The 144179-nt window shown below is 39.8% G+C and overlaps 1 protein-coding gene across 2 annotated transcripts; it reads left to right on the forward strand.

Annotated features, from left to right (window-relative positions):
• The first annotated feature begins 9185 nt into the window (after positions 1-9185).
• LMBRD1 (LMBR1 domain containing 1) lies at positions 9186-104382 on the forward strand. 2 transcript variants are annotated; one of them, XM_075414586.1, is made up of 16 exons: positions 9186-9274; positions 10376-10552; positions 21565-21625; positions 33569-33666; positions 34640-34707; positions 40500-40588; positions 44546-44619; positions 62981-63106; positions 65573-65725; positions 77493-77557; positions 78317-78419; positions 79570-79674; positions 80934-81083; positions 87201-87279; positions 103719-103810; positions 103976-104382. In XM_075414586.1, the coding sequence occupies exons 1-16, from the start codon at positions 9212-9214 to the stop codon at positions 104096-104098; spliced, it is 1626 nt and encodes a 541-aa protein (XP_075270701.1). In that variant the 5' UTR covers positions 9186-9211; the 3' UTR covers positions 104099-104382. The 2 variants fall into 2 exon arrangements, with proteins under 2 accessions (XP_075270701.1, XP_075270702.1); XM_075414587.1 differs by lacking the exon at positions 62981-63106.
• Positions 104383-144179: the final 39797 nt, after the last annotated feature.

Consider the following 144179-nt stretch of genomic DNA (forward strand, 5'->3'; position numbering starts at 1 on the left):
TGTGCAGCTTCCTATATTGACCTTTCAGTGCCAACAGCAAACCCTCTGGAGAACGTGGAAAGCTGAAGAAGCTTCCCTTGCAAATCGTGCCCATTTCTGGCACTCCCCTGCTTAGGGACCTTCTGAGCTGGAGGTTGTCTCTCTATCAGAGTGCTTAATACTGCCTGACAGACCTTTCATCCATGAACTTCTCTATTAATTTTTAACATATGCATGATCTGCGTATTCAAATCATTCTAAGGTAAGGATATCTACTTTTTAAACTGTATGAAGCAGTCCTTTCTGAGTCCACTGCTTGTTAATCTATTTGGTGCCCAATTTTCTTGACACAAGCATGACTAATTGTTCTCTATTCACTGTTCCTTGTGCCAGTCAGAACTTTTAAAATTCTATAATTTCTCCTTCAGTAGCATCTTTTCCAAGATGGCGATCCCAAATTACCTACTTTTTTCTGTGCACAGAAGCTATTCCTCACTTTGCTCATGCTCGTCCTCCTCTAAACTATCTCAAATTCTCTACGTAAAAACAGCTCACTGTTCATGAAGTGCAATGACAATTTGGTTGTCTATCCCCTTCCTTTTTTGTCAAAAGCTAAACTTACTGGCAGCTTTGCCATTAAATTCAGGGGGTCAGAATTTAATCCATTGTTTTGCTGACTCTCCATCTAGTTTCCTCAGTTCATCCTGGGAAAATCACCAAGCATTTTGCTTCCAAGCTTATGCCTTGGTTGCAGTTTTCCCTTATACAGAAGACTAGAAGTATCTCTAACAGTTTAGAACAAATATGCAGAAAACAGTACTTTCGATGTTCGAATATGATCAAGCAGTCAGTTCATTATTTGACTAGTACCATGAGAAAAACACTGGGGAAATCTCTTTTTATTCTGACTGAAAATATCAGGCAGAAAGTTTCAGGGCAATAGAGCAGTTGACACACATTTTTGTTGTGGGAAAGCTCACACATTTCTATTGTGGAAGTTCACATTGTCTTCATTCTTATCAGCTCATACAGAACTGTAATTCACATACAGAACAGCTTTTAATTATTGTTTATCAGAAAAAGCATTTTAGAAATAAATTGACCTTGAAGGTTTCTAATCATTTTTAGAGCCCTCATTATAGAAAATGTTACTGACCTACACTCTCACTCTCCTGGAGAAATGAATCACCTCTTCTGCCCTCGGACTCCTTTTTTAAAATTCTGTTTTTGTTGAAGTAAACAAACCGAGAACAGAAGAGAAATGAACCTCCATAAACATTATTATGCAGTCATTAGTAATGTATTAAAAGAACCACCACTCTAAATTATTCCATAGATTAATTCTAAATTTCTAACTCAACTATTTATTTTCATTTAGCATGTTGCAACCTTTTAAAAGATCATCTCTGTTCCAAATTAAAAAAAACAACACCCCCCCCTTTTCCCCTACTTCAATACTACCACAGCAATAAAAGACACACATGTCTTAATGCACAGATTAGCTATTCCTCTCCACCTTGTGACAGTTCTATGCTTTCACAAAGAGTTTACTAATCCCAAATGATGCCAGTTTTTTCAATGCCTGTTAGAAACTCTCATGTTCTAGGGACTGGGTTTTGCTTAGGAGAATGATCCATTTTAAGTGCATCAATTATTATTATTATATATATTACTTATACATTTTGATTTATATAAATTATTTTGTGGAACTTCTTATAAAAAATATTGTTACGAAGGACACGATAAACAGACACAAAAAGTGATTTGACAAATTGATGGTACAGTGTCCTGGTTTTGGTTAAAACAGAACCGATTCTCTTTCAGTGAATCTTCCTTACAGCAAAGTTCTTCTAAGTAACTGCGTTTTTCTGAAGCTGGCTGCATACTTTACAGACACTGTCCGCTCCAAAGCTGAGAACACCTGATGTTTATAGTCACACTGAGTTAACAGCAGGAAAGGAAAGGAATGCAGAAAAAGGCCCCTGTTTATAATTATCACTATAGCAGCCAAGGTCACCGACAGATCTCTTAGGTCCCGCAAGTGAGGAGTCGGAAAGGGTCGTACATGCAGGGAGGGGCGGGCAGGACAGGTGACCCGACAGTGACCAACGCGGTATTCCATGCGCGTCATACTCAGTTTAAAGCTGGGAGATCACAGGGGTCTCGCTCTCTTCGTCCATGGCTGCCTTCTGAAGAGGACCTTGCTCGTTGTTCTACCTGCGATCCTGATCCAGATTCTGACCCGTGCATCCCTGAGTCCAGTTCCCATCTACTGCTGAGGCCAGTCTGGGACTGCCTGGTGCTGCCCGGCAGCTGCTGGTGGGACACCAGCGCCCCGGCACCCAACTCCGGGAAACTCAGTGTCGGTTTTGTATATTTTGCATTATTTCTCTTATTATTCATATTATTAGTATTATTAGTAAAACTTTTTATATTCAATTCGTAAGTGTCTCTCTTTTCCTCCTTTTCTCTTCCTCTGGTGGGATGGTGGGGGTTAATAGAGAGCATCTGCCACTCAGTTTATTGACACCCTGCTTTAAACCGTGACATACAGAAAGCCTATCTTTAGCCTCCAAAAATGATGATTCAACCTTTGACTCGGGTTCCCTGAAGAACAGCCTGCCAGTTCTTCACCTGCCAGCTGACAGGTACACTGGGAGGAACACCACGGTATGCTTACCTGCTTCATATAAGCTTTCCCTAAGTTCCACTAAACATTGAGAAAACCTTTTTCCCAACCCAATCGGACTATTTGTCTTTTCTCAGTGTGACATCATTACTTCTTTTGAAAACTGTTCTCTTCCCTACGCTTACCCAAACTAAGAACTGAACTGACTTAAACCAAATTTAAGTCAAAGTGGAATTTTCGCTATGTTCATAAAACTATGCCTTGTCCCTATTTTTCATGTAAATGTTGAGCCACTGATACAACAGTACAAAGTACTGATGTTGAATAAGGTTTAAAGGGAAAATGAGGTTTCTCTCAGTAAAAAGGAATGATAGACTGCACTAAAGCCAAGCACTCTGAAGACATCAGCATGATTGGGAAGCTTGAAACAAGATAACATTTTGGGATGAGAAAACAATACAAGGAGATACATCATAAACAAATACAATAATAATACAAATAAATATATAAACAATACAAGGAGATACATACATCACGATGTTCTCTATTAACCTAGCGATAAACAATGTCCAAGTTAATTTTGTGAATGCCTTCCAAAATATTTGTTCATTATCATGCAGACTGCCAGATTCCAATTTTGTCCGTTGTTTTTTTTTTTTTTGGTCATGCATGAGACCCTGGAAAGTCTTGTTCACAGAATGAAAATCAACTCTTAAAGAAGAAAACCAAAGCTGTGCTACTGGTTAACTAAACCTAAGTAAGCACTGAAGTACACTGATGGAAGCAAAGATGCCTGCATTGACACAATTTGGTATGAAAAACCAAACTCGGAAACCTAGTTTGGTCTGCGGTGATGGTAAACAAGCTACAGCATTAAACTGAACAGAAGACATTTCAAGAAGTTACAGTCAATTTTCTTCACACAAGTTTGAGGACTTTAAAAACCGAACCAAACAAATTGGTTATTACTCCCAATGGTTAACTGTGTGTACTTGCACAGTACCAGGTCCAGTGCATTCTGTGCCATAGGGCTTACAAGTTTTACTGGATTCTAAGCCACGTAACACAAAGAATAATCACATCTTCACAGATATGGTCTGCCAAATAGTGCTAACACCAGTTTCACTACTTTCTCTTCCAACATGAGAAAAAAAAAAAATTACGAGTTAATCATAGAATTCTAAAATACGGTATTGCCATCAGCCCACACGCTTTCAACCCCCTTGAATCTTGTGGGATTATCAAGTGGTGAGAAGAGCAGCTCAGTTAAGCGAGAAGGTGCACCTGCTCCCCGTTGGTATGTACACTATCTAGTTCAAGTATGATACTAATCCCTTGTCCTGCTCAAAATGAAGACTGTATCTTGTTTCATATAGTTTAATTTCTACAATATCACTCCTCTTCTTTCTGTGTCTTTTTACCACACAAATACTTTATTAATAACAAACCTGTGGAATTTACTAGCATCTAAGACAGCTTTGAGTTTGGACTGATTTCTCACTGTATATAAGAATTGCTACTATAAGAGTTCTTTTTAGATAAAGATTATATTTTCTAAAGAATATAAAATTTAAATTTATTTTAAAATTTCTTTTCTTTGTAACACAACATTTTTGCGGTCTTTATTTTTTTGGCACTGTGCAACCGTCTTACCTGGGAAAGCGAGGATGGTACTTAGGGAAGGCCACTTAAATATTTAATTTTTTATTTTTCCACACTATGACTGCTATCACTACAATACTTGTCAGTTTTTTTGAGGAATATCATAACAGCTTTCTCTTCTGACTCATTCATTCTATTTTCAGTCACGCATTTTCTCACCACGCTGTAAAAATCCCTAATTTTTTTTTTTGTTTTAGTATGTGCAATGAGAATTTTTAAAAAGTCGGTTCATTATTAGCTTGCAGTTAGGGTGGAAAGCCAAGATGGGCTTTTTAACCCTAGATACAAACATGTCCAACAAAACCTTTTCAGAAATCATTTCACTTTTTGTTCAGACCCACTTTTTGTATTATTCACACCCTGTGACCCCATACACGATGCCCTACACCAGTACTTCTATCCACTGCTGCTCTTTAGCGCATTCACTGATCTTGCTGCACGTTGTGGCATCTCGATGACAAGCTTTTACCTGCAAGAGCAAGGAAGCATGAAAGAGGACAAGACAAATCTCTGAGTCTAGGCAGGAAAAGAAGCACATCCACTACAGGAGAGTAGGGGGGAACAGCACCACAGGGACAACTACTAGTCTCATTTTATATGCCACGCTAGCTCATCCCAGCTGTTAGAAACACAGCACTGGTGTACACCACTGCAGCCAAGACTGGATCTACTGGTCATGAGGATCCCAAGCACTCATGTGACACCACACTATCTTTCAGCTGGGAGGTGATCAGTGACTTTGGTATGGATGAGGCCGCTTCACTGGCTGGCCCATATCGCAATCCTCTACCTTCTCTCAAAAAATAACTCTCTACAAAAAATACACCTGCTCTTCTGGTCTTCTCTTTTATTTGTGCGGAGTGAAGAGGTTTCTTCCGCTGTGGTGACCAATTGCCTCATCTCTTATTTCTTGACTCATGGTCTCTCATGAATTAGTCTTAATGACCAATATGCCTTATGGAGTTCTGTTCTGTGGTTGCTCATTTTCACTCCGTGACACAACAACACAGTAGAGTTTTCCAGTCGTTGCTGGCACCATCCTGAGCACAGCCCTAGGAAGATCTTTGTCTGCACAACTGAATGGGCAATCTGGGGACAGAAATCAGTAAAGGAGTAAGGCAATGTTCTTGGAAGATCTAATCTTTCTTAGTTGGAGCTCAGTGAGAATAAATTAACATGTGCCCCCTCCTAGCTGGGATCTTCAAAATGAAGAAGTACAAAAAAATTTCAAGCCATGTTCTGTTTTGATCTCACAAAAACAGGTGCTTCCACAGAACCACAACAAACAAAAGCTGCAATCCTCTGTCCTCACTGCTTAGATTCCCGTTTTGAATCCTGTGGGCTACCTGACAAGTTGAAACTCTAATTAGGTTTGTAATACTCTACGAGACAAAACCTTCTAAAATGAAAACACTATGTATACATAAATATATTATCTGCCAGTGCAGCAGCACAGTAGAAAGGTGCAGTGCTAAAGACTGCTGCACAGACTTTGGGAGTACAGTACAGGTAGACTTCGGGCACTACAAACAGTAGCTGTCCTAACAGTTGTCCACAGTGACTGTGAAAGACAAACATAGCCCTGGCATGCCACGGAACGTCTAACCAACATATCCTTAAGGGTTGTCCTGTCAGTAGCCATTGGGAATACTCAGAAATCTGACCCCAAATTTATCTGTGAGCACCTCTTAGAGACCTCTTACAGAGCTGCGTGAAGACAGCCATGAAAAATATTAATCTCAGATTTTACAGGAACACTAAACAAGGGATGAAATTTCTGTATCTAAAAGATATCGCAACTATTAAACTATGAATTCCAGTAATCCGTTTACACACAGCAACATGAAAAAACTTTCACTGAAACTTGAAAACCTTGCCTGCTACCCAATGAAGACTAGGATAGCAATCACTTTTGCCAATTAGGATTTGACAGAGTAATGCTAATTTCTTAAAAAATTTCTTTTACTGCAAAAATATAGGAAGACTTTACAAAAAGACTCAAAGATAAATTGTATTTTTCTACTGGTGGGAAATATATCATTTTGGGTTTTGGTTTGGTGGGTTTTTTTGTTTGTTTTTTTAACTGTTTGTTAAACTACCTAAACTGTTTAGAGTAGAAAAGATTTTTTGATCACGCTGCAGTTACTCTTATGGCTTATTTACTAAAGCAAGTTAAATATTTATGTAACCATTTCAGCCAAACCAAAAAGACTTGTGGCTATAGTATTTTTTCCTTTTTTTTTTTACAGCAGCCTTAATTCTTAACTTGTTATGGGTCTCTGGTGTTTGGTATTTCAATATTTTATTGATAAAGGTATGCAGTGCTGTAAAAAACATAAAATCTTTATATACTCCAAGGGCAAATAACTTCCATTTCCACTTGGGAATAGTTTATTTTTAATGCTGTTCTTTAAGTTTTTAATTCTTCATGAGGTCTCGAGCAGTTTTGAATTATAACATACATATTTAATAGTAATGACATCCAAGGAAATATTTTCTGTGGTGGAGATATACGCATTAGTAGTAACATATTAAAAAAAAATATGAGGACCTACACAATACTGTTATCATTTAATCCTAAACAGGCAGTAAAACATTATTCAGAAAGGTGTTTTCCTTCCATGTGTTTTCACAGCTGAAAAGGACAGAGGATTGATTTGTCACTTCAAGTAAACTTCCGTTTCTTTAAATCATAAATATTTCAATTATTCACAAGTTAAGTATTTCAGTGTTGTTTGCTGCAAAAGGAAGGTTATTTGGTAGTAACTGGATATTCTTTGAGAAGAACTGTCTATGTGCACATCACCCAGCATTCATAAGCCTAACGGCTCAAACAGGAGATATTTAGCGTGTTAGCACCTGCAAGACTGTTTCATCTCCTGCTTCTGCAACACTCAGCCCATATGCATAAAGAGATGGGAAACGCCCTTCTTCCTTTAACTCTCCTCATCCTGAAGAGACTCTATTAAAAAAATACTAACATAGCAAACCTACCCACAACTTGTGTATTTACTCAGCAGAACTCTTTCTGAAGTCTCTCAGTTTCCACTACAGAAAGCTCTTGGGTTCTGAAATGAATCTTCAAAGAACATATCACTGGACCGTAGAATAATTCAGGCTGGAAGGGGCCTCAGGAAATCATCCAGTTCAAAGCATGGTCAACTATCACTTGAAACCAGGTTGCTTGAGGCATTATTACCCCACTGGGTTTGAAAATACCCAAGAATGCAGAAACTCTCCAGGCAACCTGCTCCACTGCTGAACCATCTGCACAGTGAAAATGTTCTCTCACACCCAGCCTGACACATGCTCATCTCAGTTCGCGTCTGTTGTCCCTTCTCTTCCCACCATGAAGTGCCTGGCTCCATCTTTTCAATAGCCTCCCTGCACGCACTGGCAGACTGCTGTTTGGCTGCCTCAAAGCTCATTACTTGTTCACCTTATTACCGGGCTCCTGAGTGCCATCACTCACACACCCTCACAGCAAATAGACACCAAACACCAGCATCTGCTGCTCCGAGGCTCTCTCCCGCAACACATCCCTTTCCCTTTTGTGAAAAGCCCACCTGAAATCCCCCAACTGCCTATAACTCAGCTCATGAGCACTGCCACATGCTGCTGCTGCCTGTGATACCCTTGAAGCAAGTGAAAACCATGCATAGCCAATAGCCTCTCCCTGGCAAGCCTCAACCCCTCAGCTGTTTTTCTTATCAGGCTACAAGCCCACCTTGGGTTGCCATGAATTGCCCTTCACTCAGCTCACCATGGCCACTGCACACACTTGCCTGCTGCCTGTGCCTTTGCATCAAATGGAAACCCACCACAAGCACCCGCTGCTCCAGAATGAGCCTCCCAAATCGCACTGCTTCTCAACTAGCGGGCCCTTTCTCGTAAGGCCACGAGCTCACCTGAAAACCGCACTCATGACAAACCATCCCAGCAGCTTGTGAATATGCCCAGCACTCTGCTTCCACCTGCACTGCCCTCACAGTAAGCTAACACACGGCACGGGTGTTTGCCCCTGCAAGCAATATTCCCCTCCATGAGCCAACAGACCCCCCCTGCACGTACCTACCCGCAAGGTTTACAAGCTCTCCAGAACCCCCTCAACCCCATCATCACTCGGTTCGTGAATGCTGCCACATGCCAGTGCCCTCCACACTGCCCTGACAGCAAACAGAGAAGTCCAGCACACGGCCACTGCTCTGGGGGGGAGCTTCCAACCCTCCCGTCCCCCCAAACACAGGTCCCTTCCTGCAAAGCTGTCAGCCCGTCGGAACTCCTGCCGCCCCGAACCGCCCCACGCATCGCTTGTGAGTGCCGCCGCACCACCTTCACAGGAACTGAAGCCCAGCAAAGATGTCAGCCGCTTCACGGCAAAGCTGTTCCACCACACACACCACCAAACACCTTCTCCTGAGAGAACGAGTCCACCTGAGCACCCACCTCAGCTGCCCTGGACATAGCTCATGAGCACCACCACACACTGCTGCCTCATGTGTAACCCTCGTAATAAATTACGGCCCAGCGAAAGCAAAGAACAGCCTAGGGTGAGGCCCTCACACCCCCTTCGCCAGCAGACCCCTTCTCTCCAGGCTACGAGCCCAGAAGCAGTCCCACCTTCCACCCGGCCTCACACCTAGTTCGTCACCACTGCTGCCACCACAAGCTCCTGTCACCCACGCTGGCCTCACGCCTACTGGAAGCGTCCCCAAGGCAACGGGAAACGTCCCCCCCGGCAACGCGAAGCGTCCCCCACGGCCGCTGCGAGGAGGCGCCGGGGCGGGGCGGGGCGGGGCGGGGCGGGCGTCCCCGGCCGCGAAGTCAAGCGACGGCTGTCCCGGCAGTTGCCAGGCGCCGTCTCCATGGTGACGTAGTGCCCGCCCCGTTATAAGTCCCCGCCTCGCCGGGGCGGGTGTGCCGCTCCTGGCGGAAGCGAAGATGGCGGCGGCGGCGGGCTCAGAGCTGCTGGTGGGATGGTGCCTCTTCGGCCTGGCGCTGCTGGTGAGCGGCGCCTCTCCCGCGGCCGGGGTCCGGTCACTCGCCCCTTTACCTCCGTGTGATTCCCCGCCTTCCCCTCCGCCAGCCCCGGCCGGGCCGGCTGCTCCGCCTTCCTCGGCCTGTGCCCCCCCTTGCCCCGGCAGCGAGCCCTTCCCTGGGGTGCCGAGGCCGCGGGGCCCAGCGGAGCCCGGAGCCAAGGGCGCGGGGCTGCCCTTGCCTCCCTGTCCGGGGGGCCGCCGCTGTTGGCTGGGGTTTCAGCCCGCTTGACGGGCTGTTCTCGGGGAAGGCCTAGGGAGGGAACGGCGTGCAGCGAGGGCAGCGCTGATGTTTGGGGCCCGGGTAGGGAGTGTGTTGGTGCTATGCCAATCGTCAGTACCAAGAGGCAGGGTCCAGCTTCAGTACCTGCTTTCCGACATCCGAAATGATGCCGTGAAAAGCTGAAGACTCAATAGTCAGAAGACTATTAAGCAGGTATTCTTTATTATGGTGCTGGGCACACGGGGGATCTCTCCTCCAAATGTGCGCGCCAAACACCCTGTCATTTCAGGTTAAATACAATCACAATATACATATTTGTTATATTTCCAAGAAACGCTTAGCATATTTATGACTCTTCCAAGAACTGTTTAGCACATGTTGATGTCTTTCATGCATGTCTGTTAGCATCCTCGGGTGGTCTTTGGGGGTCTCAAGATGAAGGCTCATACTCCTCATCACAGTGCCTGCTGGATGACCTTTGTTTCTGCGTAAACTCAGTTCTAAGATCACATGTCCTTCCAGGTTCTTTTGCTCTGGTCTTGTTGCCCTCTTGGTGCCTCTTTATCTCTGTAGCCTGGTTTATCTGCCCTCCCAAGGCTGAGATGTCTGGAGTAGAATTATTTAGGAGTTGCTCTATCTTAGAGCTTTCCTGTGTTCTCAAAACAGCAAGTCGAGTTTGTCTAAGCAGCGTTATTTAGGAGCCGCTCTAGCTTAGAGTTTTCTTGTCTTCTCAAAACAGCAAGAATCTACTTTAGTTTAATTCCAATCACTCTAGTAAGTGGAGATTTTACATTTACAGGTATCATTATTATGCAACTCGTAACTGTCTTTCCCTGTGTGTTTCAGGCCATTCTGATTTTCTGCTGGGTTTATGTGCGCAAGTATCAGAGTCGGCGGGAGAGTGAAGTGATTTCCACCATAACAGCTATCTTTGCCTTGGCAGTTGCTCTTATCTCATCAGCGCTACTACCAGTGGACATCTTTTTGGTTTCATATATGAAAAATCAAAATGGTACATTTAAGGTATGAACTTCTAAAAACATTAATTGTGTCTTTGAAAGAACCACTTTCCTTGTGTTGTCGAAGTGTTTAATACCAGTGCTAATGCCTGTTCTAGTACTTGAGTTTCACTGCAATTGCAACGCTCTGTTCCGTTTGTTTATTTGAACTGGATTTCAGTTTCCACTTCTGTTTTTTAGATTTATTCCTGCAAGATTTTCCAAATTCTATTCATTTATGAAAGCTCATTCCTTATGTTGTACTACTAATGTGCATCTACCATCCTTAAGTTGTAAATAAATCTCTTAATATTTGTTTTTTAGTACATCATGGGGCATTGTAGAATGGATTTTGCTGTCCCTTTGTTCAAAAACAGACTGTATTGCCCGTTTGTAGTTTAAGACTATTTTGATTGTCTTTTTTGTCAGCAATTCTCTTATTCTAGTACTGAAGAGTTACGAAGATTTACTGTGTTAATCTATGTAGAGCCTGAGTTAATAAGCACTTACAGAGGGCAAGCTGGAAAAACCCTTGGGGGAGGGGAGCACAGTAGTATCTCTTCTTGACTGATACCACCTTAACTGAACTACTGTTTTTATGAACTTAAACTGCAGGGGGTTGCTGTGCAAAAGGAGTTCTTAATGAGATGAGTACTCAGGGTAGTCTGCTCTGAGCATTCCTGTAAGCCAGAGTTCTTAGCAACGCTTAAAGTGCTGGCCTGTTTATTCAAGGAGGGTTCCTGAAGGTAGTGACCCAGTGTCTTTGTGAGGACGCTGGTCTTAAAAACAGGTCAAACTGGAGCATATTAATAATTGGAATAGCAGCTTAGTTTGGTTTGGAGCCTACCTGGATCTGTAATAGAGATGATCCTCAAACAAATGAGGGAGGGGGCAGATAGTAAGTGTCTGCATGCTAGACTTGAAGACTGTATTTCCTTCCAGCCCTACTTCCAAAGGAAAACCTAGGTCCTGCCAGATCTTTGAGAATGCTTCACAACTATCTTGAGGCCAGTACACTACCTGGAAGATGGAAGAAGAGACCTGTCATGATACTAGCAGTTTGAGAGTAATACTGAGTATCAAGAGATACATGGAGTCTGACTAGCTAGAGAAACAACAATCATGTAACTAGGTCCAGCTGAAAAATGCACATCCGCTGGGGACTAAGCAGAATTTCCTGTTGCGAAGGAGACCTACTTAGTATATGCATTCCTTGACTTGAGAAGGAAACCTGTGAGGAGAATAGGAGGCCAAATGTGGTCACTCAATCACAGCAGTCTTATTTAAGGAGGTATGATTAACAGAAGGAAAATCACTGTACTTAAAGTACTATAGGGTTTTTATGAGCTAGGCTTCTTTGCTAATGGCCACGTGCTGTGGTATGATGGGGTGGATAGATTCTGTTTAAAAACTGTGCCTGAAAGCAAGCTTTCTTGCTTGTGGTAAAGCTTTTATTTCTTTACCTTTGCTTATGCTTCTGAGGCTTCTTGATCTTGCTTAGTTCCTAATGTTTGTAGATGCTACTGGTGGCCTGTTGAAATAAAATTGCTTCATACTGCTTTGCAGAAGAGTTCTTCCTTCTCATTTAAGGCTCAGCTGAGTGAATTTCTAGCTTTGCAGCAATAACCTGAGACCTTCTGATATTAATGCATTTGATCCAATACAAGTGTTGAAAGTGGGAGATAGAAATGTGGTCTTCCTGATAAAGTTGAGTGGATCTGAAGTCAGTCTGAACATATGGATGTGTAAAATATATATGTATATGTAAACACACAGTTTTATTGATGTGGTAATTTCAGTTTAGGAGTTGTGTCAAGATAGAAGGTTGAAAGCATTTTAACATGAGATCTTCGTGAGTTGTTAAAGCTTTTAACACTGTTATGGGTAACTTGTGCTTCTTTTCTGCCACCACTTCACAAGTGGGACACACTGGATTTGGTTTAGAATATTTTCAAGAGACTACTGCCCTTCTTTGGGACTGTTCTTTCAAACTGAGCCCCCCTGAGGCCACATATCTGATGTTGGGGTCTGAAGGACTATGGCTCTGGCAAGAAACCTTTGTTTTGAATGGCCAGAGTGAGTTAAGTCTTCACGGGATTCTTCTCAGTGAATTTTTGAGGCAGATCCAGGTAGCAGATGTGGATAATATACTCTGCAGGTAAATCATTAGTTCATCAAAAAACCTTCAAACTGGATGATTTCAGAGCTTGTGCCAAAAGAGTAGTGGCAGTTCTCCACATCCTAGATAAACAAGTTCTTTTGCTGTATGCGTTCTTTCTCCCAACTGTAATTCCCAGTGTCAGTGTTGGAGAGATGAGAAGGTCAAGGATGTTCAGCTTGCAAGGAAGAGGTACTATATGTGGACTTTGAGTTACTTTTTAATGTGTCTTACCCTACTATCAACTTGTAGATATTTTTTAAGTTGTTCTGTGAACAAACTTCCAGCAAACTCAGGCAGAAGCATGTCATACTAGTAGCAGAGGTTAACTTGAACTCGTAGTCTGGTGGTTCGGAGTTCCGATTGTGAATGATGTGCTCAGTGACAAGTGAAGGTATGTGTCCTGACTACAAGGATTGGCGTGGTTGTCTGAAGTGTAGTACCAAGGTTGATTGCACTTCTCTGAAGGCTGTCAAAGTGATGCTGCTTTCTGGATGAATTAACTTAAAACAGCGTTGTGTAGCCCTTTTCTGTCATGTGTTCTGAGGTGTCTTCCTTGACAGGGGCCGTATACTATGCCTTGGTCAGCCTTTGTTAAGCTGTTAATTGAAAGATTTATAAACAGTACATTAAGACAAGTTGTTCTTTACTATAAGCAAATGGCTTGTGGCATTTGGTACCTGTTGGTGTCTCTCACCAAGTTTTGTGAGACTTAACAAATATTAAAGCTTTTACGGTGAGTGGATTGAGCAGTTCTGCTATTAGAAGGTTTTGCACAGTAGTTGTGTAGTCCTTTAGGAAAGGAGCAGTGATGCATGGACTTGGGTTGTTATTTTCTGTGTGTACAGTAAAATTCGTTGCGACAACACCCTTTTCTGGAGGCTGGGATGACTCTGATTCATAGTACTGTTAAGTAGGAAAGGCTTTTGGTTCTAGCACTAATCAAAAGAACTGGAGTATTACCTTGTAAGCGAAGCCTGATAATATTCACCAGCACCACTTTTATCTTAAAGGCTTTGGCTGCTTGCATTGACAGTGCTCTAGTTTATGCGATGCTCTTCAGATACATCCAGTTGGAACTGATCTGTTTGATCTGAAAGCTTGTTTGATTTATAACAAGCACTTAGGAACAGAAAACCTTACCCTAGCTTAAAAATTTGAGATTGCTGCTGGAACCCAAGACCGCTGGGGCTGACCTACAAGTCTCATAAATACTTAAAAATAAATACTTAAAACATAGCTGGTGCTGTCTGGCAGCAGGAAGACTGCTTGAAAACAGGACATGATCATCACCACACTGTCTTTCTTGATGCAACAGAAGGCAGGGGAGGTGATGAGAACTTTCCTTCTTGAAATGTGTGGATTCTTGCTACTATATGAAGTTAAAAACTAAGTAGTATTTCTTTCAGTCTGGTTAAACTGAACACCTCACAAACCCTGGGTGTCTGCCTGAGCTGTTAAAAGCCAGTTGTCTTCCTTAAGGAGTAACATCTATTTAATGGGAGATCCTTTTCCACAGACCATTCTAGTAAGATTTTTTTTTTTGCATCTTGGAGGAAGCTCATTATGTAGCTGCGCAGAATACAGAACCATTAGAAATACCAGTTTTTTTTTATTCTAGAAAGGTGTTAGCTGAGAAATCATTATCGAATGAGACCGTGCTTCCTGTCATGAGCAGGGACTACTACTTGTGAAGTATCAATACTTAGCGAAAATATTCATGGTAGCCAGATGTGGCTGAGATGTGCATGTTTCTGGATGTTACTCTCCATCTGGCACTCAATCCTGGTTCTGTCTCATTTTCAAGGCAACAGGCTGGAAGATCTGAGACCTGGATATGAAATTCCTTTGTATATAACTGTGCTATCACCCACTCTCTAGTCTTTGGTATTGTATCTTCCTTTTCTTGGCTAAGCTTTGGGAAAGGCTAATTGGCAGAATGACGGGTTCATCTACATTTGATGAAACATCATAAATACTGACACCTGGAATGTTACACTACCTTAAGCTCTAAGGTACACTTGCAGAGAATGGGTGCTGTCTTCACTGGGTACTCATGAAATTCTTGCAGGGTCCAGCAGTGAGAATAGAATTGTCCCCTTTAACAGGGATGAAAGAATGAAATTCATGGCCATTTCTTCACCAAAAAGTGGGGAAGGTAAAAAATGTCGTATCTTATACTGTCTTTGTTTGGGGAAGTTATCTGTACAGTTTGAATAGTACTGTTCTGTTGAAATATGTGTTAACATAATTCAGTACCTGGGCACAGCTGCTAGGAGAAGGAAGACTCTGCTCAGTGGTTACCGGGAGAAGCAAGTGTTCTTCACAACTAACTTTCTATTAATGTAACTATAATATCTCTTGTGGGATATTTACTTTGGTTTTGGCTTTTGGGTAAATTGGAAGTGTCTTAAGCTGCATTTTTTTATAGCTGTATTTATGTAGCAGTATTTTACTAATCTATTTACTTTCTACACTTCAACTGTATTTAAATTTCCTAAATCCTTCAACATGGCTTACATTAAGGAATACTTAAGATTGATAGCTTAATGTAGGCAATCACACTTGTTGCACGTACCCTTGCAAGTTGTTGATTCACTTATCTATCAATACAATGCATTGTTACAGATATTCTAGAGCTGTTATGATGCATGCTTACTACGCTGCATGGAACTGAATGAAGTACAGCAGAACAGTGCAGAGCACCTGAATTCTGCAGATTTTAGGAGAATTTGTAGCCACATTTTGAAATCTTAAACTGCTGTTGAAGGCAGTAATGAATTCTCACCTTCCTAATCTATTGTGCTTTTAAGGTGTCTGCATATATTGTAAGCTTGGGCCATAATGGATGGAGAAGAAAGACTAGATGTGGAAGCTGTCCAGATGAGTTCTCAGCTGAGTCCTGGATGTGCTTGTCCAGTAAATTCATGTACCCATCAACTTGATATGTCAGCACTTCTGCTGAGAATGTCGTAGCTCTGACACTCACTAGGTAGCAGTGCTGCTTGCTTTTGACAGGACAGTGCTCTGTGACTAGCTTTTGAAACAGCTCAGGTGAACTGGTTATTGCTTTTGAGTTGCTGATGATGCGTGTGTATATGGATAATTTGCCAGTAAGAAGAAGGATTTAACTTCCTTAGTTTGTGTAAATGTGGGGCTTCATCAGCTTACTGAAAGCTGACATAATAAATATGGTATACTATTACACAGAATCACAGAATGGTGGGGGTTGGAAGGGACCTCTGTGGGTCATCTAGTCCAACCCTCCTGCCGAAGCAGAGTCACCTACAGTAGGTTGTAGAGGACCTTGTCCAGGCGGGTCTTGAATATCTCCAGAGAAGGAGACTCCACAACCTCCGTGGGCAGCCTGTTCCAGTGCTCCGTCACCCTCAGAGGGAAGAAGTTCTTCCTCATGTTCAGACGGAACTTCCTGTCCTTCAGTTTGTGCCCATTGCCCCTTGTCCTGTCTCTGGGCACCACTGAAAAGAGCTTGGCCCCATCCTCCTGACACACACCCTTCAGATATTTGTAAGCATTTATAAGGTCCCCTCATAGCCTTCTCTTCTTCAGGCTGAACAAGCCCGGCTCGCTCAGCCTTTCCTCGTAGGAGAGATGTTCCATTCCCCTCACCATCCTTGTAGCCCTCCGCTGGACTCTCTCCAGTAGCTCTTCATCTTTCTTGAACTGGGGAGCCAGAACTGGACAGAGTACTCCAGATAAAGCCTCACCAGGGCAGTGTAGAGGGGAGGGAGAACCTCCCTTGTCCTGCTGGCCATACTCCTCTTGACGCATCCCAGAATGCCATTGGCCTTCTTGGCAGCCAGGGCACACTGCTGGCTCATGGTTAGCCTGTCATCCACAGGGACATCCAGGTCCCTCTCCACAGAGCTGCCCTCCAGCAAGTCCGCCCCAAGCTTGTACTGGTGCATGGGGTTGTTCCTCCCCAGGTGCAGGACCCTGCATTTGCCTTTGTTGAACCTCATCAGGTTCCTCTCTGCCCAACTTTCCAGCCTGTCCAGGTCATGCTGAATGGCAGCACAACCTTCCGGTGTATCTACCACACCTCCCAGTTTGGTGTCATCAGCAAACTTGCTGAGGGTACATTCTAACTCTTCATCCAGGTCGTTGATGAAGAAGTTAAACAAGACTGGGCCCAGTACTGACCCCTGGGGGACACCACTAGTTACCTGCCTCCAACTAGACTCAGCACCGCTGATGACAGCCCTCTGAGTTCTGCCATTCAGCCAGTTCCCAATCCACCTCACTGACTACTCATCCAGCCCACACTTCCTGAGCTTCCCCAGGAGGATATCATGGGAGACTGTGTCGAAAGCCTTGCTGAAGTCCAGGTAGACAACATCCACGACTCTTCCTTCATCTACCCAGCCAGTCATGTCATCGTAGAAAGCTATCAGATTGGTCAGGCATGATTTCCCCTTGGTGAATCCATGCTGACTACTCCCGATAACCTTCTTTTTCTCCACTTGCTTGATGATGACCTCCAGGATAAGCTGCTCCATCACCTTTCCCGGGATGGAGGTGAGGCTGACCGGCATGTAGTTCCCTGGGTACTCCTTCTTGCCCTTTTTGAAGATTGGAGTGACACTGGCCTTTCTCCAGTCCTCGGGCACCTCTCCTGTCCTCCAGGACCTCTCAAAGATGATGGAGAGTGGCTCAGCAGTTGGCTTGCATTAGATTCTGCTTGTGCAGAGTAATGCAAAGCTTGTAAGTTTGGGCACATGTACCCAAAGGTACATGTGCAGCTTTGCCTCTTGACATGTCTTAATTCAGATAGCATATTAGAATATTGAGATGTTGTAATGTACACTTCCTAGTATATTACTCTGGTTCTGTACACAACTGAATCTGAGCAACAAAATGAAAAGCAGATACAATGTTTTCAAGTTCTACATCTGTATCCTGTTATAAGTGTTATTAATACATTTCTGGAGTTGAAGGAGAAGCAATTTTTTGGCAGTTCAGCCGTGTTGTGTTGGAGTTACTAGCTGCCTTGTCCTGTAAAGTGGCTGTGCTACTTAAGCTTTGGGCCTTACTGTTGCTTTTCTTGCTTATTCTTGGTTGATGTGTTTTGAATGTCTCTATTGCTCATAGGAGAGACCTTTTTCAAGTACTTGGAAGTAAATAGTGCCACCTGTTCAGTTCAGTCTTGCTTTTCCCTTAGGCATAATTAAAGCAATGAATTTCCTTGATTTTTAACACTAAGCAGTTTAAACACTTTAATATCCTGTGTATGTATTCTTAATACAATCAAATTCTTTCTTGGTGTGTTTTCATTCAAATGCTTAGGAATTTTTAGTTTGAAACAGTCTTGGGTTTGAGCCTGACAGCCTTCAAAGATTAGACTCACTCTGTACCTGACAGACACTTAGTTGAGGGTGTTGCTTCTGTCCCTCCTGTTATTTTTCATCCTTTCTTTTTGTTGATTAGATGACAAAATGCATGTATACTTCCTACTCAGATTCCAGTTGGATGATAATCTGATTTATTTCAGACAGTGAGCTTAAAAAGCTTAAATGTAAAATGGCCCTGGAAGTCTTAATACAGTAGCATGAAGGAAAGTGGTGTTGATTTTATGAGATCATAGAAGAATGAAGTGTTTATGGTATGTCATCAAGCCTATATTCCGTGAGAGTGTAGGCAGTTCTGAGAGGACTTACAGAGCAAGTATTAAACTTAAGTCTTATTGTGTGCAGTCTTTAGGGAGTATGCTCACCTGCATTTGCCATATGCTCTGTACTAGTGCATGTATCTTTATAACAACTGAAAGGACTTCATCTTACCAGTTTGAAAAAAGCCTACACATAGTAATTGAAAGTAGCGTTTACAGTACTGGAGAACTTCTCACCAATTCAGCTATGTTGGCATGTCTCCAAAATAGCTAGCTTTTGAAGAGTTTTGCTTCTGAATAACTACTTTCTCAATCTTGACTACGTGTAGAGTGGATCCCACAAGACTTCAACAATTCTGGAATATGTTTAAGCTGTACAGCCAGGCTTGGACCTCTGGATTCAGTCCCTGAATTTGGCTGCCAATGATCATGTTAAAAAACATTTAGCTGCCTTAAACCAATTGTTTCTCTTGAAGAGAAATAAAAAGGGATGGTGGCAAGAACTTGACTTCAGCCTTCTGGCTGGGTGCTTTTACCAATGCAGGTAAAACTGTATTTTCACTTCCATTCTCTGAATGGTTCTCCAGGACTGAATAATACGGTTCTGAAAAAATCAAGTTTTGCCCTTGTTCAAATAAGGGATCTCAATGCTGTTACATTTAGAGATTTGTAGTATCTAAATCCTAATATACGTGGATGGGTCCCCTGCAGTTCTGTGGTAAGATTTAAGATCTGTTACTGTACTAATTTCTGTTAGGAATTATGGCTTCTTGATCAGCATGTGACTTTTTGGATAGGAACTTCAGGAAAGTTCCTGAAGCCTGCCCTTTGTTATGTAAGAACTTCAGTGCTTAGGCCAGAAGCTCAAGACTGGCGTACAGTTAGTGGCTAAGCCCTGCTAGAATGCATAGTATGAAGTAATCAATAACATTTCTAATGCCTGGTGTAGGGTACTACTTTCTGAAGGTAATTTGAATATTCATGTAACTCAAGTTTTGGTCAAACTACACAGTAAAGGCTCATACTTCTGAAAAAGGAGATGATGGCTTAAATTGGTGGATATCTAATAAAAATAAAAGTTTGTAAGCTACAGCTAAGCATAATAAAAAGCTATCTGCTGTTCTTATGTCTAAGTACTGTTGCATCTGTACATGTAAATTTTAATCAAAGCTATTCTGTGATAGAAAAGCTGTGTGCATGGTGTACACTGCATGCTGTGTCCAGCTCTGTGTCCCACAGTACAAGGCAGACAGAGCTGTTCAAGCACGGCCTCAAAAGTGGCCAGAGGGCTGGAGCACCTCTGCTGTGAAGATGGACTGAGAGTTGGGGTTGTTCAGGCTAGAGAAGAGAAGGCTCCATGGAGACCTTATAGCAGGCTTTCAGCATGCAAAGAGTGCTTATAAGAAAGATGGAGAAACACTTTTGACCAGGGCCTGTAGTGATAGACAAAGGGCGGCAGTTTTAAACTTAAAGAGGGTAGATTTAGGTTGGACATTAAGAAGAAGTATTTTTAATGGTGAGGATGGTGAGACTCTGTGGAACAGGTTACCCAGAGGAGTTGTGGCTGCCCCCTCCCTGGAAGTGTTCAAGATCAGCTTGGACAGGGCTTTGAGCAACCTGATCTAGTGGAAGATGTCCCTGCCCAAGGCAAGGAGGTTGGTAGATGAATTTTGAAGATCCTGTTCAACCCAAACCGTTCTGTGGTGATCTTAAGAGACCCGATTATCAAGATACCGTGGGAGTTAGCACAACACACTTGGGAACTGCTGAAACTACTCTTGTGTTCTTTCTGGACTGTAAAATTTTCCTTTTAGGAAAATCTCCTATGCCTATTCCTGTGTGCCCAGCCATTTGCACCTTTGCTAGCGCTCTGTAGCCAGTGATTTTTTTTTTTGGAAGTAGTATTTTTTTTATACCTATCTCTCTATGTATTTGTTCTTTGAGTGATTCTTTAGTAGTGTTGCCAAATACAGTAGTAGCAGGAAGTGTATTACTGTAGAGATTCTCAGAAGAATATGGGTTTCTGTATACTCTTCATATCTAGACTTACATGCCTGAAAAATAGATGTTTGATACCTTAGAAAGCACGATTCATACAGAATTCATTTTTTTCTAGTTCGAAGTGTTAACAAAGCAAATTCTGCTTATTATATTTGACTGTCTTTTCTATTGAGTTGCATCGAGAAAATGTTTTTATCTTGATTATCTGACTTTGCTTTCTAGAAGGTATTCCCAAATTCTAGTTTGTCGTGCCATTTCTGTGACTGAAGTTCAGTATTCTGGATATCAGCCTCAAGTGGGATTTTGGGGCTGCTGTTTTAGCAATTCCAAGTGTCAGCCTTGCTCATGTAAAACTAATGCTTTTTTGATTGAAGGGTATTGACTTCTTAGTGAGTGGATCCTTGATTTGATTGGGTCCCTCCATTAATACTTTGCACATGCATATTTTCTGAAGAGTTGCAAAGCAGAGGTAAATGTGTTATTTATAAAATTAAATCCAATGCAGACAACTACTGGGCTGGGCAATTTATACAGCTTAGTTTTCTGTGCAGTCTTTTCTCATGTACCATGCTGCTTCCAAGCCTCTCATATGGTGAGTTTTGTTAAAAAAACGCATCCTGAGGACAGCTTTGTCCCTGTAAGGACTTGCCTGTGAAGCATAGTGTTGTACTGTGGTGCTCAGTCCAGAAAAAAGGGCTAGAACTGCGAATAACCATACCTCCAGTTGTCTTTTATACAATGTTTTGAAAAACTGTTCAGGTTGAGCTTCAGACTCAGTAGCTGCGTTGTTTGATATGTAGAAAACAAAAATCAGTTTCAAAAGAGTGCCACTTAAATACTAACTACGGAACAGAAGTAAATATACTAAATTGTTAGTTGCTAAAAATGATATTCACTAATAAAATTGTCAATTGTACATTGACAATATAATGTATGATTACTAAGAATTTGTCATCTGAAAAAAACCCACTTTATCAGGCTAACAGCTGAATTGGGGGGGGTTCCCCAAGCAGTGGAGATATTACTGCGGTGTCTGTCCCCTGAAATGCAGCGTACTCCTTAATTGTCTTTCTTAGGTGAATTAGCTTTAACTTAAATTCCAGCACTTAAAATGGGCGAACTAGGTGCTTAATGCTTTTCCTTTGGCACCTGATATGAGCATTTTTTTTTCAGTTGTACAAGAATGCTATTGAATGAAATGTTCTTTTGTTTCATTTAATGTTAAATGCTTCCATCCTTTTATTACTAGGACTGGGCTGATGCTAATGTTTCAAGACAAATTGAAGACACTGTACTTTATGGATACTACAGTAAGTATTTTAACTCTTGTTTCAAATAATACTATCTTTAAGTGAAGGTGTGAAGCTTTTAGGGGTCATACTGGATTATCTCTTTTTGGTTAAACATTAGTCTTAGACTTAGTTGCCTTCAGAGACGTTTTTTTACATTCAAGAGCCACCTAAAATTGCAAATGTACTGAAGGCCAGTCCACGAAAAGGCTAATGGCTTCTGTCGTGTGATCTACTGTTAATGTGTTCCATGTGTGTATTTAGATCTGTTAAGGGGAACACATGGTTTTGCTGTAACTTTTGTGTCACTTAACATGTGCAGCAGTGTGAAACTTGCCTACTGTGTATAAAGTTTGTGTAACTGAGTGCAACACTTATGTTTTAAGTGTTCATATTCAAACTAAAAGCTACTGTAAAGGAGCATAAAGGTGTTAATTTGAGTGGTAATCCTAAACAAAACTGAAGCAAAAAAAGTAAGTGAAATCAAATCTAAAATAACTGTTCACCAGATCTCTGCATAGTTTTAGATCAGTTTCAGTTGTCCTTATGTTTTCTAAGACTTGAATTTTTTTCTCTTGGAAGACTATGGGTTGACTCTTTGGAATATTTTCTACATCAGTAAATAATTGGTTTGAAATAGTGGACTCTTTTGTTAGGTTACAGGATACTTATTGCCTGCCAGTGATAGCGACAGAAACTAGCATGTGCAGTTTCATGCTGAGTGAAGTCTAAAGCCAAAAATAGTAAGAGACTTATCTATCTTCAGAAAGGAACGTTTTAAATACTAGTTCATCTTTCACAAAGACTCTTCACTATAGAATAGTGGAATTGCTTTGTATTTGGTTTCTGCTCTTGTTAGGCTGCTACAGTTTTGTTTCATAGCCCAAACACTTCACAACTCCTAATGTGGAACAGTCTTCAGACTCTTGGAACTCTTTCTATAGATTTGTAAGACTGATGGATGAATTTGTATGAAGTTTTGGGCTTGGGCTAACTGAGTCTCTCTACAAAGCAAGATGTCTGTTGGTAAATCCTGAACTAATTTTTAGAATAGATTTGATCTTAAACCTGGAAAACTGCTTTTGGTTTTGGCCAATCTGTACAGGTCTACTTGAAGAAATATTGTAGGACTAATGTTTATTTCATAGCATATCCTCCAGATGGTGGTAGAGATTTAAAGATGGTTTTTAAAGTATTTTTCTTTTGTGATCTTAACTTGAGGCATTGATGCACATTTTATAATTAGAGCTACATTGAAGCGAACAGTAATAGGTAACCTACTTTTCAGAAGTCTCCTTCATTCCTATATAAAACACAACTTAATGCCCCTCCTGCATCATTAGGTCTTGTCCCCTGCTGCTGTTGCACAACATAGTGACATGAAAGCTGAGAAGGAATAAGATAAACAACTCTTCCAGTCTTGTAATACTACTCCATTTTTCCTGCATGTGTCTTCTTATTAAAGTATTTGGTCTTAGTGTGTCTTTTTAAAAGTAAACAGGATGAGCAGAACTGACGTCTCCTTTTGTACTTAAGGATGTGAATACAAGTACTTTCTAATCTCTTCTGAAAAAGCAGTGAAAACTATAGCTACAGGAGGCAAGTAAGATCTATATATTGGCTACTTACTGTATGAATAATTGGTACAATTGGGTCACTGCCATTCAATCCAAGTCACTTCTAACTGTAGCAAGAATGTGGAGGCTGTTTACCTGATGTTTTAGAATATTAAGAATTCCTTTTCTACCTGCATAGCAATTATTTTGAGAAAGCTGTCAAAAAATGTTGAAAGTGTTTTTTTGTGTGGGTTTTTTTTTTCCAAAGTCATTAGTCCCCACGAACAATGTTTTCTCTTGTACCCAGCTGACTTTTTTGCTAGATTGATACAAAACTAGAGTGACTTTGTACTGGTAGAGTGATAAATTAGGTAGCTTTCAGAATTAAGATTGAAATACTTGTATTTTGAAGTGGGACTTCAGTAGCCTAAAAGCTTTACTTAGGAAAACCAATTTGATTGCTTTGAAGCCATAGTGGCTTAGTGTGTTAATTCTTATAAAACCAACTGTAGTAGAATGTGTCTGCCAGTACTTGAGTGATTGAAGAAGGGTCAGTGGATGGCAGATGCTCTAAAACAGCATGTCGGCTTGTGTTTGGAAGGAAAACCCTTTTTAGAAAGGTTTTGAATTGGAAACCATCCAATGGCAGTTTCTTTTGTACCATGAAGAATCAGACTGAAACAATTGATTAACCTGGAGCTGTGTTCTGTAGCTCTTCCTCTAGTCAGTAAATCCTATCTGTTGGTTTCAGCTTCATGTTCAGTGTCCTTTGTTAAAGTTTTGTGAATGGCGAAAGGATGCTGTCAGTAGATCCCAGTCTTCCTGTGAGGTAGACTGAGCTCTCTTGACCTGTATGCGTTCACTGTCTCCCAGCTATACAGTGGCAAGGACTGTCTGCTAAATTCTGTGGGGATCTCTTTGGTGTGCTTTAAAGTCTATGCTAAACTTGATTGCTTTTTTCTTAAACAGAATTATTTTCCCAAGTCAGCAGTAGTTACTGTATGGTGGTTCCTCGGTTAAAGTTCTTGAGTAAGAATTTATCCAGAACAATACTTGGTATAACTTGGATGACTTTTTGCGTAGAGTTTTGTCTGCTTACTGCAATTATTTGATACCAACTCATTGACACAAGGACTTGGGCTCCTAGGAATTAGTAGGCACAAGTCAAATGTGACTACATGTTTTAATGGTCTGGTCCTAGGAGAAGGCATGCTAAATACTGTGGAAAACTTGCATAGCTGTACTTGACAAATATTGTTGAGTTATGGCTGTAGAAACACTATCCTAATAAGTGATTTTTGAGAAGCAATATGCCAGAACATAAATTGAAAGTCTCTTATAGTAGTGACACTTACTGTGGTGAAGTGCTTTAAGTGTCCTGCTGCATACAAGTGTGTGATGATGATTTGAAATTCACTACTGCTTTGTATTCCTTAACTTTCACTGGGGAAAACAAGATGTCTGCTACTGCAGTTTCGATGAACCTTTGTTTGAAGAATTTTTTTATTAGATGTGAGAACAGTATATTTGGGAAGAAATGTTCATCTTAAGTTTTCTGAAGTAGGTTGTGACTTAAAATGCTCAGCAGGAGAAGTAAGGGAGTATATAACAAAGCATTGCTTTAAGCGACTTAGTATTGATGTTGTGCAATGAACCAGCATACAATACTGTCTGGAAGAGCAGAAGTTTTGTATGATCAGAAGTCTCTTCCATCACACAAAATTATTGAACCTCCTGTAGTCTCCCAAAAGGGATTTGAGGGACCTTATAAATGCTTATAAATATCTGAAGGGTGGGTCTCAGGAGGATGAGGCCAGACTCTTTTCAGTGGTGCCCAGTGACAGGACAAGGGGCAATGGGCACAAACTGAAGCACAGGAAGTTCCGTCTGAACATGAGGAAGAACTTCTTCCCTCTGAGGGTGACGGAGCACTGGAACAGGCTGCCCAGGGAGGTTGTGGAGTCTCCTTCTCTGGAGATATTCAAGACCCTCCTGGATGAGGTCCTGTGCAGCCTGCTGTAGGTGACCCTGCTTGGGCAGGGAGGTTGGACTAGATGACCCTCAGAGGTCCCTTCCAACACCTACCATTCTGTGATTCTGTGACTACTTGATCTCAGATACTCTGCATGAAATCTTCCCAAATTTTGAAGATGCGTGTTTCTTATACCTACTGCATTTTGTTATTCTTCGTTGTTCCTAGTTGCCCTTGAGTACTACTAGGAGGGAAGAAAACAAGTTGAAACATAACAAAGGTACCATTGCTATAATTTATTTGAAGACTACTACTGGGTCGAACTTTCTCATAGTTAAGGTGTCTTTGTATTGATATGGTGCAAAACAGCAGAAAAGGAGTCATTTTGTCTTGAGATAAGAATTGCTATCTCAGAAATGTCTATAAAACAAAGAAACCTTATCAAGGAATTCTTGCTGAAGATTGCTAAGACTCTGTGGCAGGAACCATTGTTTTGCTTGGCTATACAGTGAAGCACTTTCCCAGTGGTTGTGCTTCAACCTTCTGAAACAACCCAGAAAAATGTTTTGAAATAAAAGTTGGATCTCTGAACCAGAGCAAAGATCAGCCACTGATTTAAAGCTGAAGTCTATAAAAGTGAAATAATGAAAGCTGAGACAGTCTGTCATGCCACAATGCTACAGGGGAGTTAGTGGGAAGGGAATGTCTTTGTCACTTGGTTGACTGGCTGTTTGCTGCTGCAAGACTTTTGTAGGTTAGCTTTCCAGGGAATAAACAGCCCTTTAGTGGGCAGAACAACAGGCAATTAGGTGCTTGCCCTTGGGTAACGAACTGGTATGAGCAGATGAAAGGTGCTGCTCTTCCTTTTTCATAAGTTCTAAAACATAGAATTAAAAAACTTAAGATGATTTGTCTCCTGTCTGGCTGATAGGAACTTTTCCCAATCTTTTAATGTTTCCTTTCTGGTAGAACAGGAAGAACAATACTGCTTTAACCATGTGAGCTATAAAGTTAACTTTCAGTTTTAATTAAAAATTCTCACAGAAACTTTCAAGACTTCATCCGATAGATGAACACAAATGTCTGTCTTGAAGTGATTTTGCTTGGGACAAGCAAGTGCAAAGCTGCTTTTAAGTTCACTCTCTGTGTTAGACCTATAAAGTTTCTGTGGTAGCAAAGTTTTTCAACAGAGCAAGTATCAGAGGTGTTGCAATAGTAAGTGTAAGTTGGAGTTTATGCTACTACATTTAAATAAAGTTACCCTCAAGTTGTACTATTATATCTCTTGAAATGCATTGAAGGGCCTGTAACTTCTAGACAGTGCATTTAGGGTAAACATAAGGACCAAGTGCCAGCAGAGAATTCATGACTGATGGAAAATCCTGGAATGAGTCTCTTGCTGAATCTTGTGTATGCAGATCCTGTTTCAGAGTTGATACAAAGTATGCTGTTAGAGCTTGAGGTTTTTAATATGAATCATCTGTTACAAGTCAGCATTGGCTGAGAAGTTAATTTCTTTTAGTAAAGCATAGATTTGAAGGAATTGTGACTAATAGCTTCAAATAATGTCTGTGGGACAGAACTGAGGTTGATTAGTTCCTGACTTTAGATGGAGGTGGCTACCTGACAAGCTTGTGAACTGCCTGAACATATTAGTCTCTACTTGGGGGTTTCCCAAGGTCTTCACTGAAGAACCCTCAAGCAGAACCGTTACAGCTCTTACAGGTCTGTTAACTTCCACAGCTGAGTTGGCAGAAACAAAGCTTTAAGCTGCACCTGGAATTAACTTGACTCGATTTTTGTAGTCAATAGCTTAAACAGTGTGAGAAGTATCACTGGAGTATTAAAGCTAGATGCTCTCTTGAAATGCAAGGGCACTGTTTGTGCCAGAAGGGGTCCTGTTATCAGCAGTGTGCTAGTGTGCTTTTTGCCCCTCTGCTTGAGCAGTTACTGGCATTTGGTCGATGTTTGTGGTGTGCTAACCCAAATTTAAAAATTGGTAGGAATTCATTTTGACTCACAGAAGTGCTGAGGCTGGAAAGGGAACTCTGGAAATGTATAGGGATTATATTGAGCTAGATAAAGCAGCTCATTTATGCTAGTCTTAAGTTGGATTCTGAATATCCCTAAGAATGGAGACTTTGCTATGTCTTTGAGTAGCCTGTTGAAGTTTCTGACTGCAGGCAGAATAAAAGTTCTTGTTTAAATGAAAATTTCTGTGTTTCAGTTTGTGCTTATTCCCTTTTTAGTCTTTCCCTGGACACCACTAAGAAGTCTGCCACAGTCTTCAGTCCCACACAAGTATTTATACATGTGGATAAGATCCTTCCAACAGCTACTGCCTTTCGAGGCTGAACAGTCCCAGCTCTCTCAGATGCTCAAGTCCTTAATCATTGCTCTTTGCTGGACTCTCCAGTATGTCTGTCTCTTGTACTGGGAGGCCCATAACTGGACATAGCACTTCAGTTCTGAAGTGTTGGTGAGACCACACAGAGTCAAGGGGAATAATTACCTTCTTCCATCTAGTGGTGACACACTTGCTAGTGCAGCTCAAGGTGCTGTTTGCCACCTGTGCTGCAAGATTGCTGGATTTGTGGCTCTTTTCTGCCAGTATGGTGAGTTAAGGTGACCCAGCACAAGGTGTAGCAAACACTGGAGCTGGTGCAAATAAAAGTTTTAATACGACATTTTAATATGACTCTCTAATAATAGAAAGGGGGAGGTGGGACCTCTCCTTGGATCAGATATGACTTGCCTCTTAATGCTCAATGAGGAAGGCATTTCAGCATCTGACTGCTATGGTCAGGTAAATAAAATTCTGTTTTTTCTTTTGTTATTGGTGTGGAATGCTGGTGTACTTCATGGTCTGCTTCTTAGGTGCTTATGGCTAGATGTAAACTCTTATGTCCGAGTACTTCAGCTACACTTGTGCAGCCTTGAACTCACAGGTAAAAACCCTGTATTTAGTCTTTAACTTGGAAATACAATCTAGTTGTGTAGTGTAGCAACAAGAGTCAAGAATGGGTCCTGGGACAGAGGAGACTTGAATCTAGAAGCAGCTCCTGTGGTATACTTCACATGCTGAGTTTCAGCTTGAGGGATTTAGTGTGGTTAAAGGCCAAGCCTAATGTGGTAAAGAAAAATCTGACCTAATCGTATTTCTTAGGTGAGGGTGAAAATTGAAAGCTTTTCCACAGAAGTAACTGGCCTTAGATCAGATGAGTTTTCAATATCCAGTTACACTTACTGCTGCTCGTAATATACTGTAGTTGCTTATTGGTAGCACAGCAGCATCAGCCTTACTGCTAGCTTTTTGATGCAGTTTGCCTGCTTGAAAGGGACTCATTTTGAGTAGGAAAAGGGAATAGGCCAGGATGCTCCAGGGGTGGCTGATGAGTCCTGATGGCTTAAAATGCAGGAAGTGACCAGGCTTGCATACTTTCTCTAAATATCTCTTCCCTTTGCTGCCATTGAGAGGACAGTACTAGCCTTGATGAAATGCTGTCTGACTATGGTTTTGCATTTTGCACTGAGTTTTACAGGGTTATGTTTTTTCTAAGTCTATATTGGGAATTGCAGAAATGGAAGGATGTTTTATTAGCAAAGGCTTGTAGAAATATACCTTGTAAGAATCTTCCACTAGTTTAACAGCCAGTACAGTCTTTTTTAAAGAGTTCTGTATGAAAGGCATTAATTTGATATGATCTGGAATGAGGCCGAACCATGGGAATCAATCTTTTTAACGTGTCTCTATACATAGTATGGGAATGGCTAGGGAGGTAATTCTTGTAGCTTGCTAATCAGCTCTTAGTTTTAATTAGTTTAGCAGTATTATTTGAAACTAACTTTTTGCCTTATCTTGCTAATTTAAAAATAAATCTATCTGATCAGATGTCCCTTGGCTTTTCAAAAGAACGACTAGAAGCTGCCTCTTACTCTCCTCAAGAAGTTGAGTGGCACTTCCTAATATTGACTGACTTTACTTTCCTTCAGAGTTGATTTTTGGCTACGTGGGTAACTTTTAAAGTATAACTCAATTACTACTAAGTAAGCTTTCAGTGAGTTGAAGCATTTTGGAATGAGAGTTGAGGGAAGAGTATGCAAAAGGAGGTGGGTAATACTGGGCTTCAAATTACTAAGGAGTTGGCTTGATGCAAGAGGGCTTAGTGGGATCTTGGGAAGGTGTGATCCTTCATCATGCCCTGCTTTATTTTTTTTTTTTTTGAGGATTTGACACTCTACTACATCAGTGTGCAAAAAATCTAGGCTAAACTCTTCCCTATCGTTTTCCTGCTGACATGACATATTGTTAAATCAGTATGTATTTTTTTTCTTAAATTCCTGACAAGAACTTGGGGATTGGGTTGAATTAACTATGACTTCACAGAAAGTACAGTTACTTAACCTTTTTGGTAGGGCTAATCTAGATAGTAATTTGCTTTATTCGAACCAACAATGAAGAACAGCTTGTAGATGTTAACTTCAAAGGTATGTAAATTAGGGAGGATGTCAAGAGCTTTATGCAATATTCCATGTAGAGCTGCTAAACTTGTATCTAAACTTGGTTTAAATACTCCAGAATGCAGAGAATATCCTAAATGTTATTACCCTGCAAGGCATTGGATGTGGAAAAGGAAAGGAGTTTAAAGAAATTGGAGTAGAACTGTTGGTAACAATGCCTGGTTCAGTAGAAGTTAATTCTTACTGAATAAAATACCATGGTTTCTGTATGTGTCTGACCTGGTTTTACATGAACTCTTTGCACAGTGTAGTGTATTACTGAAGTGGTGGGTTTGGCAACTAGTGTAGTCATTCTTCTGACTGCCTTTACTGTGGAAGTCAGATCTGATGTGTAAAAATACTTAAATTCAGCCACTCACATGGCACACAAACTCTTCTAGGTATTCACATGGCCATGGTGTTGACCTACTATAACTTCTGTAAAGGTTTTGTTTTATAGAATTGCCTCTGACTTAAGTTTACTGTAATGGTTTAAAACATGCTAATTTACCATTTGAGAATGAGTTGAGAGGTACCAGTTAGTTGCAGAATCATAGGATCAGAGTGGTTTGGGTTGGAAGGGACCTTAAAGGTCACCTAGTTCCAACCCCCCTGCCATGGGCAGGGACACCTTGCACTAGACCAGGTTGCTCAAAGCGCCATCCAACCTGGCCTTGAACACTGCCAGGGAGGGGGCAGCTGCAACTTCTCTGTGCACCCTGTTGTAGTGCCTCATCACCCTCAGAGTAAAGAATTTCTTTCTTCCATCTAGTCTAAACCTACCGTACTTCAGTTTAAAGCCATTACCCCTTGTCTTGTCACTCCATGTCCTTGTCAAAAGTCCCTGTCCAGCTTTCTTGCAGGCACCCTCCAGGTACTGGAAGGCTGCTATAAGGTCTCCCTGGAGCCTTCTCTTCCCCAGGTTGAACAACCCCAGCTCTTTCAGCCTTTCCTCATAGCAGAGGTGCTCCAGCCCTCTGATCATTTTTGTGGCCCTGCTCTGGACCCATTCCATCAGCTCCATGTCTTTCCTGTGCTGGCAGCTCCAGAGCTGGACACAGGACTCCAGATGGGGTCTCACCAGGGCAGAGTCACCTCCTTCAGCCTGCTGGCCACGCTGCTTATGGTGCAGCCCAGGATACGGTTGGCCTTCTGGGCTGCAAGTGCACACTGTATACATCAATTCAAGAGCCTCAATTGAATTAAATGAGACAACCGAAGAAAAAGTTTGGTTGACAAGTGTAGCTGATTGTCAGTAGCTGTTGAGAGTAGTCCTTTGCTACTATACTGTCTCAGATCAGAAACTTAGAAAACTAGACATAAATATGAATTACAGGAAATTATCTGGAAATAATTTTCACAAAGGAGAAGATTTATGGTTTTATAATATGATAAAAGATGCTATGTAAAACAATTTCAAGATATAGATTAGCTACATATTCAGTAACTGAACACAAGCATCTTAAATTAAAAAAAAAAAAAAGCTTAGTGTCAGTAGCCTGAGCTGTTGTCTTAAAATTGAATTAAGTTACTGAAGCAACAACATTTAAATAGTACCAGTGTTTGACTGACGGAGTGGTAAATGGTAGTCTTATTTCACACAGTTTGTAGATGGTCTCTTGAAATTGAGCATCTCTTCCTTTATTGCCTTAGAAGAAACATGGATTAGTCCCATTATCACAGAATCATAGGTTGGAAAAGATCTCTAAGATCAAGTCCAACCATCCACTCAACACCACCATTCCTCCTAAACCATATCCTGAAGTGCCACATATACATGTTTTTTGAGCACCTCCAGGGATGGTGACTCCACCACTTCCCATGGCAGCCTGTTCCAAGGCCTTCACAACTCTTTCAGTAAAGAAAATTTTTCCTAATATCCAATCTAAACCTCCCCTGATGCAACTTGAGGCCATTGCCTCTCATCCTGTTGCTAGTTACCTGGGAGAAGAGACCAACACCTGCCTCACTACAGCCTTCTTTCAGGTAGTTGTAGAGAGCAATAAGGTCTCCCCTCAGCCTCCTCTTCTCCAGACTAAACAGCCCCAGCTCCCTCAGCTGCTCCTCATAAGACTTGTGCTCTAGACCCCTCACCAGCCTCGTTGCCCTTCTCTGGACATGCTATCTAATGAGCTATGGGTGTACCTCACATGACTAAGGTAAGCTGCAGATAATATAGTGAAACTTTGTAGTGAGGTTGTTTTCTGTGCTTGTGGCAACCTCTGTGGGCTGGTTATTCTGAGCTTTGATTAATGATATGTGTAACTTGCCTAATTTACTGGCACAGTGCAGTGAGGATTTATGACTAGCCTTAAAAAAAAACCAAACAAATTTTAGAGTAGAGCCTTGCTTTCTGAAAGTGTTAACAATATTGAAGCAGTTTGAATATTGCTCTAGAGCTACATTTCAGAGTTTGAAGCTTTAAGGTGTCTTAAAGTCCTGAACTTTATGTTCTTGGCAAATATGACAAAGTTTATGGACTAACCAAGGACTTGTTCCAGTTTTTGTACTGCTATACTAACTAAACAGTAGATATTTCTAACACCTTGAAATATCTTCCAAAGAATGATTTTTTTTTTTTTTTTTAGAAATAGGTTCTAGATGTTGATACTTTATTTGGCTTCTACAACTTCAGTAAAAATACTGAGGTAGATTTCTTTGAAGCACACAGATACTGTAAGGAGTGTGCTAGCCAAGATAAGAGGACACAAACTTAAGTTAGGTATGATTATATTGGGTAGTGGTGGGAAGGCACTAATTACTCATGCAAAATGAGGCAAAGATTAAAAATAGCCAAAGATCACAGTATGTGTGGGGTCCTGGATATCTCTGCTTACCCACTCAAAGGGGTGATTTTGTGCTTGCGCAAGAAGTCTTGGTTGTGTGGTACTTCAAACCTTTTGAGGGCTAGGTGAACTATCTAGGATACCTTTCTTATGGGATGCAAATACTGTAACATACTGCTTGACCATTTTTAATTTCCTACCAGATTTCTGAAACGTTCATAGTATAAGATATTTTGAAGAATTGAAGGATTTTGCTAAACAATGATGTCCTAAAAAGTATGTAATTTTTTATGGTACATAGAGCTGAAGATTTAAGCTTAAAATTCTTGGTCTGAAATTGGTCTCCTCACTTCATACCGCTGGCTAATCAGTCCAATTGATAATGACTAGCTTTCTTAATGTCTTCCAACTCGCCAGTCAGTATTTGAAGATTAATGTCTTAGTCTAATGCAAGTGAAGGGTTAAACTAGCTGGTTTAATGTATCTTAAGACCACTTGTGTGTCAAAGTAATATGATAGTATGACTGTTTGATTTAGTGGCTACTCACCTAAATGTCTGCTTCAATCTCCAGTTAGTTCCTCCCTTTAAAAAAAGGGGTGTTAAACAATGATACTATATTGCTACGGCTTGTTCTGTTTTGTGAATTGAGGTCATCAGTAGCACAACGGTGCCTTCCATCTATAATGTACTTACATTAATAGTAGAATGTCCCCTGAAAGGAGTTCAGTGATCAAAATAGCTTTAAATTTGTTATATTTTTGTATATACCTTTTCTATGAACAACTTCTGTTATTAGGTGGCATAGCTTGCTTTTGGTCACTATCCTCTCTGCGACCTCTTCCCCAGTGAGCTAGTCCTGTGTATCACCTGGGTGCAGATGGTTACTTTTAGTCTCTTTATTGTTGCTGAATTGAAGGTGGATATGAAATGCTTTGTCTGAAAGAGTTATTTCTAGAAATCCTTTGGAATTCACAAAATGGTAATAGATCATATGCTGGTTAGTAAATTTTAGTAAGTTTTCAATGCTTGAAATTAGTAAAATCTAGAATGAGGGGAAACTATTGTTTGATTCTTTCCATTGATTTACTATGAGTAAATGAAGTGCCAATGTAAGTTTGTCTTGTCACTTAATTAAATTCTTTCTCCTAGCTTTGTACTCCATCATACTGTTCTGTGTCTTTCTGTGGATTCCCTTTGTCTATTTCTATTATGAGGAGAAGGAAGAAGATGATGGCAAGACATGCTCAGTAAGTTCACTCTAGCAAATACACCAAGCAGTGAAAAGACAAATGAATAGACAGAAATGAAAGCAAGAATGATTGCCTAACTTGAATACTATGTTAATCGCATTTCTAGATCTTTTACCACAGTTTGTTTAAAATACTGTGGTAGCTCTTAATAACAGTTACCTAGTCTACTCTAAGCGCTGTTATGTCGCATGAAATGAAGCTTTAGTGAGAAGTAATGAACATCTGTGTTGCCATGAATTCTTTAAGCTTGCTACAAATTCTTTGAGCCTGATTTCATATACAGGAAGTTAAAAGTTCTTATATGAGATTTTCCTTAGAATAGAAAACATGTATGAACAGGTTTTGAAGTAGAAGACAGGAAGATTATACTGACTGTGACTCTGAGATAGACACTAAATTTGAGTATTTTCTTTCTGGTAATGTTTGCATTTTTTCTTGAGGTAGGCAGTAGTAACTTACCTGAAGCTAGCCCTTGGTTATTTTTATAATACACTGAAGATTTTTGACATGCACGGCATTCCGGGGAGTACAATAAATGCATGCCACTAAGGCAGTAACTTATTAATTGAAAATACTTTTCTTAAAGGATCTTTTCATCATGGTCACTTCCCCCTCCATTCAGTTGTAGCCTTAGCATGAGAAAAAAGACTTCTAATCATAGCTGTAATGTAAAGCATTGCTAATAAGAATTTTGAGTGTATTTGCACTGAATGAATGTACCCTGGCTTCTGGCCACAGCTGCCCAAGTGCATAGTTTATGATGGAAGCATAATTCAATGCCATTGTTCATAGTTCTGAAGCTATGAAACTCTTCAAGAATATATACTTCTGACTTGTGTCTAAAACTCTTTTCTGTGGAGGTCCTTTTGTAGAACAATTGTTATGCTAAGTATGCTTTGCCATAACTTGTTGGACAAACCCCTTTGGATTTATTTTATGCTAATATATTAACTTTCTTTTTAATATACAGCAGGTTAAAACTGCACTGAAATATACTCTGGGATTCATCACAGTTTGTGCAGTTCTTCTCTTAATTGGGTAAGTACATGTATTGAACGTTAACAAGGGATATGCAAAGTAGAACCCCAAAGAGAACTTTGTTCTGTGCAAGATTAAAAGGGTAGATTATGATGCACTTAATCTGTATAGTGAATATCTAGCTTAATCTCTAAGAGGGTTTAAATATACTGAGAGTTGGGTACCTGAAAAGTAAGAGTTTAACTGGAAGCTAAAACAGTTTTCTCAATTGTGGAAGTACTTGTGCTTCCAAGTTCTGCCTCTTTGCAGTGTGAACGTCCATCAAGGCTATGATGGCTATGATACAGCTGTATTGATATCTCAGGTGTACAACAGAGAGTAAAGTATTTGTACTCCTGTTTTCTGCCTCTATGAAAAGTTTTCATGGACATCCCACACAGCTTTTAGGAATATGAGTAGGTGTTATGTGCTTGGTACTTTCCTAAGTTCTGTGAAGGAATAAGGTTCTGTGAAACACATAAGCATATTGTGGGGTTACATTTGATAGAGTTGTGCCTTATATGATAAAGGTTTTGCTGGCATTTGTTTGAAGGCAGACATTACTGAAGTGGGTAACTTGTTTGGAGCAAGTGCTGTTACTGTGACACTCCAAGCAGTATTACAGATTCAATTTAAGATCATGAAGCATGACATACACACTGATATTGAATGTTTATAATGTATGCTATGTCATAAGCTCTTTAGCAATTTGACTGCAGGAATAAAGCTGGTAGAATTTACAAAATGTATGCTGCAATGATCCATACTGAAGTACTGGAGTGTGAAGTAGAAACAAGAGTGAAATTAATGCTTCTAATTGTATACCACGTTATTGGAGTATTGTTCTAGTTTTGATTAACACTTAAGGTGTATTTCCAAGAAGTCTGTCCTTTCAGGTAAAAATAAATACCTGCTATTGTGAGAGACTAAAGGAGTTTGAGATAGCTTAATCATGGTCTAGAAGTATTACTAAAGCTTCTGACTGTCCTGGGTTTGGCCAGGACAGGGTTAATTTTCACCGGACTCCAGGAAGGGGCACAGCCGGGGGGGTGGGGACTGACCCCACCTGGCCAGACAGAGCCCGGTATTCCATACCATGTGACATCACGCTGGGTTCCGGTGGGGGGGGGAGAGCGGCGGGGACTCTCTCTCGGCTCGGGAGCGCCTGGCGCCGGTCCTGTTTGGGAGAGCGGCTGTCTGGGTCGTGCGGTTCGTTGTTGTGTTTTGCTCCTTATTTGTACCGTTGTTGTTACTGTTCCCTCTGTTTGTTGTTCTGTTAAATTGCCCGTATCCTGACCCACCAGTTTTCTGCCTGTTTCTTCCCTTTCTCCTCCACACACTGGTGGGGGGAGGGGCGGCTGCGTGGTGCTTTGTGTTGCCGGCAGCAGCCGAAACCAAGACACTGACAAAAGCTGTTTTTTCTGACTGTTGGCTTACATTATACATGTACATATATATACAGTATAATATAGCCAGTTTAGAAAATTTTGCAGTATCTCTTGTGGGTGTCGGTTGAATCCTCAGTAGCTGTAAGCATGTTTGTTCCTCTCTACCAGTACGATGGAACTTGGTTCTTGACTTCCTCATTGTCCTCTGCTCTTAGGCTTGTTCTTTAGTGTCTTTATAACTTGTTAATTACAGTGGCTTCCACGATCCACTCTGATACTGTGCCACAAGACAGTGAGATTGACTTGCAAACCAGCTAGCTGTAGTACTCAGCCTGGGACTGAGTTAATTATTGAACAGTGCTTCTGTGTAGGTACAGGCTTGAAATCCACTGATCTAAAGAGCAGGAGCATCTGCTGCAAAGAGGCGTGACTCCTTTAGATACTGATAGTATTTCTGGGTGCCAGTTGGAATAACTTTTTTGCTATTATATGTATGCGGTTACTTGCTTTTAAGTTGGTAATGATTGAATAGTAGCATCATCCTAATGCCCTCGGAATAGAGAAGCAGCCTTGCTACTTAAGGTGCTGCTGCAGAAGAACGTAATTCTTGTCTGCCTCCTTTAAGGGAAACTACAAAACTGAACAGCTCATTTTAAGAAGCAAATGAGGTAACTGCTGAAGAAAAATGTGAACTTTGGTTCTAGCATAATCAGGTGTCTTGGTGTTTATGTACATGTGTTATGGAGAAGTTATGCGTCTTGGAGTTAGTCAGCTGTCTGCACAGCAAGGGCAAAGAGTGGCCTCAGAAATCCCAGTGTGATAGGAAAGAGATGAAAATGTTGGAGCTGAAGGCTCTAGATGAGGGGCTCATCTAGATGTGGTAGTGAAGGCTAGTCTTGTGGTACTGCCTGTTCCTGGCAGTAAAGTAATTTTCTTGCTGATGGTCAGGATCAGACCAAGACTGAAACAGACTGGTATTTTATGTACTAGATTTAATTTTGGGAGGCTAGGTTTAGTGGAGTAGAATGCTCATGCACATAGGTCACAAGAGCCAGAGGGGTTCGAGTATTTTCTGTTAGGTGCCCAGGAAATAGTCTGTCGTCTTGTGCTTACATGACTAGTCTCCTATCAAGACAACCTCTGTTCTGATTGAGTTAGCAAGTAATATGTATAATTAAAACAGGTCCATAAATAGCTTGGTTCCTTTAAAGATAGGTCTACCCAAGAAGTCCCTATCTCTTTCCTGGTCAGCAGTTGTCAAAGGTACCATAAAAGCTGGATTAAGCTTGACGTTTAAGAATACCTTATTCTTACTGGGATGTTTACCTTGCTCCATTAGAGATCTATCTGATTATTTTGGGAAACATAATACCTGTTTTCGTGCTATATTGTCTTGGAGGTTTTTAAAGTTGATAACACAGCTCAGAGCACGATCCCATTGTCCAAATCATTAGCGGGAGTAGTATTTATACCTCTTACTCTAGTTGTTTGTTAATCTGTAGTAAAGATGTGCATGTCTGTAATACCACTCAAATGCTTTGTACATGAATAACTCGATGCAGAGTATCATTAAAAGCAAAGTATAGGACAAATTTATACTGGGGTACTTGGAGGTAATACTGGTAACGCCTTTCCCTTCTTACAAATTATCTACTTTCCTTGCATGTAGTTCTCTTTCTAAATTTCATGTGCTGGGGCCGAGGGGCTTGAAATACTGCCGTCTACGTTAAGGCATCCTTATACAGCAGTCTGGTTTGAACTAAAATGTTTGCTTTTGAGTCTGAGTGGTTATAAAAGAAATGTTTCACTGACTTGTTAGTGTTTGGAATTCAGCTGGTTACCTTAAATTTTCTAGGACCATTAGCTTTTAAAAAGCTGTGAATATATGTCTAATTAATCTCTAAATAATTATACAAATGATAGCAGAACTCACTTTAAGGAAATGAGTTTAAATCTGCTGTGTTGGAAATTATTTTCCAAAGGATGACAGTTAATGGCACTCTTTGATTTAAGGATCAAACTTGATCTGTCTACACCTGTGTTATCAGCCCTGCCAAAAGTTAATAGTTTTAAACTGCTTGTCTTGCATTTACTTTCCTTGTTCTGCAGCCTGGATATTGATCTAGATCTTAACCATAATATTCTCAGGGAGTGTTTTAAACAGCATAGCAGTTTGGTTCTATTCTTAAAATTACTGCAGCCAATAATTTCATTTGTGTCCAGAATTCCAAGTGTAAAACATCACATTGCAGCTGAGCTTCTCTGTTTGCTTGCAATAACTGAATTCTCAGCTACACCTGTGAAACCCTGCACTGGCACTTCTGCTCTATTCACTTGTCAGTGGACTCACTTGTATTGCATCACAGTGAGAAGTGAATGGAGTTGCTTAGCATGGAAACTTCTCATTCTGTTGATGGCTACTATAGTGTTAGTCAACATAGGTAAATAGCCAAGATTTTTGTCAAATTTATTCTTGTGTAGTGTGCATGAAGAATAGGCCTGAACTGCTGTGTGCTGTGCTGGTACAATGGATGGGCTGTGTTTCGGAGATCCCTTGGGAGTGTGGACTGGATGCAGGTCTGTAGATGGCTAGGCATGTAACTCTGTCTTGTTAAGCTACAAGCCAAAACTCTGTTCAATTGGGCTAGCTATCCTTCTGGCTAGTTTACTACTAGTTGAGGGACCCTGTTCAGAAGGGGAAAGAAGATTCCTGCTTGCTGAGGACTACAGTGTGTGAATTTATAGCTCCTGCATTCCTTTCTGGAACCCTTGGTAGATAGAACTTTAGCAGGAGCAGAATCAGAAGTCCATCTTCTTCAGTCAAGACTTAGTAGAGTACTCTAATTGAAGAGTGTGTATAATGGGTACTGTGGCTTCTGCTCTCATGAGTGTCCTTTGACAGGCTGGTTATAGGCAGTCTCAGCAACAAAACCACAAAATTTAACCCTATGGCTCTTGGAGGGGGAGAAAAAAATCAAGCAAGTTATAAGTATCCGGAGATGTTCTTCCATCTCATTTGTTCCCTGCATGTGGTCCACAGATAGCAAATTTATACTGATGCTAAAATAAAAGGACATGAACTCACTTAGTTACCCAAAGTCTCCTATATGAACCCTTTTTAGCAAATAAACCTGCAGTTATTTGTGTTGCTATCTCTTGTAAGTAGAAACTTTGCCTAACTTTGTTTTAATACCTGTGTCTTGATCTTTCCTGGATGCTATTTTGCAGAAAGAATTACTACTAGAGGCAGGTACGAGTTAAAAATCTAAAGTTGGCAAGCATGCATCAATTTTTATAAATGCTAGCCTTAATCTTCCTCTTGCACAGTCAAGAAGCTAAAAATCAAACTTTTTTTTTGAAGTAAAGATTCTAATTTTTAAGATTTTAACTTTTACAAAGTACCAGTTTTTTTTTCTTTTGATGTGATAGTTATAAGTGCAAACAGTTTAGCACTAACTTCTGAAACACTTCTATACTGGAAGTTTGAGGCATACTCTTGGAAGATGCGTATTTATGATTCATTTGTTCATTGAGACTTGAAGCAGGAATCTAATTAGGTACTCCTTACAAAAATACAAAAGATACTTGTGAGCATTCTTTATGAACTTTAGTTTGGCTTCTCACATTCTTTACCTAAAAAGTTTCCCTCTAAATCTGACTTCCCTGTGACTTGTAGTAGGCATTCTGTTTTACGTCTGAAATCTATGGTTTCGGATTGGTATGGAGGTGCTGATGTTCCAGCTGTTGGAAAACTAGTGTTTTTGTCTACGGATATATTGAAGAGTTATTGTTGGACTTAAGATGGAGAGACTGACAGAAAGAAGCTTTCAGCTAGGGGAATGGTCTACCTGATGTTCTCCTGAACACTCTTTGCTAGTCTCTGCTTGTTGGAAGGTCAAAAATATTCAATGAACTTCTCCACAGCAAATGTGGCATCATTTTAGTTGCAATAATGGAAGATAAACATGTCCCTTTAAACTTTAATTAATGCTTGGTGTGGGAATCATTAGTTGTTTTATTCTAGCTTCCAAAAGTGTGGATTTATAAGAGAATTTGTCTCAACTGATGTCTTTTTGCTCCTCTGCATCTGAGTCAAACCAGGATGGTAAATCAGATTAATACATCTTTTAATGATGCTTGAGTGTAGGGTCCTTACCTCTATTAGGACTGGTAAATAGAAAATCACTTGTTCATTGACCTCAGACCTGACTGTGTACACACTCGATTATGTACTCTGCTGATCTAAATACAGTGTTTGAGGGGAATGTGACTAAAATTAAAAAATCCCTTCAGAATTTTCTAAACCTAACATCATACAATTTTTCTTCAGACATAAATGGATTTCTGTTTTCTTAACTTGGAAGTAGAATTCTTTTGATATTTTACTGATTAGGGTAAGTGAGATGACTTTTGGCTTTGTTACAGTGCTTTTGTTCCGTTGGGTATTCCCAGCAAGAAGAATTCCACAGAGTGGGAGAAGGTGAAGCTCCTCTTTGAAGAACTTGGAAGTAGCCGTAAGTTTGAGACTTGTTCTGAGCTTTGTGTAACTTGCTACTAACTTGTTTTGGCCTACTTATTGACTGAACAAGAAAACTAATTTTCTTGGTGACAGTTTTCTAACTTGACTCTAACTGCTTGCCTACACTAAATCTTTGTAATAAGATTGTTCTCCTTCTGTTCAGACAAAAAAAAAAATAATCAGAATAGTCTTTAAAGTAGAGAGGAGACACTGGTAGCATTTGCTTTCAGTACAGTCCCCATTTGACAGCAAGGATTCCGGTGTTGTGTGATAGATTAATGGTGAGGAGGGGAAGGTACTTTTTTCCATGGAGTCTTCACTTAACACAGCTTTTAAATGTTACTTGGATACCCTAAATTTGGAGAACTTCAGTATGGTGAGTGAGTATCTTGTCATATGACAGTTTTTGAGAGCTTTCCTAATTAAATGTGATACTGCTGTTCACTGTAAGAATGAGACTATAAGTGGCTTTGTCTATTTAGATAGGAAAATCCTAGTGTTCTGAATTTTTTTCCTTTGTTCTACTAGTATTAACCTTTTCTAAAATTGTTTTGTTTGTTTTACTTGTTTCCACTAAGGCTATAAAGAACTATAGTGAAAGCTAAGCTCCATGAAGTTGTATTTAATGTTTTGCTTATGCAGTTCATGTACTTAGCCAGAGTATGTTTCCAGAGCAAAGGTGTGATGAAGGTGTTTTATATGTGAGCTATGACAGACTTGATGTCACTTTCCAAATGTATCCAGGAAAATGGTTACTAAAAGTTATCTAACACCCATTAATCCAAATGCATATGTACTCTTATTTGTGCCTCATTATTGCTATGTATCAGAGTATTGGCTTCTGTCTGAATGTTTTAGAAGACAATGCTATGAGCCTTGGTCAAGTCATATTCTGCATTATTCTAGGAATTTTGTACTGACTAAAAGTTCCCTGCAATGACACTTGTTAACTCTGTCCACACTTGGTGTATCCCTTCAGGGCCCATCAACTTTGTACGTCCAGTTTGCTGAAGTGTTCTCTAACCTGATCCTCTTCCACCAAGGGTACATCCTCCTTCCAGCCTTTCCCCATGGGCTCTTGGGCCTGGGTTGCCTGAAGTCTTGCCTTGCTAGTAAGGACTGAGGCAAAGAAGGCATTCTGTACCTCAGACTTTTCCATGTCCTGTGTCTCCGGGGCCCCTACCCCACTGAGCAGCAGGCCCACATTTTGCCTTGTCTTCCTTTTGCCACTCACTTGAAGAATCCCTTCTTGCTGCCTTTGACATCCTTGAAGAGTCTTTTGTCATCGTGTGCTGTGCTGTAAGCTGTGCTTGCAAGCATAGGAGATAGGGAGGGCAAGTCTAACTTTTTCACAACTTTGGCTGGCAGCTTGGTTCTGTTTCTCTTCCTTCACAAAGATTCTGATAGCACAGAATAAAATGCTTCTTAAACTGTTTATATGGGTAGTTACAGTGGTTGAGCTGAGATGTAAGCTAATTTTTCTAGACTGCCTCGGTATGTCTGTCAATTTAAATATTCAGCTCAGTACATGTCCTTGCTATGAAAGTATGGTATAGCTGATGTTTATTTCTGGGAAGGTTTAATAATTAAGATACCGGATTCAGGTGGGGAAGTTTGGTTTTGATTTCTGACTCTACCAGCATTCTTTTGACTTTTGATTTCATAGGATAGGTCAGAGTGAAGCGACCTTGGGTCATCTAGTCCAAACTCCTGCACGAAGAAGCAAGCTGCAAGGTCAGACCAGGTTGCTCAGGGCTTTATCATTTAGCTCTTGGAAAAACCCCTGAGGATGAGATTCTTTCATGTCATGGTGGAAAAAAAAATTTTTCTTATCCAGTGTGGGTTTACACACTGTCACTGATTGCCTCACACTCAACTACTAGGCACACTGAAGAGCCTGGTCTCCACCTTTTTAATAAGCTGGCAGGCTATATTAGGTCTGTTCAAAGTTGTCTCTTTTTCCAGGCTGAACAAGCCTGGCTCCCTCAACTTCTCTGCACAGCATGTGCTCCTACCTCTGACCAACTTGGATCTCTGCTTGACTTGCTCAGATTTATCAATCTTTGCCTGTAGTGAGGGCTTCAAAACTGGTTGTGGTATTCCCTATATGGTCCCTTCCCTTAGTAGATGGGCATGTTCCTGTTGATACAGCCCAGGATGCTGTTGGACTTCCCTGCTGCCAGGGCATGCTGCTGGTGTATCTTCAGCTTGCTGTCTGCCAAGACTCCCTGGGTTTTTGTAGAGCTACTCCACAGCCAGCAAGTCCCTGGTCAGCTTGTTGCGAAAGTTTCTTCCATGTTCCAGATGCTGGAGGAATGTGGACAAAATTCTTGCCTGTTGTTTTTACTTGTACCTGTTGTCCTGTTTTTATATTAATTTTTCCTTTGTTTTTCTGCAGTTAACCCAAGAAATACAAAGATCTTAGTTTTGGATGTTGGTTCTATGTCTGTTTAGTGTGTAGTGGGATTATAAGAGGAATGCAAGGTCATCCACTGAGGCAGAGCTTGATAATATACTTCTAGTATACAATTATCAATTTTTAAGCCAGTTAGTTTCTTAATGTTCTGTTGAATATAGTTCAAACTCTTTAAAAGGATATTAAATACTGGTTTCAAATATTTGTACTAGAGGATCTTAAAATATGGTGTTTAAGTACATTGTGTGATACGTTAGAAGTAGGGGTCACTAATGCCTGGGGTGTTTTTCCCTTAAACTTCAGGTCTTGGGTAAAATTTTCAGAAGTACAAAAGGGGGAATAGCATTGGGGTGGTTTTTTTCAGTTTTAAACATAGCTGTAGTATTTGAAGCTTATGGTCATATTGTTGTTAGCTTAGGGGAAGATGTTTGGTATTGTCTAGTAAAAATAACAAAGGAAAGATTTGAGCTGTGAATTTGGATTTGATTGTGCTGTTCTATTAGTTTTTGGTATTTTAGGAAGGAGACCTGTAGGGTTGGACGGAAGAAAGATGTGGCTTCACGTATAGGGTAACTGTAACAGGATTTCTCAGTTTGTAAATGCTTGAAACTATGTTCAGGAAGAAAGAATGAAAACCAGCTAATGAGTGGAAACTGGCTAATTGTTCTGTGCGGGTAGGAATAAAAGTTATTGTGCTCTAAATTCTTGAATTAACTAGAGGGAGGGGAAGACATGGGGAGAACATTAAATAGTAGCTTAGTAATTATAACTAGGTGCAAACATGAAATGAATTGCTTAAAATTAATTTCTATAATAGCTACTATTTATTTCCATGCTACCATTTAACCAAAACAGCTTGCCATGTGTCCTGCATAGTGATGTTAGGGACAGGGCTGTTGTGAAAAATTACGCAGGAGGATTCAGGGAGTTTGATACCTTTGAGGATGACTTTGGTGCAGTCTTCTACTATCACTTTTAATTTCTAGAGTGATAGTTAAGCTACAGTAACTCCTTAGTGCCCTGACCTTTTTTTAGTTTGTACATCTGGATGTATGTGGTTGGAGTAAAGCTGAGGCCCGCAGTCTGGCTTGCTTGTTTATTTGAAGGATCCGTGCTTGCCTGATTGTCTGGATAGTGCTTTATTATGAGAAATGAGGAGATAACGAAAAAAAACCCAAAGATGAATCATCTGGAATGCATGTGTAATTGTGAAAATTACCACAGCACCCTGTGGAGACTAGAAATAAGTCTTGAAGAGGGGTTAGACAGCTATGGGAGTAAGTTCATTAGTGGCTATTAAACTGTTTGACTGAATGCAACTTCTGTGAACTTGTAGCAAAGGAGAGATGGCTGTTCTGTGCCTGACAAAGCTATGCTAGGTGAATTTTTCATCTGAGTTGTTATGGCTGGTAACTATGGCTCAAATTTTTTTATCGTTCTAATGAGCTTTTAAATATCTTCAGGAGATGAATTCAAACAAACTTTCTTATACCTCTATTGTAGGGATTTTCAACAGGCTGCTTTTTTTTTTTTCAGATGGCTTGACTGCTCTTTCATTTTCCATTAGTTCCTTGACTGTGATTGGAATGTTGGCAGCTATCACTTACACAGTAAGTTGTTATGCAAATGTTTCAGCTCTTTACATTCATGATACTTAGTGTTATATGTACTATATATGTAGTGTGTATATGTAGACTATACCTGTATAGAAAACTTGTTGTCATGCGAAGTAGCTTCAACAGTGTCTTCTAGCTCTGGATTTTGATGTTTTGAAACACTACTGCTAAGTTATTGGATTGATAGGATTAACTTTTTTACTGCGCATTTTCAGAATCACTCCTTCAGTACTTGAGCACAGATCAGACTTAATTTCAATGTGTTTCTGCAACGGCAGGTCACATTATTCCTTGTGGCTTGTAACATACATTCACTGGCTCCTCCTGTTTTTAGGCCTCTGTCTCTTTCTTTGTGCAGCACTGGAGAACTAAATACTGCTTTTTTTTATTCATTGAATTATGCCATAACCTAGACTTGGTCAGTGTATAATACTGAATATAACCTTTACTGCAACTTTTCTACATTGATGTTTTTCTCTTTACAGAGCTTTTCAATAAGTCTGGCAGACTAACTTGCAAAGTAGTATGCAAAATATTCTGAATCATAACTGTCTCTTTTTTTTGTAAAAGGCTGTTCTTCATTCAATCAATTAAAAAACAATGTCTTTAGCAGACCATTGCTGCACAGTTCCATATTTCTAGAATTTGGGTAAGGGTAAATATCCATTTGAAGATTCAGTTTCAGATAAGAAGAATCTGTAGCATCTTTTGTGATGTGTGCCTTAAATCAAGAGTAGCTAAAAAGATAAAAGCAGGTAGTTTGAAACTGTTCAGAGGTTTGTTTGCTAAAGCCTAGGGAATATTCTTGTTAGTTGTAGGCATGCAACTATGCTACAGTTCTTACTGTAGCTTAGAAGGATTAAGAAGTATTCATTCTGTAACTGATTGTAAATCATGTGATTAAGGCTATATTAGTTCAGTTGCTTTACTCTTGCTTTTAATGTGCAAAGGAAAGGAACCATTTTAACTTACTAGCTTTTTGTATTGCTTGTGACTCATCATGCGGTGGTTTATTCTATGCATTTCTTACATGGAAAGTGGTAATTTGAATAGCTTGGCCAACATTTGATGTTGATGTTGTCATTTGCTTTTCCTGTCCTGTATCTTCACTCACTGATCGATCAGCCTGTCTGTATTGTATTAACTTGTCAGCAAGGTAAAACTTTGCAACAAAAATGAAGCTTTAAAGCTTAAGTTAGCTGCACACAAAACTTCTGAAACTTCTGAGAAATCAGTGTTTTCTGATAGTTTAATTCTTAATTTCATGTCCTTGCCAAAATAGCTTTCTCTCCCATTGCAGCCTGCCTCTAACATAGTAAAGTTGTTCCCATGTAGCTTTGCTAGTGAATTCGAAGTGGCTGTGTAACAATAGCTCATGCAGTAAGTTATTTTGGAGCATTGCTAGACAAGAAGATATTCTGTGGTAGCTTGTTGTCAGGCAAAGGATAAAAGGATAAAATTACCTAGAGCAAGGATAGGAGAGAGGGAAGAACATTTTCAGTCATAACTGGGTAAGGGGGTAAAGTACCTGCTAGATACTACCTTCAGATTCTTAAATCTAAATTGAGTAGTAAGCATAGCTAATGATTTTGTGTCTCTACATAATAGTGACTTCAGCTGGTGCAAGTTGCAGCAGGATTATGGGAGGCAATTCAGTACAGATTCTTAGATGTAAGGGTCAGAACACTGGCAGCTCAGTGGTTGTCAGGCTCTGTGCAGTAGGCAGGAGAGCAGTTTGGTGGATCAGCTAGTAGGTATCTCAGGTGAGCTGAATTGCTCTCAGCCTCATTGACTAAGTAGTTTGACCTGAATCATAAATTTTGTTACTCTAAGACTTTTCTGACTGGCATGGGTCACTAAATCATTCAGGCTATATGGCTGACATCTAGATCACGTGCTGGTCAGAAAAGAGCCAGACCTTCACTTAACCTGTAATAACATGTCAGGTTTTAAATTTGTGTCCCTTAACTATGGAAGGAAAGAGTAATCTCTTGTTCAGTTATATTACTGCAGAGCAAATATGGTGTTTTTTAATCTCCATGAGACCAACACTAAGAAGAAACTCATTAGCTGGAAGAATATCCTCAATGTTTTTTCCAAACAGCTACCCAAGTATGGTTTTTATAACTGTTAGTAAACATCTATAAGCATCTAAAATTCAAGATTGTTTATTTTGCACAAGATTACTGCTGACTGAAATGTAAACCATGTTTTAAAAAGTAGCATCTGGAAGTTTTTAACTTATTGCTAATATTCTCTACTTCCAATGTTAATTCTGTCATTATTTTCGGAGCATAGACTGGTTGTAGGCACTGTTCAGCTGAGTATCACAATATGCTTCTGTCCTCAAAACTAGCTGAACCTGGAAATATGTGACTCGTTTGATGTTCAGGGTGCTGTGCTGTCTGTGGGTTCTCAGATGAACACAATACCTCTGTGGTCAATGTTGTTACCTTAGTCTTACTGTATTTAGGACTTACACAAATACTGGGTGGTAAACGAGGTGAAACATCAGTCACAAGGACTAAAATCATATTTTCTGAATGTCTTAATTACTAAGACTTTGAGCTCGTTTGTTGCTTTGAAAACTTCACCTGAGCTCTCCATGCAAATACCTGGAGCATGGAATTACTATTTATTTAGAACTGGTGTATTTGACCCTTCTGAAACTATCCTTTCTGTTTTACAGTAGGTGTTAAGACAGGGTGGGAGAAATGGAGGAGCTATTTCACAGTTTTAGAGATGAGCTCACACAGGTGGTGGTTGTTGTCCACCTCTGATACAAGACTGTTTTTGTCACTGTTTGCAGGCAATCATAGAATCTTGTGCTGAAACAGTGAGCTGGCTTTGATACCTGGGTGGACTGAGGTACAAATGTGTTGCAGACACTAAAAACCACTTACTAGAAGGGCTGTGTTTGCAAAGTTGGAGCAGAAATACAGGAATAGACTCTTTTGTGCTCTAGTGCTTTTGTAACACTTTGCCCACTGCCAGTGATGTTTAGTCTTCCATATGTAAGCAATTTCTACCTGTAATGGCATGACAGCATGAGCAGTGCCTCTTTCATGATCTGAAGAGTGAGTAGCGAGTGTGACTTCAGTTGCATATGGATGCCATGTACCTGCATTCCAGTTAATACTGTGGGCTGGGCTTTGCCCAGTGGTGTGGCTTAATGCATAAGTTACTTCAGTAGTGAAAAGTTCTGGGCTGTCACACTTCCCTAAGCTTGTGTTACTCCAATCCCTTCACTTGGGAGGAGGAAAAGCATGTTTATGGAAGGAGTAACTGCTTTTCTGTTGTTAGCTTCCTGCTTCTTTGCTTTGTGGGTTGTTTTTGCTATGCTAGTCCTGTATTAAAAAAAATCACTTCTAGATAAAACAAAGGCATTAGTGCACAGGCAAGTCTGTGAGGCGTTGTCTGTAACAGTGCTTGCCTCTGACTTTAGACATCTGAAGTCAGTAGTTAGGTGCCTCTATTGTTCAGCCTTCTGCATGCCTATCAAATTGTTTGTCCCAGTTTCTAAAGGTGGGAGGCCTTTGTGCTTAGTCATCAAACCAGTTTGATAATTGGTGACAGATTTTTTTTTTAAAGCACAAAAAGAGAATGCCTTTATGTAAGGGTGAACACGAGAACAAAGACACCTACTTCAAAATTTTCCATAAATGCTTAGCAGATGACTGGAAAAAAGGGCAGAGAGAATAGATGGAGATACAATGTGTGGTATCTGAATTCCCTTGTCTGTCAACAGAGGTGATCCCAGGTCTTTGGTTTATACTTCTTAATAGTTCAGGTTTGTAGTACAGACATAACTGATTTTTTTTTTTATGTTCCCCTGACTTCTGAATATCCTCAGTCTGTTCCATTGCTAATGTTGCAATTGTATTGCTAAAGGGAAGCTAAGAACAGGTGTATCTGGTCTTCTGTATGCTCATACTCACTTTCTTACTGTAAAGAATTAAATCTATTCTAAATGAACATCTAATGAAGGTTGTATTTTAATAAGTGATGTGTTAGGAAATACTTTCATACCTAATTAAGAATGGTTTTACATTTAAAGCCTACTACTTGAACACAAAATTTTTAAAGTAAATAGGAATGCAGTGCCTCCACTGACTGCAGTTGACTGGTTTAATCTTAATGTTGTTTGTGGAATAGTACCATTAAACAGAGGAATAAAGTGATTCGATTAAAGTCACTTGAAGTACAATTTATTCATTCTGCAGTTAGTCAAATGTATGTTAACGGTACAACTTAGTGTGGCCTTCAGTGTGAAGAACTAGATTATGGCAGTTCTAAAATTGCACTTCTGCTATGTGGTAATATACAATACTGTGAGAAGTTGGGGGAAGAGAGGCTTTGGCACTGGCAGGAGACGGCCTTGAATTTGAGCAGATACTGAAAGCAAAAGCTCAATTCTGTATGTGTATGTTCCTTGGCTTTCTCTGAAAGTGTATTCTGCTTCCACAAGAGGAAGGATGCAGGGGGATGGTGTTATTTGGATTGTAAATGGCTACAGTTTAAATTATGGAACTAGCAAATTTACCCCAATCACTAATCTAGTTAAAATCTATTTTTTAAAGGAGTACCATCAGCATCGATTCAGTAAGTGTTCTGGGCCTCTCTTAATAGGTCTAGGTTGATTTAATACATTACTCTGAAGTACATGGTGAACTATTCATGCAACAAAGAACAGGCTTCTTATCAGACCGCACAATATTGTAACATTTAGTATGGGGTTTTTTTTTTGTGAAATTGAAGCTTTGTGCTGGATCAGAGTTGCTGTCAACTGAGGACTGGTGTTACTGAGTGAGAGAAAGGTAGATAATGCTACGGTTTCATGTGGTTGTCATTGAATTAGCTTGCAGGCTTTCATTTTCTATGGCTTCAAACATCAAAATCAGATCACTAAATTTGACCTAGTGGTACATATGAAGGAGAGCTTTTCTCCTAGTTCGAGGAAAAATGTAGGATTTTGCTGTTGAGTTGTGTGATTCTCCCTAGCTTCTGAATGGGGTAGCATGAAATACACTGTTAACGCTGAAGATGCTAAAGAAATAGAATTTACTTGGTATGAAAAATTCCCAAGTTCCTCAGTTTCTGTGAAATGCTAGTTATAAATTTGGAGAGATTAGTAATGCATATTGAACCTGAAAGCATCTCATCCCTGAAAGTAAGTCACTGGGAGGGCACTAATGTAGAAGTTACCGGCTTAAGAAGTTAAAGTTGCTTCTCCCAGCGAAGGTCAGGGCTTCCTCAGAACTTCCAGTGATAACTTAATATAGAAGATGGTGTATGTTTTTGCACATGCTCTTGGTTAAAAGCAAGAGTTATTGTAAGAATTCGATTTGAATTCAAGTTTTACACTTGCTAGGAAATATCTTCAGGAGTTAACAGCTAATATTTGAATAAAGGACCAAATGTTTTATGACGCAGTACTAACACTGTGTCATTTAAATGAGAATAGAAATGATCTAATGTTGAGTACAATCTCAGCATTACTGAGGAGGAGTAAAAGGATTGTTTAGAGAGAATCTTAACTCCGCACTGTAAGTGGAAAATAAGTTGGGTTGTTCTGTTCAGTTGTCCATGCAATGACATTTGGGAGAGTCCTGCAGCATGTGGAAATTGTGGCTTCTCTGGACCAATGGGTGTCTGGCTGTGGGTTGTATGGTTTTCAAGTCTGAACCTTTTTTGGTAGTGTTAGCCTTCTACAAGAAAAACAGAGCTCTTCTAATGCTTGATTGCAAGGGGAAATAAGAGGTGTCTAGCACAAGGCTCAAGATTTTGAAGGTAGTGTAGAAGGGTAAGATAGAGCAGACATCTTAGTCTCGCTATATTGAAAAAGTCCGTAACAGTAAACTCTCAAATTACCTCCTACATTTGTCCTATTAGCTTTGTTTCTGTTTTTTACTATAGACATTCTATTGAGCAGTTTTCCATACTAAGGTACTTGTTTTATTAGGAGGTGGGCACTGAACTAAATTGTCTAAATTTTCCAAAAACTTAAAACTTTTTACAGAGTATAGCACACTTACAGGTTAGGACCAAAAAAAAAAGTTGGATGTGTGATGAAGGAGAATATTGTTGTTTGAACAGCATGGTTTGTTTGAAATTGAGTATAACAACAGTTTAGGTGAGTACTGTTTCTATACCTTGTTTATGTAGCTACAGTACCATTTTTAAAAAGGTGAATCAAAATACTAAAAGCAAGTTTACAGGTAGATATGCATAGCACTTAACTCTTGAAGCTTCAGAAGTTGTAATTCAAAGAACACTTCTGAACGAAACTGTTTTCAGAGCAGTGCTTCCCACTGTAGCCTTCAGCTTGTGACACACTAGTGTCCTGTTACAGCATGCTAACATGTATTGCCAGTGATGTGCATTTTCCGACTTCCCATTGGGAAGCCAAACCTAGCCCACATTAGTTACAGAATCACAGAATAGTAGGGGTTGGAAGGGACCTCTGTGGGTCGTCTAGTCCAACCCCCCTGCTGAAGCAGGGTTGCCTACAGCAGGCTGCACAGGACCTTGTCCAGGCGGGTCTTGAATATCTCCAGAGAAGGAGACTCCACAACCCCTCTGGGCAGCCTGTTCCAGTGCTCCGTCACCCTCAGAGGGAAGAAGTTCTTCCTCATGTTCAGACGGAACTTCCTGTGCCTCAGTTTGTGTCTGTTGCCCCTTGTCCTGTTGCTGGGCACCACTGAAAAGAGTTTGGCCTCATCCTTCTGACACATTGAGGGTCTCCTGTAAGATTCTCAGAGAAGGTTATGAGGTATGGGCTGGATGAGCAGGCAGTGGTGAGGTGGGTTGAAAATTAGCTGAATGACTGGGCCCAGTGCGTGGTGATCAGTGGCGTGAAGTCTGGTTGCTGGCTAGCCACTAATGGTGTATGCCAGGGTTAAATACTGGGTCCAATTCTATTGAATGTCTTCATTAATGATCAGGATGATGGGGCAGAGTATATCCTCAGTAAGCTTGCAGGTGATGCAAAACTGTGAAGAGTGTTGCAGGGGATACTCCAGTGGGTTGTGCTGCCATCAAGAGGGACCTTGACAGGCTGTAGAAATGGACTGATGGAAACATCATGAAGTTCAGCAAGGGGAAGTGCAAGGTCATGTGGCTGGGGAGGAACAAATCCAGGCACCAGTATATGCAGAGAACCACTCAGCAGGAAAGCAGCTTTGAAGAGAAGGACCTGGAGGGTTCTGGTGGGCAACAAGTTAACCATGAGCCAGCAATGTGCTGTTGCTGCAACAAAGGCTAATGGTATCTTGGGCTGCATTAGGAGGAATGTTGCCAGCAGGTTGTTGGAGGGGATCCTTCCCCTCTATTTGGCCCTGGTGAGGTCACACCTAGAGTCCTGCGTCCAGTTTTGGGCTCCTCAGTGCAAGGGAGATGTGGAGCTACAGGAGGAGGTACAGTAAAGGACTACAAAGGTGATTTAGGGACTTCACTTCTATGAGGGAGGGCTGAGAGCTGACACTGTTTTGCCTGGAGAAGAGGAAGGCTCAGGGGAAATCTGTCAATGTGTACAAGTATCTGAAGGGAGAGTGCAAAGAATGTGGATGACAGGCTTTTTTCAGTGGTGCCTGGTGATGGGACCAAAAGCAAAGGACACAAACTGAAACACAGGAGGTTCCCTCTGGACAGCAGGAAATTCACTATGAGGGTGACCAGTCACTAGCATAGGTTACTCAGATTGTGGAGTCTCCTTCCTTTGAGATACTCAGGACCCACAGGGACATGGTCCTGGGCAAGCAGCTCTAGGTGACCCTGCTTGAGCAGTGTTGGACCAGACAACCTCCAGAGGTCTCTTACAACCTCAGGCATTCTGCACTCTGTCCTCTCTGTTTAAGCTTGGCTTTAGCCTATGAAAAGCTTGAAGGAACAGTGATTGACAATAAGATTGGTTCTTCATTGAATCATAGGATAGTCTGGGTTGGAAGGGACCTTTAAAGGTCATCTAGTCCAACTGCTGTGCAGTGAGTCAGGATGTCTCCCAGCTTGCTCCTAGCCCTGTTCAACCTGACCTTAAATGTTTCGAGAGATGGGACATCCACCACCTCTCTGGGCAACCTGTTCCAGTGTTTTGCCACCCTCATGGTAAAAAATTTCTTCCTTCGATCTAGTCCAAATCTACTGTCTTTATAGTTTAAAACCATTACTGCTTGTCCTATTGCAACAGACCCTGCTAAAAAGCTTGTCCCCATCTTTCTTCTAAGCCTCCTTTAAGTACTGAAAGGCTGCAATAAGGTCTCCCTGGAGCCTTCCCTACTCCAGGCTGAACAATCCCAACATTATTGGATTAATTTCATTCCACAATACTAGTTATACTGTTATAACTTATGTTGGACAACTTTTTGTTCCATCATAGCTTTTATTTTGTGAGAAAATTATTGATTAGAGTTTCTTACTATTATTTGTTCACCTTGGTACAACTAATGTTTAAAAAAGTTCAGTGGGCACTTTGTTAAAAAATGGTATGCTCTATCTTTGGAAGAGTAGGTAGTTCTATGTCTTAGTAACTACTAACTCTCTTGCAGGACTGTTCTGTGTCACAGGATAGTAAGAACTTTTAAATAACTTTATAGGTGACAATTTTCAGAAGTTCCTTGTGTAAGTGGAGGGGACAATATGTCTGTTCTGGGGGGGGGAACGACACAAAAGAACCCAAACCAACTATTTAATACTTAATCAAAGCAACACAAATTACTTTTTCCATCACTTTGTAACTTTAAAAACTTGGTTGTGCAAGAAGCAAACTTCCGTGCTTCTGCAAATGGATGTAAAATATAAAAGCACTCTTTAGCTGTGGGAGCTGAAACTACATTTCAGGTGAGTAACTTTGAGCTGATGCTTATTAGCGTGGTCTTCTAGAATACGGTAGTAAAACTCACACTTCATGTTGCGTTTTCTTGCTGAATACACTGAAGAATAGTCTTGTCTTAGCACTAATTGACACTTTGGAAGAATGGGAAGGGGGGAGAAAAGTGCAACTAGGGAAGATGATTATTTTAATTTTTTAACTTTGTAAGGGGAAAAAAATCAGAGTGCTTTTATCAAAAGTATGGATGATGTCTACAAATGTTCACCTTATAGATGGTTAGTATTATTGACAAGAGCATAAACATAGATGTAATTTTTCTCAAGTACATGCAATGTTTAAATGAATAACATCGTTTAAACTCATTTCTTGGTATGACTTAATCTTCAGCATAATCTTGAGTTGGTAGTTGCTTTTCTGTTTCAAAGCTTTTATAACCTAGTCTGCTTTTTTGGTGTTGTGTAATGCATAATACTGAAGTATAGCACTTGATATTTAAAATTGTTCCATAAGAAATGCGAACAAGTGATTCTCAGGGGGGCTCTGCAAACCCATGACCTTGATGATTTATACTGACAGCTTTCCATGTCTATAAACATGGAATATGATAAATTAGGGCTGCAGTGCTTTGTTTGAAGCAGTTTTACAGGTTATGTAGTCTGCATCTATTCTTTCATTAATGTGTTTTGCATTGAAATGGTTTTATTTTGCCTTTAGGTACTAATATAATAGTTGGCAGCTCAAGATTGCTATTTGAATGCAAGGCAGAATAATGTATTACTCACACAATGATAGGCAGATTAATTTTTGAGTGATCTTGTGCATCTCATTTAGCATGTCCTTGAAGGATGATTGTAATTGGCTCTGTAATTTTTCCAAAACATTTAATAAGCATTATTTGATTTCTTAGGAAATTGAAAGTCATCCTTTTTTCCTCTATGCTGAAAGAGAGGTTACAAAGCTCAGTTTGTCTACTGACAAATTTAATGACCTTTTCACACCTAATTTTTGTCCAGAGTATGATTTACTTTTCTTGCAGTTAACTTTTTTATTAACAGCCAAAAACCCTGAAGCCTTTTATAATCTGTCAAACCTTAAAAACACTTGTTTACTACTGATTTTCTTTTAAGTAGACATCAAACAGTTATTGAGAAACCTAGAAGTTAGAAGCATTCATTGTCATTATCACTTAATCATTTCAATGTCTGTTCATAAATATAAAAAAAGAATAGTTATTTGATTATGTTCACTTCTCTGAAGCAGTAAATAACTGAAATAGCAAACTAATTTGAGTGCTCAGCCTGATTCCTACTACGTTCTTGGAGAATTGTAGGTATTAAACTGCTGGATCAATGATAGTTTTGTACTTTGAAGTTTTAGTTTGTCATAGTTAACCCAGCAGCTGACAACTAAGCACTAGATAGCTGCTCGCTCACCTCTCCCCTTCCCCCCCCGCAGCAGAATGGAGAGGAGAAATAGACAACAGGGGAAACTTGTTGTATTAAACTATCTTTATCTCAACCTACAACAAATTCCATACTACTACTAATGATAACAATAATAATAATAATAATGAATATGCAAAAGAAACTATACACAATACAATTTTTCTCACCACCCAAGGACTGATTCGCAGCCAGTCTCCGAGTGGCAATCACAGAACTTCAAAATCCCAAATTTCCTGAAAAAGTGTGAACTCCCAAACAAAAGAGGGTTCAAACTCACAGAAAGCAGAAAGGGAGAGAGCTTCCTTGCCCCCCTGTCAATCCCCGCTCATAAACTGGGCATGATGTCTGTGGCATGGAATATTTCCACTGGCCAGCTTGGGCTAGCTGCCTGGCTATGCTCCTTCCTAGCTCCTGCAAACCTGCTTGTTAGCTGAATAAGAGAAACTGGAAGAAGCCCTTGATTTCATAGCAAGAACTAAAACCATCGGTTATCAACATTCTTCTCGTGCTAAATCGAAAACACAGCAGCTACTGAGGAAAATTATCAGCTAAAACCAGGACAGAGTTCCAGCTTGAAAGGAAGTTAATCTTTTGTTTGTTTGATTAATGCTCTTCTAAGCCTGATGGAGCAATGTAGAGGATGGTAACTGGGCAAAATAGTTATATTCAGTATTACGATTGAGTCAGAGATAACTTTTTGTAGATGTTATGTCCAGTGAGTACAAGTTCCCTGTGCATAGTAGAAAGTGTAGTGTGGAGGCCGTCATACTTGGTTTCTACATCTTGCAAACCTTGATTGCACTTTTTATCTACTTAAACATTGACAAATAAGTGAGACAGTCTTTTAATCTGTATGGTGGAGAGAAAACATTAATATGAAAAATGAAGGTGAACGTGTAGCGAGATACTGTATTGGTGAATTTTAGAGAAATGGATAAACAAGTACTCAGTGCAGTGTTTGTGTTGTACAACAGATCATGCAAGAAATGCCATACTGAACATAACAGTTTAGTCTGGTCAGTATGTTCCATGCTTTGAGATTTTTATAGCAGTGTTGTTCAAAAATTTATGTGCTCTTACAGCAACTGAGGTTTGGATACTAAAACTTCCCATGAAAGAACTTAGAATTTACTAGTTACATCTTGGAAAATCATTCAAGATGTTATAGCATGAGCTTTAAAAAAAAAAAAAAAAAAAAAAAACAAACAAACAAAAAAAAACAAACAAAAAAAAAAACCAAAAAAACCAACACAAACAAAAAACCCACCAAAAAAACCCACAACCAAAAAACAGAACCCCAACTGTCTGTGAGATGGTCTGTCATCTTCAGATGTGTTTAGGAGGCTTTGTCCTTTACTATTCACAATTTAAGAGAGGGTGTCTGGACCGCTATCACTGTTTGCCATGCTTAATGGTGTTCTGGAAATATGATTCCTGAAATCCAGTTTTTGTAATTAGACTAATAGTATGTGTAGATACAGATGGAGACAGATTTCTTTAATGTGGGAAATGAGACGATGAATACTTGTAGAGTCAGATTACTTTTCAAGAAAACTGTGCAGTCTAGGTGCCCAGCAAAGAAAGGTGCAGTTTCAAGAAAGGTGGAGTCCTATTCCTCTTGCACAAGCTCCGAAGTGTTGCCTGTATTGGTATGACACATGAAAGTGCACCACACTTGAGACTACTTAACTGGACTATTATTCCTACTCAGTCAGAAGCAATGCTGACAAGGGTGCATTGTATTCATATGAAATAGTGTTCAGTATAAGCAACTGAACTACATCAGTTGCTATGAGAGGTAAAAGGTATCATACTGTGACTTCCCTCATGCTTAACGTAATTCAGATAAAAAGGTGATTGGGCTATGAATACAGACAAATCTCTTCTGTACTGTAATATTATTGAAATGAAGGTGTTTTTGTGGAACATCCATATTGAAGCAAATGAAAACTAGAGTCCAGCTCTTTTTTAACGTGAATAGATGCATTTTTGATCACAGTCTAGCTGGTAGAATTGAAAATTTTGTTTTTCATGGTCATACTTTCAGGTGAAGTCTTAAACAAGCTGTTGTAAGAAAATACGAATTTGAATATTTGTGTATTCAAAGTTGTGAGCATTTCATTGTGCCTTTTATAGAGTGATATAACAATGGTTCTCTTTTTGTATGGCTGTTTCATGTCGGTTCGCTAGAGGGCAGTGCTATGCAAGAAATGTTTGTCAGTGTTTCTACACTTTTTGCACGAGATTATATATACACCTTTTAAAGCACTTCAGTGATAGCACTTAAAAGCCAAATCTGCTTGATGTATGGCCCTCTGAAAATAAATGGAATGGGGAGTCTTTCTGCTATGCTACATGACTACTTTCTGATAACTTCTTGAAATCAAGTTTAATTCTTAGAAGTATCTTTAACCAGAAGTTGGTGAACTACCTTTTGATTACGATGCTGATAGTGTACTGAACTGATCAGAAACAACTTACCTGTCAGATTTCCAACAAGAAGAGATTATCCTGTTTTCACCACAAGTTAGTTATTGGACCATATCTTATTAGCTGAACATAGCTGTAAAATATGAAACAGATTGAACTTCTTGTTAAACTACAATGCTTGATGGCTTCAGGCTTTTAGCTGTAGGTGTTCAAAGTTAGCTTTAACTCATTTAATCTTTTTCTAAAGGCATTTGCTATATTAATTTCAATGTTTGTTTTTTTTCTGTGCTACTCATGACTGATCTGTCAGCTTATGGCTGATGTAGTGGATTGTTAGGTATTCCCACCATAATACATCTTTTTCTGTGGAACCCTTTGGAGCTTGCGCAAGTTAAAAATGTTGAACTAGTGGTTATAGTTCCCAGTACCAAACCTTTCTGGATCTCTTTAATACTCAAGCTTGTATCCCTGACATAGTTACTTGCTGCAACTTCTGTAAAATGTGATTTTTTTACAACTTGTTTTGACTTCATTTGTTTTCTATCTTCTGCTAATGAGTGACTATTAACATAGCGGGCAACCAATAAGAAAGATTATTCCGTTATCTGGCCATAGGCTATGTGAGTTCTGCAAGTCTGAAGTGTTGTAAGATGCTGAGTCTACAAGAGACCAAAGGATCAGAACAGCAACTCTACCTTCTAAATCTTAATGGTGGAATGACAGGAGAATAGCTGGATCTGCTGCAGACAGGATGGGAAGGAAAGGGACGTAGAAGTGAAGATTGCATGAGTATTACTTCCAGTTTGCTTAATCTGTGAGGTATTTTAGTGCTCTGTCTGGAGCACAGAGTATGTTTGGCTTCAATGGTGTGCTGAGAGAACAGCTAGAGTATGCGTAGGTGACCCTGCTTCAGCAGGAGGGTTGGACTAGATGACCCACAGAGGTCCCTTCCAACCCCTACCATTGTGTGATTCTGTGATGCTGTCTCGCTGTTCTTCAATGCCTGCTGATACTGCATGAACAGGATTGAACTAATTGTTGCTTTCGTATGAGTTACAGGCTCCTGCTTTACTGATGACAGATTTACTTGCAAATTCCTGTCTCAGGCCTGGCTACGGCTTCTGTGAATAACAAGAAGTCTTAAGAGCTTTGTTTAGACTGTTCTTTTTGTAGAACAGATAAGCTGGGTTTTCTGTTGCTTTGCTTAAGTTGTTCTGTTTTTTTCTCTTCTGCTTTAGAGTGGAAGGCCACCTACTTAAAGAAACCCATGAAGTTTATATTTAAACTTCATCCATCCAGAGATATTATTTCTATTGCCTGTGGGAAGACTCTCAAATCAGTATGAGACAGCTGCTCACAGATGGTGCCTCTGACTTGTACTTAGTATGTTGTGAGCTTTTCACAACATGCTAAGGGTTTGGCTTTCCAGCCCTTAAGCTAACTGATAGAGGGTGATCTCATGAATCCCTACAAGTGATTCATATAAGAGGGGAATGTTCTCTAAAATAAGTTGTTTTAACTGTAAATTTAGATTTCTTTTCTCCTACCATAAAATTGGGTTTCAGTTAAGCTGATAAGGCATTGAGTAACAGCAGAGATAGCAGCCTCAGACTTTAAAGACCTAACCTTGCAGCATATGTTATCACATACCAGGCTGAACAGTGAGTGTTTAGTACTAGATTCAGTTCATCTTAAAGAACCTATGTGCAAAACAACAACCATGTATGCTGTAATTGCCTGTTAAATTGGGATGACTGTTTTTACTCTTCAGTGGAGTGCCTTGTATCTGACAACACTTCTAGGCAAAGGTTGCCTAAAAATAAGTCCTGGAAACTGTTGTTTCAGTGGTGTAAATATATCAACACTTAATTGCTTTATCAGAATTAAATTATATAAATGAATTTCTCTTGGCTACTTTAAAGGTTCTTCTGATTTGTTTTTATTCATATTCCGAACTTGAACCAACAATTTGTTTCAGGACTGAGCCTCTCATCTTTAGTATACAGCATTTGTTTTCTTGTGCTATCTTTGATATGTTACTTGCCTGTTGAGTTGCAGATGCCCAAAATAATAGCTCATGAATAATTTAACACTTGCACTAACCCAGGGGATTAAAACTTTGTTCAGGGCCGCCTTGAACTTCTGTATCAGCCTGAAAGGAAATGCAGCCGTGAAACTGAGCTAATACAGCTTCTGTTCAGACTTGTGACACAGTTGAGAAGACTCATCTTTCTGTCCTTCATTCTGTATATTGATGTCTTGAAGGACCAATGTGGCTTTTCTCCCCACTGATGGTGGGAGGTTTGGTTGCTTAATTTCATTATTAGCATCTTTTGTATTCAAGGAAGGAACTCGGATTGCCTTTATCACTAGAGCAAGCTTGATGTTCAAATAGGTTATTCACATCTGTAAAAAGCAATACAATGCATCACTAAGAGTTGCAGTTTGGTTTGTGGAAACTTAAATTTAGAATATTTAGAACTCTGAATTTTATTCCTTATCTATTTCTGTTGAGTAAATGCTTGATATCTGCTAGTTGATGATAGCTGTTTAAAGCCTCTGCTTAATGGTGAATTGCTTGTAACTGATTCTAAGCTTAGGTCTGTAAAATTGTGTAGGCCTGTTGTCATAGCAATCTCTTGTTATTACATGTGTTTCTACATACTAAATGTTTTTGGCTTGGCTGGAAATGTTTTGGGTTCCACAGAGGGACCTTGGTTAGATTGCAGCCTGTGTTCCAGTTATGAAATTCAATGGAGTTTACACTTTTGCCTAAATTCTGGAGTTATGGTACTGGCAGCCAGACCTGAATGAGTTCTTCAGGGTCAATATGGGCCCAACACTATTCAGTCATCATAATGATCTGGATGATAGGATTGAGTATTCAGTCATCAAGTTTGAGAATGATCTCAAACTGGGAGAAGTAGATACAACAGAATGAGGAGCCACCATAGAGATGTTGACAGGTGGGAAGATTGGCCAACAGCTGTTAAGGCCTTCTCCTGGAATGGATTAACTCCAAGCAGGAGTTCATGCTGGGGTCTGACTGGGGGATGGCTCTGCTGTAAATGACCTGGAAGTCCTAGTGGACAGCAAGCTGAGCATAAGCCAGCAATGGGTCCTGCAGTAGAAAAGCAAACAGTGTCCTGGGCTTGCATCAGCAAGAGCATGGCCAGGCCAGTAGATCAAGGGATTTGATGATTGCACTGTACTTGGCACTTCCAAAGCCACATCTGGGAGTACTGGTTTTGGTTCCCCGGTTTAATAAACTGGAAAACTGTAGTGTCTCCTGTGAAGGCTTGTAATAGCAGAGAGTTGGAGAGTGCAACCCATGAAAAAGTTGAAGGAATTTGTTCTCCAGCCTAGAGAAGAAGAGGATTAGGGGAGACTGCTTTTCATCTCCTGTAGATAACAAAGCAGCTTAAAGCATCTCCTTAGAGAGCATTCAGGGGAGACCTGAGCCACATTTATGGATGGAGTTGTAAAGTCCAGCCTAAGTTAAAATCTTACCTAAAATACTTAATCTTGTAGGTAGGCCTTTCTGTGGTTGGATAGCTGTGTTCACACCAAAACTTCTAGAATGTCTTGGAAAGCATGAGGTTTTGTTGCCATCACTAGCTGATAACAAGAGATGTTTTTCCCTAGTATAGCTTTTACAGCAAAAAGCTCTAACATAGGGACTGAATTTGCCAGTTACCTTTTGTAGCTAAAGAAAAAAAGAAGTTTGATCTTATTTGGATCAGTCTGTAAACAGTGCTGCAAATACTATTTTAGCTGTGTTTTGGGTGACAAATGAGGCTGTCAGCTGTGAAGTCCTGAAATACTGAGCTGATAGCTAGTAGCCTACGTTATTCTCTAGGAGTCTATGGTAAAACCAGTTCTAATATTTTATAGCTATGCAAAAAAAGTCATGCAGTGCAAGCTGTTAAAGATATAGCTGAATGTGTTCTTTGCTAATGTGTACTTCAAGGAATATTTGAAGGAAAATACTTTTCTCCTGCTCTTAAATACTTTAAAGTGATTTAACAGGTACCACTGTTTCCTTGGGTTTGAAGCCTGTTGAGACACATATGCTGTCTGCTTGTTGAACTTAACCGATGCTGTTCCAACAATTTACTGGGAACACTCACTCTGAACATAAGAAATTTAATTCAGTGAACAAGGTTGTGAGACTGCTAAACTTCTGTTTCATGTTTTTGTAGCCTAATACATGGAGTAATGTTTCTTGAAATAACAAGTGTTTTCGCTTGCAGAGTGAAACTGAAGTTTGTGAGTTCAGTGTTACATGTTTATTTTCAAAAGGTTATTAATTTAAATTGTTAATGTGTTTTTGAGCTACAGTAATAGTAAATAAGACATCTTTTTTTAAAACAGGCGTAGAAATGGGCGTTGATGGCAGGGTATATGGCATGTTGAAAAATACACTAAAAAAATGGGTGGTGTCTTGCTTGGAGTACAATGCATGAGGCATTAGTATGTCTATGTAGGTTCTTAAGTGGGTCAAATTGAGTCCTGTGCAGAAAAAGCTCATGTGATTTGACAGCATGTATGGTGATGCTTATAACACACTGGCATTTTTGTTAAATCTATTCTCAGTAAGAAGTGTAAAGCTGTGCTTGACAGAGGGAGTGGTATTCCTGTGCAAATCTAGAAAACTGCTCATTTCTGAAGTTAGTGAATGTTCAGATGTCAAGCACTCTAGTAGAACTGCGTGTGTTAATTGTGATTAAGAGAAAGAAAAGAACCTTCCTGCTGAGCTCTGCGGGAAGAGTGACCTATTGCTAACAGCCTCCCACCCACAGTAAAGCAAATAAAAAGCCTATGGCTAATGTCTCCAAATGGCTTTGAGAAACTCCTGACCTTGGCCTCTAGATCTAGAAGACTTGCAGGGAAGCAGGGAGGAAATAGTGGCATTTTTTTCTTGTTTAGCTTGTCTCATGTCTTTTTCTTCTCATGTTAGTGGAAAGCTTACAGACTTTGCATTGGAAAAATAAGGCCATAGTGCTGGTGTAGAAGCTGACAAACACTTTGAGTAGTAGAGGATTTGCAACTAGGAGTAAATGCCAACAAAATTTATGAATGTGAATGGGAAGCAGTCTTGGAATATAACTGAGTTTAGGTGTTCACCTACTTCTGCTGTGTCTCTTTACTGCAGATTTTTGTAGTAAATCAGGTACTTTCTACATAATTTCATTTTAAAAGTAAGTTGAAGATGACTAGCTGCAAAGAAATTGTGCATATTTTGCTTCTAAAACTATTCAAGTTCAGTATCTAGGAATTCCTGCATTAGACAGTGTTTTGACTATTATCTGAAGTGGGAAAGTTAAGGTTTTGGAAGCTAAATGATTTGACAAAAAAACCCCAAGGGTTAGCTTGATAAATCTCCAGTGGGCTATGCTTATATAATAACACATGCTGTTGTCCCAGTGATCATGAGACACATAAGTACCATCGGAACAATGTGGGACACTGGAATCTGCATAGTGTGCTTATTATGTCTTACTTAAAGGAAAAGACTTGATTGCCTTAGAGTCTGTAGCAGGAGGGTGAGGAAAAAAACCCAGCAGTGATACCTTATAGCTACAAAATACAGCAGCCTTAGCAGATGAAAATGTATGGCAGAAAATTCGAGTATGTATGTTTCCTTTTTTAGGCGTATGGTATGTCAGCTTTGCCTCTAAACTTGATTAAGGGAACTACCAGTGCAGCTTATGAACTTTTAGAGAACACTGAAGATATTGAAGAAGTGGAGCAACATTTATTAAGGATTAAATCAAAGGTATGGTCTTCACTGTTCTCACTTTCTTAGTGAATTTTTTTTCTTGCTTGCTTCCTAGTTTGTGGTCATGCTGTAGATAGTTTTTGTTCCAGAACAAATAGCAAGGTGACTAACTTGCAGTTATTTGAGTTATCTGGAAACAATCGTGATCACTTGTGTGGTACTCTACTCTAGCTAATAATGGTGCTGACGAGCTAAGCTCAAACTTCTCTGGTCCTGCTTGGTTATATGGAAGAAATGCTTTGTAGAAGTTAAAAGTATTAACCTTGCGTAGTCTGCTACCAAATATGGCATCCAATTTGTTGATACTTCCTCAATGTATTTATCAGCACTGGATACTTGCCACATGGAGATGTCATGAGTAAGATCCATCAAACTATTAATCATCTTTATGAATAAAAAACAGGCCCAGATTTTCTTACTTCCCAGTTAATGTATGTTGCTGTTACAGATCATGACTTATGAGAAGTGTACATGTGGAAATCTGTTCTGAATCTTAAACATCCCTAGCATGTTAACACCATTTTTAAACCCACAATGGCTTTGCAGCTCAGTGGAACACTGTGCCTCATATAAGCAGGACACTTTTAACAACCTCAGCACAAGCTGAAGGAGGATAAGATTTCTCCTTTACATACAAGGTGCTCTCCCTATTCGCAACCCGTTTCAGATAATGGTTTGACCAGTGTTTTCACAGCCCTGAATTGGGAGGGGAAGGGCATTAAGATTCATCACTTTAATCCTGGCAGTCTGTCTGTGCTGTTGTGTACTCTTGTGATAGTAGAAGTCAGCAGTGCTCAAACGGTTCCAACAGTCTTCCTTTGATACTTGGCTACCTCTGCACAGCGTGGGCACCTTCAGTGTTTTAGAAATCTTGTTGTGTAATGAAACCTAAAAAGTAGTTTACCCCAGTTTAAACTGTAAAATTTTATTTTTGTACAGAGTATAACTACAACAAAGGCATCTGTATTACTGAAACCAATGTAAGAAAAAAGAGAAACCCCCTGAAAAATGGAGCATTACTTGTTACAAAAGACTACATTGGATTATGAGAGATTGCAAGCAACTAGTCTGGTTGTTCAATCTAGCTAACAAATAGGATCAAGAAGTAGAAAGTCCTTAAATTAGGTCTATATTTTAATGTGACCATCAGTATAAACTGATTTCCAGTGATTTATGGACTATGGTCAGGATTCTGCCTCAGTCTGTCACAGAAATTGTAGTTCTTCAGTTACATTTGCATGAAGATGTGAAGAAAGTGAGTGTTACTTCTAGTTTTCACTGTACATTACTCTCAGTATGAAAGTATGCAACTTAATCTAATGGAAGGATTCAGTATGTAGTATGATCTTCTGCTATTTGTACTCATTTCATTAGTCTTCAATAATTGAAGCTTGGACTTGCAGCTTGGGAGCTTGGACTGTTTTCAAAAAGTCTTGTTCAAGCCACTGAAGTGCTATACAGGATATGGAAAATATATGTTCCTGATAAAAGTACATTGCGATCTCCAATTTAAGTGTTACATGTGCCTAGAATGTGGTCTTAGTCTTGTAAGCTTTTTGAGAGCTTTATTTGGAATAGATTTGCTTTAACTTCACCAGGTGTGAAGTGTTTCACTATTTGAAGGAAGGGTTTTTTAAAATAAGAAAAAAAATAAATAGGGAATTACAAAACTTAAAAATATGTAGTAGATGTACTTAAACTAAGAATCTTTTTTATGTAAGGTTCAGTTTGTTATACAGTTAGAAACAATTGTGGTTTAACTACCTAATGCCTATTTTGTTGTGTTTTCTTATTAGCATATAATTGAGATTTAAGGATGTGCTACTCAATTTACAACAGAGTGCAATGGCGTTTGCTCAGTATTTAGAGGCTCAGAATTAACGTATGTTCTTAATTGTTTGTTTGGTGGTTATGTTTGTCTGGTACACTCAGCTAATTCTTGAGGTAATGGTTCCTCTTTCTTGGATTTCCATAAGGTTAATTTTTGGAACTGCAAGTCATTCTGCTGTTGCAAGTGCAAGAAAAATAGTGAAGTATCTGTAGTGAAATGCTGGGAAGAAATGCAGATGCCAAGCTTAATATATTGACTTAATCATGGAATTTGATTGGAAGGGAGCTCTGAAAGTCATCATGTTTGACCCTCTGCAGAGCGAGGACACCTTTCAAGTTAGAACAGGTTATTCAAATCACATCAGTGCACTTTAAGCATTTCTAGACATGAAGGCTGCCCTCCCTGTTAACATTTTTGAACATCCTCATTGTGGAGAGTGTTTTCTACCACCTAATAGGAATTCTTCTTGTTGCAGCCTGTGACTTTTACTCTTCATCTTCTTGCTATGCATAGAAACAGTGTGAATTATATACTAAAAGTCTTTAGAGTTGTTGTAACTCATTAAACTAGATGTCAAGTCTGTTTTCTTGATTCAGTGTTCTGTGATCTCTTGTGCTATTTTTTGTAACCAGTGCAGAGATGGTCGGCCTCTGTCATCGAGGGACAGACGGACTGTACAACAACTAGAAGAGAGACTAAGGACACTTCGAAGAAGAGAGAGACATCTGGAGTATATTGAGAAAAGTTGGTGGACCAAGTTCTCTGAAGCTATCCGACCTCTAAAGGTAAAACTTCTTCTCAGTTTTGGAAAGTTAAACTGGAATAACTTCCAGTTTTCTTCTTCCCTTGTAAATCATAGGTCAAGTTTATCAATTACCATCCTGAAGATCAACTACTTACTAAATGACTGTTATACTATACAATGACCGTCCTACAGCAAGCTCTGTTTGAGCTCTTGGAAAACCTTTTACTTTGCCTAAAGTATAGAATTACAGAATATTTTCGGTTGGAAGGGAACTTTAGAGGTCATCTAACCCAACCCCTCTGCAGTGAGCAGGGATATCTTCAACTAAATCAGATTGCCCTGTCCATCCTGGCCTTGAATGTTTCTAGGGATGGGGCCTCCACTACCTCTCTGGGAAACTTGGTCCAGTGTTTCACCCTCCTCATTGTAAAATTCTTCCTTATATCTAGTCTAAATCTACCCTCCCTTAGTTTGAAACCATTACTCCTTGTCCTGTCGCAACAGGCCTTGCTAAAAAGATTTTCCCTGTCTTTCCTATAGGCCCCGTTCAGGTACTAGAAGGCTGCAATAACGTCTTCCTGCAGCCTTCTCTTCCCCAGGCTGAACAATCCCAACTCTTGCAGCCTTTCCTCATAGGAGAGGTGTTTCAGCCCTCTGACCATTTTTGTACCCCTCCTCTGGACCTGCTCCAGCAGCTCCATGTCCTTGTGCTGAGGGCTCCAGAGCTGGATGCAAGACTCTAGGTGGGGTCTTGCAGAGCAGAGGGGCAGAATCTTCTCCCTTGCCCTGCTGGCCACACTGCTTGTGATGCAGCCCAGGACATGGTTGGCATTTTGGGTTGTGAGTGCACATTGACTCATGTCCAGCTTTTCATCCACCAGTACCCCCAAGTCCTTCTCAGGGCTGCTCTCAATTCTTTCATCCCCCAGCCTGTGATAGTGGGAGTTGCCCCAACCCAGGTGCAGGACCTTGTACTTAGCCTTGTTGAACCTCATGAGGTTCACATGGACCCACTTCTCAAGCTTGTCCAGGTCCCTCTGGATGGCATCCCATCCTTCTGGTGTGTCAACAGCACCACTCGGCTTGGTGTTGTCTGCAGACTTGCTGAGGGTGCACTTGATATTGCTGTCTGTCACTGATGAAAATGATAAACAGCACTGGTCCTAGTACAGATCCCTAAGGGACACCACTTGTCACTGGTGTCCATCTGGGCAAGGAGCAGTTGACCACTACCCTCTGGCTGCAACGTACCAGCCAATTCCTCATCCACCAAACAGTCCACCCATCAAATCCATATTTCTCCAGTTTAGAGAGAAGGATGTTAAGGGACTGTGTTGAAGGCTTTATGGAAGTCCAGATAGATCGCATCCATAGCTCTTCCCTTGTCCAATGATCTAGTCATGCCATCATAAAAGGCCCCTAGGTTGGTCAGGCAGGACTTGCCCTTGGTGAAGCCATGCTAATGTCTCAAATCACCTCCCTGTTCTCCATGTGCCTTAGCATAGTTTCCAGGAGGACCAGTTCCATGATCTTCCCAGGCACAGAGGTGAGGCTGACAGCTTGGTAGTTGCCAGGGTCCTCCTTCCTACCCTTTTTAAAAATGGGTGAATTTTTCCCTTCTTCCAGTCAACAGGGACTTCACCTGACTGCCATGACCCTTCAAATATTATGGAGAGTGGCTTGACAACTACATCAGCCAATTCCTTCAGGACTCTGGGATGCATCTCATCAGGTCCCATAGAATTCTGTACGTTCAGGTTCCTCACGTGGTCCCGAACCTGGTCTTCCTTTACAGTGCAAGGGGCTTTATCCTTCTGGTCCCCATCTTCGAGTCCATCAACTGGTGAGAGGCGAGGAGAGAGGTTGCCAGTGAAGACTGAGGCAAAAAAGTTGAGTGCCTCAGCCCTCTCATCTCTTGATACTAGGTCACCATTCTTGTTTGTCAGGGACATACACTTTCTTTAACCCCTTTTGTAGTTGACAAGTGTGTAGAATCCCTTCCTGTTATTCTTAGCATTCCTTGCCAAATTCAGCTCTAGCTGCGCCTTGACCCTCCTGACCACCTCCCTACACAACTGGGCAGTGTCCCTATACTCTTCCCAAGATACCTATCCCTGCTTCCATTGCCTGTGCAGTTCCCTCTTGCCCTTTAGTTTGACCAGCAGGTCTCAACTCAGCCATACCAGTCTCTTCCCTTTCTTGCTCCTGGGGACTGAGAGCTCTTGTGCTCTATGGAGAGTGTCCTTAAAGATCTGCCAGCTCTTTTCTGCCTCCCTGTCCCTGAGGACCATTTCCCAGGGAGTCATACTGACTAACTCCTTGAAGACCTGGAAGTTGGCTTTCCTGGAATTTAGGGTCCTGACTATACTTGTCACCCTTCCCATATCCCTCAGGAGCGTGAACTCCACCAATGCGTGATCACTGTAGCCCAGGCTCCCTCCAGTCTTGATGTCACCGATGAGCTCACTTGTATTGGTGAGCATCAAGTCCAGTATTGTATCCTCTCGCGTAGGGGTGTCTATTACCTGAACTAAGAAGTTATCCTCAGTGCATTCAAGGAATCTTCTGGACTGTCTACACCTCCCGGTGCTACTTTTCCAGCAGATGTCAGGGTGGTTGAAGGCCCACAGCAGGACGAGAGACTGAGCGCAAAGCCCCTTGGAGCTGGAGGAAGAAGGCTTCATCAGTAGGCTCCCCTTGATGAGGTGGCCTGTAGTAGACACTCACGACCAGATCCCCTTTACTGCCTCTGTCTCAGATTCTTACCTAGGCTTTTGACCTGCTCATGACTTTTCTTCAGGGACAGCTCTTCACACTGTATTGATTTCTTGATGTAGAGGGTAGCATCTCCACCCCTTTTTCCCTACCTGTCCCTTCTGAACAGCCTGTAGCCATTGATCGCTGCACTCTAGTCATGGGTTTTGTCCCACCAAGAGACAGTAAGGGCAACGAGGTTGTAGCTTTCTAGCAGCACAGTAGCTTTCAGCTCCTGTTTGTTTCCCTGTGCTGTGTGCATTTGTGTAGAGGCACTTCATCTGGGCTGTTGCCTATATCACCATCTTCAAGGAAAACAAGGAGTGTTCCTCTGAGTGTTTCATGGAAGGTTCCTTGTTAGCTTCTACTACCTCAGGAGCTCCTAGCTCATCTCTGCAAGACTGTGACTGTGCTGCAGGGTCCCCAGCACACCTGTGGGTGACAGGTTGAGGGCCTGTACTAGCACCCTGTCCCTCCAAGCATTGTGTATCATCCCACAGCTTGTCACAGGCAAGCCTGATACAGCAAGCCTGGTGCTGTATATGCCATCCCGTTGTCAAAACCCAAAGTTGTCAGTGACACCAGTCACTGTATATGATTAAGATTGAAAAGAAACAAATCCTAGCTGATCTAATATGGTGCCACTGCCATAGAAAATCTAAATATCTGATCTCTTCTCAGGTATGTGAAAATGGGAAGAAGAGAAGAAGGAATGCTGTAGCTAAAGTTAATCTAAATTATATGTAGCCAGTGGAAGTGAAAGGTACTTTGAGAATATAGGCATTTGGAATGAGCATATTGCCAAGTAATTACTTCATCAGTAGTAAGCTAGCTGTAAAGAATTTAAGTCTTGATTCTTCACCAGTGCAGAAGAGACAGTTACTGGGGCAAAGCTGTGATCTTGGTCTCCCTTTGATCTTAGGACTTTGATTTTAGTAGATACCTGGTTTTTAAAACCAGTACTTCTATGGAACGGTATTGCCATATGAAGTATTTCATGCCAACTAGAGGTAGGAAGAAATTTTTGCATTACTTCAAACTGTAGGCTGCACTTTGAAAAGCTGAGGAGGGGCTGTAAGCAATTTCCTCTAATGTCATTGCTACTGTTAATGCTGAGTACCAGTGGAAATGGGCTGAAATTACAGTTGAACAAAAGATTTGAGTGTGAAATGCTTAGTGGAATTATCTCTAATATATTAGAAATCTAGATTTAGCCCTTTAATTTAAAGGACAAATATCCACAACTGTTCACTTTAGAGATTTGGATGCTGCCATTGATTCAAAAACGCTTGTGTAGTTTCTTGCAACTTTTCCCATTAAGGTTAATTTTGAGAAATGCATTGGCCATGTCTAGTGTCTGTAGGATTTTAACAGTTCATTGTGTTCTCGTAGGGGAGTGTACAATATCATTAGTTAGTTACAGATGATCATTTACTGTCAGGATGTTGTTCCAGTGTCTCTTTGTTCTTATGGTTTGAATGCTCTTTATTGTCTTGGTAACTGACAGTAACTGTGAATTGTTGACTTAAGAATTACAAACTAAAGGGGAGTTGCAGGTGGATAACTTCTCCTGACAGATTTTCACTTGGAATAGGGTTGTGCTATGAAGCATGTTACACAACTTGTTTATTTTGACTTTTCCTTGAGCTGTCCTATGAAGGCCATAATGTCTGTCACTCAATAACATTTTAACTCTTGCAGGACTGTTTTATTGTTACTTTAATAACATTTGAGTTGTCTTTGTACATATATAACTTGTCAATTGTTCAATTAGTGCCTTTCATGAAAAAAGGAAATCTTTTGATATCTGTATATAATATTTCTGGTCAACGTAGAAGTGCAGAAAACAGTTTGGAGCTTTGTTTATTGCTTTACAACACTGCTATCTTTAGTGCAATTTGTATGTTATTGTTCAAGAATGTGGCTGCTTCTCAGTCTTCAAGAGAAATTCCATTTGTTGTGAGGCAAGTACTAGATAACAAGAACACTATTTCTGCTTTGTATTTTGGATGGTCATGTTTATGGGAGTTGCAGACTCTTACTGGGACTGACAGAACAGAATAGTGTGTCTAGGGATAGCACTTAGTCTTGGAGGTCTTTTACAGTGTTAGCTTAGTGTCTATGTTCAGACTTCTATAATCGTACTGCCTTTGCATAAATTCCTGCTTAAATTAATTTATTACTGCTAAATATCTGTTAGCATTTGTTTTGTTGTTAAACAAAGCCAAAACTTTTTTCTCTGAAGAATAATCTCTTTGACATGGGGTAAAGTAAATTTTGGTTTAGCTTGGAGTAAAGCAGTTGTTCTCAGTCAGAGATGAAGCTGTTAACTTTTCAGTTTAGTCAAAAGCAACACATCTGGAAGATCGCAAGGAAATATGTAATGGTCAGCACGGGGTTTTAAAGTAATGTCAAACTAGTTTAATGTCTTTCTACAAAATGTAACCTTTCCTCTAGATAGCAAATCTGCTGTTTCTCCTTCCTTTGTTATGGTTTCTCCCACTTCTGTCCAGTACCCTCAGCAGCAAGAGAAATATGGTATATTCTAGGGATGTAACAGGGGCTTCTATAATAGGAATATAACAAGGTTATGTTTGCTCAATACATGAACAAGATTAAGTTGGGAGTATTGCATCAATTTTCATGGGGTACTTTAAAAAAAATTGTGAACCAACCTGAGATGCGCAAGGTGAGTAATTTAAGAAAATGAAGTGCTCCATTTTGAAGATTCTGTGTGAACAGAGCATGCTCATGTGGCTTAGCTTAAGCAGGGATGTGAAGGCATTGACATCAGTCCAAGTATGTGGAGTCTACTCCAAAGAGAACACTGTTCTCTGCGTAAATAGTGGTACGCTTGAACTCTAGCAAGGGAGAGAGGAACTGTTCTCCTATCTAATATTAAGGATAATGAGGACTTTGTATAGATGTGTCAGTGTCTCCACCTGCTGCTGAAGGCCTGCAGAGAAGCATAGGTATCGTTAATGCTGTCATGAGGATGGAGCACTAGGGTGGTGGTCTGCCTTTTTTAATGGGCTTTTGATTTCTCCCTGCCTCGTGCACCCTTAGCTAGAGAGCTGGAAGAGAGGAAACTGTACGCGTTTGCTTGGACTGTAGGTGCTGTCAGGAGTCTAGTTGCCTCAGAGATGGCATGGCTGAACTGGCAGGCTTTCTTCCTGCATGCACAGCTGCATCTTCTGCATCAGGGAGGTTGGCAGCATGACAAGCAAGAGGTGTGAATATTTCATGTTCTAAGTATACATAGGGATTGCTTAGTATCAAGTGTTTTGCTTTGTCTAACAATCATTTTTAACCCATATTTGTCAAGTTACCTGAAACTTCCTGGAAAGTGGGCCATGTCATGCAATAGTGCGATGGATTGACTTGACTGGCTGCCACATGCCCAGCCAGCTGCTGTCTCACTCCCCATCAACAGGATGGGGGAGGAAATAAGTTGGAAAAATGCATGGCTCAAGGTAGACAAGCAATCATTTACCAGTTACTGTCATGAGCAAAACAGAGTTGAGAAGAATTGCCAATTAAAACTGGTTTAAGTAGTAAAAAACCAAAATCCGCTTGAAACACCTTCCTGCACCCACCCATTCTTTCCCAGGCTCAGCTTCACTCGTTTGGTCCTGACTCTGGAGTGACGTAGTGGGGATGGGGAATAATAAGTTGCCATGAGTCCGTAACACCTCTTCTCTGCTGCTGCGTCGTCCTCACACTTTGTCCATGTTCCAGGATGGATCTACTCCATGGCCTATAGTTCCTGTCAGAAGAACTTGCTTCAGCATGTGGGATCTCTATAGGCTGTAGTTTCCTTCAGAAAACATCCACTTGTTCTGGTGTGGGGTCCTCCATGGACTGAGTGTGGCTGTCTGCTCCAGCATGTTCCTCTTAACAGGCTGGGGGGGATGTCTGTTCCATTGCCTGGAGCAGCACCTGCTCTGTCTCTGAGCTTGGTGTCTACAGGGCTGTTTATCACTTGTTCCCCTTGCTCCGCTCTACTGTCCTGGTACTCTACCCTTAGGAATGTTTTCTGAGAGGGGTCACTAGCTTGGCTGCTGGGCTCAGCTTTGGCCAGCAGTGGGTTAGCTGGAGCCAGCTGGAAAAGGCTGTGTCCAGCACAGGGCAGCCTCTGGATTCTTCTCGGGGAGGACACCCCTGCAGCCTTCCTGCTGCCAAAACCTTGCCAAGTAAACCCAATAAAACAGTAAGTGTTTCTCATGAGGAATCCAGCTTTTCTTCTTGGTCAGTACAACTGCCACCAATTTTCTTCACTCTTAATAGATACTGGTGCTGAGAAGATGAGTGCTGCATTAAATTTTTGTGGTGTTTGTGTTGGTTCAATCACAGAATGGCTGTCCCAAGTAGATTCACAGTTTCTTTTTCTGTTGGTGCATGAGTACCACTGTAGTAAAAAATTTGGGCAGGTGAGTATTTTTTTTTTTAAGCTTTTTGAAGGGGCAAACATTAACAGTTTTTGGAAGTTAATTTTCAGGCTTTTTAAAGTACCACCTAAGTTTGTGGATCATGTGGTCATTCCTGCTCAGAATAAATTGTCTTAAATTCCATGATTATCTTAATAACACTTTGGAATTATCCATAGATTAAGCAACTTAACTTGACTGAGATCTGGGAGCAGGGATAGGAGGCAAAGAGCTCTCTAAACTTAAACAAGGATGATGCAGGGGGCACAGGAACATTTAGGAAGATGAAGGGAGGTACCAGGGAAAAAAAATGTAAGCAGAACATGAATAATGTCAGAAAAGACTTATCAGCTTGTGACTTGATTATGTGCATTAGCCGTAGAAAAATACACTAATCAGTTGAATATTTCCAAATTATTTGGCCTGTCGTATTAAACTGAAATGCAGGTCCCCTATGACCTAGAAGTAGCATGCTTCCATTTTTAGTATTGAGAAATGTCTATATTGACATTTTTGTCTTGGTTTTTGCTTAGCCATGTCTTTTAATCCCTGATGTTTGAATGTAAAACAAAACTTTAAAGCAGTTCTTACTGTCTTCTGTGTTAGGTGCTTCCTTACTTGCCCGTGTAGAGGCTTTCTATTAAGATGCTAAAGGAACTCAGTTCAGGCAGCAGCACAAGTTGTATTAGGTGTTATTTCAATTAATTGCTTTTGTAATATCTGCAGTCTTGAAGACATGGTTCACTGTTTTTTAGAAGTTACTTGTATACATACTAGCTTGTACAACAGATTGTAGATTAGAAGACCCAAACAGACTCTTAGAGGTGATCAAAGTGATGTAAGTGCAAGACAGTAGCTCATAAACATGTTCTGTAGCAAATGATGGAGTATAGGTGGGTAAGGGGTCTGTTTAGTAGCTGAGAGATATGAGGAAGTGGCCTGGAAATGGAGCAGTTCAAACTGATTGTAGTGGAGGAGGTAACATAGTTTGAGTTATGGTTGCATTCTTTCAGAAAGACTAGGGAATAGGGAAGATCATCATCTTGCGTTGAAGGTTAGACTTCTCAATATAGATCAAGGGTTGCTATCTTTATTTCATAATAACCTTACTAAATTCCTCTGTGTGGTGCTTGACTGAAACCCAAGCTTTTTGTTTTTGCCTGTTCTAGTAGTGAAAGCTTTTCAGCATCAGTTGATAAATAGTCATGCTGTGAGAACAAGATGTTTTGATGAAGTGCTGTCCTTTGCTCTGAAGTTGAACATGTAGTTGTTCTGAGGGGCTTGGATTCCTTTTCATTTATGATGTGACACAAAGAAAAGTTTTGTAAATTTTCATGGCTAAGTGTATTTAGTCTATCTAATCTTTGAAGATACTCCAGCTGGTTTAAAGCTAGTAAACAGCAGTACAGTAGTGTCACAAGAAGACTGTGGATGACATATGTCCTTTGCTATAGGTGACAAGTAGAAGGCAGCAGTGAGCGTATAGCTCCTGCTGCAATGTTTTTCTAGCCTATCTTAGGCTTTTTGTGGGCGTAAAGGAAAGGAAGTATTTATGCTTTCCTTTACCCAGATACTGAATGATAAGCAACTGGAGACATGCTTTTAATTAAAGTAAGGTTGATATGACATGGTAAGCTTCAGCTTGACTATGTAAGCTGCAAGCTCAACTACTAGTCTGAGTGTTGGTATTGTCTTAATCATTGGCCAAGTGCTGGTTAATAGGCTAGAAATAAGGTGTCGATTGGTCTGTAATCAGAGGAGGTATGAGGAAAATCTAGGTACACAAGGATCCCTTCTGTGGAAGGCCTAAGTCAACTGATGCTCTGAAATTGAGCAAATGTAGGTTGATGTTAATTGCAGATCGTTTATGGTTCAGTGGTCTTTATAGCACTGTGGAAATACGGAATGAACTCTTAAGGTAGAATGAAGGTCTTTAATATTAGTATCTTCAATCTTGTATTGAATGGGGCTGGATTTGAGGTTAAAATGGGAAAAAGTGTGCTTTTTCAACCACATATCTACTTCAAGTGTTATGCATTACTTCAGACATATTCCAGAGGAGGTATGGGTAACCATCTACTGGCCATAGTTGGCAAAAGTTAAGGAAGTAATGCAAGCTTCAGACTTTTGGTCTTAATTGTTTTTAAAACATCTGTTTCCTCTACAGCTAATACCTAGTGGGAGTTTGCTGTGGAGAGGTAAAATCTTAGTGTGCTTAAATATGTGGAAATGCACAAGTTAATACTTACCTGCATATTAGTCTCTAAATCTATACTTAATAAGGCCTATATAATTTTACTTGTTTTATAAGCGATGTTCTAATATTGTGTTTGAGTTTGCAGATGGAAGCTGATCTTCAGAATTTAATGAACAATAATAATAGCATTGTAACTCTGAATAGCTTTAATAAGCAGCTGTAATAAAGTTCTTAACCTTTTCAAGATGATTATGTGCCAACTTTTAAGGTTAATAAAATAATTTAAACTGTGAAGCTCCCTCATTCATGTGGAAGACCATGCATTGTGTTCCTGCATATAGAATTTGGAAATAAGTCTGTCTAGGTTGTCACATCTAGCAATCTGAAAACATTATTGTTTTTGGAAGCTCAGTATGCTTATCGAGCATATTCTGTGACTAAGGTTTGTAGGAAAATACAGCAAACTTGTTGGAATCGTAACTGAATGGGTTTGCTATCTGGGCTCGCTTTTGTGCGCTATGCCCTAACACACCCAAAGAAAAGATTGTGAGGGAGCAAGCCTGCCAAAGAAGTGGAGAATGATTTCCTGAACTAGCTTGTAGCCCAGGAGAAACAATAGGATGTGTTCTTGTTGAGGACAGCTTGGAGAACAAATTCCCTGGCTTGTGCTGTATTTGGAAGGCATAATAAAAACACTGCTCTGTGTTTTAATTAAGATCTTAAGGAACGACCTTATTTCTCTGAAACTACTGGATTCAGACCATTCGTAGAACTGAAACAAATGAAGCCACCTTGGAAAGAAGGTGGCTTCTTCCTCTAAAGATAAAAATGAGAAGGAAATGGGGAGAACAGAATGTACAGATATTGGAATATTACTTTCAGTTCTCTAGACTTAGTGCTAAGTTGCCTGAATTCTTCCTGTTTACAATAACTTCACACACTTTCTCTTTATTAAGGGACTAAACTGTCTAGCTTTTTAAGCTGTTGGCTTATTTTAATCTAGCCCTTAATGTCTGAAAAGTCTGAATGCACAAACTCAGCCTAACTGCTGATATGGTTGGTCTACAAAATCATCATTTACTCCTGGTAAACTTAGTGTTTCATATGCCACCTTGGTTTAGCCAAGAAATTCTGTTCTTATTTTGTACATCAGGCAGTTCGCTATTAGTGTACAAAAGCTTGCAAAAAGCCTGCTGTGTCTGATTTTTAAAAAAATAGCAGTATCTGATTGAGTTATCCTGGTCCTCAAAAAATTTTTACTTGTACTTATCTAAGCTTATGACTTGCTGCCTAAATAACCACAGCAGTTACACTTTTTTGGTTTCAAATTCTTGAATTAGGGTATGCACTCCAAAGGACAGTTGTGGGGCAAATGACATGCCTAGTGCAGCTAAAGGGGAATGGAAGCTCTTCTAGAACCGTCTCCAGAAGAGAGGCCTTTATCTGGTGGTTGTGATGTGGTTGCAGTAATCTTATGTTAATCACTCATGGATAGATAGTGTTTTAGAATAATAGTATTTAAGTAGCACTTACCTGGGTTTTCTTAGAACTCAAGTATATTTCCTACTACCTTAGTATTTATAAGCATCTTATTTTTTTCCTATCCGATTCTCAAGTCTTCACATCACTTCAAAGTTACATTTCTAGTTGACTTTAACCTTTGAGTCAAAATACTGTGTGCAGTTGATTTCTATAACTTGAACCTTGAAAGTTGCTTTGAATAATCGATACTGATGAGTAACTGAGAGGACTTGCAGGCAGAAACAAGAAAAAAGTAGACGTGGTATTTGAACTTGGTTATCTGAGTGTTACATCACTCCCTCAAAGATTTTGTCACTGAGTGTTTGATTAGTGCCACAGAAGGGAGCTCTCACTCGGGAAAGGTGAGATGTTCCTTATAAGCTGTGTCCAGGTTACCTCTTGTTGGAAGGTGAGCGTGCAGGTGTGGCCAAGCTAAGGAAAACAAACTCTGATTTTCCCTTAATTCAACCCAAATGCAGGTATATAGTTCAGGTTTTCTAGATAATATAGCAAATACAGGTTGTGTTTTCTACTAAATGCTTTGTTTATTTAATATAAGATCTTAGTTGTGTTCTTAATGACACTCTTGACTTGCAGGTAGACTTCTGTATTACACTGTAGTGTGTGATGTACTTTAACACTTGATTTCTGAGCTTAGTATATCCACCAGACAAAGAGATGGTTCTCATCTTAGATCAACTTTTTAAATGCTTGACATAAACCCTGTTTAACAGAGTAAACTTTTTGTTAGCACTTCTCAAGTATTTACCGAAAACTTACTGGTTTAAGTGTGTTTTGAGCTCTGAGGTCATCTGAAATCATTACTCCTTTATTGAGACTTAGACAAGTCTTCACTTTTGTCAACTGCAAGCACTTTCAATGTAATTGTAATAAATCTTTATTTCTAGATTGTGTGGGGAGTGTTCTTCGTCATTGTGGCACTGCTATTCACTGTCTCTTTGTTCTTGTCAAAGTAAGTACATTTCAGCTTTATTCTTAACCACTTAAACTACTTAGTTTCTGCTCTAACATCAAAATCAGGCCTAGTTTGCTTCAAGAGTCAGCCCACTTCTGTGCTACATTTCTGTAACTAGAGTTGCATTTCTCACTAAAATAGTATATATTGAAACTGAGCAAAATGTGCTAAAACAGATTGAGAAAAGAACATGGTTCAGCTTGATTGTGTGCTGCTGAAAACAGTTCTGATTCAGTAGAGGAATTAAGCATATATGTTAGGGAAGTTTAGTTCAGACTACAGAAGTATTCTGATTGCTTGAATGAATCTTAATGCTTGTAGGTACTTGGGCTGGGTAACAGGTGCTTAAGTTCTTGCAGTAAATGACATGTATAATCCATTATGGTGTGCATTACATTGTAATTGTTTCGTGGCATTGAAAGCAATATAGCTAGCTGCAAATCTAGTGGATTTCAATGAAGATTGACACTAACTAGAGGTCTTAAATATTGGCAGTTCAATTTTTCAGATTTAGTTCATAGGGCTTATTTGCCCAACTAGTGAAAAGCTAAAATGCCACGGAGATGCAGAAATCAATATGCTTTTTCACAGGACAAGTACAATGAGTGTGGTAAAACAAAGCGTGTGTCTATATGTGAAAAATCTGTTAGTCTTTAGGTTTAGTTCAGCTTTTTTTGAGCTGCTCTTTTAAGTTAAACTGAAGACAAAGCTTTGGAAGAACCATAGTAGTTACCCATTTTTTCTTAATTACTGCAGTTTGGATAAAGCTCTGCATTCGGCTGGCTTCGACTTGGGATTTATAATTTTAGGAACTAATCTGACCAATCCATTGAATATGCTGTTACCTGTTCTTCAAACAGTAAGTAAAAAATTGGTAATGTACATATGTAAGGATGCTGCTCTACTTTCTGGTAAGCTGTCAAAAGGCAAACTATGCTTCTCCCCAATTAATTAAAACAAAATTGTCTAGGTATATGTGCTGTAAAAGCAAGGCAACTTCCTTGTTAAAAATCTTCTAGCTATTAGATACTGATATGAAAGTCTTGGGTGGATGGAAGCCAGTTGCTGGGGGAAGGTGGTGCTTGAGACTAACTTCCATCTGATGAGAACATAATGGCAATGAAGACTGCCATCACTTGTAGTTACCATGCACAGCATAAAAGCAACTTTCTCCCATACTGTACCTACCTTATAGTTGTTTGTGTAATGAATAGTTGCTCCCCCTTAAGTGAGGTAAATGCACTTTTTTGCTTTTTAATATATTTATTGCACCTTGAAAGGTATATTACACTCTGCATTTATGTATATTATAGTAATGCATTAGTCTCTGAAACAAACCCTAAATGAGAACAAACATTTGTTAATGTCAGTAGGGTTGGAAGGCAACAAGGCCGCATATGAATTTGGCAGTCAGTCATGGGGAAGCAAAGAAAAAGAGAAGACTTAATGTAAGCTAGTGCTTTACTCCCCGCTAGCTGAGTTCTTTGCTTATTCTGGGTATAATGGGTTGGCACAATACATTGCTTCCCTATTGTTTCTAAACCATTGAACACCTAAGCGTGCAGTTTACTGAGAAGACTAGTGTTCAGCAGCAGTATTATCTCAAGCTGTTATTAATATAAATCCAGAAATCAAGAGCTGTATGCAAATATGCTCAGAAATACTCACAAATAGAATGCCTATACAATCCTAGAAGGATTGTTGCCACTGTGGACTTTCTTTTAAATGTACTCTCCAAATGGCATTAAGTATTTCTTGCCATAATTTTGAAGGATTATACCTTTTTAGGCCAAGTTTTAAATTAAGAAAAATGCTCGGTTGCTTTCCGAAACTAATTGTGTAAGCGCTGTTAGCAGCCAAATGTGTAAAACTTTTAAATGGAAGGACTCTTACCTCCTCAGATGCTGTAAGTAGAAACTACTTATTTAGCTTTCAGTGGGGGAAGAGCTTGTTTTCTAGTTTGAATGTTTTTTTTGTCTTTTTAACTGCTTGTGTTCTTCTCATTTTAGGTTTTTCCACTTGATTATATTCTTATTACAACTATTGTTATGTACTTTATCTTCACTTCAATGGCAGGGATTCGAAATATGGGTATATGGTTCTTCTGGATAAGGGTAAATATTACTTAAGGGTTTAGTTTATAATACTCAGTAATATTTAACAAATATGTGATACTGAATGTAATAATAAATAGTCTTTATGTACTGCTTCATAAATACTGGATGTTGCAAACAGCATTGTCCTGTATGTCTAATGAGTATTAGAAGCCTATTGTATACTTTTTGTTGCTTTTGAAAGGTGTTCTGTTTGCTAACTGATCAGACCAAAATTGATGTTTTAGTTTGATAAGCAATACAGTCAGCTGACTTAAGTGTTTAATCAGTGGCACTTTGGTTTCTGACTTTTAACTTAAAGCCATATGATTCTGATATACTGGAAATATTAGTGAGTCTTATGGTCAAAATCTGAAAAGTGCATGCAATCAATAATGCTTGACTTGCTTTTTAGCTGGAAAACAAGTTTGTTTAGCTTGATAGGAGATAAAACAGTACAGTGATGACATGACATTCTAAATACAATGCAAATTAATATATTGCTGTATTTGAAAAGCAGCTTTGTATCCAGCAGCATGCCATTCATGCCTGTGACACTTGGTTAAAAATTTCCCTGCTTCTGTACCTATTTTCCCATTAATACTGTCACCTTTTCATGTGGTGACACCCCAGAATTGTGAACAGAGGCCCTGAGTCTTTGCAGTGAGTGGTAAGATTTTCTGTTGGTTTTTGTCTGCCATCATTTACCCCTCAGCTGCCAGCTGCTTTACCCTAATATGGTACCTCAAGTTGAGCCTTTGGGGATTACAGAGTAAAGTGATATCTACAAGGTAACAGCGAGGGATTTTGTTCCCTGCAGTGTAAAGTGGCTAAGATGCCACTATATGATGCGAAGTTTTCTCAGAGCCTGGGAATACTAGCTCATAACTCCCTCCTCTGTTTCTAGATAGGATTAGAGGTGTGGTAATAGATGATGCCTCTCCTTGACTGGAAGACACAATATTCTTTGACAAACCAAGGCACAGTTTGTTATCCATGATAGGCAACACCATTTAAACCTTGCCACTGACTGCTGGTTTGTAAATGTTCTGGGTCATTAATAAAATTAGTTTGGTTAAATAGCTGTGCTTTGAAATTCAGATAAATAGACCTGAAAACCTGCTTTGAGTCATTGGAATTAAGTTGCCAGAAGATAATTTTAGCAACCTCCCACTTTTGTCAGTAGAATCAAAGGTGTTACGTGAGTTAAAGAACACTTTAAATGCTGTCAGAAAAAAAAAAATCATTATCTTATATTTGTGTATGTGTTCTGTTTTTAGCTTTACAAAATCAGACGAGGAAAAACTCGACCTCAGGCACTCTTGTTTCTCTGTATGATACTTCTGTTAATAGTTCTTCATACAAGTTACATGATCTACAGTCTTGCCCCTCAGTATGTAATGTATGGAAGCCAAAAATACCTGGTACAGGTGAGATGTAATACTTTTCTTTTAAATCCTACCTTCTGTATCAAAACTGTACTGTTTACCATGACTTTTAAAGCTAGGCACATTCTCAGTTTTGAAGACTTTCTTGTAGCTAGGTTTAACTACTAGTAGATCTCTTGATAATGCACAAGCCAGAAACTGGTTGTACTATATGAAACAACTTAATTCCTAGATCATCCTCAGACAGTGTAAAACTTTGAATATTGCTTTACTTGTTTTGATAAGGCAGCTGCTAGCTAGCTTCCACTAGACTTTGTAGTGATACTCTTTGACTGCAGTGAGGGTTAATTGTAGTTTTTAAGGCTCTCTGTAGACTGAAAGTAATGTTGTTCTACAGTTGATAGCTTTTATGTGTGTATTTGTGAGAAGTGACAAAGATAACTTGGTACAGTAGAGGGTAATCAGAAAGAATCCAAGTATAGGCTGATTAATCACATTTCAGATACTTTGGACTATCTAACTTTATGAAACTCATTTCAGTTCTTGTTCTGTAGGCAACTTGAACATTCGGTATTTAGGAGGTTTAATGCATGTTTATTACATTTTGTGCTAGATATAACTAATACAAAATAAACATGCTTAGGTATCTATAAATTGGCTCAACTTGTCAGAATTACAGTAGCAACAAAAAGTAAGCTGAACATCAGTTTAGGAAAGCAGTTTAATTCTATGGTGCGTTTACATAGAATTTGTGGTATGATTATTCACTGTGTATGTAGCCTAGAAAAACATGTATCTGTATCTGAACTAGTTATAACCTCAGGTCTCTTGAAAGGGCAGTTTGTTTGGTTGGTTTTTTTATCCTGTAGACTGATTGTATGTCTCTAATTACAGTGCAGAACCATTGTGGGTGGAAGGGTGGGAAGGACAGTCTTATTAAGGGTCCTACCAAGCTGAGCTTTAAGCTTTTTGGTGACTTGAGAAAAAGAATACTTCATGGTAAAGCTTACAGATAACATGGAAGATTGAAGAGAAAAGCGAATCATAAAGACTGTAGCTAGCAGTTTGTTTTGCTTTATGAATAAAATGGCATGTTTCAGTAAAATAATGTGTGTATATTGAGGGGGACAGAAGGATTTGGACTTGACAAACATTTGTGAGTTAGCTGTTTATGACAAATAGTATCTGAACATAGATACATAGTTTGTAATTAAAAGGGTCAAAAGAGCAGAGCACAGCAGTAGGGAGGCTCTTATGTTGCTCAGACAGCTATTGAAACAATTCTGGTGAGCACTGCAAGAAGGATTAGTTGGAATGGTTGAATAGCACTACAACTTTTCATTTAAAGGATTAAAAAAGTGTTATGGTCAAAATAGCCATCACAGTTGTTTAGCTTCTTGTGTCCCATTTCAAACAGCTGTGTTTAAAGTGCATAAAGTAACTTGGGTAGAAACTGTTTTGTTAAAATAACATGAAGCAAAAAGAGTATTCTGGTAAATTACATCTGGACTGCTCTGGCATACCAAGTAAATACAAGGTTTTCAGACAACATCTCAGAATCTTTTGGAATGTATCAGACATTTTCTGTGTCTGACTACTCTGATAGCTGGATATTAATTTTTTGTGCTTTGAAAAGAGGAGATATGGTGGCTGGGAATGAAGAAGAGTGACAGATTTTTCTGCGTATGTTAGCAATGAGGAGATTCTTAAGAGTTATGAATTGGTTATGATGAAACTGAGAAGTGGCCAGGAACATACACAGGAACTGGGCAGGTGAAACACAATTTTGCATATCACAAGCTTCCTGATGATGGAAGCTGTATGCGCCAGTTTGTTTGGACAGTCTACATTTTCACTGCTTCCACACCACAGTCCATTTCATCACTAAGTAACACCACTGGTAACCAACACTGTGCCTAACCAAGCAATAAATAAGCAATATTCGAAGTCACCTTAGTGGATGAGTGGACTGATAAACATGTATGTCAGAATCGGGTGGCTCACAGAAAGACAGTGTGGAGAAGAAGCACTTCCTGCTTTTCTTTGCTCTACAGTAATTCCCAATCTAGTAACCTGCCAAACTAATTTGTAACCAAAATCGTTAGTGATGCATTAGACAGGTTAGAATCCTGTTTGAATCTTGAACTGTTCTTTGGAGACTGTTACTCTTGACAAGACCTTCTAACTTTGAAGTGCTGTTGACTTTTCCTGAAAATTGAGTATGTGTAGAAAAATGGAGCTATTGTGAGGCAATTAACATTAGCTAGACCTGGGCTACTTGCTTTATTTTACTCTTTGACTGTTGGGATGTTTGAAGCGTGTGTCCCCACTTAATCAAAAGTGTCCTCAGCTATGGTGTCTATAGGAAACTTTTGAAAGCTTCTTTTGGATACAGTGCCCATATCACTGATGCCCTGTGTAGGGCTTTAGTCAGGTTGCATAGCTCTTCAGACACTGAGGAACGCTTGGTTTCATCTCTTAAGACAACCTCTGTATCATCTGCTAAACAGCCGTGAGTAGCTTGTATCCTTTCACAAAGGTAAAGAGTTCTGTCCACATCCAGGCTACCTTCTCAGCTTTGTAACAAAAACATGAGTTTGCCCATACTTGAAGTGTAACTGCTGTTTTTGTTCAGTGAGGCCAAGTTTTTCCTGTTGTCTGAAAGAAAGACCACTGCTTGCTGATGTTTCTACATAGTGGACCTGTAATACTTATGCTGGCCTTTTCACTTCTGTCTGGACCAGTCTTGCTGTAGGTGACACTGATACCTTTCCCTGGTTGAGGGCCAAAGCAGCAGCAGTCAGTTTTCTTCCTCAGTCTTCACATATATCAGAGCAGTGCAGCTAAGCCACAGGACACTGAGTGTCTCCGTTTGTCAGCAGAAGTCCAGAAATATCCCTTAGATGGTTCAGTGTGCAAATAGATCTTTAAGTTCTTGATCCTGATCATAAGCAGGAATGAGTTATATAAGCATAACACTGTAACTCAACCCTTGATATGATAGCTTGCTATTTCCCCGAGTGTCCAAAATGTGTCAGCGCTTGAAGCACACATACTGAGTTACTGTACTTGGTTTTTGTCTCCTGCTTGTCCTTGAGGCGTCCTGCTGTCAGCTTTGGACTGGGTGTGAAAATTGGAACACTGGATCTTTACTCTGACAATACTCATATTGAAAATGTCTGTGACTTGAGTGCTCTACTATATAATGCTAAGTAAATTATTTGGAAGAATTGTTCTGTAGACACATCTCTACTGCCATTTATGCATCTTTTCCCTATCCAGTCATTTTTTTTTCATGCCCTGCAGGGCAAAAGGGGCTCTACTTCACTTATATAGATATGCTAATACGAAAGTGCTGAGATGACAACATTAAGGGCAAAGCTCTCATACCTTTTTCTGGGAAATCAACACAACTTGGGTGCCTCTGAAGTGCCTCAATAGTGCATGCAGCGGGGGAAACAAAGGAGTTAGAAATTTGCATGCTGCTGCAGGTCTGCAGTCTCACTGGGATCAGAGATGTGGTGAAGTACTCACACAACTGGAGTGCTGCCTTGGATAGGTGTGGGCTCTAAGAGGGACAGGCTGGGGTGTCCAGCAGGGAGAGCTGGCCTTTATGTAAGCAAGCAGTGGGGATGTGTAGGGTTTTGCCTTGGGATGGATAAGCCAGCTAAGTACTTCGGGTTAGGGGGCAGATCAGCATGGGTGATACTGTCTGCTACAGGGTGCCTGATCAGGAGAAGTAGCAGATGCTCTCTTAAGACACCTGTAAGTAACTTCATGTTCACAATCCCTGGTCCTCACAGGAGGCTTGAACCACCCAGGTGTCTGCTGGAGAAGCAACACAGTTGAGCACAAGCAATCTAGGAGGCTTCTGGAGTGCACTGATGACTTCGTGACACAGACAACTGAGGAGGTGAAATAAGGAGACAGTGTTTTGGACAGGTGCTGAAAACAAGGAAGAAGTGATCAAGGGCAGTCTTGGCTGCAGGGAGCGTAATATCGTGAAAGGTCGGGATCCTAAGAGGAGAGAACAGGGCAAATAGTAGGATCACAACCCTGGGCTTAAGAGAGCAGATCCTGTCCTCTTCAGGGACCTGCTTATAAGAGTTCTAGCATGCAGAAATGAATTCTGTGCTGACAAAGGTACAGTTTTGTTTCTTTACTGTAATTTATTTCACTGGATGAAGTGATACTGAACTATTGCTGAGTCTTAACACAAATTTTGTCAGTTTTCAGTTAATCCTTAAGGTAATAACTTTCAACTTATTTCTCTTCTGTGGGAGTTAGCTTTGTGCAAGATTACTTTTGTTTAATACTTGTGTAGTTTGCTTTGTGTGGTACTACTTATATTGAAGGATCTTAAATTCGAATGCTAGAAATTGTAGCTATGTAAAAGTGAAAATGGTGTTCAGCTGATAGATTTAATGAGATTACTATTCCTCAGCGTGGCAAATGTGGTTCTTAATTTTTATTAGGAAGGTTTAATACAATGAAGTGCTTTACTTCATATCTCTGGTTTGGAATACACATTTCAATTCTTATGTCTGCTTTGTGAAAAGGTAAAAACCTTTCAGTGGACCTTTGCAAGGTTTTGCCTTGTACAGGAGAGAAGAAAAGATTGCTAGGGAAAGAGAGGCTGGCTTTATGATTTTAAGGTACATCCCATTGCCTTGAGCTTGTGGAAAGCATTCGGACTTGAATCCAGATATGTCGGGTATCTTAAATTACAAGAGTGTTCAGGGAAAACCAGAATAATACCAGATATGGAAAAAAGCATAGGTATTATCAAAGAAAACCCACAGGTCTAGCTATTGTTGCATGTTGTACTTTTAAATTCTTACTATTTCAAAATCAAAATGAATGAAGATAAGGAAGACAAAACTTTGAAATAGCAAGATTCTAATTGTTTTGTGCTTTTTGTATGCCCCTGTTTAATTGTACAACGTATAATGCTGTTCTTTTGAAAAAAACACTCTCTATGACTGAGCACTGTAAGCAGTAATGGTGACAGGTGGCTGGAATACCTCCTGGAGCTGGACCACTGCTAAATGTACACTGAATAATTGAAATGTTGTGTTTTCTGTTCTGATGCTATTGTTTCTATCTACACATTGTCGTCTTATTTTTGGTTCCACTTTAGTTCCTGATTCCTGTGGCTAATCATACTCCTTTTGGATCACTTTCTTCTAAGGCAGTAGTGGTCTCCATGCTTTCATGTGTTTGCATGAAACAAAGTTAACTGTTCATACAAACTGCTGTTTTTTAGGATAGGCACTTGGCTACTTTGAGTGTTGAGAGTGAAAGCTGAATTTACTTAATATTGATAAACTTTGTTCATTAAGTTGTCAGAGAAACACTTAGTTCCATGTGCCAGCCTGTACTAATTTCTGATAGGTTTTAAGGGATGAAGGAAGAAAGGTGTTGACCCTTACTGGTTTCTTTAGAGGGCTTCCTGTTTAGGAAATCATGGGGTGAAAATAAGTACAGTAAATATGAGGCCCTTTGAAGTGAGCTAGTCTATGAAGAAATCAATGTAGTACAAAGGATTTGCGCTGGACTCTGCTGAAATTATTCACTGATTATTCAAAAAGTGTGGTACATAAAGAGTTCATGTGGTTGCTGAAGGGATCAGTTTTCCAAAGACTTGAGACATTTAAACAGGAATATTTGGGTTTTTGATAGTTCACTTCAGCATAATTTTTCTTCCTCCATTCTGGCTATCTAAGTATATTGGATACTATCATCCTGACTTTTAGACCAGAAGTAAGCTGTATTTGGTATCATTATGCAAGCCTAACATTTCCATAGTATCTTCATCAACAAAGCAGAGTTCCAAATTCATTTTATACACAGTTTAAAGGTTTAGTTTCTGAGATGACATTTTTATTTTTCATGAGTCTTCAAAAAGAACACAAGCTATTAATTTTTTCTAAATGAAGGCATATGTAGCAATATGCACATTGTACCACTTACAGCTTACTTTGCATGTACTGTTCAAAACCAATCTTCATTCTTTTGAATATCGTAAGAGGTTTGACAAAGCCTTTTCTATAAAATTATTATTTTATTGGGAGATGTGTTTGTTTCGAGGATTATCATTGTGTGTGGAAGAACATTGCTGGTAGAGTAGTGTTCTAATTTCCTGTATTTATAACACAGAGTAATAAGACAATTGATGGCCAGCCAAGGAATGTGACAACATTTGTATCTAAAAACTGTGATGCAGATGCACCTGAAGGTAAGATGAATTAATTGCTTGTATTTCCTATGTTATATGTGCATGCTCAGCTGTAATAAGCTGCTCAATCTCTTCATGGTTTTAACTTGCTTTGGTTTAATATGAAGCTTTGCATACCTGTGTCCAGAAAACGGCTTGCTTACAACTTATTTAATTCATTTGAAGAATTGACTATTTTTAGTGGAAACCATGTGTAACAAAATATTCCAGTTAAAGCAAATGGGTAATTTTGAAGTTAACATGTATGTAAAAGACCTTAATAATAAACCCTAGCTGGTGAATAGTTTAGCAGCTGAACTGTCACTTCAGTGTTTATGTTTAATATAAAAACATCCAGAGAAGTGTTCTATTAAATTTCGCAATATACTCAGGAAAATCTAAGATCTGAACTTCTCAGTGCAACTCCACAGGTAAGAGAATTCTGGGCTGTTCTATGAGTAACAATATGTGTCAAACTTGATGTCTTAGGCTATTTTCCTGTAATCCTCTTACTATTAATTGATCATTACACTGGATGTTACAGGCAATGTTTGCTCATCTGTGTTATTAACTGTCCCTTTTTGATCAGTTACTTGGGCACAAGATGTGTTGTGGATATTCTGCAGCTGGGAGTAGTGACTAGCAAGCAGGTGGATAATTGTGGAGCTTGACTTTCCATTTACGCAGGCCTTAATGCTGAATTTTTTTGCGAGAATGGTAATGTTTTCTTTCGACTTTACTGCTCTGTGAAACTTGGCTAAAACTAGGAATGAATTTTAGCCTGGTGTCACTAAAAAAAAAAGCTAACTGAAATCATGCTAGATTTGTTGTTTACAATGTTGCCTTTCCCTTACCTCTGCGTATAAATGTTTTTTGCAGTTTGAGTTGCTCTAGCCATTGCAATACTGCTATTTAAGGTCACCATCAATTTTATTGGTTGCTTTGGTCTCTTGTTTGAAAAACTGATCTCAGCAAAAGATTTATTGCTTTTGGAATGGTCCAGACTTTTTCAGGCTGAAGCTCTCAATTGTTCTCATTCTGACAAACTTTCAGCTCCTCTGTATAAAAGAGGAGCTGAATTATGTATGCATCTATATACTTAGAGAAAAGCTTGACAGTGTTTGTCAATTGATAAGATAAATAGTTGTCTTGTATTCTCATCTTATCAGTTTTTGGTAACTACTGAATTCTGACTATGCTTCTAGAAGATCTTAGCAGCTCCTCAAGCTTTCTTCCTGATTGTGGTATTAGGACAGATAATATTTAAACTGTTTTTGTACTGGTGGAGGTAAGTGGACTATTAGTTCTTTGTTCCCAATCCATCAGGCTGTAGTCGCTTTTGAAAAGTGATTCCCTTATATTTAAACTCATCTTCAAATTTAATACAGTTATTTGTCTTATTCCTGGTGATTCATCTTATTTCCAAAGGGGGATGGATTTTTCTCTTCTTTCCCATACTTCAGATAAATCATTCATCCACCTTTATTTTTGATGGCTACTTTTAGACTTAATGCAGTTTTAAGTGTTTTGATATTTTGACAAATTTATTGTCCAATTCATATTTAAGCTGCCATATTTTTGCGATTAAAAGTAGCAGCTCTTCTGTAACAGAGTTTAGAAGAGCAAAATCTGTCATCTTTCAAAATGAGATCACTTTGAGCAAGTTGTACAGACCTTTGTTTCTTATAAACAGCTTGGCTAGTGTTTGCTGGGAGAAGAATACTCACTGGTATCAAAGTGAATTAGTCTTGGCTTTTCTGAGAGAAATTAATAGTTTGATTTCTTCGGACTTCTTGCTTAATTGTAGGAACTGGAATTGGCCTGAAACTTCCTAAATTCCTTCTGTGTTTGATATTTTTGAGTACCTGGAATACTTTGCATGATTTTTTCCATGATTTGCTTTGATCAATGGAAAAAATATAGCTGATACTTAAAACTAGTGGTCTGATGTGCTGAACAGTAGAGGTGGCCTGTGTATGTGATGGTTTTGGTTTGCCATCATTAACACATGTGATTGCACTGGGTATCTTTGAGTCATGTTCTGCCTGCTTAATAGGAAAGAGATGGAGAAGGTATTGATATGCTGTCCTATGCTAGCCTAGTGTAAGTAAAAGATGGATGGATATTTCTTCAATGTGAACGTTAGTGTGATCAAAAGGCTATAGTGGAGTTCTGTACAGATGCAATCAGGCCATTAAAGTGTTTTTCTAAATGAAATAAAAGTTTCTTTTCTAGTGTTCAACTCTTAAAAAAAAAAAAATAGTGCTTAGTAAAAACACTTTATTCACTGTTTCATCCAGTCAATTTTAGAAAGTGGAAATATAATGCTTGCCTTGGAACAGCTGCTACTTTTAATCCTTGATAATGAAAACTAAGAACTATTTTAGATACTACTCTTATGCTCTATGATCAGGTAGAATACGTTGACAAGTGAAACTTATTTTGAAGGTAGGAACTAGATTTTTTTAAATACAATTTCTCATGTTCTTAAGGATACTAGACACAGAGCAACAATAAATGCAGCTAACTTTGAGTTAAGAAAATGATTGGCCAAACACTTGTCGTTTTTATTGACTTCACTGGTACTAGGGTTTTATCTTATGTAAACCACTGAACTGGAATTAAATGCAAATATTTATTTGTCTTCTCAGCACTTTATTTAAACTGAATTAATTCTAACAGGTGTTTTTCCTTAAATGTTATAGTTTGTTTTGTGTTTTAGTGGCTGTGCTGATAGAAAAGTGTATAGCAATCTACTCGGTTTTTTTGAATACTCGGGTGTTGTAGCTATGATCTGTACTTACTGTAACTAAGTGCATTTTTTCTTTCCAAGATGGTAGAAGAGACCTGATCATGTTGTAGCAACTAGTACTCAAAAACTTCAGTGTTATTAAAACTTTAGGCTTTAATGGACAGTGTTTTCTGTATATGTGTTTCAAACCAGCGTTTGGCCTGATGAAAAGGACAATTACACTTTCTGAAGAAACAAAGGCTGTTTAAAATACAACCACAAAACCACACTCTTAAGTATTTATGGTTAAATGTATAATTTGTGGGGGTTTAGCATTACGTTGTCTGCTTTCATGCAGCAAAGCTTGTCTCTGCTCCTGGGATGTAGGAGGTGAATCTGCTTTATACGGAATGCCAGAGGCTGTGATAGTGTAACTACATGAAACAGACAGAACAGAAGCCAAAAAGTAACAGAGCAGGCTATATCTTGTAACTCAGTAAAGTAGCTTTTTCTTAGTTACATTTAAACATCTTGCACAAAAGTCTTGTGTTCTGGTTAACATAAAATTTTTAAATACTTTTTTGGAGCAGCAAATTTAATATGTTTGTTATAGGCAAAACAAGCATTAGTTTTCACTGTTTGATACGGTTGGGCTTATTTGATCATTGTTTTCAAGGACTTGTGCAAGCTGAACTGTTGGTTCCACAGTTCAGTTGAGCATAAGGTCAAGCAAAGGAGTTCAATTAGGTGATTAAGACTTGCAGCTGGACTAATGCATTGAAAACTTGGTATAGGTTTAGCTAAACAGGTTAATAAGATTTAATGTAAATGAGCAGTGACTCAGCTGAAAGCCTGTATACAAGTATTTTCCCAACCTTAATTATGAGAGCTGATAAACACTGTGCTTCTTTCTAGACCAGAAAACCATGAAAGTAGTTTTTTAAGCATCATTCACTTTAAATGCAGAACATGGTATGAATCCCCCTTGACTTGGATTCTCTCAGTTCCTTAACTGAGAAATGAGCCTTACCCAAAGCCTGCTAAATGCTGGGTACAGTCCATCTGCTGGGCCTTTTGCATAGACCTGCACTGACTCCAACTGCGTGTAAGGTGGGATAGAAAGAAGGTTATCTCAATTTTTAAGGCTTTGAACTGAGCAGGACTTACTGTGCATGAATTCATTTGCAAAGTTATGAAATGCTTTACAAAAAGCCAAAATGAGGATTTTGGTGAGGGCTTGGTCCATTTTCCTGTTACTTCACTAAATTACCTTACTAGTACTTCACCCTGAATCTCTACTTATATCTAACATTGAAGTTCTCTATAATCATGAGAACTCAATATAATTAAGCACGATGCTGAACTTTTGACTGCAGAAAGCCTGTTTGGCAGCTGCAAATAGGAGTAACTAAGAATGCTGTAGATCTTCTGCAGACAATTGATGGACGTGCAGTTGTAGAAACATAATTCCGACACATTTTTCTGCACCCCACTGCTGTGGAAAGATACGAGCTGCTCTGAACTACCTTTCTCCCTCCAAGAGGTAGTAACTGGAGAGAGAAGAGGCTGCATTTACTAAGTACTCTGAAATGTTAAATGGGGTTTAGCAGTAAAGCAATTGCATATTCTCTTCTTGCATCAACATCCTAGTTTTATTGCCTGTTGGATTTAAGCCCAACAGTAAAGTGAGATGCTGTGATATTATCAGTACTTTGGAATAAGAGCTGAAGTTTCTTACAAAGGTTTGAAGGGTATGCACCCATTATTAAAAGGAAGTAGTGAACCCAGTGTAAGAACCCCTTTGAGTAAGAAACCTACCAACACTTCGCCTACAAAATGTCTTTTAATAGAGGCAGTTCTCTTACCAGAAGAAGGCATCATAGTTGGCCCCTCTATAAATAGCAATGTCATCAAATCTTTTCATCACTGAGAAACATTAATTACAACATGTATTGGAAGTATTTTCAATGAAATATTGGGAGCTACTTCTGCTGGTGTAATCAAATAATATATTTATCTTGCTACAGACAACTGATGAATTCACTACACAACATTCTTAAGAACAGCCATGCAGAAAACTTAAACAGTAGCCTTGTAACTACAGCTGCTGAAGCTCCATACAGATGTTTCCCATCCATCTTCAAATATGGCTCGCCCAATAGAATTAGAAAGGATCAGTTCATAAAGATGGTCTTTCTCACTGCCTAGGATGTGTCCTGCAACTAGGTTGGATGAATGATACTGGACTGGGAAAATCCTGTCTGAACTGTGAGGGAAACCTGATTGGATTAGTTAATTGTATTATAAATTGTGTGTCTGAAGGAGGCAGAAGATGGGAAAGGATGGAAAGAAAGCCATTGTTTTAAGAGCATCACTAACAAGAAAAGCACTAATTTGCATCCAGCTTCTGATTTAAAACAATTTGGCATTTGGTCTTTTTGACTCTTTAATTGTCATAACTGTTTTTGTTCTCCAGAGAATAGGTACGACATTTCAGCACTGAAAGTTGCCCTACTTTGTCAAATGTCTCTTTGAGTGTTAGCTGGCTATAAATACTTCTCATATTCTGTCCTTAGGTACTCTGTGTAAGGATATCAAGAGGTTGAGATCAATCTGTCAATATATTACCTTTTTCCCTACCCTCCAAATTCTTTTCCTTGTAGTGTGATTTCAGGGTGGGGAAAACAATGAATCCTTCTCACACAGGACAGGCATCCTTCTTAAGTGGTCAGCTAAAGACAGTATGAGGCAAGTAGAAAGGACATGGCAAAAATGAAGTTAACATTGAAGGTCAAGCGGTGTAATGTAGTTTCAAAGAGAAATCTGAACTAGTGTAAGTTGAAGCTTGTACCAAGCTGATACTGGAGAACGTAGTAGGTAGCTAGTGGAAAGTGTTTTGATTAGAATAAAAATGAGAAGTTATGCTGTCCATTGACGGCTTGCTTGCTGGAATTTTGCATATGTGTTCTTCCCTAGGGTATTGCCTTCCAAGTTTATCAATAGTTATATCTTTAAAATAAGAATTGTTGCCTTTAGTTACTTAAAAATAAGATGTTCAAGGAAGACTCAGAAAACATCTCTTGCAGAAGTTCAAATTTAAGTTAGCCGTTTAAAGGCAAGAAATAACAATTATATGGCTTGTATACAAATGCATCTGACCAGTGTTTGTAACCTATTGTACGTGGTGTTTCAAAAGGTGTCTGGTTTCAACAGAAACACAGAACACTCTTTCCCTCTGCAGGTTGATCCAATGTTTTAGTGCTTCCCTGTAGAAAAAGGACGCTATATCTTTTTGGAATTAACATGGCTTCAGATATCAGTCGGTGGTTAATGCTGTACCTTTTCACTATACGTGTGCCTTGTAACATTAGTATTTCGTTCATTTGAAGGTATTCAATAAACATTAGAATCAGGTCATCCTTTAAACTTGTGGAAAATGAGATTATCAGGTTTAGTTTGTTGAATCTCATTAAATGGCTTTGCTCTAGTCTGTTAATACATGCAAATCTTGGCACCCTCTCAGATCCTCTGTAACCAAACTAAAATAGAAGCCTTATAACTGGGTGCAATTTTCCATTGTAATGCTGTAGCTATGCTAGGATGAACTCCGAATCTGAAATGGCAAAAAGAGAACTGATAGGCTCTTTGAATGTATAGAGGAAAGTGGTGAGCACTCATGCCTATGTTTAGCTCAAGCTTGTATGTGCTTGGTTTTTTTGTAAGATCAGGTTCCCTCCTTCTACAACTAAATCCTGCATTTCTTGTTCATACATGCCACTTTGTTTAAATTTGAGTGTTAGAAAAAATGGTTATGTAATCCAGATTGTTCCATAGGATTTTGTTCTCATTATTTAGCATTCAGAAACTTTAACTAATGACATTTTTCCTTCTCATTTCTGTACAAAATCTTGAAGGATCTTATTGGAAGCTGCCTTATGCTATGAAGCCCTGCCAGCACTGATGGGACTTGCAGATTCTTGAGCTATTTAATGTAAACATTTGTTGTGTGACTGCTGCAGTAGTTACAAAATCAGATCTAACTATTTGTAATAAAACTAGGCTGATTCACATGGAGTACATAGTTTGATTATGTATGACCTGATTTTTATATCAGGTCGGGTTTGATTTGCAGATATGCAATATGAGATATTGGATGCAACTTAACTGTAGCTGGAGTCACTCAAAAAAGCAGAGTTTGCTTTCTAAATGATAGCTTGTCCCAAATAATTTTTCTAGGTTTCTCATTAGTCTCTGATTTTCAAGTTCCTGGCCCCTCCTTCACCTGCTAGCTCTGGTCCTTTGGCAGGTTCTTATTCCAAATCTACTAAGCAGCTCTTGTTAATAACATAGGTTTTTGGACTAGGCTTTTTCCAGTTAGACTTTCGGTTTCTACAGATCTCTTAGGTGCCGTTTCCCTACCACTTCCAGCTAAAAAACCAAACAAAACCTTCCCCAAACCACCAAAAAAACCTGCCCAAAACCCCCAACAACTGGGAGGAAACAGCAGGCAGCTTTTTGTGCTTGCTTGTTAGACCTCTAAGACGACTGTAGATAATTGCAAAGTATTGTTTAACATGTGAGTGATTTGATTCTCATGCTTCTGTAGTGCACTGTGGTTCTTCAGACTGCTGCCAGCTTGAAATGTTCGGAGCTAAGTGATTCACATCTCTAACTGGGGAACTATTGTAGTTACATGCCATCAACTGGGACATGAATGAACCCATTCCAGTAGTGTGTTTTCCAACATGTTTTGCAGTCTGAGAAGGTATCAAATGTGTAAATTTGTTGCAAAATTAACTTTGAGGGAAGGGGTGGTGAAGCTCTGTAATGCTTGCATTATTGTGAAAGCTGAAAGAGCGACAACTTGAAGGTTTAAGCAATTTATGGAGAAAGATAGCTGAGGGAGAAGGATAACTGGTATGGGATGCCACAAACTAAAAAAGTGTTGTATAGCAGATTGGTTTTTAGCTAATGAAACCAGAGACGCAGCAGCAGAGGGGCTAGATTGTGAAGTGCAAAGTCAGGCTCAACAGCAGAATGAGGCTAGTATTAGTTTTGTGTGTGTATATGTGTCACAGCAGAGAAGAAATTGGAACAAGTGGGGATGTGCTCGAAGAGAATATGTGAAGAATTGCTTTTGTAGAAACTGTTGAGTAACAGGCAACTAAGAGCATAGCCATTTTCCTTGTTTAGCCAACAGGAAAAGAAAGAAATACTGCATTTGTGGCTGGGGCCAGCTGTTACTGCTACTCCATCATTCTGTTTCCAGAGAAACCTGTGAGAGTGGTACATGTAATATCTTAAACACAAACTTCTGTGGTTGGAAGTCCTGGAGTGACCGTAATACTTAAAGAAACATGGTTGAAGATGTTAAGTTGCAAGATTATAGGTACAATAGCAAAGGGGAAATGTGTAATTACAAAACTCGTGATATACCTGCTAATATGTGAAGACTCCTGAAATTTATTTTGTCTTGTCCATCTGAACACTTTGGTCCATAACCAAAGCCAGAACCAGAAACAAGTCCATATTCTGTCTGAGGTTTGAATTCTTAGTATGGTATTAATTTTGAGGTTTTATTACTTGCTGCCTATTTTTACCATTTTGTGTTTGAAATGTTTTTTTTTATTAAATGGGAAAACCAGTACATGTGTCTCAGGATTGCTTGCAGTACTGTAGCGCTCCTTCTCTCTGGTCGAAAGGGATTCCGATCACTCATTTATGCTAGAAGTGGAAGTGTTGCTGCTTCTTAAGAGAAATCAATTGAACATTAGGCAGTCATGAATATGGAATACGGCTGTATGGGTCTTCCACCATTAGATACCACTTGGTTTCTTACCTAGTTGAAGTGTCATGATTTTGTGGGCCATTAACATCCTTGTGCTGTTTCTCTGTATAGGCAAAGTTACTTAACTTTGGTCAGTTTGACTGTAACTCTTTTCATGATTTCCCTGGTGAAATTCTGAATTGCAAGGCAAAATTACATAGGACTTCTGTGTATTCTGTAGCCACATACAGCCAGTCCATGGGTCTTACACATTTTCATAGTCTTTCGTAGGTGGTCTCAGTTACAACACACTTTCCTTGTCCAAGAGGAGATAACCAGTTAAGAAGTTCCTTTTATTTTGAAGTTTGAGAAGGCAGTATCTCTGTTGCTGCAAAGAAAATGTTGCGGTTGTAAAACAGCAACTCTGTCAGAGCCCTTAGTTTACCTTGATGAGTTGTGTAAGGAGTGTACCTATCTGGAAATCATTCTACCATCCAGTAAAACATTTGCAATCATAGACCTTAGAAGTAGTCTAAAGGCTGCTTCATCTTTTGCTGTTCAGTTTCTAGTAAGTAAAGGCATGTTTCTCTGAGGCCAGGTTCAAGCCTGAAATCTTTGCCCTGTACCTGCTCAGTTCATAGGAATCCTAGTGTTTTTCTCACTTTGTTTAAAGTACTGGTGCACTGTGGCAGAGAAAAACATTCATGTTGATACTACTTGTAGGTGGCAGATAAAATCTAGGAAGGTGCTTGAATGGCCTATCCAGCTGTGTTCCCCCAGTTACAGCATCCAAAGCCGACTGTTCCTGCTCTAGTTGTTCACTCTGTGTCAAAATGCATTTTAGCTTTGTTGCAGGAAAGCCATAGTAAGAAAATATGAGTATCTTTAAAAACAGTTTAGAAGCAGTTGACTTGTTTTATTGTAATGTGGAACTGACTTGGCCTCCAGGAATGTTGTTTGTACTGTGATATAAGATGCTGCTTGTCTTAAGTCACATAACCCAAGTGAAGCTTACAAGAATGACAGTAAATAGTAAAATAGGTATGTCATCGTATCTTAGTAGCACGATGAGAAATAAAATCTGGAAATAAAAAAAAAAGCCTAGAAAGAATATGTTTATGATGTCACAGCTGTTGAAGTGCTGCTGCATCCGAGATACCAGAGATGTGTTTTAACCATTATCCCATATAAATGTTCCTGTGCAAGTTAGAGGATTTAAACTGTGAGCAGGGGCACAGGCCAGATGCAGACCTGAAAATAATAGTGCCTCTAAGGAAGAAATGCAGGTTTCCCCTTAATTACACTTTCCCAGGTGAAATATCAAGCCTTCTGGAACTTGATGTATCATTTAAGTTTATGAACACATCAAACCCTTTTTTGAAGCTGAAGTTGTAAGTTGGACTGCAAGCAGCAGCTGCTTGTGATACAGCTTTTGAATGATTGACAGCATGGCTGTATGAAACACTAAGTGTTCTTGGGTACCTGAAGCCATGCCTTCAGTGCTTTTAGGATTTGGAATATGCAGTGCTTATCTGTTGTAGCAAAGTAAAGCTGCAGATTTTCCTCTGGAAGTAGTTTTGAGTGGATTGAAAGCAAACCTAGGTTCTGCTTGAAATTGGACATGTAAGCTGCATCTACCTGTGGATGACGTTCTTAGTCTCAGCTTGAGTTTTCCATCCAAAATACCATATTTAAGTGTTAGATCTAGCTGTGTTGTCTCTATATCTACCTTCATGTAGTGTGAATTGTAATGGTTTTTGAGCGCACACAGGACCTCAAGAGGTAGTCTGGTCCAACCCCCCCAGCCAGGTCAAGGAGAGCAGGTTGCTCAGGTCCTTCCAGTTGTGAGTGTCTCCACAGATGTAGATTCTGAAACTTCTTTGGGTAGTCTGCTTCAGTGTTTAGCTATGCTGATAGTGAAGCTTCTCGTGTTACCTGATAGGAATATTTCTTTCTGCAACTCTGTCATCTGACCTTTTGTTGTGCATGTCTAGGAAGAATCTTGCCCTGTATATTGTAGGCCCCCACTAGCTAGAAGTATCAGTAAGACACACCTGCAAGCACCTTTACTCCAAGCTGAACAAACACATCTTCACTGTATGCTGTGTGCTCTAGCTGTTGCAGTGGTCCTCTGATGGACTTGCTCCAGTATGTCAATGCTTCTTTCTTACTGGGGGTGCCCAAAATGGCACTGTTGCAGATGCAGTTCTAGTCAGAGTAGAAGGAAGCAATCGCTTCTCTGGACCTGCTGGCTGTACCTGTGTTAGTGAAGCCTGATATTTGATTACATTTGAGTTGCAGATGAACACTGATATTACGTGTTCTGTTTCTCTCCTGGGATATGAGGTCACTTTCTGCGAAGTTGCATTGTATCTGGTCAGCCCTCAGCCTGCACTGTTGCATGGTGGCACTTTGTTACAGGCACAGGACTTCTGTTAAACTCGGACGACAATTTCAAGGGGCTGGAAAAATAAGATCCCTCTGAATCTTACCGTCTAGTGCGTTGAGTGTCCGTTTCCCACTTCTTCCCAGTTTGATCTACAGATTTATGGAGGATATAATCTGTTTTATTGTCCAATTGATTAATGAAGAGGTAAAACAAGTGTGCACCTCAGTATTGATTCACAAAGAATGCCACTGTTCTTAACGTATGTTGTTCACAACAAACTGTAACTCTTCCCTAAAAAACTATTTCCTTCTATATGCTTTTGTGAAAGCTCACTGTATTTTGAGATGCAGAAAAGACAGACTGTGTTATCTGTAAGTTCTTATTTGAGTTTTCAGTGTGTGAAATGACTTTTCAGGCTTTAAGATTTGTTTATCCTTGTAATTAATCTTAAACCACCTAATTCACTTCTCGGAAGAAGCCTTTGTTTGAAAATATTAGTATACTGAGCCGAAGGGTTTTCTAACTTACCAGAATGAAATGGTTCATCAGTGGACTTGAAGTAAAATATAGTTGACTCTTCAGGTAGCCATGGCTATTAGCACTTGTGATCCTTTGTTTAAAAAATTGTTTTGTTTTAAATCTTGGTTGTTTGGCTTTGATGGGTCAGCACTATGTAATATGCTCTGTTCTTAAAGTGGTGGCAGTTACAAATTGGAGGCTTGGTAGCTTTCTACGTATGCTTTTGTTACAAATGATCAAGATATGTCGGTAATATTCGTAATGATCATTCTGGATAACAAGTAGTTATCTTAATTCAGATTATTTGTTAGAACTTATTCTAAACTTTGTCATATGGAGGAATATGTTGATTAAAAATGTCATGTCAGCCTATTGCTAATACCTTAGTTCAGAAGGAATAACTAAAATTTAGTTAGCTGAACTTGTGACACATTCCATAGAAATATTTTCTCGAAGTTAAACTGTTCTAAAATATTTACTATCATCTATTTAATCCAATTACTGTAGAGCGCCATCTGAAAGTCTTTTAGCTGTTTTTTAATTCAAGTAACCAGCTGGAGAGCTGCAGATGGTGTTGACAATACTATCTGCAGTTATGAAGCATCTTCACTTTACTGGCATTTCTTACTTTGTTGGAAACATCACCTTTCCCATGGGCATGTCATGCTAGGAGATAATGGAATGTTGTGAGTGGTGTGCCACTTTACAATTTTTTTTTTTCTTCTTCTGTAGGGTGAGTACTATTGACTGGTGTTAAAGGAGGGGAGGAATCATTTCTCTCTGCATGACTGAGATCTAGTCTGGAAAACCAGGAGCAATTGGTTCAGCCAAATGCCTTCCTTGTGCTTTCACGCTAATGTATTAGTGGAAAAGCATGCTTTCTCTAATTAAGCTGCTTTACACTTCAATTGTCTGCAGAATGTGCCTATTTGTGTTGTATCCCTTGTGTCTAGTAGTTGTGAAATCCCAGTTTAAACTTCTTTTTTGTCTGGTGATACTATGTAAGAATTCTAGAAATTGGTCTGCTGCATAAAGTAGTATTTAACTTACTATTTTAAATTGTTCTGGTAAACTTACAAAGTATAGGTCATTGGAGAACTGTGGAAGGAATGGAGTTGTTTCTCTGTTTAGATACAGTCATTCTGCATACTGTAGGGATTTGGTTTGGGGGGAGATTTGCTTGGCAAGGTCAAGCAGCAGACCTTCCTGAAAAAGACCTGTCCTTAACTCCTGAAGTTTCTTTCCCTGGGAAATAGTGAGCTATAGTATGTGGTGTTGTTAAAGCAGCAGTTATTGAATGTGGAAGTTGTATCTTTAAGTTGCTAGCTTGTTAGATGGCTGCTAAAAGTTGAACTATGTAAGCAGCAGTATATCACTCACAACTTTAGGAGTTGGGAAGTCTGTACTTCAGCTGTACCTAGGGGATATTGCCGAACCTGGGGTCAAAATGGAGGAAGAACAGGCAAATTCTGGGTTGCTTACTTTCTCTAGGGTTCAAATTATTTTGATACCAATTTCTGCTCTGAAATGGCCTTCAGGTGAGGTTTGAAGCGTAGTAAATGGAGAGAAAAAGAAAAGAGATTACATTATACCTTAATGTGAACTTGGTGCACCCGTCCTTGCACTGGAGAGGTTCGTCAGGTGGCTTGCGTGTCCTGCTGACTGCCCTCTGACATGACCGCTTGAATGTTACAGGCTCCGTGTCCCCTACAAACCTTTATGCTACCTGTTTGCAGTCTTAGAAATGCCTTGACAATTTGATTCTTATTTCTGTTGAAATCTGCCACTATTTAATGGATATAAATGCTAGGTATTTTTAGATGTGGTTGTGTTTATGATGTTAGAGGAGTAAGAGTTAACCAGTACTGTCAGGGTACAAATAAGCCCTCTGCTATCTAGGTTGCAGAAGGCCCAGTTTGTGGTGGGTGTTTTTACTTACACGACTCAGCATTGTAGTTGACTTTGATTTTTATTGAACTTACACAATCCTGGTAGAGACACATTTTTCGGAGTACTGAAATGTGTTGTTTAGTACAGAAACTGCTTTGTATCTCCTTATGGTTACAGTTTATCTAAAATGGGAGATGAGTAATTAGGATCTGTCAGAACAGAGAATATTTGACACATCTGTAAGACAGATTGTACCCAGTAATAATAGGGTTGCCTGTGTAACTCATAGCTTAGTGTTACCTGTTTTCACATTAACTCTATGATAGTAACAAGTAGTCCTCTTGTATACCTTTTTGGTAGAGGAGAGTAAATTTGGTTTAGAATAAATAGACTATTTCAGTTGGAAGGGACCTACGATGATAATGAACTGCCTGACCACTTCAGGGCTCACCAAAAGTTAAAGCACGTAGTTAAGGGCATTGTCCAAATGCCTCTTAAATGCTGACAAGTTTGGGTATCGACCACCTCTCTGGGAAGCCTGTTCCAGTGTTTGACCACCCTCTCAGTAAAGAAATGCTTCCTTATGTCCAGTCTAAACCTCCCCTGGTGCAGCTTTGAACTACTCCCATGTGTCCTATCACTGGACACCAGGGAGAAGAGCTCAGCACCTCCCTCTCCATGTCCCCTCCTCAGGGGGCTGTAGAGAGCAATGAGGTCAGCCCTTGGCCCCCTTTTCTCCAAGCCAGACAAACCCAGAGTCCTGAGCGGCTCATCACGGGACATACCTTCCAGCCCTTTCTCCAGCTTTGTTGCCCTCCTCTGGACGCATTCCAGGACTTTCACATCCTTCTTAAATTGTGGGGCCCAGAACTGCACACAGTACTCAAGGTGAAGCTGCACCTATGCTGAACACAGCGGGATAATCCCCTCTCTGGACCGTCTGGTCGTGCTGTGTTTGATGCACCCCAGCAGGCAGTTTGGCCTCTAGGCTGCCAAGGCACACTGCTAACTGCTGTTGATCCTTCTGTTGACTAGGACCACCAGATTCCTTTCTGCAGGGCTGTTCTCCAGCCACTCCTCTCCCAGTTTATGCTTTTGCCTGCTGTTTATCCACCTTAGGTGCAGAATCTGTCATTTGGTCTTGTTAAGTTTTATTCCATTATTCACAACCCAGTCCTCCAGTCTATCTAGATCACTCTGCAAGGCTGTTTCTCACAGAATCACAGAATGTTCGGGGTTGGAAGGGACCTCTGTGGGTCATCTAGTCCAGCTCCCCTGCCGAAGCAGGGTCACCTACAGCAGGCTGCACAGGACCTTGTCCAGGCAGGTCTTGAATATCTCCAGAGAAGGAGACTCCACAACCTCCCTGGGCAGCCTGTTCCAGTGCTCTGTCACCCTCAGAGGGAAGTTCTTCCTCATGTTCAGACGAAACTTCCTATGCTTCAGTTTGTGCCCGTTGCCCCTTGTCCTGTCGCTGTGCACCACTGAAAAGAGTTTGGCCCCATCCTCCTGACACCCACCCTTGAGATATTTATAAACATTTATTAGGTCCCCTCTCAGCCTTCTCTTCTTCAGGCTAAACAAGCCCAGCTCCCTCAGCCTTTCCTCGTAGGAGAGATGCTCCAGTCCCCTCACCATCATCGCAGCCCTCTGCTGGACACTCTCCAGTAGGTCCTCATCTTTCTTTAACTGGGGAGTGCAGAACTAGACATACTACTCCAGATGGGACCTCACTAGGGCAGTGTAAAAGGGAAGGAGAACCTCCCTCGACCTACTGGCCACACTCCTCTTCATGCACCCCTGGATCCCATTGGCTTTCTTGGCAGCCAGACTCCCTCAAGAGTCAACAGCACCTCACAGTTTGATGTCATCAGCAGACTTGCTAATGGTGCGTTCAACTCCTGCATCCAGATTGTTGATAAATATATTAAACAGGACTGGTCCTAGAATTGAACCCTGGGAACACCACTGGTGACTACTCGCCAGCCAAATGTAGCCCCATTCACTACAACCCTTTGAGCTCTTCACTTCAGCCAGTTCTTCACCCAGTGCACCATGAACCTGCTCATCCCACAGCTGGACAACTCATCCAGAAGGATGCTGTGAGTGACAGTATCAAAAGCCGTCGTAAAATCCAGAAAAACTACATCCACAGCCTTCCCTTCATCCACTAGGCAGGTGACCTTACCATAGAAGGGTATCAAATTAGTGAAACAACTTTTTGTTTGTGAACCCATGATGGCTGTGCCTGATGACTGCATTATTCTTTAAATGCACTTCAATAGTACCCAGTGTGATCTTCTCCATAATTGTTCCACAACTGAGGTTAGATGAACAGGTCTGTAGTTCCCCGAGTCTTCCCTCACGCTCTTTTTGTAAATTGGAATAACATTGGCTGGCTTGCAGTCATCAGAGGGCCTCGTGATCTTCCCAGGACCTTTGGTAGTTAATCAAGAGGGATCCTACCATAACATCTGATAGCTCTTTCGGTACTCTGGGATGAATCCCCCTGAATGTAAGCATTCAACTGATACAGCTGGTCCGTTACAATTTCAGTGTCCACAAATGGAAAGTCACTGTTCCCACACTCATGGCCCTCCAACAGGGGACCAGGCAGCTCAAAGTCTATCAGTATTAAAGACAAGCAAAAAAAGCATTGAATGCCTCTGCTTTTTCTTCATCCCTGTTAGTCACATGAGCATCTTCAACAAGTATTGGTCTGAGTTTTCTTTAGATCTCTTGCTATTAACATACTTTAATAAAAGCATTTCTTGTTGTCTGACAGCACTGGCCAGTTTCAACTCTGAGCTTTGGCTTTTCATGTCTTCTCCCTGCATATACGAACCACAGCTTTGTAATCTTTGTGTGAAGCCTGACCTTGCTTCCAGAGATCATATAATGTCTTTTTCCTCTTGAGGTCCCTGATGAGTTCCCTGTTCAGCCAAGCTGATCTTCTGCCCTGCTTGCTTGACTTCTGACACAGTGGAAGTGCCTGCTCCTATGCTTCTGAAAGATGGTTCTTAAAAAAATGCCCAGCGCTCATGGACATGACAATTCAGAGCAGAATACTCTCCAAAACTGTTGAATTACTATGCTATAAATTGGAATTAGGTGATTTTTTTTCTTTGTTCTGTGTTAATTGGTACTACTCGTTTTCCTTTTAGATCAGTGTATTGTTACTCGGACGTACCTCTTTCTTCATAAATTTTGGTTCTTCAGTGCTGCCTATTACTTCGGGAACTGGGCATTCATTGCAGTAAGTACTTTGGTTGTAGAGCTTGCTGAATCAAGTTGGATAATTTACTGTAGTTGTTATTGAATCATTTGCATCACCACACTGCCACTCAGTTTTACATATATTGCTCTTGTATGCCCCTTAATTGAATAATGGTAACTTCTACTACTTATTTTTAATTTACAGGTCTTTTTAATTGGATTAATTGTTTCATGCTGCAAAGGCAAGAAATCAGTCATTGAAGGTGAAGTGGATGAAGATGAGTCAGACATGAGTGATGATGAACTGTCTGTTTATTACCGTTGGTAGCCTTTTGCCTTCAAGATAAAAAAATGCAATTTAAAGTTATGTTGAAAATCGTACCCGTTTGGAATTGGTATCCAAATAAGCAGCCTTGCACCTGTGAAAACAGGAAATAAGTGTACTCACTTAAAGGGGTAAAGAACTGAATATCACTTCTTGAGTGGCACTGTTAGAACAAATATTGAAGCTGGCTTTGAATAATATATAGAAAATACTGTTTTATGATTAAATGTATGTAACTTTCTGATGTATAATTTAATAAACTATTGTAACTATTTCATAATTCATAATGCTTTTCTGTTAACTTAGGTTTTCTTAAATACTTTCATGCCTAACTTGTAAGACTTTTTTATTTAAGCTTATAAATAAAACTAGCCGAAATCCTGCAAAATAGCCAGTGTAAACATTGCTAGAAAGATTTGGATGAGGTTTACACTTTCGGAGAAATGTGACTTAACTTTTGCATTAGTTTTGCTGGCATTTCTGGAATTCCCGTATAATACTATAGCTAACAAGAAACTGTCCTTAAAATATGCCGAAAACATCTACTTCAGTGGTGAGCTCCCAGTCTGAAGAATCAGTCACTGTTGTGCTGTTATCCACTGAGTTACTGTGGGAATCCTCAGGCAACTATGAGGTGGCTTTTGCTCTATCAAAGGAAATCGTTAGTGTAAATGACAATATTCAGCATTGTTAGTGTTTTAGAACAGTTCAGTTCTGAAACTGCCAGGTGCCTGACTTATAACTAATGGAATAATTAATGTGATTAATTTTTAACTTATTTTTCTCTATAATGCAAATTGTCTAATGTGAAGTTTTCTTTCAATATTTAATGTAAATGTTGTCAACTTGTTTACAAGCCAATATGTTTATATAAACACCGTTCCTAAATATTTTTATCATTCATGTTGTCTTTGTAAAGTAATGTTATTTTAGCTGTATAGTTACTGAGCTATATTTCTAAGACTGAAGAATATCTTCTGATATCGTTTGACAGACTCTGAAAGAAAAAATGTTTACAAGTACAGGTTTTTAAACTTCTAATGCTACTGGAGGAGAATTACACTCAGTGCAAGCACATGGACATGTAACTTGGGTAATCTTTTCATAAGACTAATTGTTAAATAATTGTTGAAATGTAGGGGAATTACTAATGTCTTGCTTACATGTTTGCAGACTCTTAAAACTGACAAGTTTCTGTTCAGTTATTTCAAAAACAGTCTGCCTCTTCCTGCAGTAATTCAGAACAGCAGGCTCTCAGAAACTGAATTTTAATTCAGTTTCAGTATTTCAGGAAGGCTTAGGTGAGTTGCTTAGTGCATGAACACAGGGGACTGATGTTTGGACTCTTACAGGAACAAACAAAACTGAAATATTTTAACAAGCCTTCTGTGCCAACTGCTTCAATAATATCCATGTTTCTGTGGCAACCTGGAAGAATGTCTGTTGTTGTAGCTTGATCATAAGCTGCAAATAGGTAGTCAAGTCTGTTCAACTAATAGCAATCAATCTGTTTGCTACGCATGAGACATTTGAAAGGACAGATATGTATTCAAACACTGATAGCAGATACTGAAACTTGACTGGCAGTCTGAGCTCCCTTTGACTAGAATTAGCTGAACACTATTTAAGTATGACCATTGGGGAAACTTGCAAGGAATTATAAATAGTTCAAGTAACTCAAATGGAAGGTGGAACCTGATGTTGACTGTCTGGAAGCTTCATCCAGAGGACATCAAGAGGTTAGGACATCCAAACAAGTATACTCTGGTGGAAAACTTCCATGAGCTAATTTAAACCAAGTTAACTGCTCAGTGTTCTCGGTGTTGTGGGTTTTATTCATATTTTATCTTCAGCTTTAACCAATGGTAATTACTACTTCCTTCTTCGGCTGTGTCTTGTGCAGTTTTGTTTGTTAATCTTTCTGGGTGTAAGAATGGGCTCCAATACCCAGTTCTGCAGAGCTGTATCCATTCGGTCTTAACTTATCACTGGGAGATCGCTGCTTGTCTGGGGAAGATTAGCAGGAGGATGTTGGTTTCATGCCTTGTAGCTGCTTGCATGTTTCTTGCAGGCTTAGGGGTCACTGGCCGAGATGTCTGGCCAGACCCTAGGTATATGTTGCTACATACCTAGCAGGTTCTAGGCATTTCTTCATTTCCAGGTGCTTCCCAGTCCAGTCCTGTTTCTTCTTTAAATAGTCTATGTGCAGAAATACAACAATCTGCCTTTGAATTGGTGGCTTTGTCTCTTTTTAATTGGATGATTCAGTAAGTACCACTTGTTTAATCCAGTTGTTAAGCAGATTTACAACCAGCCCATTGCTAGTTGTAGCTAGCAAGAACCAGGTTTCTGCATGAGAGTTCAAAAGTTGTTTCAGATATCTGCTGTCACTCTGTTGTCTAAGTAGTAAATAACTGTCACCATTTATAAGAAGAATTATTCTTCACCTGCTACATCCTCGCTGAAGTTTCTCAGGAGTTCAGTGAACTGTTTGACAAGTTTTAAAAGATTTTGTATGCGCTAATGTAATTTGTAATGAATATGCACTCAAGAATTCATCTCTAATCAACTCTTCATGTGATGGAAACTTGACTTTTCTAACTGTACTGTGCCTTTAAAATGAGATGTTTTAGAAGTCTACTGTGTGAACTCACCAACTGGATTTGTATGTCCAGTACCACCCAGTGAAGAAAACTAGCAGTGAAATTCAAGATAATCCTGACTTAAAATACTTGGCTTTGATCAATACTTGCAGGAACTTTAAGAAACGGAACTTCCAGTATATTATTTCATACTTGTCTCTTGTGCTGTCTTTGATAAAATATTCGCAGGTAAAACAATTAATTACTTTTCTTCCACAAAGTTCTCTGCTGTAACAGCGCTTGCAGTTTGATTGAAATAGTTTACTCATTTGGCTGTTAGCTGTGGAGTGGTAGTCCAGAGTTCTCTGCAGGTTTTTGAAGAAAACTTGAACTTTCCAGTCATGTTATAATACAGTATTCTACCTTGTAAGCAAACATTCAACATCCTCAGCTGAGTCTTCAGAGATCTCAATTTTCTGCACTAAAGTCACTTAAAAGGCATCAGAATTGTTTTACTACCTTGATTATATGAATGATATTACAAATGCATCTCTAGTGTGAGCTTTCAGAACTTCTGAATATGTGTAGTGCTATTGTTAGACCTGGCTTAAGTTAGATTTTTTTGTTGTTGTTGAACTTCTCTAGTCAGCTTCTACTATGCTGGGGGTGGACCAGATAACCTTTAAAGGTCCCTTCCAACCCAAACCATTTTATGATTCTGTGCTGGAAGCTCATGAACACTTAGAAACTAGTTAGCCTTAAATCTTGCTGACACATCAAGCATGAGCTGTGGTCACCAGGAATATACTTAAGAGAATTCAGCATCAGCATGTGCCAAATGGGTCCTTGTCTTGCTGCTTGTTCTATAGTGATTGATACTTTTTCTGGAGTTACAAATCATAAATACAATAAAGCCTGTAATAGTCTGTTTTGTTTCTTAGCTGAAAGCTGTCAGTATGCTGCATATTTCCTGCTGATTGTCAGAAACAAGTGAAAAGGCTTTCCTGGTAAAGAGTGCCAAGAAACATCTGCTGCCTTTTTATGTTTTCTGCTTTGACTTCAGGAAAGGATTTCAGGGTGGACGTGAAATTCTGCTTTGAAAACAGTAATCTACTTCTAGGCAGAGTGTGCCTGTGCTGGAGTCACACCAGATAGAATGGTGCTTTCATGCTCAGATAACGTGACAGTTGAAATACTGATGAACCCTTTCACTACTCATGTTTTGCTTCTGAATAATCAGTGTAGACATAACTCTTCAGGTTGAGATGTCTACTACTGCTTAGAAATTGTGTATCTTGGGCTCACAGCTGGTTTATTATTTGACTTTCTCAACATGAGTTCCCAAACTGGACAGTGGCCTACAACAGCATTTTGAAAAACATTGCCCCCTTGTAGAAACTATTATGTGGTTCATCCTAAAATACTGGTAGCTACTGGTGTATAGAGCAGCGTTACAGTTGATGTGTTCAAGAAAACAGATTAAATGTAGAAGATAACTTGTCTCCATGTAAGTAAGTAGATATTCAACCCAGTATGACAACACTGAGACAGTTCTGGGTATAGATAGGGAAATAAAGCACTTCTTGTGAGATTAAGCAAAGGAAAAAGATTAATCCCTTTCTAAAATCGCTTAAAATGGTTCAAAGTACTCAAGCTGTAACATTTTTTGGGCTCTTAGGTTGAAGATTATCATTCATATTGATAATGTCTTCTTACATTAGTGTAGATCTGTTCTCTTGCAACCTTCTGCCAAGTCAGATTTCTTGCAGATCAAAGAAATGAAACCGAGAATCAGTATTTTTTTTCCTGTAAACGTGTATTTTGACTATACTTTTCAAAAGAAATAAAAGCCTTGTTTTGACTGTGGTAAGATATAATTTTCTGTTAATATCTAAATTTTAAAACAAATTCTGCTTCTGAATTAAGACACTTGCCAATTCTGGATAATTAATCAGAAATACTACTGTTCTTGACCAGCTTCAGTGAGATGTGGTAGTTACAGAAATTATCTGGAAGTTGGACTAATTTTAACATCTTCCTATTTGGAGAGATCGTGTGAGTGATAGCACTTCAATCATATTTATAGCTATAAAGAGGATTATTTCTTTGAAACAGACAATTTAAGCGCACTTAACAATATTTATAGCTTTCTTCCAGATTAATTTCTAGGATAAGTGATATATTTAGGGGGTCAAACAGAAGAATTTTAATTTCTGGAGGACTGATCTTAGAGGTAAGCCACACAGATCTGTTGAGCGTTCACCACCCAGGAAGATGTGTGAGGACCTCCCTTATGACAGCGATTAATGTCGAGTTTTAATTTTTCTTGTTATAAACTTACCTGCTTTTTTCCCTCAGAAGATATGCAGGTTTCGTGTAAGACATACAACTTAATTATTTTCTTTTAGCAATTTTAAAGAATGATGTCAAAATCCTTATCATGAGAATTCAAACATCTTGCATAAAGGCAGAGACTGAGAATATCGAAAGCAAATGTGAAGCTGAACATGTGTATAGTTCATACTGAAACTACAGTCTGGATATGGGGCTTTTCACCACCATATATCAAACCCTGTGAGGAAGAAAAAAGGTAAGTGGATTTCATAGTGCCTCTGCTAAGCTGCTTAAACATAAATCATGATGTTACTGTGAGCTATATAGAGTTTGAAAATTCTGTCACATGCAGTAAGTTGTGCTTCAACTGAGTGTACTTCAGAGTCAGGATAGCAAGAAGAATTTCTAGTAATACGAATGTATATGATGTTTTTCTCCTCCCCCAAAGAATTTGCAGCTTATGGATTATTACTGTATTAAGCACTTGAAGGAATGTCATGGGACTTAAATGTTGGATTCTGACACTTAATAGTATAATTTAAAGGTAGCAGTTATGTGCTAAACTTAGAATCATAGAATCATTTAGTTTGGAAAAGACCTTTAAGATCAAATCCAGCCAGTCCTAACGCTGCCAAGTCCACCACTAGACCATGTCCCTAAGCACCACATCTACATATCTTTAACTTCTCTGAGTTGTACTACTTCGTTAAACTTCTAATTTAGAACAGTGCAAATAGGCATCCTTATTGCCTGCTGACTTTACATCCTTAACAAATAGAAATGATCAAGACGCGGATGGCAGGTGTATCTGATTTGCAAGGAATATTCTTTTGGAATGGGGCAGTGAAGAAAACCTCAATTTATTTTAAAGAGAAGTGTGTTCCTCTGTTTTGATGTGCATAGTCCTGAATGTAGCATAGCTTATTTGAGCTTGAAAGTTGAGTTCTGAACAATGGGCATATCTTTCTAGTGCATGGAGAAAAAAAAAAATTATAAAATATGAACCCCTGAAGAAGCCTCATTTTTCCAACTGCCAAGCAGGTTACCCTGGTTTTGCCTGGGATGGAGTTAATTTTCTTCCTAGTAAATGGTACAGTGCTGTGTTTCGGATTTGGGGTAAGAATAATGTTGATAACAACTGAAACATCAGTGTGTTAAGTGATGCTTACAGTAAGTCAAAGACTTTTTATTTTCTCTTACTGCCCTGCCAGTGAGGAGGCTGGGGGGATGCATAAGAAGCTGGGAGGGGATGCAGCAAGGACAGCTGACCCAAACTGGCCAGGCTATTCCATACCATATGACATCATACTGAACATATAAAGTGGAGGGAGTTTGCTGGGGGGAGGGGGAGGTGGCTGCTTCTTGGGGGCTGGCAGGGCATTGGTCTGTGGGGTGGTGAGCAATTGCATTGTGCATCACTTGTTTTGTATATTCTTTTATTATCATTATTATTCCCTTCTGCCTTATTAAACTGTATTTATCTCAACTCACGAGAACCCATGAGTTTTACCTTTTTTCCAATTCTCTCTCCATCCCATGGTGGGGATCACGGTATTCAGTTGAACGGCTATGTGGTGTTTAGCTGCCTGCCAGGTTAAACCACAACACAGGTACTTTATTTTTTTCAGAAACTGATCTCGAAGAAATAATGATAGTTTTATTAATATCCTTGACTAGAAAAATATGCCTTGTAAGTTAAGCAGGCACAGAGAACAGGATTGTTCTAGGGTAGGATTTTCAAAAACGAGGGGTGCAGCTCCAGATGCAAACCTCTGAGAGTTCAGATCATAGATGATTTGGAACATGCTGCTTTGTGCTTGAAGTACTTAATGGAAAATATAAACCAAACTGTTTTCCTTCCCAGTTCATGAAGGAATTTAAAAAAAAAAAAAAATCTTTTTAATGAATAGTTGAACATGCCAGCAGTTTCTGTGTGTCTGAAAATACATTCCTGAATAATTATTACTTGGCTAATGCACTTGTAGAATAATTTTCAGGCTTAACTAGTCCTGTCCCCAGTTCTGATAGGAAGCAGAAGGGTACTGTCAGAAGCTGGATTCTGTCTCTTACAAGCTAGCTCTGAGCACAGTTTTAGGATACTTAATGACAGAGAACATTTCTAGTAGATACTGGTTTTAATATGTGACTCCTAGCCCTATGCTATTTAAAGCCTGTCCCCTTGCTACCTGGCAACACGCTGGAAGATGCTGACATCTCTAGGAAAAGGGTGTGTTTGAAGAAGCAGCTTTTCATAGACAAGACAAAGGTTGAGAGAAAAGACCCTTCCATGTGCTAGATCCACAGAAGAACTTACAGCTTGCACTGCTCAACACTACCTAAATTTTAAATGATCTGATGTCTGAAAGTTGCTTCACTCGAGACTGATTCTCATTGTGGGAAGAGTTAGTGATGCAGGATGGTGTATGCAAAACTAGAGTGCTAAGAAAGGAGCTTGCTGGTTGCAGGTGCACGGGATCTAAACCTGGTGTGTAAGTTCCAAAGATTTGATCTATGAAGAGACTTTAATTACTGACAGGGAGTCAGATTTTTTTACTACATAAGCAGACAGCTGATCTAGTTGAAGATGTCCCTGCTCATTACAGAGGAGGTTGGGCTGGATGACCCTTAAAGGTCCTCTCCAACCCAAACCGTTCTGTGATTCTCTTCACAGAATCATAGAATCATTCTGATGAGTTAGATCTGAAGACCTATATTGCCTGTTTGGAAATGTGGCAGAGATGAACATTTGGTGGAAGCTGGGTGGGGTCTGAACCTTGATTTTTAGGCCTGGCACTGGAATTTGTTTGCATTCATAGCAAATGTTGGTTAAAATAGGTGGGCAGAACTTAGTTTGAGCAACTCCTATCTAAATCCTGAGATATCTAATTTTAAACAGAACTTGTCCCAGGTGTTTTTTAAAACTACTAGTGTGTGTTTTGGGCTACCAGGCTTCCTAGATATCTCTAAGGTCCCTTGTGTGTTCAGAGATGTCCTTCTCTGCAGATGTGCCTACCATTTGACTTAGTGTACTGTTTGAAATACAGCTGGGACTACCCACTTCATGCAGACAGACAGCTGGCTGCAATACCTGCCTGGTACTAGTAGATCATGACACTATCCTCAATTTGAATGGAACAAACTTGATTTCACACCTGGAAAAGAATCCTCATCACCATGCTCTGAGAGAGAAGGCTATATCCCTGCTGTTGAGCGTGATGTATTGCAGACTTCTAAACATCTATTGACATGAAAGAGAAAAGCAGAAAAACCAGCTTCTATAGCCAATTGCTCTACAGTGTGTCCGCAAGCCAAGAGTGGTGGTGGTGGTGTTCTGACTAGAGAGTGGTGTGCCTGGCTGGCAGCAAATTCTAATTTTAGTGGTCTTGCAGATATTCCAAGGGTAGCTAGATTGGTCCTACAGGCTTGAAAAATCTGTATGGTAACATAATCAAGCAATAGAGCACTCATTCATCCCTCATCCTGCCACATTGCCCTGCTGAACAAAAGGTTTATCATGCTGTGAAACCAGTGCTAACCATGCGATGTGTGTGGAACCAGCACTGATGTGCAAGACTTGCTGAGCAGCCAAATGGTGCCAGCTCTAAACGGTAACAGTAGAAATGCACATCCCACCAACAGGAATGCTGCCTTCTTTCAGAGATTAAGCAGGTCTACTTCTTGCTTTAGAAATAGCTGAAGATCAGCATCCTGACAAGCTGGCATCCTCCTACAGTGGAGCAAGGAGCTATTTCAGTGCCTGTCAACTGTTTCCACAGATTTCCAGTGCAACTGCAGAAGTCGTGTGAGGATGGCTCTGTCTCATCCTCTTAGCCATGTGTGAACAGTCCCTGTTTTGACAGGCTTGCTGCATGTGTCTTCACAGTTCCCAGTAAGGCTCCTGGGTCCCCTGCCAAAGTTGCAGCGATAAGTACGTCATTCAGACTTGGCAAATCTACCATTGGGCTGGATGAGTAATGTGGAGAAGGGCTGCTCTTCGCACACGTGAATTTCTGTCTTAAGGAACATATGCTAAATAGAAATGTTCCCAAATTTGTGTCCTGTTTTAGGCTATTGCCTGACCAAGTCTTTGTAGCAGCAACTCTGAGTTGTCTGATACGATGGGGATGTTTTGAACTGAAGAGCTCATCTCATAAAAAAGCCTAGCATATCAATCCCAGTAGTGTTACTTTTCATCTTGCTCCATCTGTTTCTGAAGGACCTTATGTAGACTTAACCTGTTCATTTTAAATTAAACATAGGAGTTAACTCACTGTTGTTCTCCCATGACAGTTTTTTAGGCTTCATGATTTTTGCCTTGGTTTTTCAACTTATGTTTTAAAATGTTTTTTCAGATTGTCATCCAGTCCTGTGGGAAAATGATCTTGAAGTACTTTGAGGAGTCCACTCGGTTTGTACAATAATGTTGCAAAATTTATCCTGAAGTAGCATTGGAGTTGCATTTAAGTAATATGGTTGCGTAGTTGAGTTCTTCTAAGTCATGATAATCTCATGAATAAGAGAAACTACATGCTCTTGCTGTACCTAGTGCCCCATTGTTGCACCCTGGCGTGGGTGTCTTGTTTGGACTTTCCAAAACAGTTCTCAGTGATTCTTTTGCGAATCCCCAGCAAATCCTTTTGCTGCAAAGATTATGCTGCTAGTTGGCAGATGTACTTTTTTTATTTCACTTACATTTTATTGCAGCTCATACAGCATCATTATTTTTTTAAATGTGCTAGTACTCCCCAAGCTGTAATGCTCCTCTGTGAACATTTGCAGTTATAAAACTTTACGTATTGGACTTGACTGTTAAATTGCATGCTGGTTGGGAGCTATTCTCCATACTGTAATGGATTCAGCTAGCTGCTCCTGTTCACACTGTTCTGAAGAGGATCCTGCTCTGTAGTCACCTACAGTAACTGTCATGAGGAAAAAACTCTCAAACCTGTCTAATGTGCTTCGGTGTGGAGTTTGGCAGAGTATCTCCAGAGCTGCTCAGCCCCAGCAAGCCATATCCAGTTTAACTATCCTTAAAGCGCTTCTAGTTGCTTGTTTGCTGTGTTGTTAGTCTCTTAAGAGCTAGTAATGAGTCATATTGTTTGCATTTCATGTGTTCATGTGATTGTTTTTAGTTATGAAAAATGCCCTTTTACAGCAATGATACAAGTTTGACTTTAAAAAGTTCCTAGGGTGGAAACTGTTGCTCCAAAGTATTAGAATGGCTTCTGTTATGGCTCATCTTGCCCCAGAGATAGAAATGTTAAGCCTAATTGTCATAAAGTAGACACTTCTGTAACATTTTATTAGTGTATGGTTTGATAGAGCATATAAAGTTTAGTGTAAATTATTTTGCATTTAAGCATGCTTTGAGTTATTAGAAGTGGAAGTTATCAAAAACAGGGAGAGGTCTCATTGTTGAATCAGATTTATTTTTTGGTTTTTTACTAGTGAAATGCAAATATATATATTTACAGAAGTGAAACAGTGCCCATTTGATTTAAGAACAATCACATATTGTCCCTTAGGTAAGGGAGGAACAGGATGACGAAACTGAGTCATGCTGAACTGCTGCGTTAGCTTGGTGCGAAAAGGGGCCCTCTCTGCGTGTTCCTGTGATATCTGGTGCTCGCCCCATCTGTTTGGGAGCTGATTCGGTTTGCTACTGTAATAGCAAAAATAAACAGAGGTGAGGAGGTGCAAGGATGTGGGGAGGACTGCAGGACTGGAGTGGGAGGAAATGAGCTGGGGAAGGATGGTGTGACTGACCTTCTCAGGACAGCCAGCAAGTTGCTTGTAGGATCACATCGGAGGTCTCTGGAAGAAAGGTTGTCTATCCTTGGAAGACTCCAGAAAGACAGCTGTAAGAACTAACGTGCTCTACCAGAAATGAGGAAGGTCCATGTCAGGGCTGCAGACTTGGCTACTAAGGTGGGTATGATGCTCTCTTAGCCACCGTGGAGGTTGCTTATCTAGCTAAGGGCTTCCCTATGTTCTAGGAAGTCTGGTCGCCAAGGGCTCCTTTTCTTGTCCTTTCCCTTTTTCTACCTCTGGCTCTTATCATGCCCTAACCTTACTTAGTCTTTACTTCTGAACTGGTAGTATGTAGCATCTTTTTTTTTTTTTTTTTTTTAGCAATTAGTGAATCTTTTTGGAGTGTTTTGCTGTACCATGACTTGAATTAAATGTGGCCTAGATGACAAGTTGATAGCGTGATATTTTTAACACGAAAGTGCAGTGGATCTCTGGTACACCGCAGCGATGCCCAGCTCCCTTGCGCATGATTCAGGCATCCAAAGAGCAACAGACTTGCATGAACTAGGGAACAGCTGTCACCTGCAGGGAGAAGAGCCAAGTTTTTTTGACAGGTCACTGCAGAAGTGTTCTCAGACTGTGCTGAGGCATTGCAGTGCACACTTGCTCCTTCAGGGTCCACAAGGAACTGATCAGACAGATGAGCTGGCTCATGATCACCTGCCTGCTCCTTAGCAAGTAAGGCCATTTGCACTGCTTGAGCAGGTGGGCTTACAGTGAGCTATGGAGGAAGCCAGGCTGAATTTCATGCCCCAAGGAGGAGTCCAGAATGATCTTTGAGACAGAAGTAGAAGGGAAGGACTTTAATTACAGCAAAAGGTAATCCTAAAAACGTTGGTAAAAAAACAGGGACGGACTCCTGTGTGACTCAGTGGGTCTCAACATGCATTTCGAAGACTCTCGGAGGATTTACTATGCTTTTATTGTGGCAGTCTTCACTGAAAAGGTCACGTGGCTGAATCCTGCGGGCTGGTGGCTGAAAGATTTAATCCAGTGATGAAACAGTAAAATGTAGCTTTGAATAAAGATGGAACAGATTAAGAGGGTATTTCAGTATGATACTATAAGGTGGGTTAAGCCTGTTGAACTTTATCCTAAGATAAAACACTCCCTCCTGCTTCTGCTGGATACCACCCCCCCCCCCCCCCCCCAAAAAAAAAAAAAAGGCTGATGAGATGTCAGATCCTTTCAGTTATTTTGGAGAATGCAATGATGATGTGCCAGAACACTGAAAAGAGCAAGTCTAGTGTTTCCTTCACTGGGAGAACTGAAAGCAGTAGTCAAAAGTCTAGCCCAGTCAGCTCCCAAGAAAAGTAGTTGAATAATTATTAAGTACCTAGATGCTTGCCAGCAGATAAGTAATAATTGATAGAAATTTAACGAAATCAATTTTCTACCCTGAGAAATCTATGAGCATTGTGGACAGAGAAAGTTCTGGCTTTAGAAAGCATTTTGACAGTCCTGATGGTGTTCTGATGAGTGATCTCAGGAAACCTACTAGTGGGTAAATGCAAAAGTGATTGGAGAACTCAGAAGATAAACTGATCACTAATAAAGTCAGAAAAATGTGTCAAGTTGGGTGTTGATGTCTGTCCTGGATTCAGTGTTTCACAACAGTAACATTATGGGTGGACCTGGGTGATGGAATGGAGGGTAGATTTAATAAACTTGCAAATAGTTTAAGTCTGGGGAGGAGTGCAAGCACTGTAGAATTGAAGAATAAAATGAAAAATGTTCTGATAAACATGTGATGAGGCAGAAAACCAAAATGAAGAATAAGTGGCTGCCAGTTCTAGTTTAGAAAAGGCTCTGGGAATTACTGTGCATTATAAGCTAAACAAGTAGAGCTTGTGGCTACTATCTTTTTCATCCCTTAACAAATCGATGGGAACACATAAATAAGTAGCTGACTTGCAAGAGCTATGAAATCATTGTTCCACTTAATAATCTTAAGGCTTGACCTGGAATACATTCTGCTGCTCTGGGTACTGTGTTTCAGAAGCATGTAAGCAAATGGGAAAAAATTCTCGAGGGGTAACAGGAATGATTAGGTGTCGAAATGTGACTTACAGGGACAGGCTGGATGAACTTCTGGGAAAACCATTCTAATAGCAAGAACAGTGAAGTACTGGAACTTGTTGTTTAGGAAAGTTACAGAGTCCGCCATGGAAGGTCTTTGTCTAGTCTGTTCTTAAGCATCTGTTTGAAGGAAAGTGCCTGTATTTACTGTGTCAAGGAGCTGCAGGATCCTGCGTTATGCTTCCGAATGCTGAAGCTGTTAAAGGCTTGCAGTCATGCTAACCAGCACACATTAGAGCCCGTATCTCTAACATCTGTCTTGTGAAAACCTCCTGTTGGTGGACAAGGCTTCTAACCTGCTGTTCCAAGATTTTCTGGGAGTCTGTTACTTCCCACAGGTGAGAGTCAGTGAGAAGGAGGTTGGAGACGGGGTGTTGGGCTATATTTTATAGCATAGTGGTATTTCCATGTTGATTTAAAGTAGTTGCATCTTGTCCTGGTTTTGGTTAAAACAGAAGTGATTCTCTTTTAGTGAGTCTTCCTTACAGCTAAGTTCATCTAAGTAACTGCATTTTTCTGAAGCTGGCTGCATTTTTTACAGACACTGTCCGCTCCAAAGCTGATAACACCTGATGTTTGTAGTTACACTGAGCTAAGGATGGGAAAGGAATGCAGTAAAGAGCCCCTGTTTATAATTATGACTATAGCAGCCGAGGTCACCGACAGATCTCTTAGGTCCCACAAGTGAGGAGCTGTAAAGGGTCATACTTGCAGGGAGGGACGGACAGAACAGGTGACCTGATAGTAACCAACGATGGACAGGTATTCCATGCCATGCGCGTCATACTCAGTTTAAAGCTGGAGGATCACGAGGGTGTTGCTCTATTTGTCCATGGCCTCCTGCTGAAGAGGACCCTGCTTGTTGTTCTGCCTGCGTTCCTGATCCAGACCCTGTTCTGTTCATCCCTGAGTCCAGTTCCTGCCTGCTGCTGAGGCCAGTCTGGGATTGCCTAGTGCTGCCTGGCAGCTGCTGGTGGGATGCCAGTGCTGGGCACCCAACTCCAGGGAACTCCGTGTTGGTTTTGTATATTTTGCAGAATTTCTCTTATTATGCATATGATTAGTAGTGTTATTAGTAAAACTTTTTATATTCAATTCGTAAGTGTCTCTCTCTTTTCCTCCTTTTCCCTTCCTCTGGTGGGAGGGCAGGGGTTATTAGAGAGTGTCTGTCACTCAGTTTATTGCCACCCTGCTTTAAACTGTGACACAGGTGTTCCAAAGGCCGAATTCACACTATACAAAGAAGTTCCTCATTACAGTGGTTTGTACAAATAATTCATGTTTTTTCAAATACTGTCAAGGAGCAGATGAAGAAAATAATTGCAACTCTGACTTCAGGTGATATCCCTTTAAGACTGAAGACCAAGACTGAATATCTGCTGCTGATGAATGCCAAGCAATGAAGATGAATGGGGACAAAAAAGTAGATCTCTGAAAAGCTGTAAATCAGTTTTAGTGACATAAAATTGGTAATGGAAACAGGCTGATTGGGGACTGAATTTTTGAAAGTTTAAGGAAATAGTTCAGAGAAAATCAAAATGTGATAATATGCTGCACTTAAGTTATGTACCTTCACTCTCCCTCCCCATTCCCCTGTTAAAGAGCACTTGTGTTCCTGGCTTCACATTGGGACAGTGATAACAAGAGCTGTTCAGTTAAGCATAGCAAGAAAATGTTATCCATAGGAAAAAGTGTAATTAAAAGGTGAAAAACATTGTAGAAGAAAATGCATCTAATTTGATGACTTACTCTTGACAGGTTAAACATTTATCTTAGCTGTCTGTGCATTGCTTAGAAATAAGCTTACTTATATGCTCCAGTCTTTTATTGGGAATTGAATTTAAGCAATTTTATATTTTTGACTCCCTGTTGTGCCCATATGAAAGGCAGATAATGACCTTTTCCATCTTTTCAGGAATTTCTTCTCTTCGCAGCCCTGATCTTCATCAGTTCTGGTATATAAGAATAGCTAAAGAACACAAGGATAGCTGTAGTTTGGGTCAGACCAAACATCTGTCTAGTCTAGGGTCCTGACAGCTTAGAGAAGAAGATAAAAACATGGCATATGTGTAGTGATAGTTTCCAAAACATCATCTTAATATTCAGTGGTTCATTTGAGTCTTGCCTTTTGTCTTCGTTTCCAGCCAGAATTCTTGCCTCGTTAGTCTTTTCACTTTCTTTGCTCTTCCTCTTGTGACTGTCGTATGTATGGAAGATTCTTTGTGACCGTTATAAAGGAACATCTTCTATCTTACTTTGCCCTGGACTTTCTCATTTGACTCTTCTACACTCATAATTTGAAACTATTTTCATTTAATTTGCTGCTTTTTCAAATTTTAAGCTGCTGAACAGCTCATGAGTTCTTGTCCTTTATCTGCTCTGTGCTTTTACTATCATTCTTTAAGAACTGGAAGACTCTCTCCCCTCCCCACCATAATCTTATCCTCATCTCCTAGCTAGCAAATCTGTTTTGGAAACTACATTCTTAAAAATCTGTGTTTCTCTTCATTGCCTAACTGAAGGTTCATTAGCAGTATCATTCCATAATCACTTGCATATAAATTTGCCTCTTATTGTCCCCTTTTCAGCTAACTTTTTTCCAATATATGTGAATCAACAATAGGAAAATCTTCCTCTTCTCGTTGTCTCCAACTTGGAGGAAGTGGTCTACTATTTTTTGCTTGAAGATATTGATGAAGAATCTTTATTCTGTTGTAATTATTTCCACAGTGGAAGTCTAGCTACTAAATTAGCATTATGTTGAACACTTCAGAATATTTCAATAGGTATTAAAAAAAAATCCTTATTCCTTTCATCTGCCTACTTTGGTGCTCTACCTGCACCATGATGGAGGGCTTGTTTTTTCCTTTTTCTTTTCCTTACCTTCATGTCCTCTGGTTTTATTGGCTTGGACATGATGCCAGTCCAATGTAGCTGTATGGTATTTGGCTGGTTTACAGTCTAGAGAGAGGAGTGTTGTTATAACCTCATCTACTGTTTAGACATTAGTAATTTTAACTGGAGTATGAGACGCATGGGGATGTGAATTGGGTATGACTGTAGGTGAAGTTCTCACCTGGAAGATTTGTTCTGAGGCTTCCTTTTGGTGTTTAAACCTTAGCCTTGTCCTCAAATATCCCAGTTGTGTGTTCTTTCTTTCAGGTTGGTTGCAGTCTTAGCCAGAGTTTCAGCCTCTGCTATGTGAAGTTGTTCTACTCTGTTAAAATAGTTACTAAAGGAGCGGTTTAGACTTGCCTCTCTTAGTACTTCCCTTGGCCACTTATAGTGAATATCATTGCTTCCACCCTAGCTGTAGTGGGTTGACCATGGCCAGCAACTGAGCACTTACCCAGTTGCTCATTGCTGCCCTCACCCACCCTGTGGCAGGTTAGAGGAGAGAATCAGAAGAGCAAAATCAAGAAAAGTTTTGTCTCGAGATAAAGACAGTTTAATAGGGGAAACGAATCTGTGCACCCAAGCAAAGCAAAACAAGGAATTTATTCATTACTTCCAATCAGCAGACAGATTTTCAGCTGCTTCTTGGACAGCAGAGCTTCATCATGGTAATGGTTACTTAGGAAGACAGATGCCAGAACCATGAACATCCTCTTTGCCCCCTCCTCTCCACAGGTTTTTACTGTTGAGCACAACATCATAGGGTATGGGATGTCCCTTTGGTCAGTTGGGGTCAGCTGTCCTGGCTGTGCCCTCCCAAGTTCTTGCCCAGCCCCAGCCTACTCGCTGGGGAGCAGCATGAGAAACTGAGAAGGCCTTGATGCTGTGCAAGCACTGCTTGGCAATAACCAAAGCACTGGGGTGTTATTAATGCTATTTTAATCACAAATCTAAACCATGACATCATGCTGGCTGCTATGAAGAAATTTATCTCCATCCTAGCCAGATGCAGTGCACTAATGAGTACTTAAATGGATTTTTTCTTCCTCCTTAGCTGCCATCTATGTTAGTTCTGTGTAGCTCATCGGTGCATGTGAATATCGTACAGTTGTGCCTGTTTCTGTGCATGTTTTATGTAGAGATTTGGGGCATTTTGTAATGGGTTGAAGATTCCTCTAAGTGCTTAATTACCTAAAAAATTATGTATTACCATCCTTAAACAAAAATCTAGTTTTTACTGAATTCTGTTGCAAGAAAGAGTTCAGATCAGATGCTTCTATAGCAAAACTGACTCTGTTTCAGTCTTTATTTGTTAACCGAAAGATGGAGTTGTCCTCTTTTGACTGTCTGCGTTAGTGGGTACTGTGATTCAGTTAAGAGTGGATCTATGGATCAAATCACTTGGTGTGAAGACCCTTGTGTCAATGCAATGTGCGTTTTGGAAGGGTTTATTTGAAGTAGTTCTGATTCTGCAGACTGTTTGTGGTTGGAGTTCATGAGGCTCACTCTGCATGTGCATCTTCTGGTTTTGTTTCATTCAAAAAAAATCCCAGTTTATACAGACTAAGACTGCTCTGCAGTTTGAATCAATGACAAAAATAAGTTATTCATTTCTGAGAGGACTGATACCTATGAAAGACCTAAATGGGCTGGTGTTGGTGCAAATATATTGATCTGAGTAGCATTAGAACATACTGTGCAATGACTGTGTGATAATACATGTTCCAGCAATAACACGGTTTCGCCTGTGGGGTGAAATGGTGTTTGACCTGTTCTGAACCTCTCTGGGATCAGGGTCCAACAATCCCTAGAGCTTAAAATCACCCTTGAGCAGTTTTGTTAGTGTTCCATATCTAAGGTTTTGCTGCCTGGTGTCTTACTGGCAACAGGAGGGACAAAAAGTGCTTCTCCCTTGAGCCATGGTCAGTTGTGCTGTAGTGCTGAGTTTAGAGAGCTACCCAGGAGGTGGTGTGCTGGAGAAAGCCCTTGGGCTGAGGAAGAAACTGACTGCTGTGTCCTGCCTGAATTCATTTATTACCTTGTGGTGGTGATGTGTATACTTTCTCTTTTGCCCTGGGTTGTAAGTGGCTAAAATCTTTGTCATATTCTGAAATTGTTTTCCATGGGTACCCTGTGTTTTCAGGAAGAAATGCTATGTTGTATATACCCTTGACTTATGGATGCCTTCCTTGACCCTAGTTGGAAAGCAAGCAACTGTGTGTCCCATTCTGAAGTTACTATCCCTATTTGCTTTGCAAGGAGCTGAAGTATATAATTCAACCCCATGTAAATCTACACCTTATGCTTGGTGCTGGAAACCTTGAATATCATGACTTGAATCCCTGGACTGCACCATTAAGAAATTTTACTAGTTTTTGAAGAAACGGATGAGTGACCACATCCTTTTATTGTTACAGCTACCAGCACTCTGACTTCGCAGTGCCATTTACTGGAGGGTCAGAATCAACAGTGCAGAAGTTAGGTACCAGAATTGCAGCCTGCTTTGCCATGGCAGCCTGACCATTCCCTTGTCTCAAGTGCTGCTGAGTGCTGCAGAACAATTTAACTCCTTATTCAGGGTTGCTGAAGCAATGAGAGATGAAAAACAGTAGTTGTCATACTTTCTTCTATTTGTATTGAATTTCATTACTGCAAATGTAGATTCAGCTGTTCATTCCAAAGGCATGGCTTATACACAGCAATTGCTTTGTAAGTTCTGTTCCTTGAGCCTTTTGAAGTATTTGTGCAGGATGACTAATAACTTTCTCATTAAATCTTCTTTTTCATTCTGTGAAGATTCACTCTGAAGACTAGTATTATTTGCTTTGTTTGAACGAGTGTTACAGCTAAAATTTTTGAACTCTTAGGTGAAATACATTATACTGAAACTGTCAAACATGCTCAATTCCTGTTACCATAGAAATTCATGAGCAGTAGAAGACTATTTTATAATTTAAACAAACTTTCATTTCTTCTTGGAATCCTATTTTATTGAAATAGGTAGCACAATACTGTTTTGATTCCAGAAAATATTGACTGAAGTGTCAGGACAACAGGACAGCTTCATTTCTCTTAAAAAGTGGTAATGACAATACAAAATTATCACTGTGGGAAGAGAAAAAAAGCCTGGCTTTTGTGTCTCCCAAGTCTCAGTTCTTTTCCTGAAGGCTCTTGTCTGATTCAAAGATTCACAGTGATCTTAAAATGTCATACAGCGTTATTCCACACAAAGCTCATGTGGAAATCTGCTGCAAATGAAATGCAGCTCCCATCAGCTGCTTCTGTTCTAGTTTAGAGATGCAAAAGTGAATGCCAGCTCCTCCTTACAGAACTTGGAAATAAAATGTACTTCAGCTCATGAGTATGTACATTAGGTTTTGGACAGGGCTTTGAAGTAGGAAGACTGGAATAATTGTATCATAGTCTATTTCAAATCAGTTTGGGAAAGGATGTTGTATATTACAAAACAAAAAATCATCAGAACATCTCTAATTTAAGATAGTTTTCCTTGACCATATAACTGGAAAATAGCATAGCAGTTTCACTGACCAGAAAGCCTCAGGCTTCAAAAGCAGAAAGACAAAAATCTCAGTATTTGAAAAAGAATACAGAGAAACTTAAAAATAAACACGAAAGATTGGTGGCCACATGGCTGAAGGGCCATGAAGATGATTAAGTGACTAGAGCACCTTTCACATGAGGAAGGGCAGAGAGAGCTGGAACTGTGAAGCCTGGAGAAGAGAAGGCTCAGGAGGATCTCATCAATGTATGGAAATACCTGAAGGGAGGATGCAAAGAAGACAAAGCCAGACTTCTTTCAGTGGTGCCCAGTGACAGGACCAGAGGCACTGGGCACAAACTGAAATACAGGAGGTTCCCTTTGAACATCAGGGAACACTTTCACCTGAACACTGGAAAAGGCTGCACAGGGAGCTTGTGGAGTCTCCTTCCACAAATGGAGATATTCAGGAGCCACCTGGACATGGTCCTGGGCAACTGGCTCTAGGTGGCCCTGCTTGAGAAAGAGTGTTGGACCAGATGACCTCCAGAGGTCCCTTTCTACCTCAGTTATTCCGTGAAAATCAGTCCACAATTGTTATAATCCACAAACCTATTTCACAGAAAAAGGCTGTTATATGTCCAACCTTTTTTTCTGCATAGCAGTAAGGCTCTTGAAAACTGCTCCTTTCTTTTCTCTGCTCACATTCTCTGTCAGTTCTCACTTTGGGCTTGATTCATCATCCGATCAGTCTCATGTTTTATCTTCTACTGGAGATAAATGGTCTCCTCTAGGTGCTAATGTCTTCGTGCTCAATGTCAATCCTTCCTTAGTGACCTTGGTGAAAGAAGTGAGCAACCCATGGCTAGCTGTCAAGTGCTCATGACAAGTGCCTTTATGTTTGTGTGTGTATCTATACACCTGTACATACACACACACATATACATGTATTCCTGCGTATGGTAGCTGTTACAAATGCTTACATACTGGCCCAAATGCCCTCACATGCTTCCTGTCCTCATCTCATTCTAAATTTGTACTCTACCTGTAACTAGATTTACTTGATAGTTGACTGTAAATGCTAGGAATGAGAGCTCTCTCTTTTAATGGCTTTGTGAAATGTCAGCAATAATGGAATCCAATCATGATCTACATCTCTCAGGTTCTGATCCTATATTGCTCAGTCCCACAGTGCAGGGACTTTTATTATTTTCAAATAGGAGTTAAGCCAAAGCACACTTACATTTGCTCACTATTAAGTAAATGACACACTTGTTATTTAAACCTTTTTTTCTACCTTGTTCACATTCTTTGTCATTATAGCTTATCATAGGCTTTAGATTGCGGTTTTAATGATAGAATTGGGTTTTTGAGGTATTCAGTTGAAGTCATTCAAAAATGTGGTACTTTTTGCAAAAATTTGTAATAGCTTCTTAGAAGCCACGTGTGAGAGGACCATTGTCACACTGAAGAACTCTACCTGAATACCTATTTAAAGAACTCTCTCCAGTGCTTCCTTTTCTATTGAGAGTATAGTTTCCGTGTAAACTACCACTCGTTGAAAAAAAAAAAAAAAATAGCCTGGCTCTGTGTTTGTCATAGGTTTAGCTTTTTGTGCCTTCAGCCGTGCTTCATATCTCCATTATTGCACCAAAACTTCTAAACATTAGGAAAAGTATTGACTCTCTGAGGAACTAATGCTTCTTTTTACTGAATACTACTTGAGACTTTAAAAGTTCTGGATTTTTTTTTTAAATTCATGTGATATGTATACAATAAATTCATAATTTTTCTTCTCAAAAGCCAATTAGAGCACTTGCATTGGTCAAGCCACATTGAATAATCCAAGATTTCCTTTTATAGCATTAGTAGTTTGTGTAGAAACATCTGAATTTGCTGTCTCCTTCCCAATAGCAATCAAACAGGCCAAAAAAGTGAAGATTAACTAGGAAGAAATGTTTGTTGTGGTGTTTTTTTTTTCTTAAAAGTTCTAGAAATTCCTTGGCTATTCTGTCCCTTGGAATTTCTTTTTGGAAGTTCATGAATATTCTCTATCTGAAGTGACTGGCATCACTTCGCTGCATCTGAGTAAACCAGCTATATAAAAGGAAAGAACTTTTCAGTAATGGCTGGCTAGGAGGATCTGTGTCTATTGAATTGATCGGTGGTTTGAGATTATGTCTCTGTCTGTAGATTTCCATAATCATTCTGTAAAGTCCTGACTGAGAAACAAAATTCAAAATGTGAGGTCAGCAAGAATTGAAATAATAGTATGACAATTGTGTGTTCAATTAGCTATGTATTTAGGAAGACAATTGCTTATTTTTCAGCTGTTCCAATTCTGGACACAAGATGCTTGTAAATTCTAATTTGGTACTCAGCTGCCTGCCTTAGATTTTAGGTCAAAAATTACTGTTCAGTGTGAAAGATGAAATGTTTACTTGTTCAGAGAGAAAAAAAAGAGAAAAAAAGAAGTTTTCCTTTTTGAAGTTCCTTTCTCAATTTAGTCTGGCTCCTACATTTTTTTTCTTAGGAACCCTGAGAAAGCTTTTTTTTTTTTTCTGAGGAACAGAAGAATTTCTGTAATATTCTCTTCTGCAACATATATCTTCTTTGATTGTTTTTTTAGTCCTGGAGAAATCTCTATGTTGTTCAAAGCTACAAGCCTAAGAAGTTGCAAAATTTGCAAGTCTTGTGTGCCCTGAATGGAACTAGTGCGCATACCCCAGCAACACCTGGGGCTGACGCAATTCATGTTTCTGTGCATGAGGTCACAGCTGAAAAGGTCATGGTGGCATTTAAAACACAAATCAGTAGATTTCAGTGTGTTTATTTTACTATTTCCTGATGACAATGTTTTTTTAACTGGCTGGCTGACACAGAGGGTTCCCTGTCACTGTGTGTATGTGCAGAACCGATCAGCTCCTCTAACTCTTGTGGGAGCAAGAAGGTATTCTGTACATTGAGAAATCAGCTTTTTAATTTGGGTATATACAGAAGGTTAAACTCATTAAAATAAATAAAATCTAAGAGAACTTTGGTAAGTTTACCTCTCCAAAGAGCTAAACTGTGATTTATTGACTGGTCTTAATGTCTAGAGTTGCAGATGGTCTTGTTTGCAAGTAAAAATTGTAACTCTTGTTGTGAGGAGGGAGGTGCCTTATACGTAGCGAACATTTCTTGTAAGGGCTTTTGCAATCAGTTATTTAAAAAGTGTGATTTTTTTTGTTTTGTTTTGTTTTTCAAAAAATGTACCAAAGGTCATTGTAAATGAAGTGGAACCTTGAAGTTCTGGTCCTGATAATTTTACAAAATTCAGGATCTCCACTGAATAACTTTTAACAGCTAGTTTTATCAGGACTTTTCTGAACTGGCAGTAATCCCACTCACTGACTCACAGTCTTAGAAAGTACTGTGGATGATTTGTTTAATGGCCTTAGCATAGGGTTCCAAAGCAGAGTAAATCACAACACGTAAGACTTGGAAGTGTGACCAATGTGTTTTTTTCACTGGGTCAGCAAGTAATTAGAGGGAAGATTCAAGCCCTGGCACAAAACACAAGCTATCCGGAGGAAGAATGGTACTGCCACCGCTATAAGCTCTATCAACCTTCAAATATTTTCTGTTTGCCCCCTAATCTCGTCAGCATTAAGTCTTATATTAACTGCACTACTTGTAGGAGTCATTCTTATTCACAAGTACAAACCCAGAAAGATTTGAAGAGTTTGCACATCCTTGTATCTTACATCATAATCCCTCCCTTGTCTCCCATTTTTGCCTTGTGTTTCATTTACTGATAGTCCAAAGGAAAAAAATTCTTTGGTTTCTTGCATATGTATAGACTTTTAGGAGTATTTGGATAGTCCAGATAAGGAAGGTATCAGAAAGAAAATTCCTTTCAACTAAGTATACTTTTGAAAAACAGAATATAATTTTTTCCCATCTATATAAAAATCTAAGGAAAGCTGTCATCTGTACATTTTTCTGTAAGGATTGTTTGATTACTTTTCTGAATGCTCTGTTAGAGAGCATTCCCTGAGCGGGAAAGGGAATGAAAGAGTTCTTTCAGTCATATAAAAACTGAAATATACGCAGGAAGACTTAAATGGCTTTTAGACTGTGAGTTAGACAAAGAAGTAATTTAGTTATGAATCCAAACTGTGGACCTTAACCAACAACAGTAAATAAAGACCTTACTTGGATGAGTATTTTAGAAGATGGCTTCACCTTTTTTAAAAATAATTTGTAGGAGTAGATCAATTCTGGTGCTAACTTTGATTCAACTAATATGTCTTCAGTCTAATATAGCAGGAATAATCCACAAGTGGAGTTTCTAAAATTAAAATATACAGTATTCTAAAAGAAGGGCCGTATTCTTGCAGCTGGGCAAAAGGTGCAGTAGAAGCGTGACACAGATCCAAGAAAATCTCTCCAGTCCTTGGCTGTCAGGAATAGAGAAATTCATGGCATAACTAACCTTTTTTTGTTTTACCTGAGCGTGGAGAGATTGCACTTTATATTTTGATATGTTCCTCAAAGGGGAAGTGTGCCTCTGTGTCCAAGAAAAGAAAGAACAGAGCGTACACTGTCTAGCTCTCTTCTGCAAGACTTCTTCCCCATCGTTTCTCTTTCTGGATGGTGTTTGTTCCAGCCAGGTTAATCAAGCGTTCCAGGCATGGGTATTCTGAGTTGCTGAGACACCATTTAATCTTTTCTCATCACAGCAGATGAGAACTGAATCTGCCTGATAGCTATCTCTTTGTCTTTCTAGACACTTGCTTAGACCTGCATCTTCCTTTTTAGACCTAGTTTTTTGGATTCCTAGGGGGAAAAGCTACTTCAGGTTGTATTTTCTTTATTTTTCTCGTAAAAAGCAATGGCATTAGAATGCCACATATCTGCACTTGGAATGCATATTCTTGTTTTCACTATTGTTCAGTCAGGAAAAGGTCAATTTTTCATGAAGTTGTTTACTTGGTGAGTGAGCTCTATCTGAGGCTGTCTTTTGTCCGTTTTATTACTAGTGCCATCTTTTCTGTTAATGAGTAGACACTTCCCACGTGAATGATTTTGTGCAGTAGTAGAGAATAAGGTGTTTATTATCTTCCACTACTCAAGAGTCCTGCGTCTTGGCTATTAATAATGATATTTCAGAGTAATCTCTCATTGTAAAATTGGTACTGAGCAGGGCTGATTTCTTGCAGAACTGTCTTTTCAAATATGTAAAGGCTTTTTCACGATCTTCTGTCCATCAGGTTTTACCTGTGCGTCATTGTATACTCCTTATGGCCCTTGGACAATGAAGTAGGCTTTTGGCATAACTAGCAGTTACTCAGTCCCGTGTCAGGCTTCTGTAGATCTGTGTGATAATTCCAAAGGTGCTTTCTCTTTCTCGGGAGTCTGAGCTTGTAAAACCAAGCTATTTCACCTGCCTCACTGTTTTGTTATCATATACAGAGTAGTTTTGGCTCTGGACAGTCTCTCTCCCAGCTCTACATTTTAATTGTGCACTGGAGAAGGTAGAGTGTTTCCTACCATGTGTTGCTTTACCCTTACCCAGTGAAGTGAGGCTGCAGAGGCAGGACAAATTCAGGTCTTAATTTTCTCGATGTCATAGATACCTCTGTGAGCCTGTCTTCTCAAAGCTTTTCTTCGTTTTCCACTTTAGAAAACAAAATCTTAGTGAAATTTGCTTCAAGATGTTTACTGCTTTTTGGAGGTCATAATAGAATCTCTGGAATGCTGTACTAAAACAACTTGCTATTGTAGTCTGAGATTATGCTGGCATTGTTTCATGGATAGTGTGGATTTGGATTATGATAGCACATTCTGATTAAATGATTTTGAATTCTTCACATGCTTTACTTGACATTATTTTTGTCATTGAAGTTAGAAATAATTAAAACCAAAGAAAATTCTTTTCCATTCAAGATCTCAGAACATTTCTTTCAAAATATTTCCTTAGTTCTCACTCACTTGCACTTCATCTGGATTTGGAAATCACCCATAAATGAATGAGTGAAATGTGAAAATTAATTCCACAGAGCTCCTGAGGATGACTTTTTTACTGGGTGTCGTTAAGAAACAGAAATCTATTTGTTGTCTCTAGCAATCAGATAAATCCTGTGGAATCTAGATACCCTGTTGTGGATACATCAAAGAGAAGATGTACTCGTATGCACTTCTGAGTGCCTCAGTATAACATTTAGCTCCTGCTAATGTTCACAGAATGTCCATTAAGCTTGCAGTCACTGAAGCTGACTCTGCAACTAAAATTCTCATCACTGCCTAAATTCTGGTAGCTTCAAGTCATTTAGTTTCTATCTGATCTAAAAGTACTGGCAGAACTGACAAAACAGACAGATGCTTTTGGAAGAGAGAGGTTCTGATACATATTTAGATGTCATTTAACATGATTAAGCGTATGTCTTCCCTCCTCTTCCTCTTTTAGAGATAATTATTTTAAGATTCAGGGTGTACGGTGTTTTTCCACTAATCCCTAAGTTTTGTGGTCTTGTGATAAATCCATTTTGTACATGCTACTTAAATATTCATTCACTGAAAGACAGAAACCAGAACTGACTGGGGCTGTACAGGCTAGCAGTTAGGGCACCCACTAGGGAAGCAAACCACCACAATTTTGTTTCCTGGTCCAATGAATGCTTAATATGAAGTACTGGAATATTCATTGGTAAGTGGAAGTGGTATCTGACCACATAAGAAGTAACGTCTTAGGTTCAATGAAGTCAAAGGGAAGGCAATCCTACAATGAGCTTGAGGAAAAAAGGTCTAACATCTGACACAAAGTATAATTAGCTGGTTGTTAGGAAGGGCTGAAAGAAAAATTGCCACCAGTGTTATTGAGATATATCTTTATGGGTTTTTACTAGGACTTTAAAATATTACGTATTTGTTACAATGTAAGATGTATAATGTATTTCCATTCTATTAGGTCTGATTGGACCATACCAAAAAATAATAAACGAGAGGTTTTCATTCATAACAGGTCAGTCAGTACCAGAACTAAAAAAGAAACTCTGCATATTAAATAGCACCTAGCTGTCGTCTTTTCTGAGAGAAATAATGACATTTTCAGTGTGTCATGAAGTGATGAGCACTGAACTCATTTATTTTTGTGGGGAAATTGTTATACTGCACATTAATATACTGAAGCATGAAGTACGGGACTACAGGCAATATATATACAGTGAAGTAGAGAAGACCAGGTTTTCTGAGTGCTGAATGGGTAGTAACTCATGGAAACGTGTTGCTCAGTTCAGTCCGGGTCCTAGCAAGAAAGTGGTTATTCAGTTACTAGGAAGATGCGAATGGTGGAAGGCCATAGGTGGATGGGCATGTCACAGAAAATGCCACTGAAATTGCCATTAGATGGAAGCCTTAGTTGGTAGCTTCAGCTGAAAGGTCAAATCCTAAATGGACAAAGAAATTAATCTAGCATCTTTCTTGCCTGTTGGTAGTAATTAGTCTGATGGATCTTTCCCCCCCTTTACTAATCTGAGGCTTTTGCACTCCATGGCATTTAAAAAAATTCACATCCACTGTGATTTCTCGTATGTTTGGAGCACTGGTAGGTGGTGCGTAGGTAAGGTGAGCAACTAATCACTCACTATGCAGTTCTGCCAATCAAACACATCTGCTACCTTATTCTTAGTGCAAAACACTGAGTACAATTTTGATCCTTTATAAAAAGTTTGGAGGGAATCTTTTATGTAGCACAGGTAGCTAGCCTTTGGACAGTACACTGTTATTTGAAAGTAACGTAATCATTAACTTCACATTTTTTCTTCTTCACAAATAGTCTGTGAAAGGTTAAAAACAAAGCTGCTTGTCTGAAAATGTTTGATATCATATAAACATATTTGAAATTATGGTTTTTCATGATATTTTTAGAATTCTGTATTCAGGTTGTTATTAGTTGTTGAGAACTTATCATTTATTGTTTGAGATTTTTTTTTTAATGTTTGATTAAGTGGTGTAGAGGTAATGATTTATTCTGCCCTCCCAGTAACATTGGGTTACAAAATTAGCCTGTGTTTAGTTACCATGGTGATAAAGGGTTTTTAAATATAGCTTTGTTCTTTTACCCTTTTATTCTTTTAATGAACAAATGTATACTTCGAGACTTTTCTTAAGCCTTCATATGAACAAAAATTTGATGTATAAAAAAATTCACAAATTCACAATGAAATACTGTATCTGTGTGGTCGAGAAGAAATATTTGCAGGTGTATCTTTGTATTTGTAAATAGCTTCCTTTTAAGCTATCAATCTAGGCAATATATCTCTAAAAAGGCTAAAATAGGCTAAAATATATGATACAAAAAAATACATTAATTGAGAAAAAGTGTGGTGATTTTGGCTCCCTCTTTCAAATACCTTCTAATGAACAAAAGAAATTCTCGCCTCTCCCTCTCCAGCTGTTGAAGACACAAGTTGTTCACTGTTGAGTAATAATGAAAGTCCCTTTGGGCATGTATTAACAAGATGACAATAATGGCAACTTTTCCAGTTCAGTGCAAATTTGTAATGACCATAGAATGTGTGCTGGAAGGAAACTTGAGAGGTCACCTTATCTATACTCTGCTTCAAGGGTGAGTTAGATTATTTCTTAGGGATGCTTGCTTTTTACATTCCTGCTGACCTGCACTGTTGCTTATGGATCAAAAAGAAAGGGAGAAGTACATTCCAATGATTGAAGTGCAAATGTGGTAACCTCAAAATTATATTCCTTCTATATCCATGCATGTTGTGTGAGCTCAGCTGATCATACACTTCTACGTCAGAACCCATTCCTGTATAACCCAACATCTGCAGCAACTGTGCATGAAAAGAGGTTCTTGGAAAGAGACACCATTTTTGGGACAGCAGTGGGGAGAAGAGAAAGTAAGAACGGGCTTCACTGGCAGACACAGGTGTAGGAGTCTTCTCCATTATGTCAAGCTAGAGAAAATTTGTTTGTGTCTTTACTCTGTGGATTGGTTATAAGATCCACAGATGACAAGATTAAGACAAGTTCAAATTAAATTTTGAGCCTTAAGTGTATTTTAAACCTGAAGACATACTGTCATGAATCAGTGGTTTGGACCACTTAAAGAATCACCATCAAAGGTATTAGCGAAAGTGATTTTAATAGGAATTTACAAAAGTGTCATTTAACAATGTTTGATGGCAAGGTTCACTCTGTTACTTACTACATGGATGGAACAGACAAAGGAAAATCAAGTTAAAAGTGAGTTAAAATTATTTATACAGAGTCTGAAGACAGAAAGGGTAAGTGATACCCTACCTATCAGTCACAAGGTTCAGAATCCACCCCCTCTTGCTTTCTAAACTCTTTGTCAGAGAGCAGCCTAGGTGCGGTTGGATCCAGATTAGCTCCAGACTTTATCAACGGTTTATATCTAAAGGATTATATAGGTCTAGCAGCAGTTCAAGGTTATTCACAGTTACAGAGGGAATCACAAGAATTTCGCAGCAATTTGTAACGTGATTCAATAGGATTCACTACAATCACGAGTGGAATATTTATAAATTGAATCGGTTCGTGCACACAGACAGTATGCATATATAAAGGTACCCATTAGAAATTCCCCTTGAGTTGAGCGAAATATTCATCTTGAACGCCTCAGTATTTCTCAATGGGCAAAGGTTGAGCCTCAAGGAGTGAGGGGCCGCTGGAGTTCAGCCCAGGTCCTGTCGCTGGTCTCTGATGGTCCTCCAGACTTCACGAACGTAAGAGTGTGTGAACTCTGAGAGGTGTCCCACTCAGAGGGAGATGCTGAGCGCAGGCTGCTGTGGTCCAGGAGAGCTCAAAGGGCCTCACTCCATACTGTTGTTTATAGGGTCATGAGATGATTGACTTGGTCATGAATAAATTTCCATCCTGGCCACAATCTGTATGATCTAGTTCTGGTGTCTTGCAGCAGCTGCACAATTCCAGTGCTTCCCAAGCTGTACAGTTCTGACAGTTATCAGACGGGTAGCAGGAGTTTCAGGTGCAGTCAGGGGATGCCTGACCATCCCAACTCACTGTGCTTGTACAAAGGCAAGAAAAGTGCCAAGTTGTCCCAGCTCATTGCTCTTGTGCAAAGCAAAGGACACAATGTTGGCTGGTTCTGAGATTGCCAGGTGGTTTGGCGAGGCGAGCTGCACCACCACACATAGAGTACTATTAACGATGAATAGATTAGTTGGAGATTTATAGGAGGACTCAAAAGCAAGATGTGCAGCGTGTAGGAGGGGAGTTGTGTGGGCAGAAATAGGAAATGACTGGCAATGTAAAATTGCAGAAGAAAAAATATTTAATTGAATTGTTGTGATTAAGCGATCTGGCTCTGGACTTTGGGGCAGAAAAAACATCTTTCAGGCAAAAATGATGGCCAATCTGTTTTTTAGAGCAAGGACCAGCACAGAAGTCCAATAAGAAGATGCGTTTATGCTTAAATCCCTTTTTTGGTGCAGTCTTTTTTTTTCCTGTTATCTTAGAAAATTTAATAAAAGCAGCTAGTATTTTATTATATTTACCATCCTAAGGTGGCATTTGAAAATACCTACTTTATTTTTCAGGATACACCTTAGAAACCCTATGGATGACATACAATTTTTCCAACTATTGAACATTTCACTTAATTTCTGAAATATTTTATCTGTCTTTATGTTTTCTTACATTTAAAAATATTGAAATTGTGTTTACAGTCTAATATTTTCTTTAAACCTTGCAATGACTAAACTTCTTAGCTATATCTGCAACCCCACAACTTCATAACGTATTTTCCCCAAAGTGATATAAATGTGAGACTTTTAAATATTCAGTTTGTTTATTCCATTGTCTAAAATAATATTGTAGATTTCCAGAACACTGGAGAAAACTATTCTAAAAAGTGAGCAGTGCAAAATATCCAAAGATAAGATGTCCTGTGAATATCTATAGTTTAACCTATCAGCTGAACAGGGAAATGATGGGCTTTGCAAACATTACGATGGCTATTGAATTTTTGCTTAGAGTGGGGGTGAACCAGTCCCAATATTGGAGATGTTTGTGCCAGCAAACCTGTTTCCTTGCGTTTTCAAGGGTTTCGTCTAAGATTGCTCAGCTGTCCTGTTCTCCATGCAACTTAATCATATTTAAACAATATTACAGCTTGTTTTAAAACAAGCTTACCTGTTGCAAATCTGTCTACGGTGTAATGTGTTTTCATGGCACAGTATTTTAAAGGGTAACCAGACCCCAGGTGTAGTCATAGACTCACTACACTCCATTCAGGGGTTCAGCTGAGATGTGGCAAAGGTATGGCTAGTTTTGCATAGTTCTGGAGTGAGGGAAAACAAATAATCATACTTTCTTTCTGAGTGCAGATGGGTTAGCAGCACTGAGGCAGCTGCCACAGTACATTTCAGAACTGAAATTCTGGTGTTGACTTGTTTTAGACATGGTATTTGAACTGGTTTAAATGGTTAAATTCCACTAAATCTTTGGCTCATCAGCACTTACATACGATGCAAACTTGCTTTCTAAAAAAATCTGGTCTGCATTTTTTCAGACCTGTGCATTGCAATCCTGTAGCTCTGGTTTTAACTTCTCTCTTTCAGGTTGCACAGGTGCAGAAACCTACCTTTGGTCTTTGCAAGCACAATCTTTCAATATCCCTTAATAACAGAGTAGGAGGCCTAGCTTCCAAATAGCAAGCAGCATTGTCTGTGCCACGGGAGATGGCCATGAAGTGCTCTTGCATGCCAGAACCTCTTAGCTGACAGACTCTATGGTAGCAACTGTACTAATGTTTAAGTTCAAATCAGGAACATGTTTTTGGTGTGAATCTTCTGACTGTTCTCTCACCGTGCTTTGTGTCGCACTGTGGAGAAGTCTCAGATGATGTGGACTGAAATGAAATAACAGGTGTGCTCCAGGAGCAAAACTAATGTGCGCCCGCCCCTAGGGAATACTTGGTCATTTGGACAAGACAAGAGGTAGTCTGAATTAAAACCTTCAACATGCAAATACCGTGGACAGGTATCAAGTTCTCAGCACCAAATATTTCACTCTACAAATTTCTCCTGTTGTGTAGCACTGCTTTTCAGTGTAGATACAGCTGCTACATCTCTTTTTCTGTCTTACCTGTTTACTTACTGTTGAAGTAGGAATGAACACAGTAGCCTTGAATCTTATCTGCAAATCGTATTTGGTTCAAGCCAACTGTTTTTCGGGTGGCCCATTACGAGTAAATCACCACCCGTACGCATCCCTGTCTGCCTGAATACTGTGCTAGAACTTTAACAGCAGAATCACATCGCAACCAATTAATGCTTCAGGTAAGGAGAAGAAAGTTGTTTAAAATGAATCATATTCAAAATATAAGAAGTCTTATTTATAATGATGCAAAGGTGTCAAAAAGGAGTCAACATTATAGATTTTTCCTGTTATTCACTAATATTCTTTTGTCTCCTCTTGACTATTGGCCAAGTGGCAAAATGGCACTGTGCTAAATTGGTCCCTTAATTGATTTATTAGGAGACTATTCAGCTGGGTGAAATGGGTTTTATTAGCACAACTTTAATAATTGAGCCCTTTAGCAGAAAAAACACAACATAAACATTATTTTGTTACCAAGCTTGCTTCCACCTTGCAAGCATAGGGAAAGCAAGCTTTCTGATAGTTTTTTCAGTGGTTTTTCATAAACTCTGTCAGACAGAGGGTGAAACTGTTTAATTTGTTTCTAGTTCCTAATTCAAGTACTACATATAGCAATGCTCTCACTAGCAATCCATAGCACCCTGCTGTAAAAAATGGACTCTTGCTCTACTTAAAAAATGTTCTAAGGCAGGGACCCGGCATGAGACTGTAATTATTTGGGACCTCCCTGTCTCCCCCCCAGCTCCTCCTGGTGTGAGAGCTGGAAGCTCTTTCTGTGTGTTTTCTTGTGGTAGCAAGAACTCCTATGTGTTTTAAGGAAAAAAAAATGTTGAAAGCTGATGTACCTGTGGGAGAAAAAGACATTTTGCTGCTACAGCCAGCTTCAGATGGGAACCCAAAAAAGGGACGAAGAGGCAGCATGTGCCTTTCTGAAGAACAGCTTGGGCTACACACTCCCTGGGAACAGACTGGAGTGCAGGGCAGGATGGGCTGACTATGCTTGGACCCCGCAGTTCACGCTATCCATGTAAATATGTTGTTGGCAGGGAATGTGCTAGTTAATAGTCTTAAGATAATCTTTTTTTTAGCTGTAAATAAATTTCTGCTATTAATAGAGTTATATGATTTATGTTAATGGTGTCCTAATAAGGTCTCTTGTATCTTACAGTAGGTGCACAGTGGAAGAAGGGGCATAGTTTCACTTCAAGGCTTTGGCCAACTGAAAACCCTGGCCCAACACTGCAGAGTCCCCTCCAAGTCCCCTGCCCTGAAGGAGGAACAGGATCCTTAAAGAAGATATCTCCTATTTTTCACTCTTTCTACCCACCCATTCTTTGTTGGTGTAGGGAATTTTTGCTCCTAAGCTTTTGTGCTAGCTCTTGTATATAGACAACAATAGCAGATTGTTTTTTAGAGAGCAGCAGAGAAGGATGTAAAAGACCTTTTAATACAGTAGCAATCGCCTTTGTCTTTCAGTTTGTGTTTCCTGAATCCTCAAACAACCAGGCAAGACAGGACTTTTGTACCCAGAGGACAGAATGAACCACAGAAGTTATTTTTGTCAGAAGTGGTAAGTAGAAGTGAAAAGTTTGGCTTATCCTGTTAACATAAGCTTTGGGTTTGTGTCAGCAGAGCAGGGCTAAAGTTAGCTGTACAGCACTATGAGAATCTTTGAGAACATCTTCCAATCATTTGCATTCAGACCTTGTGTGAACCTGTTTCTGAGCTCCCTTGCACTGGGAGGGCTCTGTTTGAACCTATCTGTGAGGATTTACATACGCTGCCTTTACATTTCTGCCAGAAATGCTCACCCTTTCAGTCTGTAAGCAAGAATGTGTAACGGTGGCTAAAAGCTGATGGCCATATTCTTGAAGTTAGAGGGGTCAGAGTGATAGACTGCTGCCCATAGTGGAGGCTGTGCTGTGGGTCAAGTCCTAGTTCGTCACTCACACCATAAGTCAGGGCTTGTGTAACTGTCATGGGAGAACACTCCAGAAAGTTTCATCGCAAATTCTCTCCCAGCTTGACCAAGAACTAATTCCACTTCCCCTGTTTGAGGCTGTATCTTCCCAAAGGGACATACAGATGACCCTATGTGGTTGAACCAAAGTCCCAGTGCAGCAGTGCTTTGCACTGAAGGTGTCTGGAAACCTGCAGAAAACAGGATGGGACTCACTTATTTACCACCTTTATCTGTCACCCTGGAGGAACTAACAGATTGCTTGGTCATAGAGTTTGTAGATGACACCAAACTTGGGTGGCACCAGTCGGTATGCTCAAGGGCATGGCTGCCATCCAGAAGGATGTAGACAGGCTGGCGGAATGGGACAATAGTGACTTTATGAAATTCAGCAAGAGAAAATGCCAAGTCCCGCATTTGAAAAGGAAGTGTCCCTTGCTGTGACACAGAGTAGGGCTGCCTGGCTGGGGAGCAGCTGTGTGGGGAAGGCCCTGGACGTGCTGGTGGGCAGTGAACTGAGCATGGCAGCAGCGAGGGCCAACAGAATCCAGGGCTGCATCAGTAGGAGCACAGCCAGTAGGTAGAGCGGTGGATTGTCCTCCTCTTCTCAGCATGTTTTATATCACCTCTGAAATACTGTAGGCAGTTTTCAGCACTCGAGTACAAGAAAGACATCATAAAATTAAGTTCAGCGGAGCTTGCATTGTCTTGAATTGCTATTGAACTATCTTGAGATGCACAGAGGTGCCGGCCTTGATTGCTGAGTGAGGAGGCAGGAGCTACCTCTACCCTTGCAATGGCCTTGGCTCTTTCATTTTACACTTCCCACCCCACTATCTCGCTTTTGAATTTTGAAAGCTGCTTCCCACCTCCAAAGCAAAGTGGGATCTCTGGGAGGATGTTTTCAACAAGGCAGGATTTTAAAGGAAGTGCTGTCATTTCTCAATTTGCTTACATATCTCAGTCTGACTGTGGTCGTAATTTGGAAGCTGACAAGAAAGGATAGGCCTGAAAGAATATTTTAGGGCTGAATACTGCCAAGCCTTGTGGGGACTGAAATTCCCCAACTGCTCCTTCAAGGCTTTAAAAGTTGTGACCCAGCACTCAGAAAACCATGACACGAGTTTTGTAATAGGAGTTAGGATGATACATTTAGATGTGTCATAACACATTCAGATATATGCCTTCTGACAATACCCTTTTGACCTTTCTGGCTTTGTGGCCCGTTTTCAAGCTTTCCTCTTTAACCAGAAGGGTTAGGAATATAAATTAGGTGGGTTTTTTTCCTGACTTTTTTCTGGCTTTGCATTTTAAACTGAATTTAAATTGTTAGTAAAGTTCTGGTGTGTTCAGACAATGTCAGATCTAAGACTTTTAAGATAAAGGCCAATGATTAAAATCCATTAGCTGGCAACACCAAAAATTGAATGCAAATATTGTAATTTAGTCTTGTTTTAGATATAATTTATATGGACGTATAATATAATTCTTATGTCTATAATCATAGTTCCTCTTAATTGACTGCTTAGCAAGTGATTATCACAGTATTTCCTGGGGTTTAATATCTGTAATAAAATAATGTTTGCTTTCTCTTTTCTAAGAAGTTCCTTGGCTCCACTAAGCATGGCAAAATTATTCTTCGTAACAGAGAAAAACAGCCATCAATGGAGAATTTATACCTACGCAGCAAGCTATAGTGAGAATTTAAAAATATCAATTTCCAGGGTGAACTATTATTTGAGGATTTATGCTGAAAGCCATACATTTAGTGTTTATATCTGATGCCAAGCTGCAGGGAAATATTCCTGACAATGTTTTCCTTGTGCCCTGCACTGACGGATTGAAATTTACAGCTGACCTCCCTGACAAGAATTCCATCAGAGGATCAGTCCTTCAGGCAACTTGCCAGCTCAGACATGAAAATCTGCAAATGGAAGAATGCAGAAAGCCGTCTGCATTAAAACTGTATAGGTGTAAATTTTCCCTGACAACACTGGCGTTGCGGCTTCTTCTGCAGCTTTCTCCTTTGTCATTTTTCTTCCAGCTGAGGAAGGGGAAATGATGTTTTCCTTCTCCCAGGGCATGTCTAATCATACTAAAATGCTATTGCACTAAATGCCAAGGACTCATTAATGTTCTTGAAAATTTGTCTGTCTAATGGAAATTTGTGGCCTCTGAGAAAGTTTCGGTTAGTTCCCAATTCCAGGTACCAAAACGACTTCAAAATATCAAAATAGAAGAGTTTCCTTCTGAATTAATCTAAGGGAAATACTATTTTCATTGCAAGGGTTTTACTGGTAGGTCATGCCCCTGAAGAGCTTTATAGCCGTCAAGTACGATGTGCTGTAAAGCATGTCAGTGATTCAATAGGACACACTTTTTTAATAACAAATTGACACATAGGACAATTTCACAGAAGCTATGTTACTGAAGGTGCTGTTTTTGAGCTGGGAAGTATGTTCATCTGTGTAACTATGTTCTGCCTTATGATTCACTTTTCATGTAATTAACAATCTACCTCTACCTACCTCTCTGTTGGCTGTTGCCTATGTCCTGCAGAATAACTACTGTGTTTCAAAGCTCAGTAAAATGAACCCAGAATTTAATGAATAATTAACACAGAGATTTCATAGATAAAGTGCCTTGGAAGCCCCAGGGATGAAAAGTACCATGCAGAAGTACTACTCTAACAGTTACGGTGAATTTATGTTGAGTGCAGACTTGATCTCAGTTCAATTCCTTCTTCTTTTGGACCCTCCCCAAGTAGTCATAGGTAATTTATTTAGGCTCAGGTTTTTGTGTCTGGTCCCTGTAGCACACCACTGCTCTCATGAAGGCGTGGACCTAAGATTTGATTTATTTATATGGAACTAAGAATTTATTGTTAGGCCAGTGAATACTTTCACAGTCTGATCAAAATACAACCAACATTTATTGTTAGTCCATTTTCAGGAATACTAACACCCGTTGTCCACACTGATTAAAAAAGAAAAAAGAAATGCCTCTAATACTCTTACACAAGAAGGCCTACAAATATGGGTTCCTTGACTTGGGCGTCATGCTTGTCCTTCCAACATAGCATGGATGATGCAGGCTGACAGCTTCCTGGAGCAGAGGGGCAGAAGATGTTATGACAAAGCGCAATGTCCTGCAGTCCTCAGTGGGAGGAGGGTGATGCTTAAGGTGGGGCTTTTTTCTCCTCAGTGTTTTCCTTCTCCTGGGCTGCCCGCTGCAGCCTGGCCATGCCCCCCAGCCCCGGGCACACAAAGGGTTATGTGGGTCTGTCAGGCAGTGATCTGGTGGGGGTGGTGGAAGGAGTGTATGTGTCACCCCCTCCCCAGTGGGGCCACCCCCCAGAGCTGAAGGTGGAGCAGGGGAGGCAGCAGTCACTGGCCCCAGCACAGGGGTTAAACCAGCGACACCCAGCTCAGGTTCTTCTTCTTTCCTCTCTATTTTATGTTATTCTCTAGTTACCTTTTCGCTAGTAGATTAGGTCCTGAGCCACAGATCTCCGATTAATTCAGGTTTTGCTGATCTAGGTTTATACTTCTGGTCAGTCTCTAGTTGCTCAGTAGCAATGTTTATTTCATTGTCTGATTGAAATATTGCCAAGACTTGGTTAAGAAACACAAGCACTGCTTAGGTAGTTCACAATACATGAAAAGTGATGTCCATAACATAAAACCTGAAGGTCATGTTTCTAACATGAATTATTTAGTTCCTGTCACCCCCAAAATAAAAGTTGCTTACAGTCCTCTGGGGAAAACATCAGCAGAATCCAAAACAATTCAGGAGTTTTTCATTTGATGGTTGGGTGCTTTATGAGGAGTCAGGCTGGATAGCAGGCTACTAAAATAGACAGCTGTAGACCCTAGAAGTCTTACCCGCTCTTGCAGCGGGTCATACGCAAGGGAAAGGCCCTGGTTATCTTTGTGCTCTGCTGTCACAGTGTGGGAAGATGAGACTAAAAAGCTTGCAAATAGCCCTGAGCCCAATTAGAAGCATGAGCCAGTGCTGGTCCTGGGGGTCCAACCCCATGCAGCAACACCAGGGACACCATCAGATGACACAAAGAGCACTCCTGCCAGCAAGTACTGTCACCCGAGCTCCCCCTTCTACTTGTTTTCCACAACAGGGTAGACAAAGCCCTTTATACCATGATATCATTCAAAATTATCTCCTTGTTTCTTCTTCCTGACCTAAGAAAAAACTCTTAGCTCCGTATATATGGTCTGTTATTTTCTACCGTCAAGAAGATTTTGAGTGTAACAATGCCCATCTTGAATTACACTCTCTTGGAAATTCCACTGACTTGGAAATTGTGTCCTGAAGATAGGTCTTTAATTGCTTTCTTCCGCATCACTTTTTTATTAGTTTGTTTCATGGCCCAGAAGGACCTAGCTAGGTTTCCTCCCTTGTGTAGTTCAACTTCGCGTGTAAGGCACTTACCCAGGATGTAGGACACCCAGTTTCTTTTCTCTTTCTCAGTTAAAAGGGTTGCAATTCCAGGCCTTCCCAGTCCCATCTCCATGGAAGATGTGTCACCACCAAACTGTTTGAGGGTGAATGGTGGGGACAAAAAAGAGCTCAATTTTTTGCCCTTGAAGCTCTGTCACTATCATGAAGTAATTCAGGACTCTTTGCCTGTAAGTGTGGCATGACTATATCCTACCTGGCTTTCACAGCTCCTCAGGTGAGAGAGGGCCTAACTTTGACTTCTGCTCCTGGATGGGTAATACATTTATGAAACATTCATCGGTGGGAATTAATAAGGAGACTTTAGGAGACCTAAAGAGATCTTTATTGTTAGTATGCTTGTTTGAAATATGTAATAACCGTGAGATATCACAAATCTGAATCAGTGGAAATAAGACATCTATGTATGGTGTGTAAAAACAACCTCCATAAATTTTTCTTGATCTATGTGACATTCTGCTCATAAAGTACATGTGTTCTGATGCCCTCTTCAATCATAACAGTTTCATGTGACCAAATAAAAAGGGATTAAGAGGAAAAGAGATTATTTAATTTCCTAATTTCTCTTAATTGTTAATCTTGCTAAAGCAGATTAATGATTTTGGTAACCAACTGGTAGAAGGTTCAGAGCCCTGGAATTCTGTGTTTTGGGAAAAAAAAAAATCAAAAACTGTACTGACAAATAAAAAAAAAGTGAGACATGAATCAGTGAATGAGATTTAATAACAAAACTTGCTCATTTTCCTGTGCAAATAACTTTATTGCCATTTTCAAGACTCCTGTAAAGTAAAACTAAGGCATTCAATAGTAATCGCTGTCAGTTTCCAAAGAATTAAACTTTTCCTGCAACAGAGAACTGTCCTTTCTCCTCTGATATTGTACTGTTAATCAACATCCATTTCTAATGGGTTGTTTTATCTGCATGGAATTATTTAAGACTTACTTATACACCTAGAGGCCTGTGTCTAATGATAAGAAGAGCTGATCCTCTGCACTTTGCACAGTGACAGTTTATCCTAGCTTCTTAAGATGGTACCATGACTGGCATCTGAGCTATGTAAGACTGTCCCCTTGTAACTCCTATTTCTGTCCCTGATTACTTACAGCTATTCCATAACCATTTCTCTCATGCTTTTACAGTTTTAGCATTGAAGAAAGGGAAAACAAACGAACCAGCCAGCTACAAATGCTGGTGTCTGGATTCAAAGGTGTGACACCCTGTAGGAGTAATTCTGATGAAAACAGTAATTGAAGAGTTGGAGGTGAAAAGGGGTAAAATGCAACTTAGTTTTCCAAAATGAGATAGACTATGCCAGGCTGTGTTGGGTGCTGTGCCCAGGCGCTGGCAGGGGGCTGCAGGGCGGCCCCTGTGAGGAGAGGAGAGGCAGGGACTACCCCATTCCGGACACAGCCGGTTCCAGCCGGCTTCAGCCCACCCACCGCAGGGCACGGCTGAGACCTCAGCCAAGACAGTGGTGCTTCTGGGAAAACATATTTAGGAAAGGGCAGAAAATGCCACAGGGAGAGGAGGAAGAAGCAATAAGAGTGAGAAATAACAGAGACAACACAAGATCGGAGGAAGAGGAGGTGCTCCATGGCAGAGCAGAAGTCCATGCTGCAGCCTGTGGAGCACCTTGTGATGGAGCAGGGGGATATGGTCTGAAGGAACTGTGGCCCATGCAGAGCCCATGCTGGAGCAAAGAAAAGAATGAGGAGGAAGGAGAGGCCAAGAGTAGCTGTTATGGGCTGACCCCAACCCCCATTGCCTGTCCCTCTGCACTGCTTGGAGCCGGTGGAAGGTAGAAGAGTTGGCAGTGAAGGAGTGAAGCTGAGCCTGGGAAGAGGGGGAGAAGGGGAAAGGTGTTGCTTTAATGTTTATCTTTGTTTCTCATTACCTGAATTGGTAATTGAATAGCTATTTTACTTGGCAATAAATTAATTTTCGCTGCATTGAGTCTATTTTGCCAGTTGTGATAATCGGTAAGCGATCTTCCTCCCTTTATCTCAGCCCATGGTGTTTCTCATTCCAGTTTGTCCTATTTTCTCCCCCTGTCCTGCTGAGTGAGGGGAGGGGAGGAGAGTGAGCAGCTGGGTGGTAGTTTAGCTGTTAGCTGAGGCTAACCCACCACTGAGACCAATCTCGTGGTTTCCTTTAATAATGTTTTCTTGCCTTTAGTAGCTGGAGACAGAACTTTCTGTCCTGGAAAAGGGCTGCTAATCCTACAATTTGGAAATCCGGTTTGAAGCCTGAGCAGCCAAGGAAGCTGTTATTGACACTTTTTTCATAGAATCACAGGG

Source organism: Opisthocomus hoazin, chromosome 2, assembly GCF_030867145.1.
Source record: "Opisthocomus hoazin isolate bOpiHoa1 chromosome 2, bOpiHoa1.hap1, whole genome shotgun sequence".
Taxonomy (NCBI): Eukaryota; Metazoa; Chordata; class Aves; order Opisthocomiformes; family Opisthocomidae; genus Opisthocomus; species Opisthocomus hoazin.

Coding starts and splice junctions, on each gene's coding strand:
- LMBRD1 (XM_075414586.1), top strand. CDS start 9,212: ATGGCGGCGGCGGCGGGCTCAGAGCTGCTGGTGGGATGGTGCCTCTTC. Junction 65,726..77,492: donor AAGCTATCCGACCTCTAAAG/GTAAAACTTCTT, acceptor CTTTATTTCTAG/ATTGTGTGGGGAGTGTTCTT. Junction 77,558..78,316: donor GTCTCTTTGTTCTTGTCAAA/GTAAGTACATTT, acceptor TAATTACTGCAG/TTTGGATAAAGCTCTGCATT.